We start from the raw sequence: 144,179 nt of genomic DNA, 5'->3' as shown, positions 1-144,179 counted from the left end.
TTAATTGCATGTGGTCGGCTTTTAGGATTTATCCCTTTATCCTGAACGGGGGAAATAATAAAAAGAATACCTCATTAAAAGGAGGCATCAGGTTTATCCCTTAATCTGAAAGGGTAGTTTTAAAAATAAAGGTAGATAAAAGATAAGATTGATGAAAATTGTTTAAAACTAGACAATCATTGATAATAATTTGATGAAAATTTGATTAATTTGAGAAAATAAAACATACGAATGAAATCATTACAGATTGTAGAATTTGAGGAAAGAATTTTGTCTAATCCTGCCTGCATATGATGAAGGAAGATGATTTATAGATCGAAAATAAAATGCCCCAGTATTATGGAGAAGAATGTAAGAATTGATAGAAGATCATTGTTTTATTGAAATGGCTCTTTGAATAGTACAAAAGGCTTTAGAATGAAAATTGTAAGTATAAAATTTCTTCAGATGCAGAGCATTGACGGGATCTGGAATTTCCACCCCATCTGCGTTGATCAGACGATATGAATTGCGAGGCAATGCTTCTTTAACCACATAAGGGCCCTCCCAATTAGGTGACCACTTGCCCCGTGGTCGATGCTTGAGATGAGCCATTGATCTGAGTACCAAATCGTTAACTCGAAATCTTCTCTCAATGACGGACTTGGCATAGTGTCGAGCTATCCTTTGTCGATAAGCTTGAGTGTGCTCTGCTGCCATGAGCCTCTTCTCATCTAATAGATCCAGCTGCACAAATCTCTGCTGCTGATATTGATCTAGTGGCAATTTTATAAGGGAAGCAAATTTGATAGCGAGCTTCTGGATATGGAGAGGTAACACTACTTCAGTTCCGTAAACAAGTTCTGAAGGAGTGGCGTTAGTCGGAGTCCAAATAGTAGTTCGGTATGCCCAAAGTGCATCATGAATTTTCTCATGCCAATCTCGACCTGTTCTCACAGTCCTTTCCAAAATACGGATCAGAATCTTATTGGTAGCCTCTGCTTGGTCATTCCCTTGAGAATAGTAGGGAGCTGAGAAATTATGGCAAATCTTGAATTTAGAACAGAAGGTTTTCATCCTCCCATTTTTGAAATGGCTTCCATTGTCTGATACAATATCATATGGTATGCCAAAGCGGCAAAAAATGTTATTGTGAATCAAAGAAACCACATGGCGGCCTTCTACTGTGCGTAGAGTAACAGCTTCAACCCATTTGATGAAATACTTTGTCGCAGCCAGGAAGTATTTGTGGTCGTTGGAAGCAGAATGAGTAATCGGGCCTACGACGTCGAAAGCCCACATAGAAAATGGCCAAGAAGAAACAACTGATTGTAGATACGTGGCCGACGTATGAATGGAAGGTGCGTGCATTTGACACTTGACACACTTCTTCACAAATCTATGACAGTCTTGTTGCATGGTATTCCAATAGTACCCTGCTCGGACGATCTGCTTGAAGAGAGTTTGATAGCCAACATGGCCACCACAAATCCCTTCATGTGCTTCTTGGATAATTTCCATAGCTTCTTCTCTGTCTAAGCATCCTGAATACTCAGAACTGAACCCACGACGGTAAAGGACATTGACCAGAATGAAATAACAGGTAGACATGCGTTGAATTGCACGTTGCTCCCTTTTAGGCATTTCTGGTGGAAATTCACCAGTCTTAATGAAATTTTTGATATTTTGGTACCAAGGCTTCTCCTTCTGATTAACCTGGTTTACTCGCATGGTTGAAATGAAAGCAGGTTGCTCAAGTTTGCCAACTTCGACAGAACGACATGATTTACTGCCTTTAAAAGATAAAATGGAGCCCAGACTGGCTAAGCCATCGGCTATCTGATTGTGCTCTCTTCTGATGTGATTGAGCTGAAATTCTTCGAAGCTGTCCACAAGAGCTAGGACGATCTTCTGATATGGGATCAATTTGGAATCTTTCACTTGCCATTCAGTGTTAACTTGACTGACAACAAGTAATGAATCGCCAAAGGCATGTACTCTCTTAACTTTGAAATGTTGCAGAATTTTGAGGCCTTGTATTAGAGCTTCATACTCGACCATATTGTGAGTGCATTGGAAACCAAGCTTGAGAAAATAAGGGATCATTTCTTTTTCTGGAGTGATCAACAAGACTCCAATCCCTATGCCAGACATGTTTTTAGAGCCATCGAAGAACAAGTTCCAAACTGGGGGCTGTTGGACATTGCAGATGTGCTTATCAGGAAAATCATCCTCTGCTTTAATTTCTTCCGTCAAAGGAAAATCTGCCAACTGATCTGCGATCGCTTGGCCTTTAATTGACTTTTGAGAAACATACTCAAAGTCATATTGCATTAGAAGGACCTGCCACTTCGCAATCTGTCCAGTGAGAAACGGTTGCTCAAGAATGTATCTAAGAGGATTAAGCTTTGATAGAAATTTGATTTCAGATGTCAACAAGTAATGTCTCAATTTCTGGCACATCCAAACCAGAGCTAGACAAGTTTTCTCCATCTGAGAATACTTCTTTTCATAATCAATGAAGGTTTTGCTTACATAGTAGATGACGTGTTCTATCAGGCTGCCTTCTTCGTACTGTGCGACGAATCCACCACAGGCATTCTGATTGACGGAAATATATAGTAAGAGAGGCTTCCCCAATTTTGGCGGCTTCAAAACTGATAGATTAAGGAGATACTGCTTGATGTGCTCAAACGAGAGCTGGCATTCTGATCCTCATTCAAATTTAACTCCTTTTCTTAGCAAATGATTGAAATGTTCACATCTTATAGCCAAATTAGAGATGAATCTACGAATAAACTGAATACGCCCTTGAAGGATTCGCAGTTCTCTAAGATTAGTTGGAGGTGGCATATCAATAATGGCTTTTGCTTTGGCCGGGTCCACCTCTATTCCTTTCTTGCTGATAATGAAGTCGAACAATTTGCCGGACTCAACTCCGAAAATACATTTTTGAGGATTAAGTCTTAATTTGTAAAGAATGAGCCTTTCAAAAACTTGTCGAAGAGCATCGAGGTGATCTTCTTCTTCTTTAAACTTAACCAGAATGCCATCCACATATGCATCCATATTTTTGTGCATTTGATAGTGGAAAATAACGACCATTGCCCTTTGATAAGTTGCTCCTGCATTTTTGAGTCCGAACGACATGACTGTATAGCAGAAGGTTCCCCATGGTGTGGTAAAGGAAGTCTTTGACTGATCACGAACGGCCAGCTTAATCTGATTGTAGCCTGTGTATCCATCCATTAAAGAAAATATGGCATGAAATGTTATGCTAACAATCAACAGATCAATGTTGGGAAGTGGATAATCATCTTTCAGGGTAGCTTTGTTGAGATCCCGGAAATTAATGCAGATCCGAACTTTTCCGTTCTTTTTAGAAAATGCCACGATATTTGTCAACCAATCTGGATAATCAATGGCTCGGATGAAGCCTGCTTTCAACAAATCTTCAAGTCCTTCTTTGACCTGCTGCTCAATTCGAGGGTCTAATTTCCTTAGTTTCTGCTTGATTGGTTTGGAATCTGGTTTCAACTTGAGTCGATACTCAACCAGCTTGGGATCTAATCCTGGCATATCCTCATAAGTCCGGGCAAACACTTCTTGATGTTGCTTAAGGAATTGGATGAGTCTTGCTTTTTCATTCGCATTTAGACCTGAACCAATTTTGAGAACTTTCGAATCATCTTCCGAACCAATGTTGATATCCTCAGTTGGATCTTGAACCAAGGACGAGGGTTCATCCTGCTTCTGAATGTGAGCAAATTCTGGCAATTCTTGGATAGTGGAATCCAATTTTGCTAGCTCTTCGGTCTGCTTTGCTGCTTGGCTGACCTCTGCTCTGTCTTTAGGAATCCTTGCTGATTTTAAATATTTGGGATTGATAATGAATTTATTCATTGGTTCAGAAGTCATGATTATGAAAATGTAAGAAAGGGTTTTGAGAGAAGATACAAGCCAAAACAAACTTTTTGTACGAAACAAAGAATAATGGCACAGACAAAATATAAAAAAAAAAGAATAATAGATGCCCAAATATGAAGAGAAAGTTGATCTTTTTATTGATTGGAAGTGTAATATTTACAAAACTGACAAAAGATGAGACTCTGTTGTCCCTATAAGATTTAAACAGAGAAATGACAACAGAAAAAGCAGGAAAACTGAGGCATCATCTTTTCACTGGCTTCCTTTGACAAAAACTGTTTTCTTGGTGGAATCTTGGTCGGTGAACCCCAAACCTAAATTGTTTGAATGCTTAGTAGAAATGATTGGCTCCACTATACCATCTTCATTTTTCCCTATGCCCCGGAATGGCTGGTATCCATGCTTTATCAGAAGATCAAATCCCTTTCTCGCTTTGGAAAACTGAGGAAATAAGGGATGATTTTTTAATGAGGTGTAATTGATGCGTCCTCCTAACTTGAAAAAACAAGGTCCCTGCCATTGGACCGTGACTGCCATATTTTCTTCTTCCATGACATCTTTCAGCTTCAACATTTCTAGACTCTCGCTGAGGTTGATTTCATCTGCTTCCCGGATGCTTGGAATATCTGTCGTAAATGTTGGACGAGAAATCATAGGTTTTGATAGCCTTTCTTCAGGTTCTTCGCCTAGGATGGTAGTAATCATTCCTCCCTTGGACCACTTTATGTACTGGTGGAGGGTTGATGGAACGACATTGGCATTATGGATCCATGTTCGTCCTAACAAGAGATTATAAGTTGGCGGCACGTTGACAACATGGAATAAGACTGTGTGCACTGAGTAATTAATAAAGATTTCCAGAAAGATTTTGCCCTTTGCAGTATGCCCGTTATTGTCGAAGTCGTAGATGATAATGGGATCAGACACATATTCTTCTTCTTTCAATCCCAAGGCCTTCGTTGTCATCTATGGGCAAATGTTTAGACTGCTGCCTCCATCGACAAGTACGTGTGGAACAGTCATGCCCCTGGTCCTTACCACGATGTACAGTGCATTGTTATGAAATGAATGAGGTTTTGGCAGATCCTCATCTGAGAAGGTGATAGGCGCGTTAGTCATCGCCTGATTCACGATTTCTGCCATATCTTCGGGCGTAGTGTCTGGCTTCACCTTAATCTTTCTCAGTAAATCATCTAACTTTTTCCGATGCTTGGGAGAATCATGAGTCAATTCAAAAATAAAAATGTTGGAGAATGTTGTAATCAGCTTCTGGAAATTATCGGCTCGCTCTTCTGCTGCCTTAGAGGTTTCTGCTTCATCTGCGGAGGCTTCTTTCTTAAGGAATCTTTTTTGGAAAAACTTGAGTTTTTTCACTCTCAACTGATGTATTCCTTTGGTTCAAAATTGAGAGGATGTTCATCCTATGAGACGTAAGTTGATCCTAATGTAGAACCATTACCTGATGCTGAAGACTTAATTCTTTAAAGGAGCATGGATGTATATGGCTTTGCGGAAGGAATGCATGCTCTGAAATGGTTGATGCTGAATGTTTTGGGAATGGGGTGGAAAGGATTTTCATTTTGCCTTCCTCTTCATCTTCGATGAGGATGCTCTTATCAATGCAGTCCTGGATAAAGTTTTTCAGGACGAAGCAATATTCTGTATCGTGCCCAGTTGCCCTGCGGAACTTGCAATATTGTTCCTTGATCCTTCCCATGATCACCGGCGGATCTGCAACTTTGGGAAGTTTAATCATCCCGTGGGTTAGTAAATATTCCAGAACTTTTTCTAGAGGCTGGTCCAAGGGAGTAAATTTCCGATCTTTGCTCCAGTTTATATGCTTGGGCTTTTCCTGTAGATCTCCTATTTGTTGAGGACCGCTTGGGAGAGGCTTGTCATTGTTCTTGAAGAACTGTCTTTTTTTACCTCTGCTCTGCTCAGGCTTCGTGCCACTGCCATTCTTGCTGCCACTGCTCTGATTATCCCCGGGAGCGTTGGCTGAGTAAGTAAAGTGTGTCTTCTTCTTTGGATCTTGGACACTCTTGGCCAAAGTGACACCTTCATACATTCTATTCTCTACTCCCATTTTGAGTCATTCTGCTCATTCCGTCAATTCAATGAATGACTTGGATGGATATGAGAAAATAAGGCTTTTCAGGGGCTGAGAGAAGTTGTTGAGAATGATTTGGAGGGCATGTTTCTCAGAAATAGGATTCCTCATCTTATTACAAATGTTCCTCCACTTATGGATGAAATTCCTGGCCTTTTCATTCGGCTCCTGTTTGAGGTTACACAGATGGTTGAGCGTAAGCAGAGCTTCTGTATTGAACAGAAAGCGCTCAACGAACATGTTAACAACTTTGTCAAAATCCCTCAATTCAATGGGATTGACGTGCTCAACATACCACTTGGCAGCTATCTTCTCCAAACTGCGAGGGAAACAGAGAAAAAGGGCACGGTTATCCTCGCTGAACCGGGCGCATTCTGCGAAGAACATGGCAAGATGGGCTTTAGGATCACTGGATCCATCAAACTTAATGAATTTTCGGGGGAGGTTCTCCAGATTGTTATCCCCTTCCAAGCCGAGATAAAAGTCTTGCCTGGTATACAATCTTTTCCCTTTCTCTCGGATTTGCAGATCCTTGACTATCTTTGTTAATGCCTGAATGAGATCTTCTGCAGGGGCCCCGTACTTGGGTTTGCTTACTGGTACAGGCTCTTTCACTGTTCTCTTAGGTTGTCGCAGATGCTTGGGAATATAGATCAGCTGTTCTTCTTCTTTAGAGACTTTTTCTGCTGATTCTGAATCTTCAGAAGTACTGTCATGATGTATTTTCTGCTTACTGTATCGTGACATATTTTTTAATGGGTTTCTTCTTGGTTTTGCTTTTAGCAGTTGCTTTCTTTGGACCAGCCTTAGCCTGCTTAGCCATCATTTTGGACATCATCTTTTGAAAGACTCTGTACATGGCCGGATCAACATCGCTCTCGTCCTCTGAGTCGTGCTTCTTGGATAATCTGGGAGAGTTCATCTCTTCTTGCTCGCTGTGACTGTGCTGCTGAACAGTCTGCTTACCGGCTCTTGTCTGAACCATCTTGGGATGCCAAAGTTTTCCTGCAGAATACGGGAATGGTTAGAGTATGGAGAAGCTTTTTTTTAAAAAAAAAAACCATAATTTTTGAGGAAAAAAGAATGAAGGATTTTGGTAGACAATTTCAAGAGATTATCCCATTACCCGGAATTGGGTTCTCACAAGATTTGTGACAATTGTGTTACCATTTTGATGATAACGGAGAAAATGTGTCATGTTACCTAGGCGAGGTCGTCAACCATGATAAAATATATTGAAGAGAAGTAGAAAAAAATGTCTCATTTACCCGGGATGAGGTCGTCAGCAAAATTGTGACCATTTGTGTTATAAACAAAATACAAGAAATAAAATTTGGCCAAAAAGTAATTTTTTATTGATAGTTAATATTCAAAGACAAGGAGAGGGTGGGCAGACAGTTTGCCACCACTCTTGATATTCAGACGATACATTTGGTCCAGAAAATACAGATAGAGAAACAAAGGAGTCCCAAGTATATTTGGTGACATGGTATGCCCCAGACCACTAATCCGACTGTAGGTTGAATTCTGGCATGTTGTCTGTCGAGAAGCGGATGTTCGCGAGAACCTGCTGCTGCGAAAACTGTCTGAGACATCGTTCTGACTAATAATCAACACAGAAGAAGGGGCCAAGCAATCTGTACCGCTTGCTGCGAGCATAAGCGTAATGAGGAACTGTCTCTTTTCTGTCGAAGAAATCCTAGACAATCTTCTCCTGATGCAGTTTCTCGATCAAGGCTCGATATTGAATGTCCGACTTCGACTGCTTACTGCTGAATCTGAAAGAACTGGCTTTTGATGGCACATGTCACAGGAACCATGACTGTAGAGCATAAGTGCATCCTTCCACCAGAATAGTCTCTTCAAGGGGGAAACGAGCCAAGCCACGATAAAGAAAGGCTAAAGCGGCCATAGAGACTGAAAGTTGACGAGTATGCTTGCTTCCCCATCTTCGAAAGAGCTGGGCAACTCTGACATCTATGAAATTCTGACCATTTTGAAAGAAAGCTAATCCCACTGTGCATAAGATCATGGCATGCTGAATTCTGTATTTTGTTGCTCGAGACAAAGTGTCAACCTCTTCGTAAGCTCTGTACTTGCGATAGAGTCCGAACAGGTTAATGAACTGATTCCCATCAATCTTAGTGAGAGGCCAAGATCTGCTCCCTGTAGCTCGGGCCAAAGCTTCTCGAACATCTACCCCTTTGATGTTGATTAGGAATTGCTACTCAACGGGATCATCTGACTGACCAACTGGTTCGGGCAATCCCATGATATCACTAAATTCGTCCATTAGTAGAGTCATTTCTTCCCATGGAAACCAAAATGTGCAAGTACGTGGATTCCATCATTCTGTCATAGCCTGAATCAAAGCTCCATTGATGGTTTGCTTGCCCATTGTCGATGCCATCTCCAACCCACAGTCATCCAAATGGTCTGGGAACATAGGCGAGAAGGTGGCAAACCAAGAATGATACCACCGAGGAAAGAAAGGATGAGATTAGATGACCCGATGATCCGGGGATCCATCTTGTATCTGATAGAAGACATGATCTCTGGAAAAGACAGCATCGAGGGAATCAGACGCCATCGAAATGATATTGGGGCAAAGAAGAATGAGGAGGATCAGATAGAATACAAGACTTACGGATAGACTCTTGAAGATTCAAACCTTGAAATTTTTGAAAGATCGACGAATTTTTTAAGGAAATTTTCCAGGGTTTTTAAAGAAAATTTGATCTAAAAAGAGAACAAAAATGTAGGTAGAGGAAGATATACACCTGGGGTTTTTGAAAGTAAGGAGGAATTTTGAATAATACACCCAGGGTTTTGAAAGGTTTTGATACATATATATGAGAGAATAAGGGAAATATCACACAACCAAAAGTTGCACAAACAAGGATACGCACACAACACTTCCTAAAGGCTGACTCTAAATGGAATATTTGAAATGGCTTGTGGGACCTTAATCCTAACTCTAGGGTTCAGATCATCTTATTTCAATCAAGATACGTCGATATACTCAAGCTGAAGCTCGAAGTACGTGGCATAGAAATATTTCTCCAGTTCTAAGGTAATGGCTTCCCAACATCCTTGAGCACCTACTGTAAACACCCCAAATTTTCACTCACCTCCCTGACATCGCCCTCAATCATCACATTTCAGTCCTCCAGAAGCAATGAATGGCAAAATGGTCATTTTCTGAGATTGAACCTTGCAGAAAGTCTAAAATTGCATTCTTGAACCTCAAAATTTCTATATTTAGGTTCAGAGACATCTTCAAACTGCAAATCTTCAAAATCTTTTTTGGATAAAAAGCTAGAATTACCAAGTCCTGTCTCAGAGTAGCATTTCTGGAAATATGTCTTTGCATAGCATTGCATGAACATTTCATATCATTTCACTGCACAGCATGTCATTTCGAGATCTAGAACTTCTGATGTTCAAAATTGTTAATCCAGATTTGATTTTTAAACTTTTCAAAATTGATTTCAAAACCCTGGGTTTTTAAAATTGCCAATCTTTCCCATTTTACCCCCAGGACTTGGAATTACAAAAGTTTTTTTCAGAAAAACAGTCTGGATATTTGGATATTGATTTTAAAGATTTTATCTCAAAACTTTTTGCAAAAAGATTTTAAATCTCTTTACAAAATTTATGTATTTTCTTTATCCATATTTTTGCCCTGAAAAACCAATTCTTTTTCCAATTTCTTGAAAACAAGCAAAGTTTTATCTCGTATTATAAAAGTTCCAAAAAAAAGAAGTCATTTCTCCTGCATTTTATTTTCAAATAAAGGGAGCGGGACCCGCCTTCGAACTAGCATCATACTCAGATTCCCAGGTAAGTTTCTTATTTTCAAGCGGGACCCACCCGGAGATCGCACCAATTTGCAAATTTTTCTTTTTTAATGTTATTTTTTTATTCATTTTTTTTAGTTAGTGGGCCCACACACATGTGGCACCCCACTTAAAAATAAAATATTTGCAAAAAAACAAAATAAAACTTTATTTTCAAAAGGATTTTAAAAGTAGGTTGAGGTGGCATTTCCATAAAAGCCTCTCATTTATTTCAATACTCATTTTTTTATTTTATTCCTTTTTATTGATTTGTTTAAATAAATTTTTTTTTAAGAAGGATGCAGCCTTAAATGGCACAAGTGAACTTCCCTAAAAAAATAAAAAATAATAAATTTCATTTTACCTAAAACTTAGGTAAATGAAACAAAGTTTTGAAAAAAACAGAGGATGCGCCCCTCTTGAAACGGTTGTTTCAAATTTCAAAAGAGGTAACGGAACCTCATGAAAGGGCTGCAATTTTTTTAGAAAAGGGGGTTCAAAATCATTAAAAAGGGGAGTTTTGGCAAGCAAAGGGGGAAGAAAATTTTGATTTTTTTCTTGTCTTATGGGTTTTTTCGCAGGTGCCCTTTTCTGAGAGACGTGAATCTCTTCCCTTTTGGGCAGGCTGTTTCTTCTGCATCTCCTTCAGCCCATCAGCATAGGCAGCCAACGGCTCCTGCCATCCTTCCTCAGCCCATCAACATAGGCAGCCAACTGTTGCTGCCATCCTTCCTCAACCATCCAGCAAGACGCCGATTGTTGCCCATCCCCACTTCAGCCACAGCCCAGCAAGAAGATACAGCAGTTGCTGCCTTTTCTTCAGATCCCACCAACAGGAAGCTCCATCGAGCCGTTCCTGCATCTTCTTCAGCCCATCAGCATAGGCAGCCAAACGTTTGCCCCTTTCCTTCAGCTTAGTAGTAAAAGCTCCATCCAGCTGCATCACCATCCTTCACATTACCTTCAGCCAACTACATCCACATCCCCTTCAGCCCAACGGTTGTTGTCCATCATTTCTTCAGCCCAACGGTTGCTGCCCAACCCTTCTACAAGCTCAGCTGCAACAGAGATCCAGCAGCTTTTCCCCATTTCATTTAGCCCAGCAGCAGAGAAAAGGCCCCCACTTGCTGCCCATAGGTTCGGCTTTGCTTTTCTTCTTATTCACCATTTGATTTATGTGATTGTGCTTTATATAGCCTAATGCTAAATTCCTGTTTGATGAAGCTATGGCTGGAACATTCACCATTTGATTTATGAGATCATGCTTAGCTTAATGCTAAATTTCTGCTTAGCTTAATGCTAAATTCCTGTTTGATGAAGCTATGGCTGGAACATTCACCATTTGATTTATAAGATCATGCTTAGCTTAATGCTAAATTCCTGTTTGATGAAGCTATGGCTGGAACATTCACCATTTGATTTATGATATCATGCTTAGCTTAATGCTAAATTCCTGTTTGATGAAGCTATGGCTGGAACATTCACCATTTGATTTATGAGATCATGCTTAGCTTAATGCTAAATTCATGTTTGATGAAGCTATGGTTGGAACATCACCATTTGATTTATGAGATCATGCTTAGCTTAATGCAAAATTCCCGTTTGATGAAGCTATGGCTGGATGTCACCATCTGAATTATGAGATCACGCTTTGTTTAGCTTAATGCTAAATTTTTGTTTGATGAAGCTATGTCTGGACATCAATGCCTGTATGATTTCATCAGCCTACATTTGTAGTCTATCCTATTAGTTCGTGTACTTATTATAGTTCAGAATTTTTTCTTTACACATACATTTTGTTTGTGATTTCATCTCTCCATTAAGCTTTTCACAGCCTTGTCACAATTTTTTTGAAAACAGCCCATTGTTCCCACAATGCATTTCCTGCACATTACGTATGTGTTGTATTTACCATCTTCTGCAGGTATGCAGTCTTGATAATCAACTATGTTCATGAACGGATATATCCATATCCGTTCATGATCTCTATGCCATCTTTTGCACGCTTCATTATTGATATATAGAGAAGCTCCATACCCAATTCTACTGCAAAATATGTTGTAATTTGGTAATTACGGCTGTGTACAATCACCTACAGAAACTGTATATACCTGTATTTTCTGATTTTACCCATTATATGGAATTTCCATTAATATGTATATTTTCTCATTATATGTATATATATCTCTCTCTATATATATATATGTATATCTATGTATATCTACCTATATGTATATGTATATATGTATATATATATATACATATATATACTTATATATATGTATCCCTTCATGTACACTTATTTTCATATATGAGCATCCATGTATCTATTTTCTCATATAAATACACCTCCATTGTTACATGTCATTTAGCACCAATTTTAGCATTTTGATATATATATATATATATATATATATATATATATCTTTGTTGTATATATTATATATATATACCCATTCTCTTAGTTATCTTGTACTAACTCTCATTTTGCAGGAAAATTTGGAGGATATTGATTCTTTCTACACTATGTATTTCATTTATTTTGATTTATGTCAGAGATGTAATAATCAAACTTGGAATAATATTTACTTTTACTGCTTAGATTAGGCTGCATCTCATATAGTTTGATTTCAGTAATATCCTGATTCTATGATGCATATATCTCAATTTTCAAAATTCACCATGGATGAACATGAATGGCACGTGCACCAACTCCTAGAGAGTTGATGAACTCGGTGGAAGCCATATTTACGGCCCTAGTCGGAATATGGACGAGACCCAGATCCATCATCTTTCTACTAGTCACACTGAGCCTACACTCTTAGGCTATCTTAAAATGCACATCATATTTCTAAATTTTCAAAATATTGTGAATTAACTCAAGTAAACTCTGAACATATTCATGGCCACAGTCAGAATATGTGAAGGATTTACTTTGGCTTAATCCACATTTTTCCAACAAATTTTTCAGAAATCTTTTCAAAGTGCATTCATTCATTCAAATCATCTGCATCATTTGTTTTTCTCATGATTTTCTCAAGAGATTTTCACTTCATGGAATCGATTTCTCAAGAAACTATGAAGATTTCTGAAGTTGGATTTCCCAAATCAAAGTTTTCCCGTAATTTTCCCTGAAAATGTTAGTTTCTTAAGATTCATTTTGAAAAAGAAATTTTTCATCTTTCTCAAGAATCAAAGTTGATTTTCAGATATTTCAAAAACAAGATTCTCAGGATTTCAATTTCCTAAGTTTTGAATTTCCTTCTCTAATGAGCTTTCCTATAAAATTTCCATCATTTTCCTAAGAAAATTCTCAAAGTCCAAGTTTTCCTGACAAGTGTTTTCCCTTTCAAGTGTTCATCTTTTCTCAAAAATTCTTACCATTTTATCGAGATTCTCATTTCTTCAAGATTTTCCAAATCTTTATAAACTTTCTCGAGATTTAAAAACTTCTTCGTCTGAGTTTTCTGAGAAATTGATTTCCATCTTTTCCTGAAAAAATTTCAACTCTAAATATTTTCTGAGCATACATCATATTTTCCAATTTGCATTTTACCAAATCTCATAGCACATGCCTGAATACTTTGTGCATTTAGGATAAAACACAATTTCGATAATTTCACTAAGTCAAGCACAATTTTGGTCCTTGGTTTGATTACCCCTGTTAAAGGCGGCAGGAACGGTCGAACCTCGTACCGACAGATCGAGCCCCATCCCATGAATTTTCCCACAATTTTTAAAACGGAGGCGAGTATTTCAAAACAATTTCCAAAATCCGGTCAAGTTTGAATCGCAAAAGCATTTTCCTCTCTCTTCTACAAGGAAGGGAAGACGGGAAAAATTTTGCGACAATAACACCTACCGATATACCTCGGACTATGGCCCTTAGGTATGTGGTAGGGGGCGCGAACCCAAATAAGTGGTCCAGTAGTGAGGCTCTCTCCCGAACTATGGTTCAGTGAGACAGCCCAGCAACGTGAAGACCGGGACAATATAGGAAGGGAGGTTTTCAAAAACATGCTCAACATGCAATAAAATTAGATGTCTCTAATGCAAGTCCTAAAGAGATAGATTTAAAATGAAAAGAAGTATACACTTGCATACATTGTTTGCATTCAATCCCTAAAATTGAGGAGAGTTGTATTTCAGACGTAAGTCTAATGTGAACATGGAATAATCTCCTCAATATGGTCCTACCAAACCATACTTAGATCCTATATGCAACGATGTCAGCTTAGGACAGAGTCTAGGCTCCTAAGGTTTGTATGGAAAATGAAGCTGACATTTATAGAATGAAGACTTAGATATTATCAAAGCAAAGCGAAAGGCATAGATCCGACCGGACGGAGACCAATCCCATCACGATCGCCAAAACTGTGATCATCGCAAAATTTTTCCTCTCTTGTATCTTTCTCTCTCTTCCTTCACTTTTTCTTTTCCAACCTCTATTTTCCTCTTTTTTGAAGGGAGAAAATAAAAGACAGAAAAGAAAGAGAGAAGAGAAAAGAAAGGAAAGAGAAGAGAGAGGAACTCTTTTGCGGGGTCTCACTTGACCTTGATTTGAAAATATTTAGGAAAATATAACTCGCCTCCATTTTAAAATATTTGCGGGAAAATTGGGAGACAGGATTCGCTCGTCGGTACGAGGTTTGACCGTTCCTGGCGCCTTTATCAAGGGTAATCGAACCAAGGGTCGAATTCATGCCTTTTGCTTTGCTAAGAAATTATCTAAGAATTTATTCTAAGTCTAAATGCACAAAAAATCATGCTTGTGCAATGCAAGGATGTATGCTCTTTTTTAAAATGATTTGGAAATTCCCAAGTGTTTCTGAGATGAATCTGATAATAGAGTGAAGAAATGGTTTCTAACTTGGAACGTAAGATTTAAAGTTCTAGGTTTTTGGAATAATCAGAGCTAGGAAAAATAAATCTGAACTTCGAAAGGAATGGTTTTGAAGTTGAGATAAAATGAGAAGAAAGGAAAATTCAAAGTCATAAATGGACTTTGAATTAGGATTTTGAATCAGGATAGAGATGGAATGTGATTTGAATTTCAATTTTAAAGTTTGAAATCAGAGTAAGATTTGAGCAGTCCAAATAGAATTGAGAGATGGAATTGGTTTTTGGAATTTTGGGAATCTAAACTTGGATTTTGAAATGGAATTGGATTAAAGAATTGGAATTGAGAATAGAAGTTGATTTGAAATATGGAATTCAAGATGGAATTTTGAATCCAAAGTCTGGATTCTAAATAGAGTTGAGATTCAAAATTGAATTCTGGGTTTAGAATCCTAATTGGGAATTGAATCTGAAATCTAAGATCCAAAAGTGGAATTCGGATCTGAAGTCTGAGATCCAAGATGGTATTGGATTCTGGATCCTAAATGAAATTTGGATCTGAAGTCTGAGATCCAAGGTGGAATTGGATTTTGAATCCTAAATGGAATTTGGATCTGAAGTCTTAGATCCAAGTTGGAATTGGAATCTGGATCCTAGACTAGATTTTGGATCTGAAGTCTGAGATCTAAGGTGGAATTGGATTCTGGATCCTAAGATGGTCTTTGGATCAGAAATCTGAGATCCAAAAGTGGAGATTTGTACTTGAAAATCTGGATCCAAGTTGGGATTAGAATCTATCTCTGGATTTGGATTTTGAAAGTCGAAATGGGACTTTTGAAGATGGATCTGGGTTTTGAAAACCCAGATTGAATTTAGGAAGGGTCAAGCTTTTGAGATTTAGAATCCATCTCAAACTTTGATTTTGAATTTTGAAGACAAAAAGGTAAACTTGATTTTGAAACAGAAGATGACTTAAAAGTTAATTTGAACTTTTGAAGTTTGGATTTTGATTTGGAAATTGAAATTTGAATACAAGATGATTTAGGAATTTCAAAGTCAAATTGGACTTTGGACATGAATTTTTGAATCTTGAAATAAGATAGAATTGATTTTGTATCTATAAATGAGATTTGATTTGAGAAATGAAGAAAAAGAATTACTTGGAATTTTGAAATGGGAATTTTTGAAAATATGATGCAATTCTATCCTAAATGATGAATGAATTTAAAGAATTTGAAATTGGATTTTGAAGATCATATCTCATTCTTTAAGTGAATTTAAGATAAGATTTGAAAATATAATGCATCCTTGACTATGGTCATTGAATGTATTAGATAATAATCATATCTAAATTCAAATGAAGAATAAAATACATTTTGGTGCTTTTATAGAGTTTAGAATGAAATTAATTCTCAATATATCCTGACTATGGTCATTGATATATGTATTGAATCAATTTTAGACTAAACTCCGATAAAAGAGGAAAATATTTAAAGAAAATATGATGAATTTTGAAAAGGATCCAGTGTGGATCCAGTGTTATTTTATAAAAGATAAAAATACTAAGTTTTGTTTACATCCTGACTATGGCCATTGATGTAAATCATCAACTTAGGATTAATTTACCTCTTACAAAATGGTGCACGTGCCATTCGTGTTTCACCATTATGAGATTTTGAAAAATGAAGGTAAGAAGCATGAAAATAAGCAATTTATGATATTAACAATGCTCATTCATTCTATCTAAAAGTTGGAAATGTAAATTTTCATTATACTCTATCTATTACATTATTTGAATTGAATCTTAAAATGTCAAGGCTTCTAAGCCAAAGAAGAAGTCCTGCAAAAACAAGAGTTAGCCTAAACAAGAGACAACATATCACAAGAGATATCATAATGGAAGCTTAAGACAGCATGATGGAATGCATATACCTAAACAACATGCATATATACTATTTAACGTAATGCAGTTACACACATTGAACTGATATGCAAGTGAAAGGTGACATTGTGCATATGCAGCAGGTGCCATGTTGATGAAGAAAGTGTGGGTGTTGTGTTGTATGTGGCAGGGTATTTGGTTTGCAGTAGAGGAAAGTTGTTATGGTGATACTACTATGAGTCACAGAGGTCAGGCTGTAGGTAACAACACAGCAATATCGAGCCTTGCCACAAGTGGCTGCAACAACATGAAGTATTGTTGAAATGGTTTACAGCCATGCAAAGCACTTCTGTGAGTGTTTAGGTTGGAATAGTCAGCAGAAAAGTGAAGAATGCACAGTGCTGTGAAGGTCACAGCAGCTGGAGGTGGATGCTGGGTGCAAAGGTTATTGTAACTTGATGCTTTGGCTGTTGTTTAGCAGTAAGGACTATGAGCATGAGGTTGGGCTGACTATCACGGCATGCCTATATGGTAATGATTGATGGGGATGAAGTATAGCAATGGTGAATAATGCTCTTAATGAATATGTGCAACAGAACATAAGTTGTAGAAGCTTGAATTCGGTGAGATGTAGCGAACAGTTGTTGTATGTAAATGAAGACACCTTTCGGAAAATGATGTTTGTGAGATATTGTGGAGGTGGTTGTAGAAAATTACAACAGCTGCCGTGAACATAGATGGTGGTAGAAGCAAATGAACAGGTAAGCGCAGCAGCCAATCGCCCATGTGTATGTATGAAGTATTGGGATTTATGGGACAAGTTCAGAGCTCTCGTGGCATATAGCTGAAACACTCCTTTTTGTCAGGACTCCAGTTTTCTTATGCCCTGTCTCAGTACCTTAAATAGACTTCTTGCTTATTATGCAACATCCTAGGTTGATTCATTGGTTTGGGAACAACAGAATTTGAGCCTTCAGTTGCAGCTACCATACCCTATCTTGAAGAATTTAAGCTCCTGATTTGACCACAACCTTTCTTGAAAGGAGATAGAATAAGACTAAATGACTGATTTTCCTTAAAGGCAAGAAAAAAAAACAATTTCTGGAACAGAATCAGGCATATATTGCATACAGTAGATGTATTCAATATTCCTATAAGCTTACAAATTCTCCAGCTTGGCCAACATTACCACACCTATCGCAAGATTTTACTTCCAGCTGTTTGGAAACACACATCAACAAATCGGTACCACCAACATCATGTCTTAGTGCTAAATCAAGATTTTGCTACACGTTCAGGAAGATCATGATAGTTCTGCCCAGACCCATCAATGTCACCAGGGCAAAAATAAAGGGCAATGATACGAGGGAAGATTTTACCTGCAAATGTTCTGGCCATACAGCTTGGCAAGACATTAACTTGGATTACAAGTGGGCTGATAACTTCCTAGATGCCTCAAAAAATTTTTTGACACCTGTATTGGAGGATAAGCACATATTCCATCAATCATGTGACAGTGAGAGACGTTGTCAACAATTCCAAAGCACCCTCTGGAGATGCTTTAGCTTCAAACACATTAGCCTGCAAAGGTAGATCATTAATTTCTTGTCCTAAATTTGTCTTAGCAGTCAACATTCTACTTATGTTATCGTTAGATGAAGAAAAACATGCTTGTTCATTTGGATGTCTTCATAATCATTCCAGAACTGTCTTCAACATCATTACTGTCCTTTGTTCCAGTATGAATACTCTGCAAACAACTGCCCACCTTCTCAAATTTGGGAGGAGGTGTGCTCATTATGGATCTTGCAGGAGGTATGTCAATAGATGCTGGTATAGGAGATTTAGGAGATATGCCTGTAACTTTTTGGGAATCAATTGACTTCCTGATAAATTTTTGTTATATTTAAATCGTTATTTGCAGACATACAGGTCTCCTGCTCACTGTTAGCCATTTGGTCCTTGCATACTTAGCCTTGACGTCAGAGGACTATCCTTCAGCCCTTTTAAATCGTACCTTCTAAGATACAAGCCTCAACCATACTTCTGTGTATAGAAACCTCAATATCTCTCTCAGAAACTAATGAACCATTATCATTGTTCTTCAAAATCTTGAAAGAGGCTGGGCTTAATGGAATGAACCAAATCTACTGTGAGATTGACAAATAAATTGTTGTGGACATACATGTGAAATTATTCGGTTGAGTTATCAGAGACATACATCTGGAGGAATTGATGTGGAGTGAAAAGGTACTGGGTTTAAATGCTGGAAATGGGAGGGGAGTCAGTGGGATAAAAAAAAAATATGCACAGATGTGTATGAAAATGATGACCAACAGCTGCTAACAGGTGATGGTAGTTACAAGTTATGAATGCTAGTGTGAAAATCAAGTGCTGATGAGGCAAAAAAAAAGTGAAAGAATATTGAATCTAGGGGTTCATCGTGAATATAGATGACATATAAAGAAAACACAGAAAGATGCTTAACATGAGAGTGACATTCAGAGTCAAATACAGTAAAGAGAGTATTGTGAATTCAAATGATGATGGTTTGTTGTACCCAAACGCGTCGATGATATCATTGCGGGATATCATTGATTATTAAGGTGTAATGCTACCATAGATGTAAGCCCATCTTAACAGAGATTTCTACAATACACCTATTTCTAATGATAATGGGTTTTAGCACTGTGCGTTACCAACAGGAGATTAATTACTCCAGAAGTAACTATGTGATGCAATGAAAGCCGAATATCACAGTAATAAAAAAAAGGAAAAGAAAGAACTAATTCAGTAAAACAATTATAGGGACTACAAAAGAAAATGAAAGTGTAATGGTGTGCATAAAAAGGGGAGATGAGAAGAGCCGATGATAATGCAATATCTTTAGAAAACTTATAAAATATGCCACAGATAATCAGAAATATAGGAAAGTTAAGTGAACTTTGGTACTGAAACAAGATACAGGGTTAGATAAAAAAAACGATTGCAGCAAAGAGAATGGCATGAACAAAATAAAACGAATCACAGAAAGCAGAAAAAAAAGAAAAGTCAAATATGTGGGAATACACGTATCCCATTGCTTTTGCACAGATATGAACTGATGCTGCCATAAGCAACTAAGTATCACAGGAAGTGCTCTTAGACGGGATGATGAACCAAGTAAATTTTCAAAGGAGAATCCGAAATGACAGAGAAAAGAGGAGATATTTACCACTTTTCTGTTGCGGGAACGATCTGCCTCTTTCCGCTAGTTAGGAAAACGATCCGAAACAAAAAGGAATGAAGGAGGAAGGATTGCTCTTCAGCGACTTGCAGAGGAGTGACCTCAATAACCAGGAAGGAAAATGGGAAGGAGGAGAGGCGAATTAGGGGAAGACTCGCTGGTGGAAGAAGTCTGGGCTTGGCCGATAATGAATCCTTCAAAAACGTCGAGGAAGGTGGGTGGGATATCAAGTCGAAAAAAAAAATGGATGCTGGATAGGCAGAGAACTCGATCAAAATGGAGTGGAAAATGGATGTCGATCATGGATCGAAAGGGGAAGGTTGAAAATGGATTAGCAGAGAACGCGATGCCCTTAAAGAAGATGGGGTGGCTCTTCTTAAAGAGAGCCTGGATGAATCGAGAATGGAGGCAGTTGCAGATAGAGGGTGAAAGGCCACGATGGCTGTTGAAGATGGGTTTCTTTCCTTCAGGAGAGAGAGATGCTCGAGAGGAATGCACAGGGGGAACGAAGGCCAAATTTAATCGATGCCTGACCCCTTCTTCTGCACCTCTTTTTACTGAGGGAAGAGGAAGATCGGGAAGGTGGGGAGGCCGTTAGGCATCAATGATTGAGATCATGGCGCGGGAAGGAGTCCGTTGTAAATTTTCTTCTTTTTCAAAAAAAGGGTCCCTTTTAAGAATTTTTTTATAAAATGGTTTTAAAATGAGGTTTTTAGCAAAATTAACTTTTAGAAAGCTTTAAAACCATTTGTTTTTCTCGTAAATTTTCCATTTTTTTTGGTTTTTGTGTTACTTTTGATGTTTTTGTATTTTTAGAATAAAATCCTAAAGTTTTACGAGAAAACAAAGATTAAAAGTTAATTTTTTTGTATTTTTTTGCAAAATATTTACAAAGAAAGTTTTTTTGAGAATTCAAGGCTATTTTGGGGAAATTTCTTCAGAAAAATGAGTTTGGATCCAGATTTTGAGGAAATATTCGAGGTTTAAAATCTCGAATCAAGAAATACAGAGTTATAGATCCAACAGGCTGCCAGATGGACTGTCTGAGCTTTTCAAAATTTATTTTTGATATTTTAAAATTTTAATTTGAAACTTTAGACAACGAGGCTCAAATTTGGGTTTTGACACTGGGTCCGGATCCGAAAATTGAATTGGATATATCAGTATGAGATTCAATCCAGAAAATCTGAAGAATAACTCAAATTTAACTTTGGTTTTCTCAGAAGATGGAGCAAGGGGCAAAAAGGTCATTTTTACCAAACTTTGAAAAAATTGGGGTGTTCACAGGACCATGGGCTGGGCCTGGTCTGAGCCCTTTCTCGGGTCAGACCAGGGGTGCAGGTCCCCCACCTTTGTTTGACCCAGCAGGGTTTAGACCCACAGGGTCCAAACCTTGTGTTTTGTCGGTGCCACCCAAATCGTATGTTGGGTGTCCCATCCCTTTGGGCGCACCTTAGTGCGGGTGCAGGCCCAACCTGCGCTTTGGTTTGAGCCCACTTCTGAGACAAACCAGGGGCATCTGTTGGGCACACCGTGGTGTGCCCTTGCCTCGTTTAGCTCAGTTGGGCCTCGACCAACAGGGTCTAGGCCTAGCCGGTTGGCTTGACCCATCAGTTGAGGGTCTTTGGTCTAGCCGCACCCCATGTGGGTGTGGGCTACGCCCAGGGCCTTGGTCCGCCCCCTGGGTTCAGACCTAGGGCTCCCCCGTGACTCAGCTGTGTCTGGTCGAAGTTGGACCAGACCCTGCTAAGTGGTCTTGGCCCAACCCATTTGGGCCTAACCCTGCCGAGCCCACCATGGGGCTCCCCTTTCGCTTTGCCGTGTGCGGGTGCACCCGGGTGAGCTGGGGTGTTGGCCTTTGGGCCAGTGCTGCAGCTTAGCAACACTTGGTCTGCACGTAGGGTGCATACCAAGATAGTTGTGGACCCACTGACCCTGTCGCAGTAGGCCCCTACGGGCCTTGACTCTTTTTGGCGTCAAGATCAACACTCGAAACTAAGGCACCCGACAACCCTGCTACCAAGTAGGCAGCCTTGAGCTGGACCCCGGATCTGGGTCCGAGCTACTAGTGAGCTCAGAATGGGTTGTCATGTCACCCGTTGAGTTCCCGCGGAAGCTCACCGATGGCGGCAACTGCCCCTTCGCGGCCGCCAACCTACAACGGAGAAATAAGCTTTTAAGCGAGGAATCTCGCTTGTGTGCAACGAGAGCGTTGCAACCTTGGGCATCCGATGATCGTACTCTACTGTCCCATCGTAGCAACGATGTGGTGGAGCTCGTGACTTGGGTCACGCTACACGTTTGCATGTATTTCTCCCATTTTCGTCGGACACTCCCGGCAGGTAGTCTTGTTCGTGCCGCGTTTGCGCAGGCAGAGCACAACTACATATTTGGAATTTATGATGTAATTCCAGTATGTATGGAATCTAGTTAAGTCTCGCTCTCAACACTCATGAGTGTCGATTTCGCGAAGGTCCTTCGTAGAAGGCTTCGCTACGCGAGATTTGCCGTGATACGAGGTTTGGAATACACGTATTTGGAAAAATATGTATTCAAGACTCCGAACACTTCTTACATGTACATCAGCTATCCCTTATGCATATTGAGCCTCATGCCGCTAAAAAATAGTGATTGTGCCATTTTAAATATGTATTGTTGTATCGTTGCTCATTACACGATACTTGTGCGGAATTAAGACTTTGTAGTTTTCCCTGTTCTGCACATACACCTTGGCACATCTTGACATGTATGTCACTAGTTTTGGTTTGTCGAGTACATTTTTTTTGGCTCACTTTCGTATATCAATGGATATACGATGCACCAGAGGCATGCTTTACACTCGACGTGACATACACCTGAAAAAACTGAGACACCATAGGGTATGACACTTTTGACCTGTTGAGGTCTTGGGACTTGGTTGGAGTTTTCGGGCAGTGGCCCCGTGTTCGTGAGAGGGAGTGCTCATGTATGTGTAACCCTAGGTCTAAAATGAAAATGGTGTGTATTCGTCTTCACAGACGATGTGCTCTTTTGTGGCCATGTGAGGCTGAGCACGTAGATGGGCAGTCCAAGTCCTCATTTGCGTACCCCGTGGGGACCATGAGGCACAACTGCCTCGAGATGACGTATGACTTGAAGATTGAACCTAAATAAGATAAACCTGTTGCACCCCATTCACAGGTTGGTCACCCAGGGAGAGGGTGAATGGTACAGCCTTGAGTGACACGTCGTTACTATGACCCGTTCTTTTGAGAAGCTGAAGCGCCCTCTGACCTCCAGTCACTTAGAGTTAGGAAGGTCGAGGTTACCCTCTTCAGGGACCTCTACTAGTGCAGTAGTACAGATTGCAATCCTTTGCCCCTGTGAAAAGTTTCTCCTGGTTGCGTAATGCCTGCAGGTTGTTGTCTCGGTCTGTAGCATCCTCGATTATCACAATCGTTATATATGTTGTAGGAGATTTTAAAGGGTCCATATTCAGAAGGCAATAAAGTCAAAATTTGATAGACCAAGAAAAAGTTGGAAATGACGAACTTCATGTCATTCAATTGAGATGCAATATTCCCCATTTCCAGAATGTGCTGTCGGATGTGATTGTCACCGATATATTTCATAGATACAAGCTTGAACATCAACGTATTGGCCCTAGCCTTATTAGAACTTACAAAATGAGCCTCAATGACTCTCAAGAATTTTTTCACTGCCCTGCAGTAAGGAATAGCGTCTTGAATATTCTTAGTCACTCTTGATTGCAAAAGTAACATGTTAAGTCTATTCGAACGCTTTCACTTCTCATAAGCAACCTTCTGTTTGACTATGCTCTACTCTATAAAAGCGGGATGTTCGTCAGTTCTAAGAATCAAGTCTAGGTCCATATAACCCAAAGTGAATAACACAATTTCTTTCCAATATGAAAAGTTAGATCTGTCTAAAAAAAGAATGTTACTAGAACCGTCGATAAGGAAAGTACCTGATTCAACAAGGAACAAAAGATAAAACTTTGTTATTGCTCATAAAAGACTTATGATGAAAAGGTAAAAGTGAGACCCTTTATTTTCAACTGTTCAGAGACAAGCATAGTTGAGTCATTAACATTCTACTTTAGTGAAAACGACAATACCTATAGTTGCTTTATCTCTTCAACTCATAAGAAATTGACTTCAGTTGGTGAAACTAGCAAATCATGTAACTAGAGGCAATTCAGAACAGTACCTTTGGGTACGAACATCTTCATGAGCTGAAATACACATCTATTATAACACCCTGTGTGAATTTGGAATACAATGACCTACCTTTGGGTAGAATCATTATTTTATAAAGTCACACACAATCATAATAATGAATCTTAATACGATCTAAAGAATCCTTAATCACTACAACTCATATTACTTTGATGATTACAGGAATCAGTCAATCAAGATCTTTTTTCTGAAAATATATTCATATTATGTAACATGCCCATGCACACATGTTAATGCATGTATATTTATAACAAAATATACTTTATATTATCAAAATACAAGTTCATGTTTCAACTTATATGCATAAACTATTTTTGATGATAAAATGTCATGAATTTAGTCATAATTCATGCTTAAAACAACATGCATAACTTAACCAACATAAAATACATAAATTAATATGCATAAGCCATGCTTTCTTAATAATGAATACTTATAAAGCATGAAAAATAACAAAAGCAAGCTCATATGGGTAAAACCCGAGGTCCTTAAGCTGGAACCGATCTAAAAACACCCTGAATCAGTCTAAAATGGCCCCGAACTAGTCATCTAAGGGTCTGAACTGGTTCTGAACCTAATAAATCAGTGAAAAAACATAAATAAAAGCTCATAAAACCTTAGAACCGAATGAGAAAATCCCCGTATTTTCATAGATTCATGAAAATAGGGTCTCTATATCTTGAAACCGGTAAAAACTTGTAAGAAACCAGTCAAAATTAGCTTTGAACCGGTCCCAAAAAAGGCCATATTAGTCACAGATCCGATTCAGTTTTAAATAGTGCCTCGATCCTGTTATGGATCCAATCCGATCCAAACCGGATCTGGACCTTGCAGAAACATGGGTCCGGCCCGGTTCAAGCAGGACCCAGGTCAAATCCGGTTTGAACTGGACCCGGGTTGGACCCAGTCTGAATTGGACCCGATCTTTCCAAGTTAGACCAGACCCAGAACCATTATGGGTCCAGGTTCAATCCAATGGAACATGCAAACCCGATCCACCCCAAATGGGGTTCAATGAGGCCTCTCACTGAGTCAGAATGCCTAACCTGATCTGTATCCACCATTAAAACAAAAACCTGAGGGTTTCTATTTACGGTTTCTGAGAAACCAAAAAGGTTTCTCTCTATGTCGCCCACAACAACCCACGTCGCTGTACGGCGATCGACATCGGTGCCCAGCCAACGATGACAATCACCTATCCCCGGTGAAGCATTGTAAAACATGTAATTTTTTTAGAGAAAACAAATAAAGGAATTAGTTTAATTCGAATTAAAAACATGTTTTTATCTGTTGTCATTTTCGTGTGTTTTATATGTTTAATTTTATTTTTTGACAAAGAATGATAAAATGGTCGTTTTAACCATTGTGGTAAATAAAATATTATAAAAACATTTAGTTTAATCATTTTGATGAATCCCAAAACCATTTAGACATTTTCATAGTGGTTTCAAACTTAACAAGTCACATTCTAATGATTTTTAGGATAATTTCTTAAAAATGAGTATTTTGGTCATGACATTATTCACAATAAATATTTTAATTAAATAAAATATTGTTTAGACCCCGTATAAAATAAGATTGTTATTTGCTAAATAGACTTAATTTTAGTTTAGCTTTTTATTTATTTTTGCTTTGATTTTTATATAGAATTTTTTTTGTTTATTATTATTATCATTATTTTTATAAAGTTCTTTTTAGTTCCTTAGATCGGGCCAAATCAGACCCGAACCAGATTTAATCTGGACCCGATCAACCCCCTCCCTCGTGAAGCCCTAAGCACCTTATTCTCCTAGGGATGGCAATGGATCGGGGCAGGGGACAAGGTCTTCACCCCCACTCCGTCTCAAAATCCGAACCTCCATCCCCGCACGGGATGAATTCCCCCCCCCCCCCCCCCCCCCCCCCCCCACACGACCACACGCGCGCGCGCACGCACGCCCCGTTTCATGTCATCCATCCTCGGTCCCCATTTCCCCTCGGTCTAGTGTCATCCCTTAGAAGGCGGGGCGGGGCGGGGCTCCGCTTTCCCCCGGTCCACTGCCATCCCCTCCCCTTTCACTTTTCGCAGCCCCCCCCCCCCTCCTAGTTTTCTTCTTCTCCTCCTCCTCTTTCCTTTCCCCGTCCGCGGCCTCGCCGGAGCCGCATCGTCGCCAACCCCCTTGCTGGCCGAAGGGCACCACCATTCCGTTCTGTCGCCGACTCTTCCCTCCGACGCCGTCTTCCCCTTCTTCCTCTGTTCTTTCTTCGCCTTTTTTTCTCCTCCCCCCTGCGTTTCTTCTCCGCTCGAGCGCCGACCGGAGGGGCAGCCATTACCTTAACCCTCTTCAGCCGCTGTCAGAGACCAGCGAGGCCGTCCTCCCCCGTTCGCCGCCCGTCTCCACCGCCCCCACCACTGGGGTTTTGTGCATCGCTCCCGCTCGTCGCTCCTCACTCAGAACTCTCTCTTTGTTGGGTGTTCCAGCCACTGCCGGAGCCTTCCCTTCCGCCGGCCGTGAAGGTCCGTTCGAGTGAAGTCGTTCCCCCAAATTCTCTTATATATATATATATGTTTGTTCTCGTTGGGGTATCAATCGACTAGGGTAGGGAGTGGATGGCTCTTCATTTTAAAGGTCCATCGAAACAAGAATTTTGATTCTTAGAGTTGCGTCTGATTTTTTTTTTTATTCTATACTTTTTAGTAATTTTGTGGAATGGGTATCTGAAACACCGGATTTGGGCGTTTTGAGGTTTCTGACCTCCTGAGTCTCTCTATATATATATAGATAGACTCAGGTTGGTTCTACCTGGGTCGTTTTTGTTCCTGCACCTTGATTTGAGGTGATCAGGAGGTTGTGTTTTGATTGTGGGTTTGCACCATTACACATTTTTGGCTATAACTTATGTAGATTTCTTCCTCCTCCATTTGAAATTCGAAAGCTAGCAACTAGTAAGATAGTATCATTTTTTTTTCTTGTTGTTAGCTCCGATGAGATTTTCCTTTTTACCCCTGTATGCTGGCGTTTAGCCTTGTCGCGACACCCTCTTGTGCTAGCCGATTTGCCTAATCGGTCTTATTTACTTCATTTCACTCCCTACTCAACGAACTGAATATTGATCCCACACCTATTGTGGTGCTGAAGTATGTATTTCACATTGATTCTATTTTTTTTTTCTTATTGTCGTCGAACTTTCTCGTTTTGCAGGCCTGATTCCCAGCTTTGGGAATTGTACTGGGCCCCTGTCGACACCTCTGTCAGCCATGACATCAAGTTTTTGTTTTTTTTTTGTTTTTTGTTCTTAGCCTTATATCGTGTTTTCCCTATTTTGGGTTGGTGTCTCGAGGGAATATCAAATTTTCCCTTGAAACAGAATACCTCGATGTTTGTGCCATCACTTGGGTGATGCACGGGGCAGTGTGTGGGCCGTGGTATGCTGTCCAAACTTGTTTCGGACTTGTTAGTGTGTCGCTTCGATCGGGTTACCGAAGTTCGTTTTTGTTTATATCCTTCATGTGCGAGTAGATTGCATCGTGTAGCACTTGCAATGGACTTTCAGGACTCCGAGCGTTTCACTCTTCTTCCCTATAGTTTTTCTCCCTGTTCTTATTCCTTGCACTTTTTCCTCTTCTTCTTCTCTCGTGCCCTGCTCCATTTCTTCTTCCTTGCGATTCCTTTTCTTCCTCTTCCCTTCACTTCTTCTTCCTCTTCTTCTTTTTCCCTGCCTTACGTTTCTTCCTCTTCCCTCAACTTATTGTTTTTTTTTTCATTATGTTCTTCTTCTTCCCTGCCTACGCTTCTTCTTCTTCATTCTGTTTTTCATATTTTCTCCCTTTTCTCTCTTGCTCTGCTTTCCTTTTTTCTATTTTATTCTCTATTTTGCTATTCTGTTGGTTTCATTTTCAGCTGGAAACAGGCAAATAACAGGAAAATGCAGAAGTGTAAGGCTAATTACTTAATTAGGATACAGTAAAAAAAGAAAACAGAAAAACGATGTGTTTGTTATTTTTTTTTTGGTACTTCAAAATGCAAACTAAAAAGAAAAAGATCACACTCTCAAATAACAAGTGATTTCCTAAAAAAGATACATTTCTTAACCAAATCTACTAGTTTTTATAGCTTATACTTTTTTTGCCAATAACGTGATAATTTTTTACTATTTTTATGCTTACTAGTTCTTAAAACCGTGTTGTATGAAATTATGGATTATGGAATATGAATTTTTGTTGATGTATTAAAATTATATGCTTTCAATAGGATACATCTTGTAAATGGTTGCATATATGATTTAATTTTGAGCTTGACAGATCATAATGCTTGTTATTTGTCATGCTTTAATTTGTTAATGATAGCATAAATTTTATATTTTGGTTAATTAGGGAAAATATAATTACATTTTCATTTCTTGTTTGCTTTCTTTTCGCGTCCCCTTTTCTCTTCCTTTTCACTTTCCTTTTGCTTCCCATTTTATTCTGTCTTTGTTTCCCCTTCGATTCCCTTTTCGCTTCCGGTTTGATTCCTGGGTTGATTCTGGTTCAATTCTCAGGTTTCTTCCGACAATATTCCTGGTTTGCTTCCAAGTCATTCCATGCTTCTCGCTTCGTAATTTTTTAGGAGTACCTCTCATCCTGCTCCCGCTTCATGGTCTGGAAACCTTGGGCTTAACCCAATCCCCCCCTCCCTACAAGTGGGATGGTTGATACTTGATAGTTCATTATTTGATGATTTGGCCTTGCGATCTCTTCTGTTTTAGAGTTTCAGTTGAATGAGAAAATATTATACTTATCCTTATCTCGTTTGATGATATTCGAATTTGTTAGATTTGATTGAAGTTACCAGAGCCTGGTGAGAACTTCAGAATTCCAATTTTTGTAGGAAGAATATGGGTTTTCCTTTTAACCTAGTTTATAAGTGGGAGAACTCATTTCTATTCCATTTTCATTGTCTTTCATGCATGATTTTGAAGTCTTTACATTGCTAAACTTGATTGAAGTTACCTACAGCCTGGTGAGAAATTCATGAAATTTGTTAAATTTTTGAAGCCAAAATTGTTTATCGTGTCTTCTATCAAAGCTTTTATTGACTTAGAATTGAGAGGAAGAAAATGATTTTTTTTGATCAAACATGGAATTTTACATAGGAGACAGGGTCAACTTTTTTCCATCTATAGATGGAAATGACAATAAGATTGAGGATGGACTTAAATTTGTGTGAGACTATGAGTAGAATTGTTATTTGTAGTGATACTGCAAAATGCTTTTTTGTCAAGGCTCAAGATTGAAAGCTTATGACTGTTAAATTGTGTTGGTTCTTCATGTGTGATTTTTTTATGATGGGCCTTGAGATAAATTATTTTGGTATTATGAGGATGTGTGATTTCACTTATTACATTTTGCAACTGGGTGATATGAAGATGTGTGGAAGATGAAAGACCAGAAACCCCCTCTTTCTGTGCTCAAACGCATTTTGATGAATTGTTCATCTCAGGTTAGTTTGTGCCTGCTATACTTTCTTGGTGGCCTGTATATAATTTTAGGCTGATGTTACATTGTTTTGCATCAAATTGGTGGTTGTTTCATTTTTAAGGTTAATGTGTACTGGGATTAGCAGATGGTTTCACAAATGACTTGTAACTATAAAGCATGTATTTGTGTTTGTTGTGAAATAAATGCTTGGTGTTAGCATGTTATGCTGTAATATATGATGGCATAAATACTAGGCACAAATGGAAAATATGTATATCTTGCAAGTAGGCACATGTGAAACCATCTCTGCAGGTGCATATTAGGCAAACATGGCATGCTTGTACACATATTCAAAGATTATTCATGGGATATTAGGTTCATCTTTTCTACTAATAGCACAAATGTGGCAGAGCATAAATATACACTGTAAGTAGTATCTAACTTCTGTTAAAATAAATTCCTGAATGGCATGCCTTTTGGCCACCATATTATTTCTCCTAACATGGATCATAAATGAGAACTATACATTACATACATATAACCTATTATGTTAAGCATTCTAGAATTATAAAATTTTGATATTAATTTTTTTGTAAGAACTCAGGCTTATATGAGGAGATCCAAGTAATATAGTATACCATGTACTTGGTTTTGCACTGAGTGGCATTTATGTCTTTCCACCATATTCACTTAATCTGAACCTATATGATGCTTCAACTTTAAATTAAGATCCCATAATAGTTATTCTTGAAATGCCTATGCATATTCTAGCAAGGCATTTAAAGCCACTTGAGAGGGTTACATAGATTGTCTAGTGATGTGAATGCAATGTCCGCACAAAGTTTTGATATGTGTTGCTCAACTCTCTTTAAGCTTCTGTCTTCTGATCAATCCTCTACCTCCCTCTCCCGACAAAGTCATATCTATTTTGATATTTGTTTGTTGTGACACATGAATTATATGTTGTCCAAACTGATCCATCTTTGACTAGAATTAGAGTTGTTTGGTGTATACATTTGCCCGAATTGAACCAGAGTTACCAGAAGCTTCTTAGATAGGTGGGAAGTCCGCTTCTCGGAAACTCTTTTTGGAAGTGTGATACTCCTCGCTTCCGAAACTTGGAGGAATCTTGATTCTCCCACACTTCTCCTATGCTTTTCAAAGGTTTCATCTATTCTTCTTATATGTTTTGTCACTACTTTTCATGCTTTTTATTTGTTTCCTCTCATGCTTCTCACTCACTTCCGTGTGCTTTCTCTAAATTGGCAATCATTATTTTAGATTTTGTTAAAAATTTAATTCTTACACTAAAAAATCATGAAATTTAAGAATAGTCACTTTTATTTTAGTTTTTATTTGTGTTCCATTTAAATTCTCATTCAATTCTTGTATTACTTTTTTTTATTCCTCGCTTCCCACTTCCTATACATTTTAAAATGCATCGCTTCTCGCTTTCGCTTTTCGTATCGTCTCCTGCTTCTGCTTCCTAGCCTGGCAACCTTGAATTTAAAAGACGAATGTATCAGTTTTCTGCATTTTATATTACTTTTGTTATGATTGTTTAATTAAAACAGGCGAAAGAGTATGGTTGCTGTGTTTCTGCAAAAGTTCCAAAAGTTGAACAGAATATGTGTGCGAAGGAGTTCCTTGAGCTAAAAGCATGTATGCAGAACATGGTAATGAAAAAGAGAAAAGACAATTTTCTTGTTTCTGTTAATTCATTCTTATCTTTTGTTCCATCTTTGCAGCTGAGACGTAAGGTCTAAGAACAACATTAAGCTGGGATGGTCTCATCTGGTACCATTTGTCAACTCTTTACAGCCCTTCTACATTCTAGATTTGGTGTGATGAGTTAGAATACTCCATATGTTGTTCACTAGCCTTCTGTGGTTATCATACTCTGCAAATTTGTATTGGTGATCACCATTTGAAGTTCAAGAACTGTTGAAACCATTATTTGGGATCTCATATAATTCTATTATCGAAGACCAAGCGGTCAAACATGTTTTCCCGAGGATCAAGCGCTCAACCTAGGACAGGATTAACTGGATCTGGTGCTCTTTCACATGTTTATGTTCAATATCCACCTTTAAAATGCACTATTCCTGGAGCCAAAGGTTTATTTTATGATGACGGAAATAAAATGCTACTGTCACCAACATCTGACCAGGTAATAAGTTTGATAACTTGCAGTCCATATAACTTTTGAAACCAACTGCACCATACCAATTTGAACATAACTTATTCAGAGGATGTTTTACAGGTCTATTCTTGGAAAATTGGTTTGGGTGCAACAAGTGAGGCTCCAGATTCAGATTTGATGAATGATGGGCCTATTTTGTCCATTCGGTATTCATTGGATGGAAAAATTATAGGAATTCACCGCTCTAATCATGAAATCGAGTTCAAAAATCGGGTAACTGGTGCAACTTTTTATGGAAGATGCAAGGTTGAATCTGAAAGCATACTTGGATTTTTTTGGACAGACTGCCAAACCTGTGATGTTGTATTCATAAAAACCAGGTGTGTTGTGTGGAAGAACAAGCAGTTTTCATGAATCTATTTGTGTGTATGACTCAATCTAGCAAAAGTTATGAAAAGTCTGCATGTTTTCCCTGAGATGATCTTTGCAATAATTAGTGTCTTATTTAGCTTTCTGTGATGATTGTTTTCTGAAACTTCTCATGTGAATAGCCTTAATAGTCATCTTGCTTGTTGTCTAAGTATTACAAGAACTGGATTAACTAAAGCACAATGTTTTGCTGCCACTCTTCTAATAAGGTATCTTAGCAAAGCTACAGCAAGTAGATGCCTCTTATCATTTTAGCTCTTTCTTTGTTTTTTTTTTCTTTCAACAGTTTGGTACTATGATGGTTTGGCCTTAGAATTGTGTTTAAGAAACCTAAATCTGATGCTAATGCTTGTAGAATGTATGAATCAAGTTTCTGGCAGATTTGACCCTTGTGCAAGTTAATGGAGATGGAGACTTGGTGTCTCAAGTTGGTCCTGACTTGGCTAATTCTAAAATGTGAATGCACCAGAACCAGTCTGGTTCATAAAAGATGTTGAGATATGAAGCCACTGACAATTAAACTGGCCTTGCTAGAGTCATTCAAGTCACTAGTCAAGTATTGATTTAAAACCTTGTTTCTAGATGAAGCCATTTTCCTTGCATTAACACAAGATCATTATGATTTTTTGCCAAATAGTCATACTAGTATTGCTTTTAGTCAGTGGTAATTTCTTGCCAATGATAGAAGTCAAGTAATTTGCCACACTTTTCCCAATCTTTTGCCTTGGAAGAAAGATTTCTCATGTTATGCATGACTATTTGTGCCTGGAAATTTAGACGCTTTTTTTATGGCACCATAAACGTATTTTGTACAGTTACAAAATAGGTATTGAAAAAAGGCAGTGTCTGGTTGACAAAGGAAAAATGGTTGTGAAAAGTTCACAGTGTGAGAATGAGGGTTTTCGCATGCGTGCAAAATCTCATGCACCGATCAATGTTTGTATGACTAGTCTTAGACGAATTAAGAATAAATCTCTCTCTCCTGGTCCTTGCACCAGCTTAATGATGATTATGATGATGATGCCTGGTTAGCAATGCAAGTGAAGAATAACGATGATGATGTTGGTGGTGGCGTGGTGAGTGAAGTACAAGAAAATGATGATGATGATGATGATGTTAGCACTTAGCAGTCATAATGATTGATCATGATGGTGGTAGTAGTAGTGTTGTTGTTGTTGATGCTAACAGAAGAATGATGTCCAAGATAATGGTGTAGACAAATTTACAATGAAATATTTGAAATAGAACTCCTCTGTTTTATGCAATTAAGTGCCAGAGTAGGCTTTATATGTTGCAAGGATACTACTAAACTGTAAACTAGTTTAAAATAGGTTACTTGTGGGAAAGTTCACATTTGGCTTGGTCTACTAATGATTTCATTGTTTATAATTTTTTTTTCATAAGTGTTTTGTGATGCTTTTCTTTGCATTATACTCTTGAGCAGGAGCCAAAGGATACTGATGTAGTTGGGTGTTGTCCCCTATGTAATAAAGATAATAGGAATTGCAAGGCATTTTCCAGATCTTAGCCAAAAAAATATATATAGCAAGTATTTTAATGCATGTGGTGCAACATGTCTGCTGGTGCTTGTGAGACCACGCATGTACGTAGCATTGCCCAAAGCTCTGGGACTGAATGAACCTTTGGAACTGGGCTGGATCATTAGTTGCACTAGTTTGTGAAATGTTCTAATTGATTGGATTAAGTGCCAAACATTTGTTGGCGTAGAATGGGAAAATTTGTTGAAAGTCAAAAACATGATTTGTGTACACGTGTGCACACTGCATTTGCAACTTTGTAAGCATATATAAGCACACACAGAACTGAAGAGCCCTCAAATAGAACTATCAAACTTTAGAGCTGGAGATGAACCATTCACTGAATCAAAGTGACACGAGTCCTCTTAAAACTGGCATATCATGAACCATATGTATTTTACAAACCAAAATAACTATTAACCCTGGTTGCTTTGTGGTGGGTCTACTGGCTATTTGTAAATGCATAATATTTTTTAGAGAAGCATAACCTGCATATATATATATATATATATATATATATAGGCGGGGGGGGGGGGATATTTGGTGCTATTGAAGGCACCAAATTATATGGAATTATTGAGCTGAAAATCATAGGTTTGGTGCGCGCGCGCGAGCGAGAGAGAGAGAGCGAGAGCGAGAGAGAGAGAGAGAGAGAGAGAGAGAGAGAGAGAGAGAGAGAGAGAGAGAGAGAGAGAGAGAGAGAGAGAGTATGTAGTTATGTGTTTGTAACTTTGTATCAACTTCTTTATTCCACTGAATTTTCACTTAAATGTATGCCTGTTATTGTTATTGCTCAGTGGTCTTGACCTGTATGCCTGTGAACTTGAATCTAATGCACTACGCCTGGTGGAGACCAAGAGACTTTATGTGAGCTGGTATATTTACACGCATGAGAGTCGCCTAGTTCTTCTTGCTGCTGGAATGCAGTGCAAGAGCTTGACTGGATATCAGGTAACTTTCCTTTCTAATCTCTGCTAATTTTAGAGCCATAGTAGTCAATAGATTGAGTTCGAGGATGATGATGTTTGCATGGAGGACATTGCTTACCTTGGAGAAACTAAGTGGCTTTTTGTAAAACCCTTTTATAAATGCAACTGACAGTATTTTATTTTTCATTGACAAGTGTTCTACTTGTATTTATTGAGAACAAATTAATTTGATCCTCAAGAAGATTCATTTACACCAAGCAGGCTTTTGGGCTGTTCGATCCTCAGCGCATGATTCACTATACATTATGAGTAGATTTAATTTAGCTTTACTTCCATCATCTTACAAACGTTCTTCAATTATTGTTGGTTGTTTCAGTTCTCATCTGGTGGAATCATTCGCTTGCCAAAGTTTGAAATGACAATGACAAAATCTGAAGCAAATAAAAAGCCTATCTTAGGTGCAGAAGATGTGCATATTATCACCGTGTAGGTTCCATCGGTTTTCATTGTTCAGTTTTCTTTTTCTTTTGTAACTTTAATTTGTCATGTCATTTTAAGATGTTCAGGTTACGTACTAAGAGGTGGAAACTTGTGAATGTTAAATCAGTTATGGTAGAATCTACTGCTTGCAAGTTGACTGGGTGGGGATGCTGTTGCACTTGTATCGTTTCTATCGTGATGCCGTCATTCAACAGGTTCACATTGTATATGCATATAGATATACATATATACGTGCATATAACACACACACACACACACACATATATATATATATATATTATATGGATCATAGGTGTAATGTAATATTTACATGTGTTTTGTATCTATGTATTTTCTTATACCTTTTGATTCAAGTTTGTCTTGCTGCTTTTCTTCATAATAGTCATGTTTTGCTAATTGGCATGGCAGGGTTCCTTTCCAATATATTCAACCAAAGTGGCTGTAAGTGTGGTGGACAATGTGCTTCTTGTTCATCAAGTGGATGCAAAAGTAGTTTTATTGTACGACATATTTTTGGATTCCCAAGCACCTGTTTCTGCTCCACTTCCTCTTTTAGTGAGAGGTTTACCAGGACTCAACATGTTTGCACCTCGAACCAGCAACAGACAAGCAGAGCCTTTATCTGAATTGATTGAGACGAATAGTGGTAGTGATGAAGGAACAATTTATGGGGACGGTTGGAGTTTTCTTGTCCCTGACCTTATATGTGATACTGTCCCTGGCACATTGTGGAAAATCTTTTTGGATCTGGAGGTAGCTATGCGGATGAACCTTGTTCTTTCAAGATTTTCTTTCCACAAGCAAACACCAATTTTGTATGTTTTCCAGGCTATTGCTGCTAGTAGCTCAGAAGTGCCTTCACTTTTAGATTTTCTGCAGCGGCGGAGGTCTGAACCTAGTAAGGTACTATGCATGTGTGTAGTTCACCTTATGGGTCTTGTTGTTTATTATGTATATGAGAATTAATGAATTCGAAAAGGATCTTTGATTTCAATTCTGAGATTCTTTACAACCTGTTCAGATAAAGGAGCTATGCCTGTCTCTGATGCGTACTATGACACTAGAAAGAAGGCCTGTGCTGATGGTAGCTAGGGCGATAGACGTCCTTACTTTTTCATACAGTCATGCTCTGAAACTGGAAAATTCTTTAAAAGGAGTAGCTGGAAAGGCTTATGCTGAAAGATCGTCTTCTGCTGAACAAGAGGGAAGTTCAACCCCTGGTATCCAGCATATGGAGAGTACTAGTGCATTTGACGACCCTAGTAGATCCACCTTCCAGGGTAGGGTCATGGAAACTGACCCTCTTCATCCAAACCCAGAGCCTGGCAAGAATAGGCTGTCAATGTCTTCAGTTTCTGATAATGAAGATAGCCTTGAAATTCTAAATCTGAAGTCTGATGGACCTCTTAGCATGCCTTTGTCCGGTGGTCTACCTGGCCCTAGTAGTACTAAGGGGGAAGGAAAAAATAATATGAATACTGAAGCTGTTCATAATGATTTTGAGAGGAGAAGCTTGCAACCTGAAACAAGTGGAAGTGGAGGTTATATCTTAGACTCTAATGCTCCTGTTCCACAAAAATCTCGGATATCTAGTGTAGCAATATCACCAGAAGAGATGTACAGCTCTGTTTTTGCCCTTGTTGAGGAAGAGATGGTTGGTGATCCTGCTTACCTGGTCGCCATAATTGTGGAGTACCTCAGGAGGTATCCAATAAATTTCTCTATTCTTATATTCATCTAGTTTGAACTGTATCCATTTTGATGATCTTATTTTATTCCAAGATTCTTGCAGTGTTCACTTGTAAAGCAGTTTTCTCCAGAGATGCTGATTTGCTTTTCTCTATTGCAGTGCAGCCATGGAAAAACTCAAAGTTCCTCCTGCTCTCTATGTTTTGGCCATACAACTTCTAACTCGCAGTGAACACTCTGTTGAACTTGGACAGTTTGTCCGAAACCAGGTTCTTGATCAAATTATTTTGCACGACTTTTATGAGAATTTTGAGCATTTAAAAATGTTTTGTTTTCAAGAGAACTTTATACTCTCTATAAACTGCGTCATTGTTTGCATGTATAAGTTTAAATTCATTTTAAGTATGAAAGTGGAAAAAAATTTAATGGTACAGTTATAATTTAAGCAATTGTTGTATAAGTTCAAGAAATACTATCCTTAAGTGAAGTTATGAGAAAACTAAATATAAAAATGTAACCTCACCAAGGTCTCTGTGATAAATTTATACATTATTACACAATGTACGCATTGATTGAGAATGGTGTCCTAGTACAAAGCCTCTTCCAAGATGCCACCTTTCTGTTAGATTTCACTAGGATCTGTCACGCGTGAAAGAGAGATGAAAAAGAAAGAAGGAGCTGCGGCTGTCACGATTTTCAATCATGAAATCGTGACCTAAAACATGTATATATATCCTTCGTTTACAATATGAGTCGGGTCTGATATATTATCTAGACCCGGAATACAAAATAACAAATACAAGTAAAGAATACAACCTTTTGTGAATATGTCTGCAACTTGTCTTTTAGTGTTAACAAATTCGAGCTCGATCTCCTTTTCTTCAACTTTATGTTTCACAAAATGTTGATCTATCTCAATGTGCTTGGCACGACTGTGTTGAATCATATTGAATGACATGTTGAGAGCACTTTGATTGTCACACAACAAGACAGACCGAGATATCACTTCTCCCACTTCAGTTAGCAAATGTCTGACCCATGTGACTTCAGTAGTAGCGGCAACCATAGATCTGTACTCAGCCTCAGTACTTGATATAGCAATGGCTTTTGTTTTTTAAATTTCTTTCAATGAAGATGCAATATCCTGATGTAGACCTTCGTTCATCTGGATCCCCTACCCAGTCCGCATCACAATATACAGTAATCTCGCACATGTCCTTGCCAATGGTTTTGGAGAATATATCAATCCATTCCCAATTGTTCCTTTCAGATATCAGAGTATCCTTTTAACAACCTCTATATGCCCAGTACGTGGTTCATGCATGAACTGGGACACCTGATTGATTGAATAAACAATATCAGGTCGAGTGAATGTTAGATACTGTAACATCCCTATTAGACTGTAGTACCTGGTGGGATCCTCACACAAGTCTTCATCATGAGCGCTCAGTTTTTGGTGAAGAATACTTGGAGTCCCTAGAGGTTTACACTCCTTCGTACCTGCTTTGGTTAGAACGTCCATCGTATACTTATGTTGTGTGAGAGTCAACCCATCAGCTCGGCTATCAACTTCAACTCCAAGGAAATAACACAGGGCACCAAGGTCTTTCATTTTGAATCTCTGACTCAGTAGTTTCTTTACTTCTTTGATATGATCCTCAGAGTTTCCTGTGATGACAATATCATCAACATAAATTAGCAATAAGGTGATCACATTTTGCCCTCTAAAGATGAACAATGAGTGATCTAGTAAGGAGTGAGCAAAGCCATGCTTCTGAATTTCAAGAGAGAAGCTATCAAACCAAGAGCGAGATGCTTGCTTTAGGCCATAGATAGCCCTTTTTATTTTGTATACATTTCTCTTACAATCCTCCTCATAGTATCCATGTGGTTGTTCCATGTAAACTTCCTCCTTCAAATCTCCATGCAAAAATGCATTCTTAACATCAAGCTGACTTAGTGTCCATCCATGTTCAACAGCTAAGGAAAGAATGATTCGAATCATTCTCATTCTCACCACTGGACTAAAAGTCTTATCATAGTCTTATCCTGCTTCTTGTGTGAAACCCTTTGCCATGAGTCTTGCCTTGTATCGTTCAATGGTTCCATCTGGTTTATATTTTATTTTGTAGACCCATTTGCATCCTACCACATTTTTGTCAGGCGGTCTGAGAACAATTTTCCAGGTGCCACATTCATGCAAGGCTTGCATCTCATCATTCATGTCTTCTACTCATTTCTTAGAAGTGGCTGCCTGGTAGTACATAATAGGTTCATCTTCCTTGTTGAGAGCGGTAAAAAATAGTTGAAAATTCATGGAGAAATTGTTGTAGCTGACCCACTTACCAATAGGATACCGCATGCGGCTGGATCTCCTGACGTAAAGGGTGTGTGAGGAAGTAGGTTCCTCCTCTTGAGCCCGATTTAGGAGTCCTGAAGCAATCGTTCTGTGTCTAGTGTAGGAAATGCCCTTATACCTTCCCGATTCCAATGGTGGCGCTGCTCCACAGTTATGCGATTCCGATGTTCCAACGATCTTGGGACTCTCTTCTTCGTGTTGCACACAATCCAAATGACATTCTTCATTCGAACTATCAAAGAGCTCTGAATTCAGGTAAGGGTAATAAACTTCAACTGAGGTAGATGACATGTCACCTGTGCCAATTTTATGATCGAAGTTCAGCTAGTCAAAAACAACATTTCTCGAGATTTTGATGCGTCTGCTATGGGATCATAACATCAGTATCCTTTGTAGTCATCCACATATCCCACAAATCTACACTTCTGAGCCTTATCCTGAAACTTGTTTATCAAGGACTAATCAATATGCATATAACAAACACATACAAAAACACGTAAGTCATGATAATCAGGATGAATTCCAAAAAGGCAATGATAAGGAGACTTGTTTTCGAAGACAACCATGGGCAATCTATTTATCACATGTACAACAAAATGAAATGCTTCTGTCTACAAATTAATGAGAAGATGACTGTCATGAAGCATACTCATTGCACTTTCAACAATATGCCTATGTTTGCGCTCGGCAATCTAATTCTGTTGTGGCGTGTGTGGACAGAACACTCTTCTTCCTATCCCATTATTTTGAAGAAAGGAAATGAAGTCACTGAATGTGAACTCTCCTTCTCCATCACATTGGAAAAATTGAATGGACTCGGAGAATTGATTTTTTACTAAGGACAGGAAGTTCTGAAACAAAAGGAAAGCTTTAGACTTATTTTTCATGAAGTATATCCAGGTGTATCGAGAGTAACTGTCAACAAAAATTAGATAGTACTTGCTTCTAGATCCAGAGATGACTGGAGCATGCCCCCATACATCAGAACATATTATCTCAAAAGGCTTTGAAGCTCTCTTATTAATGGAACAAAAAGGTAATACATGACTCTTGCATAAAAGACAACTTGAACACTTTTGACTTCTCTCTTCCACGTTGAGACTTTCTTTTGGAATGAGATTATTAGAAACAAGTTTCTCAATAAAATGACTCCCACAATGCCCTAAACGATTGTGCCATAGACAAGGCTTATTACATTAAGAAATACTAAGAACATTTTCAGAAAGATATAACTCTAATGGCGACTTCAAATCCGGGTGAGTAGGACAGGCTCAATGAAACAAATCTTCTTGAAAGACTTACATATTGCCTTGTCTCTTTCCTTCAACGAATGTTTTCCTCGTGCGAAGGTCTTTGACCTGCACAGAGAAGGGAGTAAATTCGACTGAAGCATGATTATCATCAACAAGTTTAGAAACAAAGACAATATTTTTCTTGATATTGAGAGCATGAAGGACATTGGAGAGTTCAAGAGTAGAATGTGACATGGGGATGATAGACTTTACAATGTGAGTAACAGGGTGGTAAGATCCATCTTCGGTGACAATCTTACTTTTTCCAAAATAGGGAATATGTTTGAAAAGTTTACTTGCATCACCGGTCACGTGAGTTGCTGCCCCAGAGTCAACGAATCAAGTTCCTTGTTCATTCTGCTTTAAAGTCAATCCCGACAAGGCATATATTAACAATTCTTTAATCTCTCCACTGTCTTTGGTGCTGCTGGACTTCCTTTTGGATGTTGCCTGATGAAACTTTCCTTTATTTTCAAGATTATGCCAACAATTCGCCTTGATATGTCTCCTTTTGTTGCAAAAGAAGCATTTGGGAATGAGTCTTGATCCCTGAGTAACGACGGGAGTGAGAAGTAATCCACGTCCCCCGTGTCCATTTTGTCCTTGTCCTCCTCGCCCTCGTCCTTGACCATAAGTCATTCTTGTGGCAAAGACCTTTTGGGTATTAATATGAGTGTGATTATCCTCAGAAAAGCCTTTCAGAGTCATTTCATACTGAATTAATTTAGCCTGAAGTTCATCAAAGGTAAAAAGAGTAGGCAAACACAGTAATGAGGTAACAATTATGTTATATTTAGATCCCAATCCACTCAAGGTTTGCTGCACCATATCACTGTCGCTCACTGCACAACCTATAACCACAAGTTGATTTGTGATAGTCTTCATCTTGTTTAGATACTCCATGATGGTTATGGAGTCTTTTCTCAATAGCTGAAATTCTCTCTTGAGAAAAACCATTCTTGCCTGATAAACTTGTGAATATGTCTGAACCAGTCTCTCCCCAAGTTGCATGGCTGTGCAATTGTCAGGAATTGTAATAAGTACATCTTGAGTGAGTGTAGAGGTAATGTAAGTGACCACTGACTGATCTTTCTTTTCCCAGTTGAGATATTTTGCATTTTTGACATACACAATTGAGATTGCCCCTTTATCATCCTTCTCTTCTCGCACAACAAATTCCAGTGGAGCTGAAGCGGTTCCGTCCAGATGACCTAAGAGACCTTGACTCCTTACAAAAGAAATGATCTGTCTTTTCCAAATCAAGAAGTTTGAAGTGGTCAAGTTTTCAGAAACAAGCTGATTGAGAAAACTCGAAGAGAGATAGTTTGGGAAGAATGGGAGGATTCCATAGCTTAAGGTTAACAAGGTGTGTTCTCAAGATGCACAGTCCACTGCTTGAGAAACTTGCTGGTCATCCCTTCTTGCTTTTTTTTTTGTGATAAATGTAGGAAAGGGAGCAGAACTACTCACGTTGAACAAACTTTAATAAATCGCAGATGAAAACTATGCTGGTTCAAGAACAAGTGTATTTCATGCACAACGATTTGCAGACAATGATTTATAGGCACAACGATTTGTGGACATAACGATTTGTAGGCACAACGATTTGTAGGCACAACGATTTGCGTGATTCAACAATCAAGAAATATGGTATTCCAGATCTGATACTGATGGATGATCAGATCCGATGGTTTTAGACAAGGTTTGACAGAAATAGGAATTGCGAGACCAAGAATATTCACGATCAGATTTGAGTATTTCAGATCAGACAGAACGAGGAAGTGCGAGACGGAGAATATGCACAATCAAGAAAATTTGGGATCTGACGCAATGATTAAATATTTCAGATCTGACGCATGTACACGATCAGATCTGAATATTCAATACGAACCGTGAGACGAGAATAGAAAGAAGAACCGAAGTCTTTCAAGTCTAACGCAAATTCACGTCAAATCTGAATATTAAGGCACAAAGAATAGTAGAGGAGTAAATGAAAGAAAGAATAAGAATATGGAAGAAAAGGGTGGAAGAAGAAAACCTCTTGATTGGATGCAGGTCGACCTCTCAGGTCAGACCTTCTGGAAGCAGCTTCGAAGCCCTAGATGGATCTCTGCCTATGTTACACGGACTCGGCTCCAAGGTCGCCGCACCCGCGTCGACACGCACCGACACGGGTGCGGACACGGGTGCGGCTCGGACTCGGTCAACCCGACCCTGGGTGCGGTCAACACACCCAGGGTCATTTTGGTCAAAAATTTTTTTTTGAATTTTTTTTTTTAAATTTTCTGGGCTACAGCTGTAAGGAAAAAAACCCATCACAACTAAAAAACCTGTACACTTTCAAGTTTTAAGTACAGAATGGGCACAACTCAAGTTTTTGTGGTTTTTTCCTGTATGAAGAAAGTGAATTATTACAGTGTATGAAGAAAGTGCCCAAAAGTGAATTATTCCTGTATGAAGAAAGTGTACAGAATGCCTTCACAACTCATCACCTGTCCCCTAATGGGCACAACTTTGACCGAGTCTTATATATATATATATATATATATATATATTATTTTTTTTTAATATATATATAGCCGAGTCCCCGTGTCCAAAATTTTTGAAATTGCGCCGCACCCGTGTCGCACCCGCACCCGCACCCGCACCCGCACCCATGTGACATAGATCTCTGCTCTGATACCATGTTAGATTTCACTAGGATCTGTCATGCGTGAAAGAGAGATGAAAGAAAAAGGAGCTGCGGCTGTCACAATTTCCAATCATGAAATCGTGACCCGAAACATGTATATATATCCTTCATTTACAGAATGAGTCGGGTCTGATATATTATCCAGACCCGGAATACAAAATAACAAATACAAGTAAAGAATACATAGACAAATAGACTTTTTCACTTTCATCAGCTCCAATGTTGTCACATCTGATTGTGGGGTTCATAATACTAGAATAGTGGTTCGGTTGTATGTTTTAACCCAAAAGTGTGGATCTTGGGGAAGTTATAATCTGGTAATTTGACAATATTGTTCTTTGGTATTATGGTGCTTTTAGCCCATGATCTGATGGGTTCTAGAAGCATGCAACTAGCATGAGATCATATTGTTAAGAAATTTATTCCAACATACTGGGGTTATAAAATGGCAAGCAACTATGAGGAATGATGCATGGGGCATTCTTTTAAGCATAGTCACTAATACCACCTATATTTTGAAAATATCACGATAATATTTGTATTTTAGATTAAACTGAAATTATTGGCAATATATCCCTATATTTTCAAAATATCACCAGAATTCAAAATATCCTGATAATATCATAATATTTTTGGAAAAATCTTATTCTTTTATATTGTAGACCTACTTTTTCTATTTTTTGTTTCCTTTATATTTTAAAACCTTTTAAAACTTGTTTGTTAATATTTTTGCAAGAAAAATAATGCAAGACTTATTATTTTCTTTATTTTTTATTATTATTTACATTTTATTTTTATTTTTAAACTTCCAAGATTTTTTTGAGAAAAACCATTTACTAAAAAAATGTAACGACCCCAACTCATCCCCGTTGAAAAGTGAAATTTTTTTTCTCTCTTTCTTTCTTTTCCCTTCTATCTCTCTCTAGAAAATGAAATCTAGAGAGAGGGGTGAGTTAAACCCTTTTATAATTTTTTTTAGTCTTCTAGAGAGAGGGTGACGTCTCTTCTCGAGTTTCTCAACCATTTGGCTATGAGATAGAGTTTTTCTAATATAGAACTCTATCTCTAACCTCCTGTTTCCTTTTTAACTATTTTTTATCTATTTGTTATTTTATTTTATTTTACTATTTTACTTTAACCTCATTTGAGATCTTTTAGAATCCCTACATATTAGAGCTGCCATATCCAAAAGAAATTTCAGAATTAATTGATTTTTAATAATTACTTATTTATTTATTTATTAAACAATAAATTTCCAGAAAGTTTCAAAGGGTATCTCACCCCTCTAGGAGTCTTCTTAACATGGATTTTAACTCAATTTAACCTTTATATTGAATTTAAAACTTTAAATTGGTTGAAATTGGATTTTAGATTTAGATCCGTGTCCAAGATCCAAATCCATACCCAATATCCATATAGATCTCAAACTTGACCAAATCTTAATTAATATGGGTCTTGGAGGGGGTCAAGATCCATATTAACTTCACATCAAGGCAGGTCATTTTTGAAAAAAATGCGATTTTCAGGCCAAGTAGCCCGAATTCAGAAAAACAAAATATCAATGTTTTCAGAATTTTGAGACGCATCTAATGATATATTACTTGAATTTTGCCTGAATTTAATCTGAATTTCGCTTGATTTTCAAGGTCAAAAAAAAAAAGTTTTATCAAATCTTAATTGGCTCGTTTAGGTCTTGTCAATGAGTCCTGGGCCAAGCCCAAACTCAACTGACTCCACCTAAAATCGAGGATTTTTATCGACTTTACAAACACTTACCCAAATTTTATGAAGTTTGAGAATTTAATATTATAAAAACACACGTGATATTACATCCCTACCTCCTTAAAAGAATTTCGTACACGAAATTAGAACATACCGAATAAATGTGGGTAGTGGTCATGCATATCAGCCTCATCCCAACACACCGGAGATCTGCACGGTTTGCCATACAAAGCTTAGTACAGGGCTAAACCTATATGGGTGTGGTAACTGTTGTTGTACGAAAACTCTATAAGCTTCACATGCCTATCTCACTCTCTGCTCAGTCCAATGCGCACACTCTAAGCATATCTTCAAGCATCTATATCGTGCGTTCTGTCTACCCATCAATCTGTGGGTGAAAAGTTGCGCTAAACTTTAATGTAGTACCAAGGGCCATCTGCAACTGGTGACAGAAACGAAATGTGAAACGAGGGTCTCGGTCTGACACGATCGAACGTGGTACCCCATGAAGTCAGACAATATCATCCACCTAAAGATCTGCTAGACTCTCCAAACTCTGACTGAACCTGATCGGTAGAAAATGAGTACTTTTCGTCAACCTGTTTACTATCACTCAGACGGCGCTCTGTTGACGACGGGTCTTCGGCAACCCTATAATGAAGTCTATCGAGATGTCGTCCCACTTTCACTCTTGAATGTCTAGTGGCTAAAGTAGTCCACCAAGTCTCTGATGCTCGATCTTCACCTGCTGTCAGGTGAGACACGAACTCTGTAACGACCCCAACTCATCCTTGTTGAAAAGTATTTTTTTTTCTTTTTTTTTCTTTTCCCTTCTTCCCTCTCTCTCTCGCTAAAAAACAAAATCTAGAGAAAGGGCTGTTAAAATATTGATGTACACCGTATATATATGTTTTTTTTTTTCTGTTTTATCCAAAATACCTGTCAGGGGCATTTTGGTTATTTCCCTTTTTCCTAATCCCCTAGACTAACTAGGAATTAGTTCTCCTTTTATTTTAGTTAGGAAACCTTTTTATTTTTCTTATTTTTTACTTTTTTGGCCATGTAAACCTTTTGACTAAAGTCAACATTTGACTTTAGTCAAAAAGGTAGAGAGACGTTGCCGTTGGGAGCCCAACAACTCTCTCTCCGTAGCTCTCCCTTCATGTATAAATATGGGGTAAATCCCCCTCACAATGTATTCTTTTTAGTGTGAAGGGTTTTTACCCTCACTCTCTTAGTGAAGATGTATTCTTTTAGCCTTTTGGCCTAACCCCTTTTGTGGGTTTATGGGTTTGCACTTTATGTGCATTTGGTAACCCCTTAATGGGTTTGTGTATTCGCACTTTATGTGCATGATTATTGGTTTATTTTTGAACCTATTGCATTCAAGGTCATCTTCTAACATGGTATCAAAGCAAGGTCGTGATCGGGTTGTCTTTTGGTGCATCGGAAAGCATGTCACTCAAGAAACTTCAATGAATGGTGAAGTATTCATTGTTTTTCTTCTCTTTCTTGAAGTTTATTCGGTATGTATTCTTTTTCTTAAAGTATCATGAATTATGAAACTATTTTCTTGCAAGTATTTTCTTTATCATTGTGCTCTCTTTAAAAATCAAAATGTATTTTGCACATTTAGTGCTTGTGGTACTTGAGCATTGAACTCTTATTTTTCACATATCATATTTCACTTGTTCGCATGTTTTAAAAATATTTTTAAATAATTTTTTTTTAAATTGGTAAACTTGTTTTTCTAGATATATGATTGCTAAAAAATGGGTCATATATCATGTTTATCTTTTAAATTTGATGTCAATCCTATTTGAACTCGTGTATGGTTGTATTATTATGTTGACTTCATGTATTAGTAGCTTTTAGTAAACCCCCTTTTTGGATTCAATACATTGAAACTTATTTTTTTGCCCTTGTGCATGTGTATCCATGCCTTTGTGCACTTGTGAGAGTTCTCCTTGTGCCTTTGTGCACACTTCTTGTTCTATTTTTGTGTTTGCACACAAATTCTCTTTTTATAGAGATTTTTACATAGATGAATATACATGGTTGTGATAAAATTCTTTGACTCTTTGAATTTAAATCTTACAAAATAACTTTGGTATTTTAAAAGTTATCTCTTGCGTATACACTTAACTTTGTTTGAAAACATGAATTACATATGTGTAGGAAGCTAGCTCTTAAAGAAAGTTGGGTTGAGATTAAAATTTTTAGTATATGCAGGATTGTGATAATTCACATACTTCTCTACACATTCATCAATTACCCATAACATATAATAGTAATTTATGGTTTTTAAGAATCCTCCAGGTAGTGTTGTTTTTTCAAATATAATTGTCTTCAATTATGTAAGATTGATGATTTTTGCATAGTTGTTTCATGATTGACTTATAAGTTAACTTCTAAAATTATATATATTTGTTTGCTAAATGAGTATTATTGGTATTTGCTTAATGCACTTGACTCTCAGTTTGAAACCTAATCTTTTTTTTGAGGACCTCTAGGAGTCTTGTTTATGTGTCTTAGTGCACCTTTTAATTGATATATGAATTTGGTAATTCTTGAATATGAATATCTCACATTTGAATTAAGTCTTTGTCTTTCTTTTTTGTATGAACCCTAAGTGGTCCTTCAATGTTTTTGGTTTATTTAAGAATCTTGGTGGTCTCTTTTGGAAAGTTCTTATGTTAAGTATGTTGTATGAACCGTTGTGTTCATTAAGAAAGATCTTTTAAAGAATTTCCCACATGATATAGAACCTTAGTATGCATTATTCGTTTAAAATTCCATGTTGTGTTTATTGCATAATAAGATCTTTTGGTATAAAAGATTTCATTTTTTGAAGAATGGACTATGTTAAGCTTAATCCTTTAGTTTGGATTTTCTTCTAATGGTGCAAGTTTATAAAGTTGTTCGTTCGTGTGTTAATTTTTCACATGAGATTTTCAAACTTCTTGATTGTATCACTTCTATTAAAGGATGCCTATGTTGGCCGTAATATGTTCTCATTTTCTTGCATTAAATTGCACTTGTTGAGCATATAGTTGCATAATTAAAACTTGGTTTTATTCTTGGATTATCCCAAAATGGTTCTTTCACGTAGCATTACGTATTCGAAAAATGTTGTTTTTAAAAGAATATTTTTTGCCTTTTATGGCACTCTGCCTGTGTAGTTATACACTGCCGGTCCCAAGCCCGGATAAAGGAGGAGGGTTGCGGTAGGCCTGTGACAGCCAGCATAAAAACTTTGTCATATCCTATGAAAATGAACCAATATGAGAATTTCGTTGGGGCGTTCCCTACTGAGCGACGCGCTGTACTCTCTAGGCCCGGAGGCAGTGATAAATGTGCAAGGGTTGCTAGGTCGTCGCCCAGAAGCGACGCGTCACACCGGCGCCCGGGTGTGGTGTCAAATAGGCAAGGGTTCCCTCACTTTGTTGGACGGGTGGGGGTAAAGAAGTTAGTCCAAGACCATAAAATTAGGTTAGCCACTTGGAACATAGGGTCTTTAACTGGTAAGTTGGTAGAGTTAGTAGATGTTATGTGTAGGAGAAAGATTGATATTTTATGTCTTCAAGAGACCAAATGGGTAGGTGAGAAAGCTAAAGTGATAGAACCTTGGGGATATAAGATTTGGTATACAGGAATAAATAGGAATAGGAATGGAGTAGGGATTGTTATTAGTCGTCAGTTTATAGATAATGTAGTTGAGGTCCGTAGGAAGGGTGATAGAATTTTACTTATTAAATTAGTATTAGGTACGGATATTATTAATATTATTAGTGTTTATGCACCTCAAGTAGGTTTAGATGATTCCATTAAGCATCAATTTTGGGAAGATTTAGATGGAGTAGTACAAGAGACATCTTATGGAGAAAAGCTTTTCATCGGCGGTGACCTTAATGGACATGTAGGCATTAGTAGGGATGGATTTGAGAATATCCATGGAGGCTATGGTATAGGAGAAGGAAATGAAAGTGGAGAAAGGATTTTAGATTTTTGTTTGTCCTATGATATGATCTTAGCAAACACTTGGTTTAGGAAGAGGGAGTCTCACCTAGTAACATTTAAAAGTGGGGTTAATACGAGTCAGATAGATTTTTTCCTACTTAGAAAGAGAGATAGGGGTTGTTGCATCGATTGTAAGGTTATACCAGGAGAAAGTGTAGCTACACAACATAGAGTCTTAATTTTAGATCTTAGAATTAGACAATGCCGCAAAAGGGATAGACATAGGATAGATCCTAGAATTAAGTGGTGGGCACTGAAAGGAGCTAAACAAGGAATGTTTGTAGAGCAGGTAGTTAAGGAAGTTGATTGGTGTCTCGAGGAGGATTCAGAATCAATGTGGAATAAGATAGCGGGTGGTATGAGAAAAGTAGCTAAGGAGGTATTGGGTGAGTCTAAAGGTGGTGCACCACTAGGTAAGGATACATCATGGTGGAACGAGGATGTCAAATTAGCTATTAAGGTTAAAAGAGAGTGTTATAGAAATCTAAGTAAGAGTCGTGATAATGAGAATTTGGAGAAGTATATGATAGCAAAGAAGGAAGCTAAAAAAAGTTGTTCGAAACGCGAGGGCTAAGGTATATAAGGAGGTTTATGACAAGTTGGATACCAAAGAAGGCGAGAAGGATATTTATAGGCTTGCAAAGATGAGAGATAGGAAATCGAAGGATTTGGGTATGGTTAGATGTATCAAAGATGAAACGCAAAGGGTTTTAGTCAAAGATGAGGAGATTAAGGAGAGATGGAAAGATTATTTTGATAAGCTATTTAATGATAGTCATGTTCAAGATCTTGGAGACTTCTCCATTCCTTTTCATGAGATAAATCGTGACTTCATGCGCAAGATTCAAAAGAAAGAAATTGCAGAGGCTTTGAAGAAAATGAAATCAAGAAGGGCAGTTGGCCCAGATGGTATACCTATCGAGGCTTGGAAATGCTTGGGAGAGAAAGGTTTAGAATGGTTGACAAATCTTTTTAACTTGATTTGGCGAACAAATAAGATGCCTAATGAGTGGAGGAAGAGTACTTTGGTGCCTTTATATAAGAATAAGGGTGATATACAAGATTGCACAAACTATCGTGGTATAAAACTCATGAGTCATACTATGAAACTTTGGGAGAGGGTGATTGAGTCTAGGTTGAGGAAGGTTGTCATGATATCGGAGAATCAATTTGGTTTTATGCCTGGAAGATCAACTATGGAAGCTATACATCTTCTTAGACAACTTATTGAAAGATATAGAGAGAGGAACAAAGATTTGCATATGGTTTTTATTGATTTAGAGAAGGCATACGATAGAGTACCTAGGGACGTTCTCTGGTGGACAATGATGAAGAAAGGTGTTTCTCTCAAGTACATTAGTATAATTAAAGATATGTATAAAGGAGTAGTAACCAATGTCCGCACTTGTGGAGGGGTGACAACCAATTTCCCGACAACGGTTGGGTTACATCAAGGATCTGCTTTAAGCCCTTTCCTATTTGCAATAGTGATGGATGAGCTTACGAGATCAATTCAAGAAAATGTACCGTGGTGTATGTTGTTTGCTGATGATATTGTTTTGATTGATGAGTCTAGAGCTGGGGTTAATGCTAAGTTAGAATTATGGAGACAGACATTGGAAGCTAGAGGTTTTAAGTTGAGTAAGAGTAAGACTGAATATATGGAATGTCGGTTTAGTAAGCAACGAAGTAGTGATGGGAGTGTAGTGAAGCTTGGTGAGCAAGATATACCGGTGAATGATTATTTCAAATATTTGGGATCCATCATTCAAAAGTATGGAGAAATTGATGGAGATGTAAATCATAGGATAAAGGTTGGGTGGATGAAATGGAAAAGTGCTACTGGAGTGCTGTGCGATCGTAGAATGCCATTGCGGTTGAAGGGAAAGTTTTATAGGACGACTATTAGACCCGCTTTACTATATGGTACGGAATGTTGGGCTGCCAAGAGACATCATATTCAAAAAATGAGTGTAGCTGAGATGCGGATGCTTAGATGGATGTGTGGAAATACAATAAAAGATAAGATTCAGAACGAAGAGATACGTAAGAAGGTAGGTGTTGCACCCATTGAAAATAAGATGCGAGAGAATCGTTTACGGTGGTTTGGACATATTCGGCGAAGGCCTAATGATGCTCCAGTTAGAAGGTTGGAGAAATGGGAAAATATATTAGTTAAAAGAGGTCGGGGTAGGCCTAGGAAGACTTGGATGGAGATGATAGGAAAGGATATGAATGCTTTGAACCTCATCGAGGACATGGCGTTGGATAGAAATGATTGGAGGAAAAGGATTCATGTGGAAGACCCAAAATGAATTTCTTTTTTGGTTCATATCGCTGACCCCAATTGTTTTGGGATGAAGGCGTAGTTGTTGTTGTTGTTGTTGTTTTATGGCACTCTTATTGTCCATTAAGGTTCTTATTTAATGCATCACTTTTTGGCCTTGTTTTTGTTATATCAGAGATATTTGTTGAGGTGAATTATGTGCACCTTGTGGTATGTCATTTTAGATTGTCAACGTGTAGTTTGACTCTAAATGACTTGTTATGTGATATTTGATTATGACTTGCCATTGATTTTATTATGGATGCTCTTAATTATGTATACCTCTGATGGATGTCTAAGGTTTAGAACCATAATGTTTCTAGGTATATTGAAAAATTGATATTCTTTAATTGTATTACAAGCTTTCTTATCTCCAGTGTTTTCTCATTTTTTATGCCCCTTATCTAAGTGTCATCTTATGTAGACAAAAAATGTTGTTCACACCTTCGTGTGTGTTTTTAGCCCATGGTTGATTTTGTACTCTTGTTCTAATAGCTGAACATACTTGATTTTGAGTGTCATTATATATAGACAAGAGATGTTTATTCACATTTTTATGTGTGATTTTAGCCCATAGTTGGTTTTTGTACTCTTGTTCTAGTCGCTGAACACACTCATTTCAAGTATTATTATATGTAGAGAAGAGGTGTTTATACATACCTTCGTGTGTATCTTTAGCCCTTTAGTGACATTATATTTATGTTCTTCTTCTAGTCGCTTATACACTTGATTTGTTGGGCTTTGGAGGTCTAATAAAGTGATTGCTTCCAGTGGATGAACTGTTGTTGAGATTTGCAAAATTCCATATTTATGAGAATTTGAAATTTGGTTTTGATATGAGATTTTCTAACTCATGATCATGTTAATTTTATAAACACAATTGCTATGTGCACATGATTTTCGAATCAAACAATATACTTTTTTGTTTCATAAGTGGACAAAAAACGTTTGAACCCTTGTGTTTATACACTTTGTTCTGGTTCATGCATTCTCTTTTATCAATGCTCTTAATCATTTCCGTTGTGAAATCTCCTTCAAGAGAATTGCTCTATTCAATAACACTTGTTTTTTTTAAGTTCAAGTTGTAATAACCCGACAAAAAAAAATGTTTAGATCCGGGCTGGATCCGGACCCAGGTAAACAAGTCGTCTGTGTGCTATTAAAAGCACACAACGACGAAGGGGGGAGGTTCTCGAAACCTCCTTCCCCCTCTCGTCTCTCGGTCTCTCTATCTCCCCCGACCGACCCTCTCGTCTTGCAGTCTCTGCGGTCTTCCCCCCGACTCGTCTCTGTACCCTCTCTCTCGCTGGAGACCTCGGTCAACCTGCCGCCACCTGCGACCTCCTTCCGCCGCCGCCGCTGCCGCCGTCGATGACTTCCAGGTACGCCCCTTCTCTGTCTTTCTCCTGTTTTCTCTCCTCTCCCCCTTTCTTCTCCTTTTCGGTCGACAGGTCGGCAAGGGGCGACACCCCCTACCGCCAGTTCGACTAGTTGGCAGGGGCTTTTGCCCCTGCCTCTCACCTTTCAAATAGCCGGCAGGGGGCGACCCCCCCTGGTTTTGCCTGCTCAACAGGGGTTTCTAACACCTGCCCCTCACTCCCTGTCTTCTTTTCCTATCAGAAACGACAGGGGCCTTTGGCCCCTGTCTTGTTTCGTTGTTAAGCAAGCCGACAGGGGCCTTTGGCCCCTGCCTCCTCTTCCAAAAGCCGTAGGGGGGGATCCTGCGTCTCTCTCCCTCTCTGCTAATTTTCCTAGCAGGGGCCATCGGTCCATGCCCTTTTTATTGTTCCAGTAGGGGCTGAAGGCCCCTGCCCCTTTTTCGGTTCCCCTGTTTAGGTGCGCAGGGGAGGGTCCGACCCTCCCTGCCTCTGTCTATCGTGGGGAGGGGCTCGAGCCCTCCCTGCCTTAGATCTTCGTAGGGGAGGGCTCGACCCTCCCTACCTTCGTAGCATGCAGGAGGGGCCGAGCCCCTCCCTGCTCCCTCTTCTCGGGCGTCAACATATATATATCATATATATTTATATAAGTACGCATTTAACTCAAGGACGCGGTTTCACGATCCTTGTGCTTTACTTTGCCGTCGTGCATCACGCAAAGGTTCTGCGTTGCACTCCTGCTTATAGTTCCTTTACTTTGCCGTCGTGCATCACGCAAAGGTTTTGCGTTGCACTCCTGCTTACAGTTCCTTTACTTTGCCGTCGTGCATCATCAAAGGTTCTGCGTTGCACTCCTGCTTACGGTCTTTACTTTGCCGTCGCGTTTTGTGCTAGGCTCTTGCTTTTGCATATGTGTTGTTACTGCCTTGCTATTGCAGATGACGCTCAGGTATTCGCTCATTGCATACGCGTTTGAGGCATCTTCATGGAGGATGCAAGAGACATCTATCACTCCCTCTTGCGACAAGAGTTCAGTCGGGAGCTGGCGATACACCTTCGTCTAAGGAGAGGGATACCTCATAAGGATCTTGGCTCTTCGTGTGCGCAGTCCTGCAGAGTCGACTTGAGATTTTAGGGACCTGCGCAAAAGCATCAAAGACTGCTCCAAATCGAAGCATTTGGAAGGATGTGACTGACTGGTTCTGCTCGCCTTTTTGGCATATCTCGGGTGATCCCGAATTGGGGGTTTGAGCGAACTTCTTAGCGGGTGTTCTGTTGAGAGACCTGTATCCCGTCTATCGAGGCTGGTATCGAGTCATGCAAGACATGTAGATACCCCGATAGCGGATGTGATTCGAGATAATCACATGCATAATGTTGGCACAAGGTACTGCTGTTTCAGAAGATAAAGTAAAGTTGATAAACTTTACATCCTTGTGAAACACTCCTGTTGAGGCTTCTATTGAAGAGTTATACCCCCTTCATCCTAGAGTACTTGTAGTCGTGCACGACACGTCTAGTACTGCGATGATCGGATGAGACGGTCGTGCGACCTCAAACAGCGCTAAATGCAAAATGTTGTAATCACATAAATGGCCTCACATTCGCCTTCACAGGCAAGATGCTCGAGTGGTTTAAAGACCACAACATAGAATGGGTCGTTAGTTAAGCAACCCCTAACGTACCTATTCACTTCTATGTGTCAGTCAAGGGAGTGGACAGAGCGGTACAAACTCCAATGGACAGGTTGTTAACAACCACCCTACGGGCAACGATCCGGCCTCACTAGTCATTGGAGTTAAGGAAAAGGGGCTACATTAGTTAGCTCAACAGTTCTGTAGAAGTTGGATGCATTCGTGGCACAACCTCCATTAGGAAATCCTCTCTCGGCTAAAGCCGTCCCTTTGGAGCGAACTCAACTAGCTATTCGGGTTATTGAAAATACATAGAATAACAGACGGCCGAACTAGTCTCAGTTGGTTCTACATTTTGCCTGCGCGTACCCGCAGGTTCGTAATTATCGAAACATAAGGTCTGTTCACACTGGTCGTTGGGTCGTGAGATTCGCTTGCACTATTGATTCGCTTGCACTATTTATTCGCTTGCATTATGGATTCGCTTGCACTACTGACTCGCTTACACTACTGAATCGCTTGCTTGCTCGGTAGTTCAGTATGCCACTCGTTGAGCTGTGCACGCCTGTCAAGGCGTTACTCTAGTTGTTAAACTGCTTACGCAGTTCTTTGCGGAGTAATAAGGATCTTCTCATGCTAATTAAATGCTTATAATAATAGCATTATGCTAGTTGCTACATATTAGCATGTGACTTGCTTTATCCTTTGGTCGAACTGTTTTGGTGCTTATTGTAGCGTAGCACTTGTTGGCTTGCATCTCTTATGATTGATGTGATTGCATAGAGCTCGTAATCTACGAACTGGTGGCAACTAGGATTGATGTGATCACTTGTCTTATAAGCTGCTTACATACTGTGATATAACTGCTGCCGTATGATTGCTTATGAATGGCTTGTGATGAAATGGTTTATGCCTTACGATTAATTTAATTATTTGTTGATGGTCTGAGCCATTTTATGGTAATTGTATGTTTTACGAGCATTGTTATGAGTGCTCGTCTTATTCAACTGTTTTGTTTGGCTGACGGGTAGAGCTAGTTACTCTTCGCCCATAGAATCAACTGGATTGCCATATCTGCGTGTTCTCATGTGTCGTTTACGCATGCTTTAAGGTCCTATTTGAGGATTGTAATGTTCCTCGTGGCAATAACACGATGCGTAGGACTATATGCTTCTATGTGTAGTGATACGATGCGTATGCTAATATACATGCTTGTGCCCATATTGTGGCTACTGACCCCAAGAGTGGTCAACTGTTCGGAGTAGTCGATTGTATAGATGCGTGTATCACCGAGTAGGGTGTCTGCCGAAGACCTGATCTCCAAAGGATTATCTACGGGAGCGTGTATGATCAAGATCAGGTACCCGGCTAGAGTGGTAGATTCTTGTGAGGATGTACACTGTCCACGAACGGGTAGCTGCAAAGACGGTGAACTCTTGTGAGGAAGTGTATGGTCCAAGACCAGCTATATCATCTAGGGCGGAGTTATACATTTCCCAGACCAGGTGATCCGACGTTGATCTTGTCGTTTGTATTAGTGGCTATCGACCCTGAGAGCGGTCATTCGTGTTGATGCGTGTATCACAATGATTTTCATTGGATATGGCATTTGTTGGGGACCGGCTTCCCAAAGGTTTCGCTGTGGGGGTATGTATGATCAAGATCAGGTGACCCGGCTAGAGTGGGAGATTCTCTGTGAGGACGTACACTATCCACGAACGGGTAGCCGCAAAGACGGTGAACTCCTGTGAGGAAGTGTATGATCCAAGACCAAGTATACCCTCTAGGGCGGTAATTCCTTGTCAGGTCGTATATCTCCCGGACCGAGCGATTCGATGTGGATCTTGTGTTTTTGCTTACCATAAAAAGTTATGGTGAGCTGTGATGATCTTCTGAGATTGTTTGTGATAGCCAACTATGAATTCATAGTTTCAGCTTTCTGTTTTAGCATGATTACATGCAAGACTCAGATGTAAGAATCAGATCGTTAGCGATTTGACTTAGTGTTTATGTTTTGGATCTTCTACGGAAGGGTGAGCTTTTCTGAGAAAGTATGACGCCTTAGTGAGTCATAACAGGTGGTAGTTGACCGCGTAAGGTTTTGAGAGATGAGAATAGATTTAAGGTTGTTCAGGACAACGCGTTTGTTAGAAGTAGTGAGCGACAAACGATGTCCTGATGGTGATTAGATGCTGTGACTTCGTTTTTTAGGAACGAGAACAAGCTAGTTGCGTGGTGGTTCACAGCCTACGATCAATTGAATCATATGCTGCGTTTGTCAGTTGCACTGCTTACTTGCTTTGAACGATTTACTTACTTTGAACTGCTTACTGTTTGCACTACTTACGCATTTGCACTGCTGACTCGCTTGCACGCCTTATTCGCTTGTACTACTTATTCGCTTGTACTACTTACGCGTTTGCACTATTCACCTGCTTGCATTGCTTACCTGTTTAACTGCATATCTGCTTTAAACTGCGTAGCCTACTGAATTAAATGTACTTAATTCAGTTTCCTGTTAGTTTCTCTTGTGCACCTACTAGTTTTTCGCGAAACTAACCCATTCTATGGGTACAGGTGATGATTAGGTACACTACGGGCGATGACGCGATTGCAAGATGACTTCAAGACTTCTTATTCCTGCTCTTAGCTCGCGTCCTGGACGCTTGGGTTTGTATCAGATTTTCCTTAGGATATTCGAATCTTGTGAGTTTTGGTTCTTTTAGCTAACGTGCCCAAAGTTGTCAGCTTGCCTTATGATTTATCAAAGAAAAATCTTCCGCTGATTTCATAAACCAACTCTGAAGGAAAGAGATATATCTAGTCTCTTGCCTGTTTTTCTGAAAAGGTTCGCAAGTTTGAAATTTGGGGCGTTACACAAGTAATGTATGATTGGAGCATGTTCATTAGTGACTCTTTTAGTGTTGATTCATTTCATTACATGATTTCGTATGCATATGCTCGTAATGGCTTTTGAAGCCCTCACTCAATAAAGATTCATATATTTTTTATGTGATGCCTCTTTAAAGGCTTTTTATGTTGTCCCTTCGTAGACTATTTCGATATTGCCCATTGTGGGTTCTTGTTTGTCCATTATTGGACCGTGTGAATGCATTAAGCATTCTTATTATATATTTCCGCATACATTTTAAAATTTTCTCACTTTTACTTATTTTCAAGTATATGATCTTGAAATTTGGTCTATATGAGACTTTTTGAAAACACATTTTGTATGCATAAGTAATTATCTTGTCCTGATGGATCCTGTGCTTTAAATAAGATAATTATGCTTTTATAAATGATGTTTTCTTAATGATATTTTCACATTCTACTTCATTAAAATGCAAAAATATCTTTTACTTGGATTTTTTTTTGGTTTGTTCCACAGGATCTTGAAGATAAGATAGAAGAAGTACCTTTGATAAGATCATGGAAGGTGCTTTGGGATGATCACCATTAAAGACAATTGGAGGAAGACTTTTGCAAATCTCAATGGCAGCTTTACTGAAGATTCTTGAAGACTTGAGATTCTTGTCTTGTATTCTTCAAACTTTTTGTTTTCCCACGCAAAGTTTGAGGGGGTATTAAAATATTGATGTACATCATATATATATATATATATGTGTGTGTGTTTTATCCAAAATACCCATCAGGAGCATTTTGGTCATTTTCCTTTTTCGTAATCCCCTAGACTAACAAGGAATTAGTTCTCTTATTTTAGTTAGAAAACCTTTTTATTTTTCTTATTTTTTACTTTTTTGGCCATGTAAACCTTTTGACTAAAGTCAATGTTTGACTTTAGTCAAAAAGGTAGAGAGCGAGCCGTTGGGAGCCCAAACGACTCTCTCTCCCTAGCTCTCCCTTCATGTATAAATATGGGGGTAAACCCCCCTCACAATGTATTCTTTTTAGTGTGAAGGGTTTTTACCCTCACTCTCTTAATGAAGATGTATTCTTTTAGCCTTTTTGGCTTAACCCCCCCTTTTGTGGGTTTATGGGTTTGCACTTTATGTGCATTTGGTAACCCCTTAATGGGTTTGTGTATTCACACTTTATGTGTGTGATTATTGGTTCATTTTTGAACCTATTACATTCAAGGTCATCTTCTAACAAGGGCGAGTTAAACTCTTTTATAATTTTTTTTTTGGTCTTCTAGGGAGAGGGTGACGTCCCTTCTCGAGTTTTTCACCCATTTGGCTATGAGATAGAGTTCTTCTAATGTAGAACTCTATCTCTAACCTCCCCTTTCCTTTTTTAACTATTTTTTTTTATCCATTTGGTATTTTATTTTGTTTTACTATTTTACTTTAACCTCGTTTAGTCTCTTCTAGAATCCCTACATATTAGGTAGCTGTTATATAAAAAAAAAATTCAGAAATAATTAATTTTTATCAATTAATTAATTATTTAAAATTAAATAATAAATTTCTAGGAAGTTTCGGTATCTCACCCCTCTGGGAGTCTTCTTAACATGGATTGTAACTCAATTTAACCTTTATATTGAATTTAAAACTTTAAATTGGTTGGAATTAGATTTCGGATCCGAATCCATGATCCAAATCTATACCTAATATTTATATGAATCTCAAACCGGATTAGATCTTAATTAATATGGGCCTTGTTCTGGGTCTAGATCCATATTAACTTGGATCAAATGGATCTGATCCAATCCAGAATCGGTTGATGCCGGTCATTTTTTGAAAAAAATGCGATTTTTAGGCTAACCATAGCCCGAATTTAGAAAAACAAAATATCAGTATTTTCAGAATTTCGAAACACATCTAATGATATATTACTTGAAGTTCGCCTTCGAATTTTGCTTGAATTTAACCCGAGTTTCGCTCGATTTTAAAGGTCAAAAATAAAAGTTTTACCAAATCTTAATTGACTCATTTTGGTCTTGTCAATGGATCTTGGGCCAAGCCCAGACTCAGGAGACTCCACCTAAAATTGAGGATTTCTATTGACTTTATGAACACTTAGCCAAATTTTATGAAGTCTCAGAATTTATTATTATAGAAAAACACACGATATTACCAAAAACTCAGAGAGAACCCTCAGTCATAAATTGCCTTGAAAGATGCAAGTGACTATGGTTTTAAGTAGGAATCTTGGAGGATTTCAGGAGTGACACTAATGCAATCTCCTAAGCTAATGTTGGATTGAAAACTACAGACCTCATCATCTTATTGTTACATTGAAAAATCACAGCCATTGTCATCTTGCTTCTTCTTCATCTTTATCTCCATTATTAGCATCATGATCGTTGTCACCACCACCACCACCCTCACCATCATAATGCCACACACTAGCAATGAGAACCTCATCAACAACATCATAAGCACTGCGAACAGCAAGAACATCATGATCATGAACATCATCTCCACTACCTTCAGCAAAAAACAAGATCACCATCATCATCTTCATGTTAAAATGTATCTCTCTTATATATATATATATATGTTTACATCTATGTCACACGGACTCGGCTCCAAGGTCGCCGCACCCGCGTCGACACGCACCGACACGGGTGCGGACACAGGTGCGGCTCGGACTCGGTCAACCCGACCCTGGGTGTGGTCAACGCACCCAGGGTCATTTTGGTCCATTTTTTGGATTTTTTTTTTTTGAATTTTTTTTTTGAAATTTTCTGGGCTACAGCTGTAAGGAAAAAAACCCATCACAACTAAAAAACCTGTACACTTTCAAGTTTTAAGTACAGAATGGGCACAACTCAAGTTTTTGTGGTTTTTTCCTGTATGAAGAAAGTGAATTATTACAGTGTATGAAGAAAGTGCCCAAAAGTGAATTATTCCTGTATGAAGAAAGTGTACAGAATGCCTTCACAACTCATCACCTGTCCCCTAATGGGCACAACTTTGACCGAGTCTTATATATATATATATATATATATATATATATATATATATATATATATATATTAATATATATATATAGCCGAGTCCCCGTGTCCAAAATTTTTGAAATTGCGCCGCACCCGTGTCGCACCCGCACCCGCACCCGCACCCATGTGACATAGGTTTACATATATCTAAAGAGAGATACATATATATATATATATGTTATATATATGTATATGTATCATATATGTAAATATATGTTTATCTTTCTTCTTGTAAAACCTACAAGGGTATTATAGTCATTTCTCCACTTTTGAGCATATTCATAATTATGAATATGTTGTAATATTTTTTACTTTTTTCTTTTCTTTTTCCTTTTATTTTTGTTGACTAAGGTCAACTTGGAGGGGGCTCAACACTAGCTGTTGGGCCCCTCCAACAGCTAGTGGAGCCTTTCCAAGGCTTCTTACTTCTTATAAATAGGGGAGATCCCTCTTTGTATTTTTCACTCCATGGAGCTTATGTTCTCCATACTTCTCAAATAAAGATTCTTTATTTTTATGTGCCTTTGTGCATTTGCGTTTATCTATTGTACCTTTGTGTACATTTGTTCTAAAGTATTCTTGTGCCTTTGTGCACATACCTCTTGTGGTGTTGTGCACTTCATCTCTTTTTGAGATATTTTTACATGGTATCAAAGCAAGGTTGAAGTTTGAAGATCATGAGATTCTTTGTATTTGCAAGTGCCTCGAAAAGCGTGCCTTTGGTTTCTCGGTGAAAAGCATGGGGGCTTCTCTTCCTTCATTATTTTGAAAGGTTTTTATGTCAAGTAAGATTTAAAAATCCTTTGTGGTACATATTTTTTCTCGACTCTTCCCTCTCTAACGGGTCAAAAAGAGTCTCATTTTTCACTTGACTTTAAATTAAATGGCTCCAACTACCATGTTTCGGCCGGGAATATGGAGGCTCACATTAATGGGAAAGGTCTTTGGGGATATGTCAAATGAACCATTCCCGAACCCATACCTAAGATCACCATTATTGAGAGGGATGAAATCAAAGTTCTTGATGGTGAAGAGAGAGAAAAAGCCTTTAAAGAATACAACAAAAAGCATGAAGAATGGGAGATGAAGAACTACAAAATTCTTTCATGGTTCTTCTCTTCCGTTGAAACGAAAATAAATGCCAATACCTTGAAGTTCAAGAAAGCGTTTCAAGTATGTGAGTATCTCGAAAGAATGTATACTTCAAGAGATTTGTCCCATAAATATTATCTTCAAAAGAAGGCATTAACTCTTCAACAAGGTGAAATGACCGTTAGAGAATACTTTGCCGAGTTATCCACGATTTGGGATGAACTTGCTCTCCAAGAACCTAAATGGAGTGGAGAGGCAATTGAATTAAGAGCCAAATAATTAGAAGAAGATCACTTCTTCAACTTTTTAAATGGGCTTAGACCCGAATTCGAACAAACTAGGTCCTCTCTTTTGTCTTCGTTTTCTTCTCCTCCATTGGAAGCTTACCTTTTGGACAAAGAACTATGTTTTCATCTAAGCCTTTTGAAATTGTGCATTCGGATGTATTGGGACCGACACCCGTGGTATCTAAGGGAGGTTTTTCATATTATGCTATCTACGTTGATGATTTCTCAAGATATAGTTGGATTTACTTCCTCAAACATAAACATGAGGTTTTCTCTACCTTCAAGGTTTTTCATATGATGATACAAAATCAATTCAATAGTAAATTACAAATTTTTAGAACCGATTCCGGGGGAGAATATTTTTTAAATGAGTTCAAAAGTTACATTGAAAATAATGAAATTGTTCATCAAAGGTCTTGCCCAAAAACACCTCAAAAAAATGGATTAGCCGAACGAAAACATAGACATATAATTGAAACTACAAGGATCTTACTCATTTCTCAAAAAATTCCAAAAAGATTTTGGGCCGAAGCGGCTCTTGCATCGTTTATCTCATAAATCGACTTCCATCTAAAAATTCGAATCAAATATCTCCTTTTGAAACCTTGTATAAAAAGGAACCCGACTACAATAGACTAAGAAATTTTGGTTGTAAATGTTTTGTCCTCACCGACAAGAATGATAAACTATCTCCCAAAGCTATCCCTTGTGCGTTTTTGGGATATTCCGAAACACAAAAAGGATTTAGGTGTTATGATATTAAAAATGACAAACTATATGTCTCAAGAAACATAACTTTTTTAGAAAATATGAGTGGTTTTGAAGAACATAAAACTCATGAAGATAATGTCGACTACTCTTTTTTGTTTGAGTTATTATCTAGGAACGAGGATTTGTTTAGCGATGATGAATTGAATGAGGATGAGGACATAAGTGAAAATATTCCACAACCCATCCAACATGAAGAAGAAATAACAATTGAACCAATTATGTAAAAACAGTTAAAAAAAAATTACAAAGATCGGAGCCGGGTCGGGTCCAGACCCGAACCGGATCCAACCTGTGCCAGCCCCTCGAAAACCCTTTTCGAGGGGACTGGCAGCCCACGGCAGGGGGCCTCTCCGGCGACACAGGGGGCGGGCCCTGTGTGCGCCCCCTCCCTATTAAAAGACGAGAGGGGAGAGGGGAGGGCCTACGAGCCTCCCCCGACCCCCCCCCCCCCCCCCCCGACTCTCTCTCTCATCTCTCGTCTCTCTCCCCTCTGCTCTCTCTTCCCCCGACTCCATCTCCCTCTCCCTTTTGCCGACGCAGGACACCCCCCCCCTCTCCGGCGAACCCCCCTTCACGGCAGCCCAGGTAGCCCCCTCCTTTTCCCCCCTTTTTCCTCCCCCTGATTCGCCGGAAGGCCGGCGGCCCCTGCCGAGCCTTCCTCCTCTTTTTTTCACGACAGGCAAGGGGCTCCGCCCCCTTGCCTTCCTCTTATCTCGACAGGCAAGGGGCTCCGCCCCCTTGCCTTCCTCTTTTTCGACAAGCAAGGGGGCTCCGCCCCCCTTGCTTTCCTCTTCTTAGCAGGCAGGGGGCGGAGCCCCCTGCCCTTTTAATTTTCCGGCAGGGGCCATGGCCCCTGCCCTTCCCTTTCCACGTAGGGGCCGATGGCCACTACCCTTCTCCTTAAGAGAGGAGGCAGGAGCCGAAGGCTCCTGCCCCACCCCTCGGAAACCAAGAAGGGGCCATTTGGCCCCTGCCCCTCTTTTAACCGACAGGGGCCAGAGGCCCCTGTCTCTTTTCTGTCGATCAAGGGCTCGGCAGGGGCCAACCCCTACCTCCTCTCCTTTTGAGCCGCAGGGGGGCCTTTGGCCCCTGCGCTCCCTCCTCCCTACTCGTTCCATTGGCAGGGGCCATCGGCCCCTGCCCCTTTCTTTAAAGAAGGCTGGCAGGAGCCGAAGGCTCCTGCCCCTCCTTTTAAAAACCCAGCAAGGGCCCCGATGGCCCCTGCACCCATCTCCTTTTAGTGGCATGGGTCATTGGACCCTACCCCGTTCTCTTTCGTAACGGTAGGGGCCGATGACCCCTGCATTGAGTTGCGGAGAAACCGAGCTTTCTCCTTACATATATTCATTTTATACATGCTAAACTACGTACTTTTGCAGTGTTACGCAACGGAGCCCGTTCGCGCCCCGCGAACTAAACCGACGATCACTTACGTTCGTAGACGGCTTCATTCTCGCAATACTGCAAGGTAGGAGATGCTGCACAAGGACTTAAATAATTAGATCAAGCTTAAATAATTGATAATCGAAAGGACTTAATGATATATTTATATACTTATATGTATATAAGTACACTTTTGAATCAAGGACGCAGTTTCGCGATCCTTGTCCTTTGCTTTCGCATTTCAGTTTGCCGTCGCGCTTTGCGCCCAGGCTTTTACTTTCGTAATTACTGCTTATTGTCTTTTAATTCAAGGACGCGGTTTCGCGGTCCTTGTCCTTTGCTTACGCACTTTCTGTTTCTGTTGCCGTCGCGCTTTGCGCCCAGGCTTTTGCTTTCATAGTTACTACTTACTGTCTTTTAATTCAAGGACGCGGTTTCGCGATCCTTGTCCCTTGCTTTCGCAGTTCCTGTTTGCCGTCGCGCTTCGCGCCCAGGCACTTCCTTTTCGCATTATTATCTTTTGTTTCTTTTCCTTGCCATAGACTCAGTGCATTCGAGAGGAATACCTATTCCTCTTTCCACCCGATATGTTTTGGGAAAACCCTTGATCTGGAGCAAGACCAAGTTGTTGGGTGATAGGTTTCTTTGTGAAACCCATTTACCAAAACCAGTGTCGTGACTTACATAGCACCCAGACACTGCGTCATCGGATGTCAGATTCGAGAAAATCACATACCTTATGCTGACAAGATTGTGTGTGGTTTCAAAAGATTTGATATGTTAAAATAGTTTTTAAAAACATTATATCTTTGCACACTCCCGAGGCTCCTATTAAGGACCTGTATCCCTTTTCTCGTAAGCGTACTTCTAAAACATGCGAGACATGTTAGTACTACGATGATTGGATGAGAGAGTCTTATGACCTCGATTAATGCTTAGTGCAGGTTGTTGAAAACACATATAAGAGTGGGATCGCCTTCATAGGCAAGATGCTCGTTTCGGTCTAATGGACCAGAGCATGAAGAATGAGGCAACGGCTAAGAAACCCCGTCGCGCTCAATTCAACCTTGCTTCGTCAAGAGAGAGGACGAAGGGTACCAACTCCGATGGACAGTCCATTTATGGCTTTCAAGAAGGGCAAAAGACCCGTTTTTCCCCAGTCATCGGAGGTTAGGGGGAGGGATAGGGGCTACATAAGTTAGCCTAACACTTCTGCAGAAGTTGGATGCATCCCTATCAGGCCTTGGGGACTTACTCTATCGACCATCGGTCGTCTCCATAGGAATAGGATTCAGTCAGACAACCGAGGTATATTAAAATACTTAACATAATGAACACTCGGCTTGGACTCGACTGTTTCGACTCACGTGCCATGTATGTACCCGCATGACCGGTTATCAAGTAATAACTAAATTGAGCATGCACACCTTTTCAGTTTGTTGTACTTAGTTTATTCCTCCAGTCTATCTGCTTAGTTCGCTCGTTACTACCTGCTGCATAAATTATCTATGCCTAATTTAGTTCTTTCTGTCTTTGTAATCTCCTGCTAGTTTTTCGCAAAACTAACCCATTTCATGGGCACAGGTGACGATTAGGTGCATCAGGCGATGGCGCGACTGCGAGATGATTTAAGGATCCACTGTTTCTGCTCGTAGTGCTTCTCCTGGACATTTTTGGTTTTTGATACGGTTTCCCTTGAGGAAACCCAAATTTTGTACAAACTTGATACTCTCTTCAAATAGAAGGAATGGTTTTCTAAGTATTATTGCAGTTCGTCCATGGTAAATCTTTGTTTTCTCGCTAACGTGCCCAAGGTTGTCAAACCCGTCCTCTTTTCTTTTAAAAGAAATTGTTTCCGCTGATTTAGAAATAAACTCTGTAAAGAAAAGGAATTTTCCAACTATTTCAAGGAATTTATAAGGTTCGAAATTTTGGGGCGTTACAACTTGGTACCAGAGCAGATCGAAACAGTGATTCTTGGTCATCGAGCATCTGCATCGCGCTGTAAGTAATTTAATTTCTCTTTTTCTATACTATTAGACTAGAGTATACCTTACATGAGTATTTGGGATTTTTCTTGTCCAAAGAAAATGAACCCTCCGGATGGTGAAAGATTGGGACGCAGAAGAGTTGCAAGAAGAACGCGCTGTCGTTCTGTGAGGGGCAGAAGCTCTGTGGTAGGAAGACTTGAGCGTTCTTCTATCGGTTCAGATTTTTGGACCAGCGGGCCGCCCCCTCCCACTTTTGCGGATTCTTGGGGCTTTACGCTTCCGGATACCTACCAGGCACCGCTAGCCGCAACGTGGGTAGCAGTGCACTTTCGGGAAGGAAGTCGTGTGCCAAATCATGTTTTAGTTAATCGACACACTTCTCGGGAATCCTCTGAAGCAGAATCCCCCTGGCAAGCCCAGTTGGGATGCAATTTCTATGGCGAAGAAGGACATACGATGGATAATTGTCAACTCAGGGAAGCATACGATAGAAGGGCAACTGCAGCACAAGATCTGGAGGACACAACATCCTCAGTCCAGGGTACTTATGACACACCATCGTGTGATGAACAAATATTACTCCTAGAGAGTGCTCAGGACATCGCTCCACCCACTCATATGCCTTCCCCCAACTCACCAATTTACACACCATCCCCAGACTCGCCACAGTATATATCGGATACTCCGGTAAACACTCCGGCTTCACCGCTATACATATCGGATTCCCCGGTGTACACACCAGCTCCACCGCTGTACATACCGGATTCTCCGGTGTACACTCCGGCTTCGCCGCCCTATGCACCGGATGCCTCGCCACATTACTCCCCCACTACTCCTCTTCACGGGCAAGAAGTCCCGAATGAGGATTTGCATCCTTTTCCCCCTCTGCGCGGGTTAAGGCGCACGGGTATCGCAAGAGAGTACTTGAGGAAGTACTCTCATCATCCCTATAGGATATAAAACTCGTTGGTTTTTGTACCGTGGGCAGTTTTTGTTTTAACTTTTTGTAAGTGCCCTCTTATACCAGCACTGCTGGGCTTTTGTAAGCTCTATTACTCGGAAATATGATAAACTTTTTGATATTACTCTTCTCTTTCAAGTATTGACTCATGTATCATCTGGGTATTTTAAGGATGGTTCGAGGGTCGAACGAAGGTTCATCTGACGAATGGTCAGATCAACAGGGATTCATCATGGAATCTTTGAGCGCATTGGCTAGCGCCATGCGAAATCAAGCGCACAGCCAAGTACCTACCCCAGAACCAAGCCACCCTGCGACAGTATCATATGAAAAGTTCTTAAAGCTCGATCCTCCAACCTTCGCAGGCAAGCCCGACCCCGATGCAGCTGAAAACTGGATTTTGGAAATAGAACGAGTTTTCCAAGTTTTGACAGTCCCAGAAGACAAGAAGACCCTTTATGGTACTTTCAGACTTTTGGGTGCCGCCCGCCATTGGTGGGACACGACTCGGAACATACAGTTCCCAACAGACTCGTTTATTCCTTGGGAGGCTTTCAAGAAGGCTTTCTTGGAGAACTATTTTCCTCCTCATGCGAGGGAGAGGAAAAATGTGGAGTTCTTGGAACTTTGCCAAGGCTCGTCAAGTCTGGTGGACTACATCTCCAGGTTCCAGGAGTTGGAGCGTCATTGCCCCAACTTATTTGCAGATGATCGGGAGCGGGCGGGTAAATTCATCCGCGGATTAAAAGGACTCCGACCAAGGGTCCTAAACAACATGCCATCAACTCTCTCCGCAGCTGTTGCTGCAGCCACTCTCCTGACCGAGGATTGGGAACGCTCCAAGAGCACCCAAAGCAAGAAGCCACCCGTTGCGGGTAACGATCAAAAGAAATATCCCTCTGGCGGTCAAACCAAGCGACCGCCCTTTTTCGTAAACAAGGAAGGTGGAAGAAAGCCATATCCTCCTTCCAAACGTCAGCGTCCTCAGGGCAACCCTCCCGCCCGGCAGCAGGCGGGCGATGTCTGCCCCAAATGCGGACGACCTCACCCCGTGCAAGCATGCCCTCTTCTTACAGGCGGATGCCTGTACTGTGGCAAGATGTGCCACTTTGCACGCGAGTGCCGCAAGAAGGCGGCTGACGACCTCAGAAGGAATAATGGAGCACCTCTGCTCTCCCGACCACCGCCGCAACCGCAACAACAACAACATTCTTATCAGGCGCAACAACCACAGTCCAGCGGCCAGAAGAAAGCACCGGGGCGCGTTTACACTGCCACGGTCGAACAGCTGACCAAGGGCGAGCTTGTGCAAGGTACCATCTTGATTGCTAACCAAGCAGCTTTCGTACTCTTTGATTGCGGTGCCACTCATTCTTTTATTTCTGTAAAATTTGCTGAACTCTTGCACGTACCTGTAAGTTCGTTAGATAATGCTCTCAACGTCTATAACCCGATTGGGAAGAGCACTCTTTGTGCGACCTACGTGCCAGCTTTGGACGTATTCTTGGCAGATCGACATTATCCGGCCTGCACTATCCTTCTCGATATGACCGAATTTGACGTCATCCTAGGCATGGATTGGCTGCACAAGTACCATGCCAAGATCTTTTGCCATGAAAGCAAAATTAGGTTATCTCCACCGGGGATGCCTAAGGTGGAATTCAAGTTCGTAAAGGCGGTCCGTGCAAGCAAGATGATTTCTTCGCTAAAGGCACAACATTACCTGAGAAGGGGATGCACTGCCTTTTTAGTCAGTGTCGTCGGGTCCGAACCGACGCTAGTTTCGATTAGAGATCTGGAGGTGGTTCGGGATTTTCCAGACGTCTTCCCAGAGGAGCTGCCAGGACTTCCCCCACCACGAGAGGTTGAATTCAACATCGAGTTGCTACCGGGTACTGCGCCAATTTCTAAAGCTCCATACCGTATGGCGCCAACCGAGCTCGAGGAACTCAAGAAGCAGCTACAGGAATTGATGGATCTAGGATTCATTCGCCCCAGTGTCTCGCCTTGGGGAGCTCCTGTTTTATTCGTTAAAAAGAAAGATGGATCATTGCGGTTGTGCATCGACTATCGAATGCTCAACCAGGCCACGATAAAGAATAAATATCCGTTACCGCGTATCGAAGATCTGTTCGATCAACTGCGTAATGCCAAGATTTTCTCAAAGATCGACCTTAGGTCAGGATACCATCAACTCAGAATTAAGGGAGATGATATCTCCAAGACAGCTTTTCGAACCAGGTATGGGCATTTCGAGTTTACTGTCATGCCTTTCGGACTCACCAACGCTCCTGCAGCCTTCATGGACCTCATGAACCGTGTGTTTAAACCCTTTTTAGACACATTCGTCATCGTGTTCATTGATGATATCCTGGTGTACTCGGAGACCTGGGATCAACATCGCGAACACCTGATCATCATTTTGGAAACCTTGCGGAAGGAGCGTTTGTTTGCTAAATTCTCTAAAAGCGAGTTTTGGCTCAAGGAGGTTATGTTTTTGGGACATGTTATATTCGAGAAAGGCGTATCCGTAGATCCTGCAAAGGTGGAGGCCGTACTAAGCTGGCAGCAACCGAAGAATGTTCGTGACATCAGAAGTTTCCTTGGATTAGCTGGATATTATCGAAGATTTATCCAAGACTTTTCCAAAATCTCTCTGCCTATGACAAAGCTGCTAAAGAAGGATGCTAAATTCGTGTGGGACGATTCATGCAAAAACAGTTTTCAGTTACTGAAGGAACGACTTACTACCGCTCCTATCTTGGCCTTGCCTTCAGGACAAGGCGGCTTCGTTATTTTTACCGACGCTTCCGGGACAGGCTTGGGCTGTGTCCTAATGCAGAATGGTAAGGTAATCGCCTACGCATCGCGTCAACTTAAGATTCATGAGAAGAATTATCCGACTCATGACTTGGAATTAGCGGCTGTGGTTTTCGCATTAAAGATTTGGCGACACTACTTGTACGGGGAACAATTCGAGGCTTTTACGGATCATAAGAGCCTCAAGTACTTGTTTTCACAGAAAGAGCTTAATATGAGGCAACGACGGTGGCTAGAATTTCTCAAGGATTACGATTTCACCCTTTCCTACCATCCAGGAAAGGCGAACGTGGTAGCTGATGCTCTCAGCCGTAAGGCTTCTAGCATTTCCGTCAACCTATTATACGTTGGTTGGAAGTTGATTGAGGATTTGGTTTCCTGGAAACCGTTTGCAGTCTCATCAAATTCTATCAGTCTTTCTAATCTGATAGCTCAACCTGAGCTGTTAGCCAAGATCCTTGCTGGGCAAAAGACTGATGCGCAGTACGAGAAGTTGAAGGCTCGTACACAACAGACCGATACTCCTTTCCGACTTAAGGACGATGGAAGCATTTGGCTCAAAAATCGTCTTTGGGTCCCAAATGATCCCGTTTTGAGAGACGAAATTCTCGTAGAGGCCCATAAATCCAAATATACGATTCACCTGGGAGGCACGAAGATGTTCAAAGGCTTGCAGCCCAGATATTGGTGGAGCGGAATGAAGCGGGACGTGGCCGAATACATCTCTAAGTGTTTGACTTGCCAGCAGATTAAGATCGAGCATCAATGACCTGGCGGAGTGATGCAACAAATGGAGATCCCACAATGGAAGTGGGAAGACATCACTATGGACTTTATCGTCGGTTTTCCAAGGACACGAAGAAAGAACGATGCGATTTGGGTGATCGTTGATCGACTCACCAAATCGGCTCATTTCCTTCCTATCCGTACTAGTCAGTCCTTAGACAGTTTGGCGGATTTCTACATTCGTGAGATTGTGAGGTTGCACGGTGTTCCGGTATCTATCATCTCCGATCGTGATCCGAGGTTTACCTCGAGGTTTTGGGGACAACTTCAAATCGCGTTGGGTACGAATTTAAAGTTCAGTACCGCTTTTCACCCTCAGACTGATGGACAGTCTGAACGCACAATTCAGACTTTGGAGGACATGCTGTGTGCGTGCATGATGGACTGGAAGGGAGAATGGGATTCTCATACCAGTCTGGCCGAATTCGCGTACAACAGTTATCACGCTAGCATCGGGATGACCCCTTACGAGGCCTTGTATGGAAAGCCTTGTCGTTCGCCTCTCTACTGGGACGAGGTTGGTGAGCGAATGATGGAATCTCCTGTAGTGCTACAACACTACACTCAGCAGGTGCAAATGATACGAGAGCGACTCCGTACTGCACAGAGTCGGCAGAAAAGTTACGCGGATCGTCGTCGTCGAGAGCTCACCTTCTCGATAGGAGATTTGGTTTTTGTTAAGGTATCTCCCACAAAGAGCGTTTTTCGTTTTGGGAAAAAGGGAAAGCTAAGCCCTAGATTTGTCGGACCGTTCGAGATCCTGGAACGGATTGGTGAAGCAGCTTATCGTGTGGCTTTACCTCCTCAGAACGCTCAGATCCATAACGTTTTTCACGTATCCATGCTTCGAAAATACGTTCACGACCCATCGCACATCATCCATTATGATGATGTAGACATTCAGAAGGATTTGTCTTTTGAGGAAAGACCAGTCGAGATCGTTGATCGTCGAGATCAAGTGCTTCGATCTAAGACAATATCTCTTGTAAAGGTGCGTTGGAAGCACCATGGAATAGAGGAATGTACTTGGGAGCCTGACTCTGCTATTAGGGAGAAATACCCTGACTTGTACCTTGATCGTTAAGTTCAATTTAATTTCGAGGACGAAATTATTTTAAGGAGGGTCGGATGTAAAAACCGGTTTAAAAAAAAAAAATTTACAAAGATCGGACCCGGGTCGGGTCCAGACCCGACCCGGATCCAACCTGTGCCAGCCCCTCGAAAACCCTTTTCGAGGGGACTGGCAGCCCACGGCAGGGGGCCTCTCCGGCGACACAGGGGGCGGGCCCTGTGTGCGCCCCCTCCCTATTAAAAGACGAGAGGGGAGAGGGGAGGGCCTACGAGCCTCCCCCGACACCCCCCCCCCGACTCTCTCTCATCTCTCTCCCCTCTGCTCTCTCTTCCCACGACTCCATCTCCCTTTTGCCGACGCAGGACAACCCCCCCCCCCTCTGGCGAACCCCCCTTCACGGCAGCCCAGGTAGCCCCCTCCTTTTCCCCCCTCTTTTTCCCCCTTTTTCCTCCCCCTGATTCGCCGGAAGGCCGGCAGGTGGCCGGCGGCCCCTGCCTTGCCTTCCTCCTCTTTTTTTCACGACAGGCAAGGGGCTCCGCCCCCTTGCCTTCCTCTTATCTCGACAGGCAAGGGGCTCCGCCCCCTTGCCTTCCTCTTTTTCGACAAGCAAGGGGGCTCCGCACCCCTTGCTTTCCTCTTCTTAGCAGGCAGGGGGCGGAGCCCCCTGCCCTTTTAATTTTCCGGCAAGGGCCATGGCCCCTGCCCTTCCCTTTCCACGTAGGGGCCGATGGCCCCTACCCTTCTCCTTAAGAGAGGAGGCAGGAGGCGAAGGCTCCTGCCCCACCCCTCGGAAACCAAGCAGGGGCCATTTGGCCCCTGCCCCTCTTTTAACCGACAGGGGCCAGAGGCCCCTGTCTCTTTTCTGTCGAGCAAGGGCTCGGCAGGGTTCTTTGGCCCCTGCACTCCCCTACCTCCTCTCCTTTTGAGCCGCAGGGGGCCTTTGGCCCCTGCGCTCCCTCCTCCCTACTCGTTCCATTGGCAGGGGCCATCGGCCCTTGCCCCTTTCTTTAAAGAAGGCTGGCAGGAGCCGAAGGCTCCTGCCTCTCCTTTTAAAAACCCAGCAAGGGCCCCGATGGCCCCTGCACCCATCTCCTTTTAGTGGCATGGGTCATTGGACCCTACCCCGTTCTCTTTCGTAACGGTAGGGGCCGATGACCCCTGCATTGAGTTGCGGAGAAACCGAGCTTTCTCCTTACCTATATTCATTTTATACATGCTAAACTACGTACTTTTGCAGTGTTACGCAACGGAGCCCGTTCGCGCCCCGCGAACTAAACCGACGATCACTTACGTTCGTAGACGGCTTCATTCTCGCAATACTCCAAGGTAGGAGAAGCTGCACAAGGACTTAAATAATTAGATCAAGCTTAAATAATTGATAATCGAAAGGACTTAATGATATATTTATATACTTATATGTATATAAGTACACTTTTGAATCAAGGACGCAGTTTCGCGATCCTTGTCCTTTGCTTTCGCATTTCAGTTTGCCGTCGCGCTTTGCTCCCAGGCTTTTACTTTCGTAATTACTGCTTATTGTCTTTTAATTTCAAGGACGCGGTTTCGCGGTCCTTGTCCTTTGCTTACGCACTTTCTGTTTCTGTTGCCGTCGCGCTTTGCGCCCAGGCTTTTGCTTTCATAGTTACTACTTACTGTCTTTTAATTCAAGGACGCGGTTTCGCGATCCTTGTCCCTTGCTTTCGCAGTTCCTGTTTGCCGTCGCGCTTCGCGCCCAGGCACTTCCTTTTCGCATTATTATCTTTTGTTTCTTTTCCTTGCCATAGACTCAGTGCATTTGAGAGGAATACCTATTCCTCTTTCCACCCGATATGTTTTGGGAAAACCCTTGATCTGGAGCAAGACCAAGTTGTTGGGTGATAGGTTTCTTTGTGAAACCCATTTACCAAAACCAGTGTCGTGACTTACATAGCACCCAGACACTGCGTCATCGGATGTCAGATTCGAGAAAATCACATGCCTTATGCTGACAAGATTGTGTGTGGTTTCAAAAGATTTGATATGTTAAAATAGTTTTTAAAAACATTATATCTTTGCACACTCCCGAGGCTCCTATTAAGGACCTGTATCCCTTTTCTCGTAAGCGTACTTCTAAAACATGCGAGACATGTTAGTACTACGATGATTGGATGAGAGAGTCTTATGACCTCGATTAATGCTTAGTGCAGGTTGTTGAAAACACATATAAGAGTGGGATCGCCTTCATAGGCAAGATGCTCGTTTCGGTCTAATGGACCAGAGCATGAAGAATGAGGCAACGGCTAAGAAACCCCGTCGCGCTCAATTCAACCTTGCTTCGTCAAGAGAGAGGACGAAGGGTACCAACTCCGATGGACAGTCCATTTATGGCTTTCAAGAAGGGCAAAAGACCCGTTTTTCCCCAGTCATCGGAGGTTAGGGGGAGGGATAGGGGCTACATAAGTTAGCCTAACACTTCTGCAGAAGTTGGATGCATCCCTATCAGGCCTTGGGGACTTACTCTATCGACCATCGGTCGTCTCCATAGGAATAGGATTCAGTCAGACAACCGAGGTATATTAAAATACTTAACATAATGAACACTCGGCTTGGACTCGACTGTTTCTACTCACGTGCCATGTATGTACCTGCATGACCGGTTATCAAGTAATAACTAAATTGAGCATGCACACCTTTTCAGTTTGTTGTACTTAGTTTATTCCTCCAGTCTATCTGCTTAGTTCGCTCGTTACTACCTGCTGCATAAATTATCTATGCCTAATTTAGTTCTTTCTGTCTTTGTAATCTCCTGCTAGTTTTTCGCAAAACTAACCCATCTCATGGGCACATGTGACGATTAGGTGCATCAGGCGATGGCGCGACTGCGAGATGATTTAAGGATCCACTGTTTTTGCTCGTAGTGCTTCTCCTGGACATTTTTGGTTTTTGATACGGTTTTCCCTTGAGGAAACCCAAATTTTGTACAAACTTGATACTCTCTTCAAATAGAAGGAATGGTTTCCTAAGTATTATTGCAGTTCGTCCATGGTAAATCTTTGTTTTCTCGCTAACGTGCCCAAGGTTGTCAAACCCGTCCTCTTTTCTTTTAAAAGAAATTGTTTCCGCTGATTTAGAAATAAACTCTGTAAAGAAAAGGAATTTTCCAACTATTTCAAGGAATTTATAAGGTTCGAAATTTTGGGGCGTTACAAATTACCTATACACATAGAGATAAAAGTACCTTTAGAAGTGCAATAGAAAAATATAGTGACCTTTGTGAACCTTCCAACTACTCTCGAAGAACCGAATGACCTAGGAAAAATCCTTCTAGATTTATATCCTTTGAGTCCTCTCCAAAACATAGGGCATGTCTCGGTGCCATTCATTGATATCAAGAGCCTAGGAATTTTGAAGAAGCTAAAAAAATGATAGAATGGGGGTACGCCATGGATAATGAACTTAGAGCCCTCAACAAAGCCAAAACTTGGATTTTTCAATATCTTCCAAAGGGAAAGAAATCAATAGGTTGTAGGTGGGTTTTTAAGGTAAAAACTAAGAGTGACGGGAGTCTTGAAAGATATAAAGCACGACTTGTTGCAAAAGGCTATAGCCAGGAATATAGTATCGATTATGAGGAGACTTTTGCTCCTGCTGCACGAATGGTTACCGTCCGGTGTTTGATCACTATTGCATCCATTAAAAAATGGAACATATGCCAAATAGATGTAAAAAATGCATTCCTAAATGGAGATCTAAATGAAGAAGTTTACATGGATGCTCCTCTGGGCATGGATGTACCCAAAGGTAAAGTCCTTCGTCTACAAAAAACACTCTATGGCTTAAAGCAATCCCCCAAGGCTTGGTATGATCGATTTAACAAAATAATGGTACAAAATGGTTTTATTTCATGCTATACTGATACTGCCTTGTTTGTCAAAAAGTCTGATGCAGGAATTGTAATTTTATTACTATATGTTGACGATATGTTGATTACAGGTAGTGATATCAAGGGGATCAAAAGTATCAAAAATACACTAAAAGAAAGATTTGAGATGTCAGACTTAGGGTATCTGACATTTTTTAGGCATTGAAGTTGCCTATTCTCACAGGGGTTACTTTTTATTACAAACTAAACTTGTGTGCGGAGTTATTGACAGATCCGACATCACAGACGATAAGGTTTGTGAGACTCCTGAAGTTGTAGGATCCAAAATGAAGATTGATGACAGAGTACCCTTGGATGATCCTACTCCTTACCGACAACTCGTGGGATCATTAATTTACCTTAGCATTACAAGGCCCGACATCTCACATGCTGTACACACTGCAAGTCAATTTTAGCATGCCCCTACATTCGTCCATATGGGCGTCGTTCTCCGAGTTATCAGGTATATAAGGGGAACCATAAATAAGGGAGTGTTTCTTTCTTCATCTTCAGAATTAAATTTAATTGCTTATACTGACTCTGATTCGGGAGGTGACTCAAATAACCGTCACTCCACAACAGTTTTTTGTATTTTTTTAGGAGAATCATTGGTCTCATGGAGATGCAAGAAACAATAGGTGTCTTTATCATCCACTGAAGCAGAATATCGAGCCATGACTTTTACAACTATGGAGATTGTCTGGATTCATCAGTTGCTGCAAGACATGAGAATTCAAATCCAAGGACCCACAAAACTGTGTTGTGATAATAAGAGTGCAATCTATATTGCTAAAAATCACACTTTTCATGAGCGGACAAAGCATATTGAGATGGACTGCCATTATGTTAGAGCAGCATATCTACAAAAAGTCATCGACCTTCCTTATGTGGCTTCATAATATCAGTTGGCAGATTTTTTCACCAAAGCGCTTTGCTCGCCCAGATTCAATTTTCTCCTTGGCAAACTTTCGGTCATTGCGCCTTAAGTTTGAGGGAGGGTGTTAAAATGTATCTCTCTTTTATATATATATGTTTACATATATCTAAAGAGAGATACATATACATATATATATATATATGTATATGTATCCATCTTTAAATATATGTAAATATATGTTTATCTTTCTTCTTGTAAAACCCACAAGGGTATTATAGTCATTTCCCCATTTTTGCGCATATTCATAATTATGAATATGTTGTATATTTTTTACTTTTTTCTTTTCTTTTTTTCTTTTCTTTTTCATTTTCTTTTTCCTTTTATTTTTGTTGACTAAGGTCAACTTGGAGGGGGCTCAACACTAGCTGTTGGGCCCCTCCAACGGTTAGAATTCTAACCGTTGGAGGGGCTCCAACAGCTAGTGGAGCCCCTCCAAGGCTCCTTACTTCTTATAAATAGGGGAGATCCCCCTTTGTATTTTTCACTCCATGTAGCTTATGTTCTCCATACTTCTCAAATAAAGATTCTTTATTTTTATGTGCCTTTGTGCATTTGCGTTTCTCTATTGTACCTTTGTGTACATTTGTTCTAAAGTATTCTTGTCCTCTTGTGGTATTGTGCACTTTATCTCTTTTTGAGATATTTTTACACTTCAATCATCACCGCCAGCATAAAGGTTCTTCCAAAAAATTGTAGCACACAGTCTATTACATCAAACTCCTGGAAAATGTTCTAATAGTATGCAAACAAGTTGATTCTGTGATAGCAGGGTGTGCTCAGAGTCAAGAGTAGTCGGTCCTCCAAAGATGATCCCTAGTGGCATATTTGGGTAGCTATAGGTTTGATCTTTCCATAACCAATGATTACTTCCATTAAAATGTTATGATACAATGTGGAATTCTTATATTAGGTAGATAAAGGTGAATAAAGGAGAGCGAGTGAGAGAGTACTTATGAGGAGATGATGAATAATCTGCTCTATATTTGTTTATTTGATTGGAGATGGGGAATGATCCTACTCCTTTTTTTGTTAGGTCCCATTAGGACCTTCCAAAAATCACATTTTCAAGTATTTTTTGCTTGATCTGAACCATTAGATGTGTTTATCATTGTTTACTCAATAGCGAACATGTGTTTGATTAAGATTTTTTTATGCTTAGATGTGTATTTTAAAGAGGTGAAAAAATCAATGGTTGATATTAAACAAAAAGTTGATGATCAAATATTTACAATTTTACATCAAATCAATTCGAAAGAAAGTTTGTTTTTTCTTAGTAAATAATCCATGTTAAACACATCCAACAGTTCAGATCGAGCAAAAACTTCATGAAAGTATGAGTTTTAGAGGGTCCTAACCAGATCTCACCAAAAAAGGGGTAGGACCATCCCCCTTCTCATTTGATTGCATGATCTTTTATTCTATTTTGTTTTGTTAGCATCTACAGGCAAATACTAAAAAACTTCAAGCATAAAAAAGGACCACATGACATGCACACACACTCATTCACTCACCCAGGACAGAATGTGAATTAAAGGTGACTTTTTTCCCGCTTAGTCCATACTAAAAAGGTTAGTGAAGAATGAGCTTGCTAAGGGCTATAAAATGTAAGCTGTCTAAACATATTTTTGGTAGTTAGAATTTCTCTTATTTTTGGAGCTTTGGAAATTTTAATACCTTATTAAATAACATATTTTTATTTTGTCATGATCTGCCTGAATTTTCCTAAATTGTAATATTAAGTTTCTAGTTATTTGGACATATGCGGAAAAAATGACTGCATTATTTGTTCTGTTCTCATGGTTTATCTTCCTTTGGCATGTATCTTCCTTTTGTAATTGGCATTTCATACTTTTTTTTTTGTATTAGTCTACTCAAACACCAACAACCATTTCTATATGCAGATTTTTGAACCTTCAAAGGAAGTTGCTTTGCAGCTGTTGAGGTCAGGTAATCAGAATTCACCTACGCATAAGTTGGGTGTGGATATGCTAAGGCAGTTGTCACTACACCATGATTATGTCTTGGCTTTGCTGCGTGATGGATACTATCTTGAAGCTTTGCGCTATGCAAGGAGGAATAAGGTAATAATTGTCATTTTTCTCCCACTATGGCTATATTTTCTATGATAATTCTATATATTTTTTATCTACAGATTGTATTCTGATTGCAAGTTTGAGCACCCTTTTTGATATACATGCAACTGTAAGAGGCTTCACTTTGCTAGTACATGCATCAGGGACATTCAATCATTTTCCAGGTTTTGAATATGGGAGATGAAATATAAGTTTTAATTGCATAGAAAGTTAATAAATCGATTTTCTTTTAGAAGAAATTAATAGAACAATTTACAAGAAGACGTCCAAGGTTTCATGTAACTACAACTACACGTCCATCAAATGAAAAATTACATAACACGACCTGAGTTGGGAAGTTTATATCAAGCGTGCACTGAGATATGTTAGGTGATGTAAACCATCATGCATCGCTTAAATGAACTTTTCTACCCTTCATGAAACTGTCTGACCAAGCAATGGGAGTCAATTTGTTGAGTGGACGAAGTTGAACAGTTAAATGTAGAAACTGTCTGTGTGGATTGCGATGTAAGACATTTTAAAGTTTTGATTTTTTTCCTTGTAGTTGAACTATGGGGTTGGACCCTAAACAATAGATCCCACTAAAACGGGATTCAAGGAAAATGCTCAATGAACATTCTAACCACTGGAGGCTGTGTACAAGTTGAGATATGCTGCAGGCATATAGTGAGGTGATGGTCAATCGAAATGGTGAAAGTAACAGCTAGCCTTGGTGATGAGGGAGTTGCAGAAGGTATGATGGGCATGGAACAAGTGATTTTGATGCAGAAGCCTCCATCGTGGAAGTATAGATGAGTTGGGAAGGGGTGGGAGGTAGAGGAAGACAGTATGCTTGTCTCTGGTGACATGAAAGTGTCTTTGGACTTGAGTGCCTGTTTTTTGGTGGTCATCCGTTGGGCATAGCCATGACTTGGCTCTCTCAGAGTTCCTCAGAGTATGGTGGCTTGTGATTTGCCAAACCTAGGTTGACATGAGACAATGATTCATCATTGCACAAGAACTAGGAGGTTGGACTCTAGATTAATTTTCCACGGAGAATGCGTGTTAGCTTAAAAAAGAAGAGTGGAAGAGAAAAGCATTGTTTAAATAAGGTGACTAAAAGAGGGTAGAGGAAAAAAGATGAGTAAAATTGTCCTTTTAACTAGGTCAACCATAGTCTAGGTAGTGAGTCTGACAGTTACATTGGGTGTCTTTTCAAAAAACTTTTTATCTTTTCAAAAAACTTTTTATCTTCTCAAAGAAAAAAGAAAAAGACAAAGTTTCGTTGAGTGGCTGTGAAGTTCCTAATCTCAGGCAGCCATATGTAAATTTGAGAAGGTTAAGCATGTATTTGTAAATACATAAAATGTTAGGCATATTTTTATAAAGTGTTCAAGTTAATATTCAATGACATCTTGACTTGCAGCTAATGACATTTTTAAATGGAAAAATGTTTTAACTAATACATAATAATATAAAACTATTGAGTTCATGATGGTTTTAACTGCATTAATAGAATGCATCTTTTCTGACATTGACGAGCCAAATGGTCCTTTTGTCTTTCTGCTTTATCCAACTTGTAAAAAACCCAAGTTCTTGTGACCTTAGTTGTTAAAGGCGCTAGACGGAGCGTAGATGGTGGCCCCCCTAAAAAGGATTAGGCGGGGCCTACTGTACCCCAAATAAAAAATAAAATAAAAACATATAAAATATGTAAATAAACTACTAAAATTAATAACAAACATGTATACAACATAAAATCAATCAACAATCGACAAATAATATGTCGAACACTGTAAAACAATTATATTACATAACCTGCTCAAACAAATTAAGAATAAATTAACAATTGAATAAACAAACCATACAACTAACAATGTGAATAAACAATATACAAAAAAAAAATGTATACAAAAAAATTAACAATAGACATAATAAAGCAATAAACAAATAAGAAGAAAAAATTAATAATTAAATAAACAAACCATGATACAACTAATAACCTACTAAAAAAATTAAGAATAAATGAGCAATTGAATAACCAAACCATACAACTAACAATGTGAATAAACAATATACAAAAAATAAAATTCATGTATAAAAATAATTAACAACAGATAAAGAAGAAGAAACCATGCAACTAATAACCTGCTCAATGCAAATAAAAGGCAAGCCGGCAACTACATAATTTAAACATAATTAAAGCCTTAACAATATTAAATTCACATCCATGTCATACTAAAATGTCATAAGTCATAACTAAACTACTCAATCTATTTACAGAAATTAATAAATCCAATAAAAAGCCCAAACTTCATAAAATATTTGAGAACATTAATGCGATCTTTTTCAATCTCACTCTAATAAGAAGCACTAACAATTTTACACTATTCCTAAATATCCCAAAAAACTTAGACACGTTGAATCCAACACAAAGCTCACAATTCACAGATCATATATGAAAAATGACAACAGTCAAACAAATTATATATGAATTGCATACACAGATATGTTTGGGTGCATGTTAAGTGTGAACTGAGAAAAAGAACAGTCAAACAGATCATTTAATTATTACACGCACAAATACATAACTCAGAAATATAAGTATATAATCACAAATATAACTCAAAAATATAACTCAAAAACAATAGAAAAGATTATGTATAAATTACATTACATAATGCACACACACACATATATATATATATATATATATAAAATAACTGAAACACTTGAAGAAGAAATAAGGGAAAAAGAAAAGTTAAAAAAGAAAAAAAGGATGAAAAAACAGGAAGAAAAAAAAGGAAAAGGGAGGAAAAACAGGAAGATGAAGAAAAAAGGGAAAAAAGAAAAGAGAAGAAAAAAAAGGAAGAAGAAGAAAAAAAGGAAGAAAAAACAGGAAGAAGAAGAAAAAGGGAAAAAGGAAAAGAGAAGGAAAAAAGGAGAAAAAAGAAAAAACAGAGAGCCAGAAACAAAGAGAAGAGAGAGAGAGAGAGAGAGAGAGAGAGAGGCACTGCCCTTCCCCTTTTTTACCAGCCTCTTGGAAAAAGGTTGATCAAGTGGTCAACCAAATTAAAAAAACGAAAAAGGTCAAAAAAGGCTTTGCAGCCTAGGCAAGCTAGGTGGTAAAAGACGGCCCCACTGCCCAACCCAAAAGCCCAGGCGGTTGGCTGCGCCTAGGCACTGCCTTTGACAACTAAGCTTGTGACATTTTAACTTGCACTACAACAGTGGATCTTTTATGTCATTGACTAGCCCAATTGTTCTTTATCTTCCAATAGTCTCCTGTTTGTGAAAAGCACAAGTTCCGGTGACATCCATAAGAAAGCATTATCATGGGCATTGAGAATTAGGGCAAACACTCAAGGGAGAAGAAGAGGGAGCAACAATGAATAGAAAACTTCATTGCAAAGAAATGAGAAGAAAATACATCTTAAAGGGGTCAACCACCTTTGGTTACACTACATGACAAAATCTGTCAACTCATAACCACTTGCTAAAGTATAAAAATACCCCTCATTAAATAATCTATGTACATAGAGATAGAGGGTAACACTGAAATAGTGATACATATGATACAAAGGATATTACACTTCTCAACACTATCCCTCAAACTTGAGATGATGCTTAAAAGAATCATCCCAAGTTTGGAAAGAAAGGGCTGGAAGTTGAAGGAGCCAAACTTTTGGTCAGAATATCAACAACTTGCTCCTTTAAACTCACATGCTCAAATGAAATAACTCCATCTTCATAGGCTTTCCTTGTAACGTGACAAACAATCTCAATATGCTTGGTTCTCTCGTGAAATTCAAGGTTTTTGGCAATTTGAATTGCACTCATGTTGTCACAATATAAGGAGGTACTTCCACAAACTTCCATTCCAAGCTTTTTAAGAAGCCATCTTATCCAAATGATTTCTGTAGTAACCTGTCATGACTCTATATTTTGCCTTTGCAGCAGACAAGATCACACGTTGTTGCTTCTTACACTTCCAGGATATGAAGGAACTACCAAGAAAAACACATAAATCGATAGTTGAAAGACGCTCTTTAGTTGAACCTCCAAAATCTGAAGCTCAATATGGTCTAATATCTGTGGAGGACGAAGCTGATAAAACCATGACAAAATGCATAATATCTCTCGCATACTGAATTATTCTGAGTACTGCTAGATGAACTGAAGTAGGGGCACTTATAAACTGACTAACTGCATGCACTGCATATGTGATGCCAGGTCTAGAGATAGTTAAATATATCAAACCACTCACAAGCTTCCTATAGAACACAAGATCTTCAAGTTTATCACCACCTGTGGCCCTCAAACCGACATTTGCTTTCATAGGATTTATCACCCTCCTACAGTCATCTGCAAGCCTAGCCTTCGTCACTAGATCTGTTGCATACTTATATTGAGACAAATACAACCTTCTTTTTAAGTATACCATTTTCAGATCTAGAAAATACTTCAAATATCTCATCTCAAATATGGTCGCCAGACTTGGTGTCCATAATTTTCCACGTATCATCTCCAGTGATAACCATATCATCAACATATAAAAGCAATATACATTTCTCATGCTTGGAAGAGGATACAAACAAATCAGGGTCATGATGACTCTCCTAAAAGCCAAGAGACTTTTACTGCATTACTAAACTTCTCAAACCATGCACGTGGTACTTATTTGAACCCATACAAATCTCTCCTCAATCTACATACTCGCCCCTGAGAATCTAAATACCCTTGAGGCAGCTCTATATAGACCTCTAAAGTTTCATTCAGAAATGCGTTTTTCACGTCAAGTTGCTAAAGATTCCATTGACGAATTGCAACAACTGCAAGTAAAGTCCTTATTAGTAGTCATGTGGGCCACTAGTGCAAAGGTTTCAGCAAAATCAATGCCAAACTGTTGGCTATATGCTACTGTGATTTTACCCCGAGCCAACATTTATTAAGGCATTTAGCCATTTTCCCCTTATACCTCTCAACTGATCCATTTGCCTTAGTCTTGATCTTGTATACTCACTTGCTCGCTACTACATTTTTGCCAGGTGGAAGGTCTAGAAGGTCCGATGCACGCGTTCTTTCAAAAGTTTCCAACTCCTTTGCCATTGCTTACTGTCACTCCTCTTTTGTGGCTGCCTCCGCATAGGAATTAGCCTCTGTTAAGTTGTGCATGTGTGTGTGTGTGTGTATATATATATATATATTTGGTTCATATTGTATATATATTTTATTTATAATGATGTAATAGGTAAGTACCCATTAGGGGTATTTTGGTTATTTCAGTCTTTATAATAGGTTGTCCCCATTAGGGGCACATTATTACTTTTACTTTATTCTTTTTGTTTTGTCTTTTTCTGTTTTTGTAGAAACTATTTGGTCGAATACCAAATAGAGCTCTTGGGTTCTTTTTTGACTAGTCAATGGAGCTGCCGAAACTGTACAACAACTATATTTATAGCTGTTGGAACAGTCCAACAACTTTATTGAGGCCTCCTTTTCTCTTGTAAGTGTATAAATATGGGATTTTATCCCTTTTCATTTCTTAATGCTTCTCTTAAACATTCATGCTCATTAAAATGTATATATTTTTATATTTTTGTGTTCTTTTAATTCCTTTATGTCTTGTATGCACTTAATGCTTGTGTAGTACCTTAATGCTCTTGGATTGTCCCTTAGTTGGACTTGTTTATGTGCATGTGCACTTTGTGTTTATGATCATGTAAGCCCTTAGAGGCCTTTGTTTTGTATTTTCGCATATTTCATTACATGGTATCAGAGCCAATATATCTTTCTTGGTATTTTGCTTTTTTTGGGTCTTGGGATTCTTTGGTTCGAGTTCGTGATTCGTGAAGGATTTGTGATCATTGTGTAGCTTGGATTCAAGGGAAATCTTGACCTGGTGTGTATATTAAACCTTTAATGTTATTTGAGTTATCTATCTCATGCATTATTTATGAGAAAACACTCATTTTTTCTTTTCTTTGAAAAATTATTTGTTAAAAACTAAAATCTCTAATGCACTTAAAATTATTGTTGTTTTTTTATTAAATATTTTATAAGGTTAATAATATGCTTCCATGCGATCCGGTTTGAATATTAAATTTTTTTGAATTCACTTTATTTAAAATGTACGTATATGATCTAGTAATTTTTGAGCATGTGTTGTTGGCATTTAGATGCTTTATTCGAACATCTTATGGAGACAAATGTTAAATCGTATTCGTATTTATTGTTGTATTGAACTTTGTTTTGAAAAATTGTCAAATATTTTTAAAATAATTTGAAGTATTTATTTTAAAATGGTTTTGTGTGTCATTCAAAAGTATGATTTGATGAGATTTTGCTTAACTTGTGTTTGAATTATTTTCTTTTCTCTTTGATATATTTTTATGTGAAACATAAAAGATTTTATGTAGTATTAAAAATTATATGTGGTTAGGATCTTAGTGATCATGAATACCTTGCTATTTTTGAATTTTGAATAAAATTTTTTTATATTGATATATGGTCCTTGTGCACTTATGATTGTCTTACATGATGAATGTGATTATCTATTCATGTATAAGGTATTGAGCATGATTTCTTATGAGAACCATTTACTTTTATAAATACCTTTTAAATATATATATATTTTTTAATTATTAAAAATAGTTATGTTATTGGGTGTCTTTCTTGTTGGCCCTTTTGTGGTTCTTGTGATTGTGTTATTTTCTTAGTCTCATGGCTATTTAATGAACATTACCTTACATGTTTTGCATGAGATTTAAATATTATGCTTTTTTGGATACTTAGTTTTAATAAAATATTAATTTGAGAATTATGAGAACCTTCTTGTGTTTTCCCTTTGTGAGTGTTATAAGTATTTTTCTCATCATTCACTTTAGTCATTGTCCGTTATTGGTTGACATGCTTGTTCGTAATTGAAGACTCTCATTGGTGGACATTTTATCTTGTCATATGATTTTATGTTTTTATTAAAACTTATTTGCATCATGATACCTCACGTGAGTTTTAAGTGTTATATTTTTGTTGCATACTTATGATATTCAATAAAATATCATTTTTTGTATTGTGAGACTTCTTGTGTAGCTCTCTGTGAGTTTTGTGATAATGTTTCTTAGAGTAATTTTTTTTTGTTTATCCACTTAATATTGGTGGACATTTCGGTTTTAGATTGAAGGCTCTATAATTGCATTACTTGACGATTTCCTTGACTTGAAAATGTCTTTTAATGTTTTTATTATTTGGCTTTTTAAGTCCAACACTCTTTTTTTGATACATCCATTATTATTTGTTTGGCCTTATCGAGGTGAGTTGTGTACACTTTTATGTTATGAGACTAGAGTTAGTTATTGATGTGAGTTATGTGTGCACCTCTATCTTCTTGTCAGTATAGATTGCCAAATGATTTGGTTCTGACTGACGATTGATTGACCTCTGGTTTTATGAGTGTTGTATCACTCATTTGTTTCTTGTGCACCTCGATGTTGTGGAGTCAGGGTTAGCCATTGAGGTGAGTTATGTGTGCTCCTCATGTCATCTTATCAATATAAATTCTCAGGGGCTATGAGTGACGTGCTATCATTTGCCTTGGGTCTGATTAATGGATGATTAACCTCATTGTTGTTGGAAATCCGAGTTAGTCGTTCGGGCGAGTTGTGTGTGCACCTTATGTCATCTTGTTAGTATAGGTATGTATATAACTGGCATGACCTCGGTTTCTATGAGTGTGTTTTACCACTCATATGATACAATATTGGATGCTTGATATCTTAATTTTTCTATGATGGTAGTTATGTTTTTGGAACCATGGAGTTTCGAAGGATGGTTAAAATCGTTATTCTTATTCTTCTTGATGGCATTAGTTTGTTTTCATTACAACTCTCTTACGTCTTGGGTTTCCTTCTGTTATACCTCTTATTTAATTGTCATTTTATATTCACAAGAGATGTTTTTCAAATGTGGTGAGTTATGTGCACCCCACTGGTTATTCACACTTTTTGTGTGATTGTTTTGCCCATATGTGGCATTGTGATTATGCTCGTGTTCTGGTAGCTTGTACACTTGTTTAAGTGTCATTTTATGTAGACAAGAGATGTTTTTTGTTATTCACACTTTTGTGTTTTTTAGCCCATTAGTGACATTGCGATTATGCTATTGTTTTATTAGTTGCTACACTTGATTTTTGAGGTTTGGAGGTCTGGTGAGGTGATTGCTTGTGGTGGTCAAACTATTATTTAGATTTGCAAATATCATTTCTTTTGTTGTGTGGGATTTTTAAAATCTCTTCATAAAAATTTTGAACTTTTTCTACTTGTATGAAAAAATGTTTATTGATAAAATTTTATGCATCTTTTTAATTATATATATATATATTAAGATTGATGTTTGGTCCTTTGTGCTTAAGCCCATTCTAGGCTTTGTGAATGAATCCTAATGGGTTGTGATTTGTGAGATTGCTCTCTTTCATTATTATGTGCATTAAATATGCTTTAATTGGATGTATGATATGAAAAGAAGTCGTTATTGGGTCTTAGACCCAAGTTGGGTCTGTGCAGGACCAGACCAGACTCTTGTATTGGACTGGGTCAAGATCCGAATGTTGATAGTGTTGTTATTAGGCTTGTTGTCAGACGGTATTTTTGTACCCTAAAATTGTGTATTAAATATATTATCAAAACCTAATATGAAGAGCAATACACTGATTTCTTTATTTGACGTCTTTCACAGCCTGCCTCTTCTCTCGATATCTCGTTCCCTCTTTCTGCACAGGTGAGCGTAAAGACCTTCTTTCTAAGATGGTATCAGAGCCTGAGATCGTCTTCTCGTCTGCGTTTTTCCTTATAGTCTTCAGCCTGGCCTGAGATCGCCTCCTCGTCTGCGCCTTCTTCCTCCTTCCTTCCGTTGTTCTTCAGTCCTGGTAAGATCGATAACTAGATCGCCTCCTCGTTTGCGCCTTCTTCCTCCTTCCTTCCGTTGTTCTTCAGTCCTGGTAAGATCGATAACATCTCCTTTCTCTTATCAACTTGTCCTCCTTCTCTTCCTTCTTATCAACGTCTCTTCTTATGCTCTTTTCTTCTTTTTCTTTAAAATCTGATTCTCTCGAAATCAGTTAATTGAAGAGACGCATACTAGGTTCCCTTCACTCGATCTGGACATTTTACTTGCTGAAGTTAATACTTGTGGTATTTCTGTCTGCATAATCTCTTATTTTGAAATATTCATTTTCCTGTTTCACGATTTTACTTAATCTGGAACCATTTCTTCAGTATTGTGCTGTTTTTAGTCTGAATATTCTTCTTTATGAAATCAATATTGTGCTGTCTCTGAAAGCAATATTGTGCTATTTAAAGTTTGCAATTCTTTTATCCTAAAACATTCATAACCCTGTTTCATGTTTTTACTGAATCAGACATTGATTCACTTTTTGATATTTAGTTTTTTGATCAGTTGCTTTTCTTCTCTCTGATCATACCCGAATATTGAATACTCGTCACTCCAAAAAAAAGAAGGAATATTCGAGTGACTAATTTCTTTGTCCAGTTCAGGCAATTCTTTTCTTCTTTCCTTTTTACAACATTTTCAAATGGACTCATCTTATCCGCAGTCAGGCCTCTTCTCTAATTTTCTCGGCCAATTGGTTTCTGAAAAGCTGAATAATTCCAACTTCTTAACCTAGAAAAGGCAGATTGTTCCTTTTATAAGGAGCCGGGATCTCTCTGGTCATCTGGATGGATCGGTCTCACCCCCTCCAGAGTTCACTTCGCAGGAAAAGATGGGCGAGAAAGGGGTGCAATCTGTTATTCTTCTCAGAAACCCAAAATATGTTGCTTGGATGAAAATAGATCAAGCGTTAGTGGCATACATCACCTCAACACTCTCAAAGGAAGTTCTTGTAGCCATTCTCGATGATTGTTCAGCCAAAGAGCTATGTGACAAGCTAGTTCAGACATATTCGCAAATCTCTGAAGCGAGAATCATGTTTCTTAAGCGAGAATTTTAGGGGTGAGCAAAAAAACCACGATCCAACCAACCCGGACCGGACCGTACCCAACCGGCTAATTTTGGATCATAACCGGCGGGTATGGTTCGGTTCTTGGTTCTAATTTTTCAAAACCAGCGGGTACCGGTTCGGTTTCCGGTTTTGGGTGAGAACGATCCAACCGGCCCAACCGAACCGGTCCTATATATAATATGAACTTATATTTTTGAAAATGAAATCATTTGCCCGATGGCCCATCTCTTCAGTTCAAAAGAAAAGCAGCCCAAACCAAAATGAAAAAACCCTACCCTCAACTCCTCAACCTTCGCTGCAGCCTCCTTCTGTCAGTCCTCCTCTAGTCTTGAGTCTCAACTAATTCTCCCCGGACTTCGTTTATATGTCATGGTTTATATGTCAAACAGGCTCAAGGCCTTTGTGTAGCTGTGGCCTGATCTTTGTGAAGTTTCAAGATATTATGGTTTATATGTTATGATTTTAGGATGTTCCATTTACAAAAAATGTTCCATTTCAAGATGGTTCAGGATGTTATGTTATAATCCCATTTACAAAAAAGGTAAAACATAACTTCTTTGTAGAAAATTGGGTAAGCATTAAGACCGTAACCAGGATCCAACCGGAACCAAACCGGACCGGTGGTTCGGTTCTTGGTTGGATCCATGAAACGAGCGGCTAGGACTGGGCTTTTAAAAAAAAATAAATAAATAACTGTTTCGGGAGGCTACCGTAACAGTTATTGTTTTTTTTTTTAAAAGCCCAGTCCTAGCCGGCTAGCCCAACCCTGATTCCATATGAAATAGATTTTTATCCATTTTTGTAGCCCAGCCCAGTCCTACCCAGCCCTGACTGCAGCAAATAGTTCGATTTGTCCATATGAAATAGATTTTTATTAATAATTGTAGCCATTTTTTATTTTATGTCAAAAAAAAATTTGGGGACGCTACCCCATAGTAACTGATGGGGTCTACCTAACCAGTGTTGTGAACTTGTGAGAGGCGTACCTGAGGCGTACGCCTCAGAGGCGAAGCGCAGGCTCAACGCCTCGCTTCGCCTCATCGCATTTGTTGTGAGAGGCGTACGCCTCAGTTCCTCTCACAACAAATCTTAGATGACCTCGAGCGAATCGAGAGGTCGCCAGACGTTAGTGGAAGAGAGAGGAACATACCTGAACAGAGACATTGCCAACGTCGATCGATGTCTTCAGATGTCAACAAAGGAGGAGGTTGCCGATCTTCAGAGGTCGTCGATCGTCGGAGGTAGCATATCGTCGGAGGTCGCCGATCGTCGGAGGTCGCAGATCGTCGGAGGTCGCAGATCGTCGGAGGTCGCCGGTGGCCGAAAATGAGAGAGAGAGAGAGAGAGAGAGAGAGAGAGAGAGAGAGAGAGAGAGAGAGAGAGAGAGAGAGAGAGAGAGAGAGAGAGTCGGGTGAAAAAGCAAAACCCTGAGCCTTCGTTCTTAAGTTTTCACGATTTTTTTAAAATGTCCATTTTGCCCTTATTCAGAATTTTTTTTAGTTTCTTGTTTTTCACGTGTCAATTTCGTTTTGAAAAGGGTAAAATTGGTATTTTGTAAACGCGTCCCCCTTTAAAGGGGGACACGTTTTCCTTTAAAGGGAAACGCGTCCCTTTAAAAGAGGGATGCGTCTCCCTTTAAAGAGAAGCGCGTCCCTTTTTAAAGGGGGACGTGCTTCCCTTTAAAGGGGGACACGCTTCTTCTTTTTACGTGCGCTTCCCTGTGCGTTTCATAAGCGCCGCATTTCGCGCTTCCGAAACGCGTCTCGGGGAAGCGCGCTTCCCCTTATGCATATGCGTTTCCGGTAACTCTGGTATTTCTACCACTTTGTCCTTGCTTTCTGGAGTAAGATAGACCAAACCTACCCCCTTCATCTTGAGTTATCTCCCCCTAGACTCCCATTATTCTCCACGTCCTTTGGCTCAAGAAAAGGTATTAGGAAAGTGAAATCACCAATGTCCTTTCCTTTAGGTTCAATCTTGCTGAAATAAGGTGTATCTTTATGAAATACCACATGCCTTGAAATCTATACATGCTTCTTAATTGAGTTATAACACTTATATCCTTTTTGTCTATGAGAAAACCGCAAAAAACAACACTTCACAGTATGTGTGGCCATACAAATTGCATCTTGCCAATATTCTTTAGGTACTCTTCCATCAACCAGTAATGCCCTAGTAGTTTCTAAGATGTCTATTCTTCCTCTCTCCCACACCATTTTGCTTAGATGTGCAGGGACAAGCTCAATTAATGTCTTTGCAAAAGATTTTCAAATATGCCACTATTATACTATCCACCATATTCCAAGCTTTGAAGATCGCTAGAGCAAGGTTTTTTATGTGTTGATGGGCTTTTTTATTTTAGATGTAGTTAGCAAGGGTTGAAAGGATTACAATTTAAAGGAGCTTTATTTTTTGTGAGGATAAATTAGTCATTTTGTTGTATACATCTAATGGTAGCAAACTTATAGGACAATCCCAGGTTAAAAGTTTGGGTGATGTATGAAAAAAATGAGAAGAATTTGCTTGGTGTATTAAGGTGTGTGTGTGTGCGGCACACATGCTGTGTCCTATTCTTGGCCATTCATTTTATGGCCATTTGATTTGTGTTTTTCCAAACCACATTGATGGAGGCCTGCTGTCAACCCCTTTTTCCTCACCTTATTCCCATGCACAAGGGTGGGTGCATGGAAAATTGCTTTTTGGGTGGCGATCAAGTCAGAGCTGATAAGGAGAGGAGTAATGGAGGTGCTGGCCATATGTGCAGTGTCTTCTCTGCCATTTTTCTGCCAGCCCATAAAAAAGGTAACCAGAGAAGCAAATACTTGTCTAGTTTTTCTTGCTATGTTTTGGACATAAGCAAAGGGCTGTGATGGTATGATCTACTACTAGCATCTTCACCACCATTTTTTGCTGGAGAAGAGTGGGGTGATAGGGTCTTTCCGTATTCTCCAAGTTCCACCAGTCACCATGATATTAAGTGATTTATCTTAGTGTTTTGAGAGTTCTAGTTCTGTTCTCTTTTCATGTGGTTGAATAGTGAAAATGTGGTACCACACGATATCGACAGGGTGTTTGGGAACTGTACACGGTGTAATGCAGAAACTTGGAAGTAATTTGTTTGTATCTCAGTTTGTGAATCAAGGTTATATGTCAAATTTAGCAGAACAAGTGGGTTTATGTTGGCTGTGTTACATTATTTTAGACTTAGTTCACCTTGCACAAGTAAAATATCATCAAAGTGATCCTACTTTTGTGATTTTGACTTTCTGCTTTTCCATTTGGTTCATCAAAGATAAAAAATACTATAAAAAATAACCATTTTCCTTCGGCTATTCTCCTCATGCTGTTTGCATACTCTATTGCCTGCTGTGAATTGCTTTTGTGTGGCCATTCTCTCCATGTTCTTACTTTAATCGATTATTTGTGAATTGTTTTAAAATTTATTATGCACCTGTTGCTGGAATGTGAACAAAGGATTAATGTCTTTCAGGTTCAAACAATCAGACCTTCATTGTTTCTTGAAGCTGCAGTTGCCTCTAATGACCCACAACGTTTAGCATCGGTTTTACGTTTTTTCTTGGATTTCAAGCCAGATTTCAAGATCACAAATGATTACATTACTTTTTCCAATATCCTGAATGAAATGAGTTCTGTTCTCAGCTGAGAAGTATTGGTTTTCTGGTCGATAACATAGACAGCTTTCTCCCTGTTGTATAGCTGGAAGCTGGATCTGCATAAAGGCTACCCATATAATGAGGTCTTAAAGAAAAAATCCAGTTAATGTACCTTGATAGTGTGCACTTGGAACTCTCATAACATGTAAAGGTTGACAGAAATGACAGCATTTTCTTTTTTATTTGAAGCCCTTTCCTTTGATCTGTAACTTGCCGAGATTGCTTCTTGCAGTTTTCATGAGAAATTGCTGAGCTGGCTTCCCTTTCCTGCCTTTCCAGGAGTGAAACAAACATCAAACCATCATTGGTGAGAAAGTGTGCTGGCACAATTGGGCTTCAGTTTTTCCCACCACCTTTCGTGTGCAAATCATTCCATACCTCTCCATATGAAAGTATTTTCATGAGAATAATTGCACACCCTCCATTTGGCTCGTTCTGCTTGTTTACTGGCTTTAGTTGAAACCATGGTCACAGATTGCTCTCTGCATGATCTGCTTTTTTGCCGTGTCATATACATGGTCTTCTATAGGGATCCATAGAGGATTGGATTAATTTCACCACTAACTTAGACGTTAAACTCAATAACCTGTCATAACCTATACTCATTAAGTTACATGCAGCTTATAAATCATATTAAATCTCATAATTATATTACATAATTTATTTTAATGAGCCCACCATTCTGGCTCTTAGGATTCCAAATTGTAAGACCCTATGCCCACACTGGATACAATTCTAATCCAACATTTTCTTCCACAAAAAAAATGATCTAATTCACGACAAGATTTTTTCTCACATGAAAACATCAATATTAAGATTTATGTCATTTTAAGCTTAGTCACAAGATATCATCATATTTTTTAAAATCTCACAGTTTTATCAAGAGATTTTCAAAATCTGATATAATCCTGAAAAGAAGATTATACTTTCAAAATATTGTCCATTTTGATCATAGCATATTTTTATCTCCATATTATCATGTTATTAACATGATGGAGTTTATATTTTTATGTTTAATGTTTTATATATTTTACTAGATTTGAATCCTCCTTCTAGCAACATGACCCATCGAATTCGATGACCCCATCCATACGGTTTTTCGAAACCACCGAGTTTCAACGATGGTATTAGAGTCAAATGTTGAATCAACGCGAGCCAAATCAAGAGCCGGACATGGAGATTCTGTACCCCTCCTCTCCCTTCGTTTTGAACTTGGTCAACCCTCACCGGAATCATCAGGTCGTAAGACCTTGCTGGATTAGAAAAAGGGACACGGGGTGGAGTGCATTGGTCAATGTACTTTGACCAAGAAAATTCCCCAGGTCGATTCCTGCAGAAATTGCAGCCTCGGATCGGAAAATAGGGGTTTTTGGGTCCCATTGTTTCTCTTGTGAGAGAGAGTAGACTGGGACACACATGGAGCCTGAGTAGTGGTGGGCCCTGAACCCATCTCTAGTCGTAAAAGGAAATCATAGCACTCGATCTACGTTGTTAGATCAACTCAACGAGGCTTACACTCTCAGGCCACTGATACACCCTTGATTGACCCCAATCGACTGGATCTACCCGAAATAGCCCTCCCTGGATCGATCAGATCGTCACCCCTATTCTCCTCCCATCACCTGATCTTTTACCCCGACTACCCTCTCTTCCTGGCACACCCTCGTCACCGGCGCTGCCGCCCCGACTGACTCCCTTCTCGACATACCTGCTTACTCCCACGCTACCGTGGCTGCCTCCCATCATCCCCGACTTGCCTTTATCGCATGTCTGCTCCTTTTTTTTCTTCTCAGAGAACCTCCATCACCAGAGGTTGAGGATAAGGGGAGAGACCCCTCTCTCCTTTCTCGATCTTTCTTGGTGATGGGCACATCACCAGATATTTGGGACCACACGCCTCTCACAGGACGGTCACCCCCTGCGGCCGTCTGATCTCGACGGCCTTTTTGCTACCAGCGTGTGGGGATTGCAGAGGGGGCAGAGGCCATCCCCGTTGGACGACCTTACCCTGCGACCTGCCGGGCGTTGGTGCCAGAAGTGCAGTGACGAAAGGAGGGCCGTACATGACTTCAGAAGGTCTTCTTCTCGTCAGACAACCGAGCCTTGCCGATCGGCTGAGTCCGACAGATCCTCCGGTGTGAGACGACGATAGCGTGCAAAGGGGGAAATCACATGGATAGTAGCTAAGGTTCATTTTCGAAGGGCGGAGAACCCTTGAGTTCCATTTTATATTTTTTGTATTTTTTTTATTATTATCTGTTAATGTGTTTTTACGCACCTGATCTTTCCTATTAAATAAATGTGCCTTTTGTTTTCGAAGCAGGTTATATGTGGCCCCACACACACACACAAAGACCACCATTAGCCCTACTGCGTGTTTGGGGGTCCCAATGAGTGCTACGTATATAAGCTCATGGGGCTCATATCTCCAATGTTTGTCAGCATTAGTTAGAGTCGGAGTCCGGTGCAGTTGCACAGATTTAAGTACCTTTTTTGTCATTGGTGCAATAAAACGACGATTCTAGAAAAGGAGCGGTTGCAAAGACTTAAATACCCTAGAGATGGTTATTTAAGACTCAGTCCCTGCACTGTAGGATTATCTGAGAAAGGAATCTCCCTGAAGAAGACCATGAACATCAACCCTCCATCTCTCTCCCTTTTCTTTTTGCCTCTGTGCACATCCAGCAGACGATCCTACACTGCTCCATCAACCACCGACTGACCTGCACACTGACTGTAGAATGGTTCAACTTGATGAGTTGTGGAGCCTGATTCAGAGTTTTTTGGCCTTATAGGATGAGGGTCCGAAGACTCCCTCCGACTTAGGTCCCGCTGCACGTTCAACAGGTGGGGGTCCAGGGGGGCAGCGCCCCCTCAGAAGAATTTTTTGGGTCTTGTATAAATTCTTTCTTTTCTTTTCCTCTTGTAACTGTCGAAAAAGAGCAATAAAGTGTTTTGTTTGATCGTTCTTGTTTATTGTTTCCTTCGATTGTTTCTTGATCGTGGTTTTTGTAACACCCTTTCCCACAATTTTTTGTTTTTTTTTTGCTACGCGATTTTCGTAAGTCATTACTCGATTTAGCGGTTTTCCATTTTTTTTCGCTATGCGATTTTCGTAAATCGCTACTTGATTTAACGATTTGTCATTTTTTTTCGCTACGCGATTTCGTAAATCGCTATAAAAATATAGCGATTTACAAAAATCACATAGCGATTTACCATTTATTTTTTTTTCGCTATGCAATTTTCATAAATCGCTACTCGATTTAGCGATTTGTCATTTTTTTTTTGCTACACGATTTTCGTAAATCGCTACTATGTAAATTGTAAATTGCGATGCTGAACTCCGCCCCCTTGAGCACGATCTTTGTCGTGATCAGGTTGTAGTCGCCAGTCGTCTCGATGTCAGTCTTGAGGTTCGTGATGGGGAAGTCGGAGAGGAACGTGCCATTCCTGATGTTGGCGGGGAGGTGGGTCCTATCGGAGAGCAGGACACCGAAAGTCGAGATGAGGACCTCGCGGTGCAAGAACCCGACGAATGCCCGCCAAGACTTGAGTGTGCAAATGCCCGTGTTGAGCAGCGTCAGGGTGGCTTGGAAGGCATGGCCCTGATCGGAAGTATTGCCGACGTAGGGGTAGACAGATTGTACTTTGAAAGACTCCGTTGTAGGTGTACTGGAGGAAGATTTCGTTGTAGGTGTCCCTCGAAGGCGGCGAAGGGACCGCCGTAGTCGGTTGCCCGCTGGACGAGGGCAGCATTCTGGCCACTGCTAGCAAAAAGAGGACGACGATCACCATCAGATCACCGACTCTTTGCCTCCCTTAATTTCTTCTCTCTAGAGAGAGAGAGAGAGAGAGAGAGAGAGAGAGAGAGAGAGAGAGAGAGAGAGAGAGAGAGAGAGAGAGAGAGAGAGAGAGAGAGAGAGAGAGTTTTACAGTGTTTCACGGACAAGGAAGAAGAAGAAGATGATGACGGAAAGTTCAAACGGAAAAGAAAGAGAGCGTTTTAGGTTTGTTTCGTTGTTTGGACTTTGAAGAGTTAACATCATCCTCGACTTTCTGGATGAAGGATATTTTTATCCTTTTTTCGAACCGTCATTTTCCTTTTTTTGAATGAAGGGTATTTTTGTTATTTTCTCGAACCATCGTTTCATGGTGAGAATAGCAAGAAAGGGTACTTAAGTCTTTGCAACGGCATCAGACTCCGATGCTTAGTGATGTCGACATATATGGGAATACGAGCTTCATGTGCTTATATACGTGGCGCTCATTCGGACCTCCGAACACGAACAATGCGTCTTCTGGGGAGAACACACGACACCCTCCCTTTTGTTTTATCAAAGAGAGCTGATTTTTTTTAGAACAACCATTAACTTTCTAAATTTTTGGCAATCACCTAAACTTTTCTTTTTAACTCATAAAGTTTTGAAAATTCTATTTCAGGGTTTTGGTTTGTTGTTTTTACCTAGAACTGCTTTCTGACTTTTCTGATATTGTAGAAAAATGTTTTTTGTTTGTTGAATACCTCGCAGTATTTTATTTTTTAACAAATAAAGGTTTTGATTTATTTTATTTGGATTATGAATTACTTCATGAGTTTTGATATTAGGCTAAAGCTACACCATTGGACATGAACCCAGTAATGATTCGAATGTAATCTACACATGATACATGTAAGTTAGATTCATATTGGCACTATAAGATCTAATAATGTTTTATATAATTATATATTACTTTATTATATATGCTTTATGAGTGGTTATGATTATGTAATAGTTCTGAATAGTTGGATGCTATGTGATTTATGGTTTTGCTTGAGTTATCTAAGCCTTGCATGGAGATTTATTTTTTAATATAGGTCGAGTTGGACTTGATGAAAATATCTTAAGTCAGTTTTGAATATGAACTTATATAAGTTTAATGGATATGAGTATAGTTTTTTTGTTTAGATTCAGATGTTTAGAGGCTTATGGTTTGATTGCTTATTATCATATTTGATAAGATTAAAGCCTTAAAAAATGAATTAACTTATCATGTTTGACATATCCAAATGGTAATGAGAGGGAAAATGATTTTTCTCATTAATTATAAATTTGGTACATATCAAAATTGAATTTGGATATGAGGACTTCAGTTTTATTCCTAATGCACATATTGCTTAATTGCAATGCGGTAGTTGAATTAGAATTTTTTTCACATGTGTTGTTATTTATTTGCATGCAATGATAATTAATCATCATAAATCAAGACTTGTGTGGTTTATTTGTATGAATGCATGAAAAAATATTTTTATGCTTTGGAAACTTTATGCATGGTATACAACATGGTTGTATTCATAATTTGATACTCATATTTATGACTATTTGGATATGGATATATCGATCCAAAATAACCAGGTGATGGTTAACCTTACGAAAGTTAAAGCATGTTGCATGCAATGATGATGCACGTGAATAGTAAAAGTATTGAGTATGGTAAAATTTTTGAAAAGTAGGAGCATATTTGGAGTTTCAGAAACATGAGGCTGATATTTAAAAATTAGAGGCAAAAGATTGGACCATAAATAAAATTTTGCATACTTTGTAATGCCGTCAATATTTAAAAGTCCGCAAGCTTCTCCAATAAGAAATAAACTCCAATTTCCTGCCTTTATGCAATATTTTGAAAAAATCAAATGACATTTTGAAAAAAATCACGAAAAGACCAAAAAGCTTGTTTTTCTTTCAACTTTTTTCAAAATCTCGTGAAAATAACTTTTGTGAAGAAATCTTGCAAAAATATCACGGTATTTTTTAAAATACTGCACGATATCTGCTATGTTTTTGTTTCATTCTCACGTTTTAACAATTTACAAAAAGGCACCTAACATTTGGAATATTTGCAAAAGTACACTCTTATTTTAGACTTTACATACACTTACCCATGTTAAAAAATGAGTTTTCACATAGCCGCTTGCTCACCGTCGACGACAGAAATTGTTATGTGCTGAACATATTTACTTTTTTACCCTTCTTATGCAAGACACCCAAAATAGTGTGGATGGATTTTCACTTGCGCCCACTCAAACCCAAATTCCTTTTTCAAGTTTGAGCGAAACAAACCCCCCATTGCTTCTTTCTAATTCACACAATCATCTTCTTTTTTTTTTTTTTTACTTTTACAATCCAGTGAATTTTCTTCCCCTTTTGTTGCATGTTTGTCTTTGTGAAAGGTTGGAGGGATGCAGAATTAATATCATATAATGGAGATTGACCGGCCACCATTATTTTGTTAAGTAAATAACGTTAACGTGGCCCATGTGGTCAGTAGGGTCCTGTGTCAAGCTGAAGGCCTATGATCGAATACCATTGGGCTAATTGAGACTTGGATGCTTTATCACGGTTGGGTCATGTAAGGTTGGGTGTCAACCCTAAGTTTTACCTTGCATCCATTAAGTGAGGGTTTTTCTTTGTTACCAAAAGGAGACATTAACATGGCTTTAGAGATTAGAGTAGCTGGTGACTGTTAATACAGTCTTCATTGGATTAGTTTAACGGAAAATGACCGTCCTATATGACAAAAAGACACATTTTTCGAAATACTTTATAATTTTCAAAATTCACCTCATGTTCAAATTCACAAATGTTTAACTTTTTAAGAACTATTTTACCCGAGACCTCCTAAAGTTCGTATGATATATTTGTACGCTCTCCGAGTATCACAAACTCTCACTAAAAGGTAGATTCTCATGTTTTTTTTGCATACCTCTCAAAATTCATATAATCATATTTGCGAACTCTTTGTAACTAAAACTTGTTAAAATGTCATAAATATTTCACTAAATTCACGTATATAGTATGAAGTTCGCACACCTAAATCTGTGTACTTTATGTAACTGAACCCTACCATAACTTTGCAAATATTCTACTAAATTTGCATATATAATACCAAGTTCACATAACCATATATGTGAACTTTCTTTAACTGAAACTTATAAAAACTTCATAAATATTTCACTAAATTTGCATATATATAGTACGAAGTTCGTATAACTAAATCTGTAAACTTTTTGTAACTGAAATCTATTGCAACTTTATAAATATTCTACTAAATTTGCATACATAGTACAAAGTTCGCATAACCATATCTATGAACTTCCTGTAATATAAACATGTCAAAACTTCGTAAACTAACTTCACATATATAGCACAAAATGCGCGTAACCAAATCTGCAAACTTTTTTTTAATTGAAACCTGTGGAAACTTCACAAATATTTCACTAAATTTACATATATAGTATAAAGTTTGCATAGCTGAATCTGCAAACTTTCTGCAATTGAAACCTACCATAACTTCACAAATATTATACTAAATTCACATAACCAAATTTGTGAACTTTTTATAACTGAAACTTGTCAAAATTTCATAAATATTTTACTAAATTCACATATACGGTACGAAGTTTGCATAGAACCATGCATATCTTCTTTATAACTGATCCTCAAAGAGATCCTTAAATATGGGACGATCTTTGCAAATATTTGGCATGCAGATTTTTTTAAATTTACGTGCTTGCTGAATAATATATATAATCATTTTTGTTTATTTTATTTTTTTTGTCATTTATTTATGGAAAGAGCCCTAACCATTTTCCTCTAAAACCCTCAACATTTTCCCTCTCTCCTTATGGCGATTCTCATGAATTTTTTTTGCTGCATTTTGACGAAGTTGTGGAATCCTTCACATTGACTTTTCAAGTTAGATCGAAAGGTGAGTTTCATACAAACAATATATATATATATATATATGCATATTATTTTATTTTATTCTAAACTTTTTCCTTTGTTTGTAGATATGAGTATTTAATAACCCAAGTGTATTGGTATTTGGTTTTTGTTGTGGATGTTTTTTTTATGTTTTTTTATATTTTATTTAATATTTTTTACTAGATTTACTATGTTTAGAGTTTTTATATATATATATATATATTTATGTTTGTTTGCTTATCTTTTAGTTAATATCTAGTGTTTTTTTGTTGGTGTAATGAGGCTAGGTTTATTATGCACAAACATTGAATAGGGGGGTTTTGGGGTTATTGCGAGTAGTTAGTTTTTAAAGTGATTGTTGTAGGTTGTTACGTTAATTGAATGTATAAAGTATATATAGATGACCTTTTGTCATATAATATTTTTATTAGATGAATATTTTTGACTTTTATTTATGTCTATGCATCAAAAGTGGTTCATAAAGCAGGCTGACCTAATGTGAAGAGACAAAGAATAAAACACAAGGATGGTATGCCATATAAGTATAACGTATGTGGTGAGATTGACCACAATAGGCAGAAGCATAAATAAAGTATTAATGAGAATCAATGCTTTGTAAAATATGTATTTGTTAAGAGTTGTTTATTAAATTGCTTCTTATGTTTATCTATTTTTTTAATGAACTGCTCAATGCCTTATGTAATCTATTTGTTAAGAGTTGTTTAATAAATTATTTATTTTTCTTTATTTATTATTTTTAATGAATTACTCAAATGTTTTTTTTTCTATTTATATCTTAGGTATTTCACGATGAATATTTATATATATATATAAAGAAAAAATATGACAACAAAAAGAAAACTAAGCCTTCACCCCAAGCTAGGACCCAATTGTAGTGCCTAAGGTATAATAAATGTCCTCGCATAGACAATCAATGCTATTGACATGTATGGATTTATATTCAATTTTAATTGGTGGTGAGAATATGCTAATAAGAAAAAAATGATATACAAGAACCAAAAGAGTTGAAAGAGCATGAACTTTATGAAGAAACTATATTGACAAGCAACATAAGTGTTAGGTTTGCATGTTAGTTTGTTCATTTGTTACGCTTGTATATAGACTCATTTGAATACATCATGAATGTATTAGATGTCTAATGTCTTATATAATATCTATCAAGATTTATAGAAAGACTTCAAGCATCCCACAACAAGGACATAACAACAAGAGCAGAACTTCCTAAGACCATTTACTTTTCCTCATATTTCTATGTGAATCTCCAAAGTGATATTTTTGTTATTTTTCTACTAACTAATAAAAACTAATGGGTAAACATTAAATGTTTACAATAAATAGTCAAAACTAAAGGGATGGCAGATGGGGCTCGTGGAATTTTGGAGACCAACTAGTTGTTGTGCCATTTCTTTGAATTTGATAAGGTATCTGTTGGACAACTTTTCATACTTGCAAAACAAAAATTTTTACGTGCATAGTGAGCTTAAACTCAATTTATGTTGCTGATCTTAATTTCTGTCATCTGGAGCAACTAACATTGGGTTCTTTGAAAAATATATATGAATACAAGGGAGTTCAGGTTGTACAATTCGATAGAGTAAAAAACTAATGCAGATAACAACATTAGAGCGTTAGTACGCTAACATTACTTATTCTATAATATGCTTATTTCTCTCTTGTACTCGGTAGATTGAAAGTTGTGTTGCAAGTTTATTTTTTTATAAGGTGGTTTGACTTTAACTGTTACACCACCCATGGAATAGTTTGGCCCATAGAAGGTATTCCTCAACAAGAAAATAATTAATTACTTTGCATATGTTTGTTAACTCAATTCGTACATATACATGTTCTTGACTTGGTATATGATTGTCACATAATTTATTGTGATATATTTGTTCTACTGTATATGTAGTATTTGAGTAGAAATACATAATTGAACTTCATAAATGTACACATTTATGTTATGTTTTGTTATGTTTTTTGGGTGTAAGCTATAATTAGTTGTTTGCTAATAATCTTTTTTTCAAAATGATAAAACATACTACAAGAAACGTATGATCAAATTCTATAAATGCATGAGAAAAAAATAACTTTAGAGGATATCAAAAGGTCTAAAGGCCAAACAATACTATTATAAAATATTAGATATAAATTTGATAGAATAGTCAAGGATTGTATCTAAATTTGTTGAAATTATTTTGTAAATGTATTTTAAATTATTATGTCAATATATTTTAAATATTTTATAAATTATTCTGTAAATATCCTTTAAATATTTGATTCTTACTGAAAAATAAAAACTAAGTAAGGACTCTAGAGTCCTTCCTGTGATAAAACTTCTTTTCTAAAAGGGCCTAATGCCTACCCTTATGGACAAGTTTTTAAAGGCTTATTTGAGGAGAATGGGAGGAAGGTGGTGAAAAATTCTTGAAGTTAGGGGCAATTTCATCTTTTTGGATCACTATTGCTAAACCAAGGTTAACACAACGGTTGAAATGTGGTGCACTTTTTTGTGAATTATCTGCAAAAGCTAGGCAGTTAGTTAAATGTAAAATTTGAATTGTCAAGCTGATTTTGTAAATATGATAAAGGTGGTGAAAAATTCTTGAAGGGGCAATTTCATCTTTTTGGCTCACTATTGCTAAACCAGAATTAACACAACTGTAGAAATGTGGAGCACCTGTTTGTGAATTACCGGCAAAAACGAGGCAGTTAAATGTAAAATTTGAATTGTTAAGCTGATTTTGTAAATATGATAAAGATGGTGAAAATTTCTTTCAGTTAGGGGCTATTTCATCTTTTTGTCTCACTATTGCTAAACCGGTAGAAATGTGGAGCAACCTGTTTGTGAATTACCTGCAAAAGTGAGGCAGTTAAATGTAAATTTTGAATTGTTAAGCCGATTTTGTAAATGTGATAAAACTTGAGCGCCCTGTAAATTGTTCCTTCTGATTTTAAAGATTTTTTCACAAGCCTCACCCTCGTCTCTTCTTTTTCTCTCTGGAATGGTGGAACCCTAGCATTAGCAACACACTCTCTCTCTCTACGTTCCGAATTATCTTCCAAAGACAAAAGTTTATGATTGGAGAATGGAGATGCATAAAACATTTCGGTTTCTTTCCTAAAACATTCTCTTTTCTCTCCAGGCTCAATCTTTTCTGCTTTATTTTCAGGTGACCGTTAGAATGTCGGTGACAAATCCCCGCCATTTCAACGCCTTCATCAACCTCCTGCAAGAATGCATTGATTCCAACTCCTTACGCCATGGCGAGCTCGCCCATTCTCTGGTCCTGAGATCGGGATACTTGGGGTTCTCTTTTCTCTGCAATCGCATCATAGACATGTACTCTAAATTCAAAGCGATGTTGAGCGCTCACCATTTGTTTGACGAAATGCCTATGAGAGATACCACCACTTGGAACATACTCATTGGTGGGTATTCCAAATTGGGAAGAATGGAGGCCGCCCATCGTCTGTTCAATGAGATTCCACGCCGAGATGATGTCTCCTGGAACACCATGATCGCTGGCTATGTTCAACAGGGCAATGGCATCGAAGCTCTGCAATTGTATGGTCAAATGGTTTCTGCAGGTGAGAGACCAACTGAATTTGCAGCGTCTAGTGCTCTGCGGGCTTGTGCAAGCTTGTCTAGGTTTGAAGAAGGCAGAATGCTGCATTGCCAAATTTACAGATTCGGGCTGGAAGGGAACGTCTTTGTCTCGAGCTCGCTGGTCGACATGTATTGTAAGTGTGGAAAATTGGAGTATGCGGAAAGAGTGTTTGATAGAATGCCAGAGAGAAATACAGTTTCTTGGAATGCGATGCTTACTGGGTTCTCCAGGAACGGCTTTGCCGAAGAAAGTTTTAGGATTTTTAATGAGATGCTGAATTCTGGGATTAGGCCAGACCATATAACTTTCTGTGTCATTCTGAGTACTTGTGCTAGTTCATCAAATTTGGTAACAGGAAAACAAATGCATGGATTTATATCAAAAGTTCCTGCAGGTATTGACTTATTTGTAGAGACTGCTCTTCTTGATGCTTATGCTAAATGTGGGTGCATTGAAGAGGGTCGACATGTTTTTGATAATATGTCAAAGCGGAATAGTGTTTCATGGAGTTCAATGATTATTGGTTATGCACAAAATGGGTATGGAAAGGAGGCTGTTTGTCTATTTGAGGAGATGTCTCACTCAGGGGTCAAGCTAGATGCAGTTACTTTTCTTGGTGTTCTAACGGCGTGCAGCCATGCAGGGCTTGTTGATGAGGGCCGGCGTTATTTTGAATCAATGGAAAGTGTTCACGGAATAACTCCAGATGAAACACACCATACAGCTATTGTTGATCTCCTTGCTCGTGCTGGTCATGTGCTCGAGGCAAAACATCTCATTGATAGAATGCCATTTGAGCCTGATGCTGCAGTATGGGGTGCATTGCTTGGAGCTTGCCGAGTTCAACATAATTTAGAATTGGGAAAACTTGCAGCATCCAAGGTCTTGGAACTGGATCCACATAATGCTTCTGCACACATGCTTCTTTGTAACCTTCATGCTGAGTGCCACAACTGGGATGAAGTAGCAAAAGTCAGAATTAGTATGAAAGCTTTGAGAGTGAGAAAAGATCCAGGTTCTAGTTGGATTGAGATAGATAATGTTGTTCATATTTTTGTTGCAGATGACAAGTCACATCCACAAATAGAGCAGATTAATCTTGCTTTGGAAAAACTGATAAACCTGCTTGAAGATAATGGTTACACCTCCTTAAATATGTACCTTAATAATACAAGAGAGGAACGACAACATTCCTATCACAGTGAGAAATTAGCCATTGCTTTTGGATTGATCAGTACTTCAGTTGATAAAACAATCAGGATCATGAAGAACCTCCGTGTTTGTGTTGATTGTCATACTTTTATGAAATTTGTTTCTCAAGTTGTGTGTAGAAAGATAATCTTACGTGATGTATGTCGTTTCCATCATTTTCAAGATGGGAAATGCTCATGTGGTGATTACTGGTGATTGAGAATTTCAACAATTAAAACACAAGGTATTGCATTTGTTCACATAGAAGCCCTACAGAACATGCACAATGCTTTTTAGTGGGACAAACTTGTGAATTATTTTAGCTCTGGAGAAGTGGTATATTGGAATTGCCTTTGGCAAACTTCTAGACAAGGTATGACTAATTACATATTCAGTCATTTGTACATTATGCTACCAACTTCCTATGTCTTTTATAACTCGTTCTCTTTGTACTGTTATCTCCTAGTCCTAGGTATTTAGATAAAAAAAATTAGAAATAGGTATTACTTAATTTTTCTGTCCTAATGCATCACCTATCTCACATAGGTGTGTGTGCGGATGCAGATACGGGTGCAGAGGGTGTGACACAAAATTTAAAAAGCTGGGGTGCGGGCACAAACACACACACACACACACACACACACACACACACATATATATATATATGTATATGTGTGTGTGTGTGGTATGCATGCGTGCATGTGTATTTTATGTATATAATATATAAAATTGAAGTTGGTTAGGGTTAACAGTATCCACTTTCAGACAAACGGACCTCAGTGCCATTGACTCCACCTGTCAAGAAAGAAGCCGTGTGCGACACGGGTTGTTACCCTGTTAGAAATTCCCATGTTACATATTGCATAACCAATCACTTTGTGTTTCTTTTTTCAATTGTCTTCGATTACCTCCGTTGGTCCAACTTTCAACTATGGCATATCCCAACTATTCAAATTACATCAGGCTTTTGTGATATTAACGTTTTTTTTTTCTATTCTGGTGGTTGAGCATTATAAATGAAGTTTTAGATGTTTATAGGCTCCAAACCTACTGTTCTACATGGCTAGAGGTTATTAGGTTTAAATATCCACTATGTTTTTGGATTTAGATATGTTTTGAGCTGCTATGTTCATGAGCTTAATGGAAATGGCCATGCTTGAGTATTTCCATGCACTTGTTTATAATTGTTTGAGACAACCACAGGTCTGCTCCTACTTGTAAGTTGTAAGTCTCATTGCTTTTCTCCTTTATTTCTAAGTGCGACTATGGTACAATTAACATCCACTTATCTAAAAGCTACATCCAATTTTTCTCTGGTGCCAGAATATGTTTTAGATTTTCCCCTCTCCAGTTCCAGAATGCACTTTTCTTTTCTTTTTTAACCATTCCTTCTTATGAATCCACCCTTGAAATCACTCTCTGATTTTGTTCTTTCTTTTGACTAGCAAGTTTTTCTCCCTTCTTTCAGGGTTGTCATAAGTGTCCAAACTATAAAGATCCATCCCTTGCCCGCATTATTTGGAAACAAGCTGCAATGTTGTTTTCGGTGAGCTGGAGCAAGCAAATTGTAAGAAATACGAAACATGACTCAGATTGGTCCTCTGTGGCTGGCAGATTATCTGCATATGTTATGGCTGTAACAAGGACCCAGTAAGATGTCCACTTTCTTATTGACAAGAATTGAAATCACTGCATCTTCTTAGGGATTATTATGTGTTCAGCTTTTCCTTTATGGTGTTTATTGATTTTGTGCAGGTGCAAGGTTGCTCTACCGGAAGTGATAAATTGTAAAATATGAAACATGACTCCGATTGGTCCTCAGTGGTTGGCAGATTATCTGCATATGTTATGGCTGCAAGAAGGACCCAGCAAGATGTCTACACTTATTGACAAGAATTGAAATCACTGCATCTTCTTAGGGATTATTATGTTTTCAGCTTTTCCTTTCTGGTGTTTATTTATTTTGTGCTGGTGCAAGTTGCTCTACCGGAAGTGATAAATTGTAAGAAATCTGAAACATGACTCCGATTGGTCCTCTGTGGCTGGAAGATTATCTGCATATGTTAGGGCTGCAACAAGGACTCGGTAAGATGTCTACACTTTCTTATCGACAAGAATTGAAATTACTATCTTCTTAGGGATTATTATGTTTTCAGCTTTTTCCTTTCGGGTGTTTATTGATTTTGTGCAGGTGCAAGTTGCTCTACCGGATAAATTGATTTACGTTTAGGCAATTTCAAAATCTTCCATTTTCTTTCCAAAGATACAAACGTCTCTTTCATTTGATCCATTGAACTTCTGTTGAGATTCAAAAGCGAGAAACTATTACTTAGATGGCAAATAACATTGTCTTTCCACCATGCTTTACACAAGGACTTGATCTGTTGGTGAATTTAAGTGGTATTCTTGATCAAAATTCCTTTTAACTCGTATTGAGATTGGGGAGTGCTCTTATTGTGAGGTTTTGGTAGACATTGGAAGAAAAATTGTTACTGCTATATATCATTTGTTAGAGCAAGATATACCACCCTGAATTCTTCCAGTAGCATCATGTGGCTTAAGCTCGTGATTGATTTTACTCATTACCTTTTTTAAACACGCAAAAAATATTGTAAGGCATATAAAGGAGTTATGGTAGCCCTTTTCCATTAATAGGAACACTAGCTCCCTATGAAATATGAAGAAAACTTGGCTGTTAACAAGGGAAGTGAATAGACATTTGTTAACATGCATTTGATTTGTCCCCTTAGAGTCTATTACTCATCGAGTTTTATGTGCTGATCATATGGTGCAGATATAATATTTTAGAGGTAACAACCTGATTCTCCACATTACCCATGTGGCTTCTTACTGCCTATTGGAAGAACAAGGCTTTTTAACAACATTTTGAAAATCAAATCTTTTAACTGTGTACCTTGTTCTTTTCTCCCAAACTTGAATTTGAGTTGCAACTATTTCCTTATCCTATGCCAGTTGAGGTGTTCTTCAAAATTTTCCTTTATTCCTTACCGAAAGATATTTTTAAGACTATCTTTAGTTGAGCAATTTTATTAAGCACTTAACATGCAAGTTTAACACCAACCTAGCACGGGACAATACAAATGCAAAATGTTGTGTTCACATCTTGCTGTTGCTTGTTTCCGGAATCGTGCTCTGCAGTTTTGGAGGCAAACATGTTGAAGCAATCACCACCTATGTCACCAACAGGGGCTCCACTTGTCTGGCAGGAGCAGTTAGTGCACGTCACCTTGTGTTGGGACTTTGCAAGTTCGAATCCCAATGGTATATGGTTGTATAACTGGTATGGGTCTGCCTAACCCCAGATTTTTCTGTCGAAAAAAAAAAAATCACCACCCATGTCAATAGGCTTATCACAAGTTTTCCCCTTTGCAGTTGTAAAAGCTTGCCAATTTATTGGAAAAAACACAAAAAAGAAAAGGAATCTCAACAAACATAAGATAGCATTAGCTAGAAAAGTTTTCCAAGTGATGGACTTTATGCAATAATCTAAATGACCACGCTCGAGTTTGATTCCCATATACATTTGCCAACCAATTCCTTCCATCAGACTATTAATCCGTGGATTCTGGAGGATTTTAACTTATGGCAGAGATCTCAAATCCGAGGAACTGAGTTCCCCCATTTGAGACGTGAGCCCTATGCCTTGAACTATGTGCCCACGTATCTGTGGGCGACATCCCTGATAATCATAGGGAATGGATTTGGTAACGGTGTCATGAGGTACAAATGGTTATTTCTGTTTTTTTCATATCTTTCATTTTTTTGTTTTTCATGAAACTAATATTACAAATGTGATCTATGTGGCCTCAAAGGGGTTTGGCGTAGAGGGATGTGTCCTAGGCCGCTAGGCAGGCAGTCTAGGTTCAAATTTTATGGGTGTCACTCCTTGTACAAGCAGAAGCGTGGCGACTCCCTAAGAGAAAGGGGTAAGCTCATGGAGTTTTATGCTGTTAGGATAGCGACCATAAATACGGCAGGCAAAGCCAGCACAACTAGTTCACTGATCCTAGGGGTGGTTTATGTGTAAATAAAAAATGTGATCTATATGTTTTGCTAATTGGGAATCAACTCTTCCATCATTAGATTATGACACAGGAATGTCATCATAAGATGTAAAAGAATGAATGGCCTACAGTGTGCAATATTTTTGTATTGGTAAAAAATAACAAAATTTTTGTCAAAATAACCCCATCCATAGCATTTGGAATGTTTAACACATGTATAAGGTCAGGTTGGGTCAAAAGAACCTGCAACTATGACTTCTAAAGGCAACATGGTTCCATTACCAAATGTTATCCCTCAAATTCTGGCTACTATGTTGCCGGAATTGATATTCAAGCTCATACAATGAGCACCACATTGTGCTGCTGCGGTTGATGGACTAAGCCAATGAAGGGCAATTAAACCATGCATGCACTTTTTTTTATTGATTTATGGACTTATCTTGTGGCCCAACAAAGAAAAAACCCATTACACACACACACACACACACACACGCTTTGACACCTTATTAGAGCCATCCATTTGGGGAAAACCTCAACTGTAGGCTAGTGTGGGTATAGACCTCAAAACTGACTCTAGTATGGAGCTCTAAGCATCTATTCCATGTACGGTGGCCCGAGACCTTGCAAGATACTGTCATGAAAGGCACCCTACAAGATCATGGGGTTAATATTTGCTAAAATTTATAGCGTACGTACAATTGACTTAGCAACATGGCAGAGCCACATACTGGCCAGGGTGGGCCCACCCTGACCCCGAAAACCCCCAATAAGGGGGTTTGGTAACACCTTGACCTAACCCCCTCCCAAACCCTCTCTCTCTCTCTCTCTCTCTCTCTCTCTCTTATGGGGGTACTATTCCACCATAGTTTATAGTGATACACACTTTATTTAAATTATCTAAGCTACAAAAACAAAATCTAATTATTGGACATGTTCTATTTATCATTTTCATGTGTTAAGATGATTCTAATAAGAAGTTTTATACCATTTTTAAATAACCCTTTTTTTTATAGTCAATTTTTTTTTGATAGTCCATTTTTAAACCACCCATATTTTCATGAACTGTGAACCTTCGACTTTTACTATCTCAAAAATGGAACCTTATGATGTATTAGATATGATAAAACCTTATAGATAGTAAATAAGTCGTGCTAAACACATCTGCATGGTTAGGTGTACCATTTGCTGGCTAGATCCATTCAAACAAGATTGTATACCACCCTATGGTATCATGGTATGAAGCCACCTTATATTTTTCACACATTTTTTTTTTCTGACAGAGAAAGCTGGGGTTAGGCAGACACCTACCAGTTATACAACCGTACGGGGTTCGAACTTGCAATGTCCCCACATAAGGTGGGGTGCAAGAGCCACCGCTGGTCACAAACACATTTGTGCCCACCTTAATTTGGATTTCTGTCTCTGTACAAAGAAATATGGGCTGATTTACAGACCCTTCCTCCTATAGTGCTAATTCTAGAGGAGGCAGGATCAGGTCAGAGGCACCTCCAATGAAGGACAGTCAGAGGTGCCTTGGATGTTGTTCATCCATGTGATGAACGGTAACCCAAACACCATGGTTGGATAGTTTACCTCTCAAATGTAGCCATGGATGATATATTTTTTATAAATAACGAATGGCTGAAAAACAAGGAAAAATGGTGGTGATCGGGTTGCTGTGCTCATGGATGAATGGCACCCAAGTCACATCTGACTATAATATCGTCAGAGTTGCCTTTGACCTGTTGCTGTCTCCTTCTAGAGAAGTTTAAGATGACATTAAAGTGAGATGAAGTAGAGATGTTAAACATCAATTCTAGGTAATTGTTTTTTTAAGGACGGTGGGGGTTTCCCCGAAATTCTATTAATAAATTAACCAATTACATGCGATCACCCATCAGGACTAGCCAACCCCCAGGTTTATCCTTCCAAAATAGATAGTTGAAAGATTTTTTTACACATTTTGGTTGTTGTTAAGGATATTTTTTTGTATATTTTTTGTGTTGTCATCAACTTTTTCAGCTACTGGATTTAGCGTTTAGGGTTTTTTCACACACACACATATATATATATATATGTTTTTGTTGTAGACGATTTATGTTTGGTTTCTTGTCTTTTGAGTTATTATTTGATGTTTGCGTGTTGGTGTAATGGGGTTAGGGTTTATTGTGCACAACCATTGAATAAAGGTTAAGAGTTTATTGTTGGTAGTTGGTTTTCAGAGTGGTCGTATGTAGTTATGTTAATTGAATGTATAATGCATATACGAATGATCTTTTCTCACATGCTAATTTCATTAGATGAACGATATGTTGTGTGGTTGGTATAGAGATTTAATGATGTACTCTGAAATGATTAGATTATATTACCGTAACACTAATTACCCTAATTGGTGATCTATAATCATCTCAAAAAGTAGTAGCTATATAAAATTTATGTCTTCGATGTCTCGTAAAACTGAATATATGAAAGAGTCAATGATCTTTCGATACCGTTTTTCTTCAAACCTAGATATCCAACATATATGAATGAATGTGTTGGACGATGATGATGTTAAATCGATGTTATTTCATGTTGACATTTACTTAGTTTCTCACAAAGATAAAGAAGTAGAGAATGCGCATCTATCTCCGACACTACCTATCAAGTTGAGTCCTTTACCAATAATCTAATTGTCCTAAATAGTGAACGCTATTGATGTTGTACATGATCAAAGGATGATTGTAAAGGATGTGAAACTACATGGGCAAACAAGTGTCAATGATCGTCATCGTAGTAATTTGAATGACATGCAACATTTTCAGGCATACGACAAAACTAGGTACAAGTTATAATTTTGATGTAATTTATGGTTGAGATGTAATGATGGTTAATCTTGAATATTAAAAATACAAAAATATTGTATGCATGTAAGCAAATGAAGCAATAAATGTGATGAATTTTGATTTAGTTTGTGCAACCAAATAGTCAATTAGCGATAACAACGATCATACTGACAGTGAAGAATCAAATGATATCAACGATGATGAGTATACCATGTTGATAGGAGATGACAAAAACATTGATGACATGAGACAAATAATGGCAGGTGAAAACTATGCACCAACAGAATTTGAAAAGTCAAACCCTTGATATTTTGTATAATTATATGAACATTTGTTAGGCAATATAACTTGTTTATGTTTTTACACTAATGAGACATGGTTGAATAAGTTCTCATTCAATGGATTATCATACAATGAAGAACAATTAAAAATATTTGAAGCAGAGACATTTCATTTGTATGACAAATTGCACAATAAAAAGCTTAATATTTGTGAATAATTTTAGTGGCTAACAACAAACTCAAATGATCGAGAAATTGCTTTCGGTAAAAGGTTTAATGATCTGCATACTGTTGCAAGTTTTTAAAAGATCATGTGATTAGAAATAACTGTAAAACAAATTCTTAAAAAGCTGCAATAACAATCACTATCGTATACATGAGAAAGAACTCGCAGATGATGGTATTGCCTTTGGAAGATTCATTGTATAAAGTTATGCAGAGCAGGGTTTTTTCAAGTGAAGAAGTATCAAAGTGAGCATATATGTGGTGGATCACTGGACAACCTTATAGTAGAGAAAGTGTCTTCAAAGTGGATTTCAAGTGTTATTCACAAACACATATACAATAATCTAAAGATAACTCTAAGAAAAATCATGAATTACATCAGTCGCGAGGAAGATGTAATGGTCACTTGTAAACAAGCATGCCATGGACTAAAGAGGCACTATATGGTTCATTCAAAGAGTCCTTCAAGATCCTTCTCACCTATTTGGATGATCTGATGAAGGCTAATTGAGGAACACTATGGTACATTCAGACCGATCAGAAAGATCAATTTTAGTACATTTTCTTATCTTTTCGTCCACTCATCGATGAGTTTTTAAAAGATTGCCTTTCAGTTCTTATGGTAGATGGCACATTCCTAAAAAAAAGCTATACAGCTATATTATTATGGGTCCATAGTATTAATCTTTGTAATAAGATATTTTTGGTAGCATTTGCAGTTGTTGATAAGGAGTCCAATGAGTCATGAGCATGATTTTTAAAGCATCTAAAGCAAGAATTGATACACTTCAAAAAGTTTAGAGAGAAATGAGTATTGACAGCGATACACATAAAGGTTTAAAATATGTTGTGCCCACGCATGACCTGCATGTCATATTGGATTTTGCATAAAGCATTTGATGGAGAACTTTTTTAAAAAATTTGGTTCATCACTCAGTGTACTTTGGTGGAGTGCAGCTCAAGAAGCCAAAAGAGAACAATGCACTTATTTTCTTTAAAAAATTGATGAACAAAACCAAAACGCATACAATTATGTTGCCACTGACATAAAACCGAAACATATGGTTGCTTAACGTCTAATATAGCCGAGAGCTTCAATTAATGGATTCTTGCCATATGTGACAAACCCTTAATTCCTCTCATTAAAACACTTCATCTCATGATGAAACTTTTTGAGAAAAAAAAGAATGTCGAACAACATATGACAGACATTGCAGTGTCGAAGGTAAAATAAAAACTAGAGGAACTAAAGAAAAAGACGCAATAAATACGTGTGTAAGTAGTGCATTGCCTTCGACATTGGTATGAAGCTCGCGACCGATCTCATGCTTACAGTGTTGATCTTGAGAAGCACTTGTGCTCTTGTGAAGAGTGACAGGTTAGAGGGATTCCTTGCGAACATGTGATCACATGCATTTTATATAAGGGCAACCTACCAGAGGATTACTGCAATAAGTTCTTCACAGTTGAATTATATCAAGCTACATATAACCAATATCCATTCTTCTTGATGGCAGATAATGTCCTACATATCTCTCCATTTACTCCTATAGCTTTCTATCTACCAAAAGTAGTTCATAAAGCAGGGTGACCTAAGGTTAACAGACAGAGAACAAAATACAAGAATGTTGTGTAATACAAGTCAATATATATTGTGAGATTAGCCACAAGTAGAAGCATGAATAATAATATGTTAGAGTACATATGCTTTGCAAAATATAGGATTTGTTGATCATTATTTAATGAATTGCTTCTTTGTGTGTATATCTAGTGTTTTTTAATGAATTACTCCAATGTCTTATATCTTATATGTATATCTTAGGTAATTCATGATGTATAGTCATAGAGGTTACCGTGGAAGAAAGAGGACCAAACTAACCCGAGTTTTGAAGAGTATGATACAAATTATGGTGCATAATGTATAATCAATATCCCGAGTCATGCATGTATATTTGTCATACTATACATGTATGTAAATCATATATAAATCACATAAGTTTTGAGAGCATACAGGCTTCGTTTTTTATGAAATTACTTTCGTTCTTTTTAAAATTTTGATACGGTTGCAACCATGCATTAAAAAAATCATAACATAGGTTATCAAAATATCCATCATTTTAGATATTCATAATTGATCAGAATTATAGAAAAATTGTCGGGTATTACAAAACCATAGATACCAAAAGCATATAAAAAATAAAAAATGAATGTACTATCCTAAAACAATACATCATTTCCCTAAATACCAAGAAATACATCAAAATTCCACATATATCTAAAATCTCTGATTCCTAACTTATTTAAGACCATTTTACCTCTCATAAAGATTCACATGATAAACATGTGGACCTTGGGAGGTCTACATGTTTTACATGTGAATCTACTTTAGTTTGAGATTTTCATCTTCTTGGAGGTTTGGAAGATAGTTATGTGAATGTGAGCCGGTCCACATTTTCTATTTGTGAATCTCCTTTCATTTTAGCAAACTTTGCAATGTAACTCGTGGACTTGGGGAAGTTCGCATGTTTCACATGCAAACTCATCTAGTTTGAGATTTCATTTTTCTAGAGGTTCGCAGGTAGGGGTGGGCATAGGGCCAGCTTGGCCTAGCCTAAGCCCATTTGGAGTTCGACCTTGCTGGGCTTTGAGCATGACCCAACCCAAAAATGACATGACCCATTTAGTAATGGTTTGGCTTTAGGTCCGATTCTTAACGAGCTCGAGTTTGGAAATCAACCCATGACCCAGCCCATACCAATGTTCATCGGGTCGGTTGGGTCCCACATAGACTCATTTGATATAGATTGATGCATGTATGGTAATACATCATCATATTAAACACTCTATATTTTATGCATATCATAGACATGCAAATTCTCTCCCAAATCCATCAAAGAAAATGTTGTAAATGGCAAACCTACAATCCTACACCCAATTAATTATTTCTCTAATTCTCATAAAATTAATGCATTTAATCAGGTAAATAGTAATAGTTAACATACTAAGGGTCAATAGCGGCAATTGTTCTTGCCACTATTGGTCTATAATGATGATATTTCTCGCCGATATATTGCCACAAAAAGTGACCTTTGTTGATCAATAACGACAACATTTATAGGTTGCCATTAAATGATGAACCAATAGCAGTGAAGAATTTCGCTGAAACTGAGAACACTAATAGCGGCATGGTAGTTTATAATGATGAGGTTGTTTTAATGAAGAAATACCTGATAACGGCGATATCTCTGGCTCATTGTTATAAGCTACCTATAGGTTATAACATTTCTTCTCTCCATTATAGCCTATATCGGCTAACATTAACTTATCGTTGTAGGCTATAATAAGGAGAATTACTCATCGTTATAGGCTGGCTATAATGGCGAGACAAGGATTTTGCCTATAATGATAAGATAAAAATGTCGTCGTTATAGGATATAAACCTGTAAATTTAAAACGTAAAATTAGTTTAAAAAAATTACATTAAAAAACTTACAACTAAAACATACATTGAACAAAAACTCTCTATACACTTCAAACATACATCCTCAAACATTCACTTCAAACATACATTTAGCAAAAACTTCAAATACACTTCAAAAAACATACATACATTTCAAATATACATCCTCAAACATTCACTTCAAACATACATTCAATAAAAACTTTAAATATACTTCAAAAAACATACATATACTTCAAAAATATAAACTCACTACATCCTCTCCAAGCCTGGAACAAACACGCTTCAAATACACCCCCTCCTCCCCAACATCCTCTTCAAGCCCGCAACAAACACACCTCTAATATAAACCCAATATATCCTCTTCAACCCTGCAAAAAACACACTTTAAATACAAACCCACTACATCTTCAAACTTTCACTTCAAACATACATTCAACAAAAACTTCAAAAAATATACATACACTTAAAAAATACAAACCCTCTATATCCTCTCCAAGCTTGCTACAAACACACTTTAAATACAAACCCCCTACATCATCTTCAAGTCCGCAACAAACACACTTTTAATGCAAACTCACTACATCCTCTTCAAGTCTGCAATAAATATACTTCAAATTAGTACCTACTACATCCTTAAACATTTATTTCAAACATATATTCAATAAAAATTTCAAATACACTTCAAAAAATATATATACACTTCAAAAAACATATATACACTTCAAAAATATAATCCCACTACATCTGCTTGAAGCTTGCAACAAATACACTTCAAATACAAATCTCTTACACTCCTTACATCCTCTCCAAGCCTGTAACAAACATATACACTTCTAATATTTACATAAACCATCCTGCAAACAACAAATTAATAATCTATTAGATCAAACATATTTAGCAATATACTATATGAAAAAAAAAACTTAGGGAATAAGAAACTTGCCCTCTTATGATACTTCTGAAGGTATGAAGATGATCCGCTAGTTTATAGAATGCACTCGTTGTCGGTTCCTATCGATATATTTCAGTTTGCAAGAAGCAAATTAAGAATCGATTAGATCAAACATATTTAACACTATACTATATGAAAAAAATAAACTTAGGAAATAAAAAACTTACTCCTGCATGATACCTTTGGAGGTACAAAGATGTACCAGGGTTGATAGTTATTGAAGCCTTTCATTGCTAGATTTGTTTATGATGCACGAAATCCAGTTTGGTTATGGTCATGATATTTCGATTTCGTTGCAACCTTTATCTTTCATGAAATTATGCATTAAAATATTTATCAATCATCCTCTGAATCATCTTAGTGTAACATGAGATATTCGTTGATGGTGTGTGTGTGCGTGTGGGGGGGGGGGGGGGGGGGTAATGAATCAACCTCTATGTAATCATCCTCCTGATATGCATCGTTGTCCTATTCTTTATTCAGTTCAGATGAAGATGGTAGAATCTCATACATATTTTTTGGTATTATCTTCTGTGCTATATGCATTTCGCTCTTTGTTGGATCTCTAATATAAAATACTTGTATAGCTTGAGAGGCTAAAATAAAAGGATCTTCTTGGTATGCTGGGTGAGACATGTTGACACATGTAAAGTATTCATCCTTACATATATGCCTATTATCAAACTAATCACATCTAAATGTATACACTCAATTTTGTCCTATATATTTAAATTTGATAATATTTTTTAGAACATAATAATAGTCTACATCAGGCTCTCCTACATCGCCATCACACGTAACCATTACCTCGTTGTTCTGAGAACTACGATATTCACCATGAGACTATGTATGAAACCTAATTCCATTCACATCATAAGTTTGACAGGACTGTGATTCACGCTTAGATCCTCTTACAAGAATTCATAATTCTGGAGAAGCATCCTCATGATTTTGTAGAAACCAACTTGCGAACTCCTGATCATGTCATATTATAGCTTCTTGTATATTATTGCATAAGCTGTGGATTATCTATCTGTGTTCCTAGATACGACTCACATTCAATGTAGTTGTCTAGCACATATTGATGAAATCTCATACATTCTAAATCTAAAACTATAACTGATAAATCACCACCAGTTTTCACGTAAATGTCATGTGAGAATACATATAAACTTGGTATCCTTGTCATGTTGGGCCTATCATCATGCCGATCATGACGGTTAAATCTAGTATCAAAAGTAGTAAGATACATTGAGTAAAAGGTCACACATTATGTTGAAATATATATATATATATATATATATATATATATATATATATATATATATATATATATATATATATATATATATATATATATATATATATATATCAGTAATGAAAGCTTCTGCTCGTGCTTTATTCATCACAATTCGCACCAAAGAATCTCTCAATTGGATATATCCAATGATATTGTACTGGTCTAGCAAGTTTGGCCTCACGTGGTAGATGAATGACTAGGTGCACTATTATGGTAAAAAATACGGGTAAAAATATCTTATTTAAAGAGCATAAAATTACTTAAATAATTTTCTTCATCATTGTTAAAGCATCGCTTCTCAACGTCCTTGCACACAACAATTTTAACATATCACTCAGACGAATTAAAGGCATGCCATTTATCTTTTTTAGATATCCACAAACTACAATAAGTAGGCACTGGAAGAAAATGCAACTGTCATGACTCTTCATTCTAAAAATTTAGCATTGTTTATGTTTACACATCGTCCAATGTTAGATGCATAGTTGTAAAAAAACTTTACATCCTTTAACCAATCAAGAAACTTTTTCTTATGCATACTAAAATATGTATACTATGCATGTGGTTTTTTGGATGTTGCACCGCTTTTGTCTAATTAAGTGCAGGTGACAATGTATTTTTCTGAGTCTTAAATCTTCTTGTGCATTTTTATTGTCCTTTGTTTTTCCTTAATATCGAGTAGTGTATATAAGATATTATCACCTATTTTTCTCAACATGCAGCACATCTAAGTTGTGTCTTAGCTTCAATGATGACCAATATGATAGTCAAAAAATAAGTTTTTTTTATCTAATTTAGATACTGTTTGTTGTCAACACGTTCTTTTTTTTCTTTCACCAACTCATACTTTTCTGAAATCAATAGTAATGTTACTTAACTGTACCTCTAGTTTACCTTCAGATAATTTATTTGGTGGTCCTCTAAGCTTCACTTTACTGTTAAACTCATTCTTTTGACGACACCATGGGTGATCTTCTGGTAAGAATCGACGGTGTGTCATGTAACATGTCTTCTTGCTGAACCTCAAGCTATCTAACCCTGTATCGACGTTGCAAACTAGACACACATGTTTCTCCTTCGTAGACTGCCATGATAAGTTAGCATATGTTGAAAAATCATTGATAATCCACATTATCACTGCTCACATATAAAATATCTCTTTAGTTGATGCATCGTACGCGTTAATGCCTTTATCCCATAACTCTTGCAAATCTTTGATTAATGGTTGCATGCAAACATCTATTTCATTTTTAGGTGCCTTTAGTCTAGGGATGAGTAGGAAAAGTTATACGAACGGATCTTTCATACACATCCATGAAGGCAAATTATACAATAATAATACTATGTGCCATATGCTGTATGACATGCTTATATTTTTTAATAGATTAAAATCATCGCTTGCCAAGCCGAGATGGACATTGCGAGGTTTCACCATGAACAATATATGTTCTCTATCAAACTCCTTCTACACTGCAAAACCTAATGGATGAATTAGTATGTTCTTATTGCTTGCACGTTGGATCTTGTGTCATATCATATTTGATGCTGTTTTTATTGTTATGAACTAGCACTGCAACCTCGGCTTTACGAAAAAATATCGTAATACCTTTTGAAAAACTTTTATTACTTTGCCTTTGTGTAGTTTTTATCTTGAAGCATTGTACTTTGGAGGCATTTCTTTCTTTCAATGCTTCTCCCAATCATTCACACACACATCTATCTTCACGTAATCAAAGTCGGTGCGATTCACAAATTTATTTACCTCGTAGTAAGAGTTTGTCAATTTTTTTTCACTCAGGTAATGTCTTCTTCAATAAATCAATCAACACATCGAACGATTTGTTACTTCAATTGTTCATTGATTTGATATGTAACAGTTTGAGAATGAAAGATAATTTTGTTAACTTTATACAGTCTGGATATAGATTGCTCTGACCATCACCCATTAAGTCTTGAAGGAGCTTGTGTTCGCCATCATCGTCTAGAGCTGAAGCCAATGTTGTCCTCATAATAATATCATTAAACATTTATTTGATCCGATCATGAACCTTTGTCGTATCCTCGCTCTCATCATGATGTATATGCACTGCATCTATGTGGGTTTGGGTCACTCACATAGGATTGAATATATTTCATGGTCGAACTACATCCAATCAAGTGTAGTTTGATCAGTGGTAGAATTTTATATTTTTTATTCTTGCAGTCTTTATATAGGCATCACATTCTACCAACGGAATCAACATCAGTACATGATACTTCAATGAATCAATCAATTCCAAATGTATAAGGTTCAAAACTTCTATCATAAATGTATATTCATAATTGATCCATATTCACATATGATGACCCCACTATATTCAACAAGAGAATCTTTGATCAATAGCATTTACAAATAAAAATAAAATTTTCTAAAATTACAAAAAAATGCCCATAAAATTTTAAGTTTCTAACATTTTACATAAATATGACTTTCATTATTGAAAGTTAATGAAAATTCATTAAAATGAAAGACAATCATAGGTTAGCCAAATATTGTATTACAATGAGAAAACACATGAGATTCACTTTTTCATTTGAATGAGAAAGTGAATCTCATTTGTATAAGCAGCCGAACTTAAAAAGGTAAGCTGTGAGAAAGTGAATCTCATTTGTCTTTGCAAATGAGTCACTTTCTAATTTTCTTGAGATTCAAAATCACATCAAAATCCATGTGATTCTGAATCACATGTGATTCTAAATCATGTTTTGAAAGGAGTAGCCAAACATACCCTTAATGTTATAATTGCTCATAGATTTCTTCATAGTTGCTTGAAATGGGTGCAGGTGTTGGGATGGACACAATGTGCTAGCACTAATATGTGAGGATTTAAAAAATTTCAAGTACATTTTTACTAAAACATGTACTAATATGGTTTCAAAAGATTTTAACACTAGTTTTTAATAAGCATTGGCACCACTTTTGAAAGAATTGGTATGAGTTACTATACATTAAATTTTCATAAAAGTACTTACAAATCAAAATAGTTAAATATGCGCATTTGATGAATCATTTGTATTTTATTTTTATCATAATATTTAAAAATCTTTATGAAAATAGTGTTTTTGTATTAATAATTATTTTTTGCATGTACAATGTTAGTAATATAAACAAGTTAGACACTTATAATGCATATAAATAAATTTTCACTAGTTATTAGACTAGTTTTTTAAGTAATTGAAATAGGTTTCTTAAACAGTTATGGTTTCTAAAACAATTTTTTTAGCATAATCAGATACTGATACACGTGGTAGATGATACATCTATGGATTTTTTATTAACCATAACAAAATTTAGATGCATTTTAAAAAGTTTAAAATGCAGGTACATTTTTATTTTTGCCAAAAAACTGAGTGCCAATTTATAAATTATCCCTGAACTCGCATGATTAGGTACGTATAGGCATAAAAAGTACTGACTCGAATAATATTTGGGTCAACCCGAACCCAACCCAAACAATATGCAGGTTCAAAACCCCAGTTGTACGTTGAATAATAACTGGTGGGGGTACGAGGATCAATAATACCCTGCATCTCCAAATCTTACATTAACTCTCTCATTCTTTTCTCCTAAGCCCTTTTTATAATTGGTCATCCATTGCCCCAACATCACCATTAGAATTAGCTAAATCGGGTGTAAGCTAAATCAGATCAACTGATTGGGTTTCAGCTCGGTAGCTAATAGGTGAAGGCCTAAATCGTTGACCCAAACCTGGCCCATGGTGGGCTGGTTGGCTTGGCCCACAGAGCCTGCCCGAACTGTTGTCCGCCCCCTGTTCACAAGATAATTATGTGAATATGAGTAGGTCTGCATTCTCTATTTGTGAATCTCCTTCCATTTTACTAAACTTTGCAAAATAAACTTGCAGACTTGGGAGGGCCGCATGTTTTACACACGAATCTCCTCTAGTTATCTTCTGAAAGGTTTGTAAGATAGTTCAATGAGCATGACCACATTCTCTACTTGTAAATCTCCTTCCATTTTAGCAAACTTTGCCAACTCTGGAACTTAGGGAGATCCATATGTTTAATACACAAATCTCCTCTAGTTTAGATTTTCATCATTCTAGTGGTTCGTAGGATATTTCCACGAATTTGAGCGGGTCCTCATTCTCTATTTGAAATATTTTCATTTTCTTGAAAGTTTAAAAAATGGTTCTATAAATGTGAGCCCGTCTATATTCTCGACCTGTGAATCTCCTTTCATTTTAGAGAACCTTGCAAAGTAAACTTGTAGACTTGGGAGGTCTGCATGTTTAACACATCTTTTAGTTTGAGATTTCCAACTTTCTAGAGGTTCGTAAGATATTTCTGCTAATTTGAGCAGGTCTGCATTCTCTATTTGCAGATCTTTCTTTTTACTAAACTTTGTGAAGTAAACTTGCAGACTTGGGGGACCCGCATTTTTAAGATGCAAATCTCCTTAAATTTGCTCACATTCGCAAAACTAGCGACCCTTTGGGAAGATGAAAATTTCAAATTAGAAGAGATTCACATGCCAAACATGCAGGTCTCCCCAAGTATGCAAGTTTACTTCACAAAGTTTAGTAAAAAGAAAGATCTGCAAATAGAGAATGCAGACCTGCTCAAATTAGCAGAAATATCCTTCGAACCTCTAGAAAGTTGGAAATCTCAAACTAAAAGATGTGTTAAACATGCAGACCTCCCAAGTCTACAAGTTTACTTTGCAAGGTTCGCTAAAATCAAAGGAGATTCACAAGTCGAGAATATAGACTGGCTCACATTTATAGAACCATTTTTTAAACTTTCAAGAAAATGAAAATATCATATTAGAGGAGAAGAATCTGAATCTGACCTAATCAGGTTCGAAGTTGGATTCAGAATCAGGTGGAAAAGGGTAGAACTAAATCCCCATTTTTTACATGTATTCGGGTTTATATGAAAAATCCAACTTGAGTTTGAAACCAATTATTAATTAGATTGGACTTGCTTCATAGAATCAGACTAATTGGAGTCAGGTTTGGTTGGATATCGGATGCAAATCTGATCTGTTGGCATAGATACAAATTGGGCACTGGATCAATGTCTATGAATGCCCTCCCATCCACAACCCCCAAAAAAAAACAGTTTATATGAATAATTGATGGTCATTTGGTTTAAGCTCTTTGAACCACTTAGAGCTTTTCCCATCTCAAGTAATGCACCTATGGAAAGGATCATATTTTGTACCACAGACTTGACAAAAATTCCAGTGTGCTCCCCAGTAAGAGTATGAATGTCATCAAGTTGAAGGGATGCCATGAGTTGGAAATGCACAGAAGACCTGAAGTTTTTACGTCAATGAGTTTGCAAAGTAATGAGATGTTTTTTCCCTGTTATCCAAAGTAAAAAAAAAAAACAAGACTCATAGTTTGCTTAAAAAGAACTGAATCTATGTTACAAGAGTTGTATTTGTTGAGAAGGGTAGCCTTGTTAGGAAAACCACGAGCAAGAAACAACCAAAAGGAAACAAAGAACAAGAACGATCAAACAAAACACAAGAAGAACACAGATTTACGTGAAAAAACCTCTCCTCAAATCCGAGAGAGAGTAAAAAACCACGGCCACCCAGAGAGAAATCTTATTACCCTTTTCAACAGTTACAATATGGGGAAAGAAAAGTGAGAATATAAACAAGGCAAGGGTGACAACCCTAACCCTAACCAAATCGGGTCTGATTCATTGAAAACCGGATCTCAAACATAAGTCAAAAAAAAATTCTTCTGGGGGGGGGGGCACTGCCCTCCTATAACCCCCCGCCGGACCAACGCCAGAGGGATCCCCCAGACCCCCCTCCCTGCAAGGGCAAAAACAATAAATGAGGCTCCACAACTCATCAGGCCCAAGCTTGGAAGCATATAAGGCTCTATTTGGGAGCTTACCATAGAAGTATTATCAAAGTGGAAGTGTGGAGAAATGGTATTTGAGAGAGTTGGCATAGAAAATGTCAGCTCTAACTTCTCGAATCAATTATCACAGACGTGGTGACTCTTCGAGGGTGAGAAGTAAGTCCTCAGAGTTTTATGCTGCTAGCATAGCAACAGTAAGTACAACAGGCAAAGCCAGTGCTACTAGATCTATGATCTTGAAGTGGTTTCTGTTAGGTGCAAGAAGGGAGGGGAGAGAAAATTCCAAGAAGAAACGTGGGGTGTTTTTCCTTTTTGGAAAAAGTTTGGTTTTGATGAAGAGTCATGCCTTTTGGAACTGGTGACCCTTTGTAGAGTCACATCCGTTCAGAACTGGTGACCCTTGGCAGAGTCACACTTGTTCAAATCTGGTAACTCTTTGCAAGGGTCATGTCGATTCAAAATGGACAACTCTTTAAGGGTCATGTCCTTTCAAACAAATCTCTTCCACGTCTATATAAACATGGTTAGAGAGGTTCCAAAGGGACAAATGTTCACTCTATCATCTCTCGCTCTCTTGCTTTGCTAAAACTGTGAGGTCTGTAGTAGTAGTTCCTGAGGTTCTTTTCGAAGGGTGATCTACCATCGGCGTGTACCAATCCAGATCGCCGAGGCTATTGTATCCTGGGGGAAGGACGCCGGACCCTGTTTGCACTGTATGTGGGGGCGAATCTTCTCTAAGGGGAGTACTTTCGTACGCCTTAGCCTTTTACAGTATTAACATGCTTCTGTTGTTTATATTATGTTTTATGCATATGTTTGTTCATTTGCATATGTCTGGATTTTGGTATATGGTGGAACCCGACATGTTTGCTCCCAGTTATTGTTTCGATCGTTTGTTGATCATGATGTCTATACTGTTATATTTCCTTATTTGTATCATGTTTTATATCATGATGATGATTGTGAAACTCTGTGATCTGAAAATAGATCCAACAGTCTTAGAGAAGATTCTAAGCATGTCGACCTCTTCCGCTTTTATACCAAAATTGGATATGTTCGGGATGCCAGAAAAGTTTGTCGGTCAGAATTTCAAGCGTTGACAGCAACGCATGAAAATCTGGTTCACTACGATAGGGCTGCTGTCAGTTATGAAACTCGACTGCCCTTAGTTTCTGATACTGTCCCTGGCCCTGCTGTGGTCTCTGCGTCTGTAGAGTGGAAAAAAAGGACAGTATATGTCGTGGTTGCATACTGTTGGCTCTGTCCAACACGTTGTTCGATGTGTACTGTTCATCGTCTACCACTGCTAAGGGCCTATGAGATCAACTTGACAAGAAGTACAATACCGAAGACCAAGGTCTTGAAAAGTACTCTGTTTCCAAGTTTCTAAAATATCAGATGGTAGAAGGAAAGTCGGTCACTGAGTAGGCACATGAGTTTTTGTTGTTGTTCCATAGTTTGGCTGAGGCTGAGATGAAACTTCCTGAGAAGTTTCAAGTTATGACCATCGTGAAGAAATTTCCTAAGTCTTGGGTAGACTTTGGTATGTCTCTCAAGCACCGTAGATGGAAGATTTCTCTGTATGATCTTATGGTAGCCATTGCAATTGAAGAAGAGCATAGAAGCCAGAAACAGATCGTGATGCCAACTGAACAACCTAAGGTGAACATGATGACCAGATCTTTTAAGGGCAAGGGACAAAAACCAAAATCTGCAATGAAAAACCAGTTTAAACCTAAGGCCAAAATCCAGAAAAAGGCAAAGAACAAACCGTGCTGGAACTGTGGGCAGGTTGGGCACTGGGCTAAGGAATGTCATTCCAAGAAGGCCAAAGCTCATGGGACCACAGATGGAATGCCTCAAGTCAACATGGTGATTGAGGTCGTTGGGACCAGTACTGGGTATGTTTCTGTTAACCCGCAAATCTATCACGTTTATGAGCCAACTGAGTGGCTGGTTGACACTTGGGCTGATGTGCACGTTTGTGCTGATAAGTTTGTATTTGTCTCATACCAGGCTATTGCAGGCAGATCTGTGACTATGGGCAATTCAACGGCTGCAAAGGTGTTAGGGATTGGACGCGTAGATCTGAAGTTTCCTTCAGGACGAGTTCTATCTTTACACAGAATGCACCATGTGCTTGTAGTTAGAAGAAACATTCTAAGTGGTTCATGTCTTGTTAGAGAGAGTTATGAATTTAACTTTAAATGTAATAAAATAGTTATTTTACATTCTGGAACATTTATTGGCAAGGGGTATTGAGATGATGGTTTGTTTAAACTTCGTGTTGAACATGTTTGCAGTGGTAAATTAGAAAATGATGTTTCTTTTGATTCATTGTCTAATGCTGCATATAATATAGAATCATCTGATTTGTGGCATAATAGATTAGGTCATGTGAATTTCAATTCTGTGAAACGCATGATGAACTTGAAAATGATTCATGAGCATTCCATTGATAAAACTAAGAAATGTGAAATTTGTGTGCAAGAAAAACAATGTAGGAAACCATTCCATACGATTGTTAGAGATTCTGAAATATTGGATCAAGTGCACACAGATATCTGTGAGTTTAATGGAGTATTAACCAGAAATCATAAAAAATATTTTATCACTTTTATAGATGATGGCACTAAATACTGTTATGTGTATCTGCTAAAATCAAAAGATGAAGTTTTTGATACGTTTCTTATTTTTAAGAATGAAGCAGAAACACAAATTGGTAGAAAACTTAAAAGATTGAGGTCTGATAGAGGGGAAGAATATACCTCTAATAAACTCGATGATTATTGCAAATCTGTTGGCATAGTTCATGAGTTTACTGCTCCATATTCTCCTCAATCTAATGGGATTGCAGAAAGGAAGAATAGAACCCTAACTGACATGATCAATGCTCTACTTGGGAGTTCTGGATTACCTACCTATATGTGGGGGGATGCTCTGAATATGGCTTGTCATATTCTGAATAGAATTCCTCAGAAGCATAAGAACGATAGCCCTTTTGAACTTTGGAGAAATAGAAAATCTAGCTTGAAATACCTTAAAGTGTGGGGGTGCCTTGCAAAGGTACTTGTCCCAGAGCACAACATGAAGAAGCTGGGTCCTAAAACAATAGATGTTGTCTTTTTGGGTTATGTAGAGAACAACTATGCCTATAAATTCTTAGTAATTAAGTCTGAGATATCTGACATAAATGTAAACTCTATTGTTGAGCTTCGAGAAGCTACATTCTTTGAAGATGTATTTCCCATGAAAGTTGATGTACCTCAGAATCTTCTTTCTTTAGATATACCTTCAACTTCTGGTTTCATTCCCGAACATGTGGAAAGGATGACATATGTGGGGGTAGAACCATCTTGTTCTCATCCTAGACCCATTGAGTCTGAGGAAGTGGCTGAACCTAGAAGGAGCAAGAGACCAAGGATTACCAAGGATTTGGGAAGTGATTTTATCACTTACCTTATCGAGGATGATCCTCCCACTTTCCGAGATGCAATGGCTTCACCTGAAGCAAGGCATTAAAAAGACACCATCAAGAGTAAAATGGACTCCATTGTCTCTAATGACACTTGGGAACTGGTTGACCTCCCTCGTGGTAGTTCCACAATTGGGTGCAAATGGATCTTTAAGAAGAAGTTGAAACCATATGGATCCATTGACAAGTACAAGGCGAGACTGGTTGCCAAGGGGTTGAAACAAAATGAGGGAATAGATTACTTTGACACCTATTCTCCGGTTACTCGGATGACCACAATTAGGGTGCTTATTGCACTGGCTTCCATTTATGATCTCTCGGTCCATCAAATGGATGTGAAGACCACTTTCTTGCATGACGATCTTGAAGAAGAGATCTATATGGATCAACCTGAGGGTTATGTGGCTCCTGGTAATGAAAATAAAGTTTGTAGACTTGTTAAGTCATTATATGGACTAAAACAAGCCCCTAAACAATGGCATGAGAAGTTTGATAATATTATTTTATCATTTGGCTTTGTTGTCAATAAATCTGATAAGTGTGTTTATTGCAAAGTTAAAAGTAATGGTTGTATTATTTTATGCCTGTATGTAGATGATATTCTATTGTTTGGTTCTAATATGAGAATTGTGAATGAGACAAAGTCGTTTCTTGGTAGTACGTTTGATATGAAGGATATGGGTGTTGCAAATGTGATCTTAGGCTTAAAGCTGACTCGTTCAGTTGAGGGGATAACTATTTCTCAATCTAACTTTGTTGAGAAAGTACTTGAGAAATTTGGCTATAACCAAGAGAGATCTGTAGCAACTCCATATGACCCTTCTATTCCTCTTCATAAGAATACTACTGATGTTCCTATGTCTCAATTAAGGTATTCCCAGATTATTGGAAGTTTGATGTATCTTGCAAATTGCACGAGACCGGATATTTTGTTCTCTGTGACAAAATTAAGTAGATATACAAGTTGTCCAAATCGCACTCATTGGAAGACATTGGACAGGGTACTTAGATACCTGAAAGGAGCTATTTCCTTGAGTTTGCATTACAAGAGATTTCCTGCAGTTCTTGAGGGATAAAGTGATGCGAGCTGGATAGCCATGAACTCTGGTAGTTATGGCGTGACAGGGTATGTTTTTACCTTAGGTGGCGGCGCGGTCGCCTGGAGATCAGTAAAGCAGACCATCTTGTCTCGATCTACTTTTGATGCTGAACTCTGTGATTTAGATGTCACTGGAGTGGAAGCTGAATGGTTAAAGGGACTTCTTGAGGAAATTCCTTTAATGTGCAAGCTAATTCCTGCAATATGTGTGCATTGTGACAATATGGCCACTATTGCAAAGATTAAAAGCACAAAATATAATTAAAAGTAGAGGAGACTCATCAAAGTCATAATAAAGTCTGTAAGGGAACTGATGTCTCAGTTAGTGGTTGTTGTGGACTATGTTGGATCCAAAGAGAACACAACTGATCCATTAACGAAAGGACTAGATAAGTCATTAGTCCTAAAATCCAGAGAGAGGATGAAACTGAAACCCATGAGTAGTTTATCTGCAGTAGCAACCCAACCTATCTGAGTGGAGATCCCACAAAGTAGGTTCAATGTGGTAATAACAAGCTGTAGGGTAAACTGGATAGCACCTTATTTATGAGATACTATGTATCTATGTCTGTTCCCCTGATTACTCTGTAAAGGTGCTGAAGCTGCTAGTTAAGGAAGAGTTAAAACTCTGAATGGGTTCAAAGCCTTCTAGGCGAGATGTTAGCAGTGCATCTCTGGAGAAGCCCACCTATGTGAGTGTGACTGTGTGGCCGCAGTTTAAGGAATTGGGTTATTCCTAAAGTTACTCATGAAACAGGATTCAGGCGCATGGCCTTAACGCGCTGCCCCTAAAGATTACAACCAGAACCTTTATCATGTTATTGCTAATGGACACTCCTACACCAAAGGTTCAAGTTTAAGACTTCAGTTCACTTCGTTCATGTGGGGGTAAAGTTAGTCAACTAAGGTAGTGGTTCAAACCGGAAGGTACCATTACTGAAAGCATGATATGTCCTGCTGCAGATTATGTCATCTTGCATCTTGGTTTTCTCCCGTTTCATTCTTTGAATTTGTGGGAGAATGTTAGGTGCAAGAAGGGAGGGGAGAGAAAATTCTAAGAAGAAACGTGGGGTGTTTTTTCTTTTTGGAAAAAGTTTGGTTTTGATGAAGAGTCATGCCTTTTGGAACTGGTGACCCTTTGCAAAGTCACACCCGTTCAGAACTGGTGACCCTTGGCAGAGTCACACTGTGAACACCCCAAATTTTTCAAAATCTTTTAAATATTCCCTTCTTGCCCCTAAATTTATTTTTTGAGCAAATGTGTCATTTTTTGAATTCCAGTTCATTTCTCAAGTTTTATTGAAATTAAATTTATTTCAAATGTTTAAATTGATTTCGGATCTGGATCCATTGTCCAGATCCAAATCTGAGTCTCCTTGTTCAAATTTTAAATTAAAATTATAGAAAATGCCAAAAATAGTTTTTAAATAGCTCGAACAATCCATCCGACATCCGTTTGGATCCATCACGTGTATTTCTCGATTCGAGTTTCAAAAACTCAAACATTTTCTCAAAACTTGGGTCCAAACCCATTCCTTCTAAAGAAATTTCCCCAAAATAAACCTCTTTTTAGAAAAGCTCTGCTTTTGTAAATATTTTTGAAATTTTGTAAAAAAGTAGTCAAAAATCCTTAGTTCTAGAATTTTGCCTTCAAAAAGTACAAAAAAATATATATTTAAGAAAAGAACAAAAAAAAAATAAGAAAATCAAAAATCCAAAAATTTCAGAAACTATGCAATCTACCCCCCTTTTTTAAACTTTTTGTTAAAACCCTCTCTTGAAACCTCTTTTTGAAAACAAAAACCATTTTTTAGAAAATTTCTGAAAAGAAGCCCCTTCTTTGCAAATTAAGGAAAGTAGCAATGACCATCCTCCCGTGCGCCCTCCATCGCCTCCTCTCCCGCTGGATCTCCCTTCATCCTGAACGAACTTCCCCCTCTCGTTGCCCATATAAGGAGGCATCCCCTGCAATGATGGGGATCGATCTTCTCCCCTTCCATCTTATCGCAAGTCTACCCTTTTCTCTCAGTTCCTTTTCTCCTCTTCTTCCCCCTTCTTCTTCCTCTTGGCATCACCGAAGAAGGATCGACCCTGCAGCAAAAGGTTAACTACATCTCTTCTTTTTCTTATCGAAGTCTTTAGAAGAAGCCGCGCTATCTAGTTTACTGAAGGAAATCCATCGTCTCTCAAGATAAACAGGTAAGTAATGTCTTCCCTCTGTAATTTCCGATTTTTTTTACTTGAAGCCCCTATTAACGCACCATGGACTGGATTGAGCTGCTGATGGCAACTTCAATACACTCCCGTGCAACAACAACAAAAGGGAATTATTCCAACACCTTTGTATATTTTGATTTTTTTTTTGTTTCAAGTCCGATTTCTAGCATTTGTTTCTCTCTCTTTCGACTCACACTCTTATCCTTCGCTTCATTTCTCACCCTTTTTAATTTTACTTGATTTTCCCATATTTTGGTCCATAAATGCACATTCGGTAACATCCAGGTTGCCTATGGCAACGCTGATCAACCTCTGTGCGATAACCTGCAGAACGAACGATTCCAATATATTTCTCTTATTTCTTTTTTTTTTTTTTATCTGACCGGTTTACGGGGGCCCTAATGTCCATTTATGGACCCGATCCTCCATTGTATCAGACTTCCAAGATTGGGTGTAGCAGTATTTTGGTTTTAGCATCACCTGATCCTTTGATATTTTGCCCATTTTATCTTATCCCAGTCTGATATTTGAAATCAGATAAATTTGGATTTGATTCTATCCTGTTTCTTTATCAAAATAACTTGGATCGTTTGTTTAATCATCTGTAAAGAGCGATATGATCTTATTATGTCTCGTGATCACTTCTGATAATCAGATCCTCACGATCTGAGAATTTGACACCCGGCTGTATAGAGATCGCTCCTGATAGTGGATAACGATCTGAACATTGATCAATTGTTCACCGATCTCTGGCTGGAACAACCATCGACTTGTTGAGTTCTCCGATTCAATCAGGTGCCATTCACTAAGAATTCCGATAAGTGTTGTTTTAGAGATCGATCAGTTGACATTTTTTTTTATTATTATTATTTCTTCTCTTTCTTGGATTTTAAAATCCTTATTAATTGCTTGAATATCAGTTGTTGATGCCCGGATGTCATGATCTTCTGAGTTCCAGCTTCTGTTATTGAGTTTATATTTAGAATCCTTTATTGTTAAAATTCTAGCTATTGATTCATAGTCAGTAAATCTTTCAATCTGATCTTTGGTTTACTTGTTAAGTGCGAAGCTGTTATCTGTTTGAATTTTCTTTTTTTTTTGAGTCGTTAAGTTAAAAAACTCAAAAAAAAATTAGTTCTTAGCAAAACTGTGGAAGTAATTTGCAGAACCCAACATCATAGAGATTTGTCTGCCATGGGTTGGCTCACTGTTAGATTTTCCTCTTCCCCTGAGTTGATACGTTTTAGTAAAGCCAAGGAGAAAATCCACTCTAATGGGCAAGTTCAACTTGCTGAAACTAATCTGCTATAGGAAATTGTATATCTAAGACTAGGTTTAATAGTCATTCCCTGTCCAATTTTCGTAATCATCCCATTGACCAAACTCTTGTCTCGTGGTTTTACATTTTCTTCACGATTCTGAGTTCGACCATTACACTTGCACATTCATCAAGGTCCCGATCTCAACTCTCTCCAGAAGAATCTGAATCTTAGCTAGATCAAGATCTTATTGGAAGGATAGTTGTGCACGTATTGTGACTGAGTTTTCTTTATGGGTCCATTTGAGATTATCAGACAGGAGAGCAGGAAGTAATCTCTACTTTTGTCTCGATCTACAAGGGACAATGAAGCCACTGCTACACTTTCAAAACTAGCTACAGCCCCCAGTCAATTCTTACCCCACATTTACTACAGCATTCATATTCTGCAAATGGTACTGTTCATTAACATTTGTGAGCAATTTCCACCTCTACCTGTTAGCCACACCCTTCATCACATTCTCACCACCCAGTCGCATCATCATGTGTCATGGCATCACTATTGTCTCATACCAGTCATTTCTCCACCATAACATTCCATATTCCCACTTCCCTTTCATGCACTTCTTCATTCGCACTTGCACATCGTATGTGCATCATCTTTTAACATGCATTACCTATCACAGTCATATTACTGCCACTTCAATTCTGTCATTTGCACCCCATTTATCATGTCTAGCCCATTTCTTGCATTGTCCTCACTAATCAACTTATGCCAACCAACGTACTCACCCCTCATAGCCCAGCTGTTCTATCTACTCTGCCCAGCCCTGTTATCATCCCGTCACATACAAACATGTATCCATTTCCTTCTGTAGCTTTCGACCCCATCCACCTACACACATCTCCACCATTGTCTATGCCACCTTAGCACCCTTATCTTCAATATATGTTTTCATTAACCACCTTGCAACAGCATGGCATTTACCCATTGCACTCGCTGTTCACTATTTGCTACACTCATTCTATCTGCTTCCAGCTCCATGTACTCATTGTCAGTACCCAACAGCCTCTAGAGGCACCTACATTTTCCTGCGTACAACACCTTTTGCTGTCCAGCCGCATCCTCTGTAGCTATTACCTGTTGCTCTTATGATAATGTTCCCTGTCATGGCTGCTACAGCAAGTTCTGCGTTCATAACTGCCTTGTACCCGTGTTCACTCATACCACCTAATATCATATCTCATCCGTTCACCATCCATCATACTTAGTGATTTATTTGCCTTTGTCATACAATCACAGTATCTTTTGCTCCTTCTGAATAAACACTTCCAACTGCTTCATTCTTAAGCAGTGAAGGAGGGATTACATTGGATTTCATTCAGCCGTCCTTCGCGGTTATCTGAATTGAAAGCACACCCCTGATTACAACATCCATTGCAGTAAAAAGCTCAAACTTGTTTCATCTAATAATGTCATGGAGCAATACCCTTCCCCAGTTTAGAATTCTAATAGTACTACAAAGTCCCCTGTTTGCTCAGCAGTAGGAAATTTCAACTCTTACATCCTCAACCCATCCATTTCACCAACATCTTTCACCACTTACCTCCATTAATCGTGTTTATCACACAAGAATCTTCTAATATCTTTACTATACATCCCATCCCCTTTCTATCAGATATCACATAATATCCTTCACCTTCACAACACCTAATATCTCACTCTGTTGCATAACTCTCACATAGCCATCACACACTCCACTCATCTATTCTACATCCATGTTATATATTCATATATATATATATATATATATATATATATATATATATATATATATATATATATATATATATATATATATATATATATATATATATATATATGACTATCCTTCCATACCCTAGATCATCAATATTACTTCACTGAGGTATTAAGCATAAGGTAGGTATACGAATGTCTCATAATTTGCATCTTTGAAATCAATACAATATATATGCAATTCTCATCAAGTGTTTTGCAGGGAATGTATAGAAAACATCATTTCTTCTTTGTGACTCAATATTGTAATAACTAGATTATAATGAAAAGTGTATATTTCCAGCTTTAGATAGAATGAATGAGCATATAAATATCATTTGTTGCATCATTTTCCTTCATTTCAAAGTTTCACAAATGGAAACACGAATTTCGTAAGAGATAAATTAATCCTAAGAGATAAATTAATCCTAAGTTGATGATTTACATCAATGGCCATAGTCAGGATGTAAACAAAACTTAGGATTTTTATCTTTTATAAAATAACATCGGATCCACACTGGGTCTTTTTCATCATATTTTCTTTAAATATTTTCCTCTTTTATCAGGGTTTAATTTAAAATTAATTCAATATATATACCAATGGCCATAGTCAGGGTATATTGAGAGTTAATTTCATTTTAAACTCTATAAAAGCACAAAAAATGTATTTTATTATTTACTTGAATTTAGATATAGATTATTATATAATACATTCAATGACCATAGTCAAGGATGTATTATATCTTCAATCTTATTTTAAATTCATCTAAAGAATGGAATAGCTTTTCAAAATCCAATTTTAAATTCTTTAAATTCATTCATCATTTAGGATAGAATTGCATCATATTTCTGAAATTCCCTTTTTCAAAAACTCCAAGTAATGTAAATATCTTCCTGAATCTATCTTCAAATCCGATTCATTCTTTCATTTTTCAAAATTCTATTTCATTTTCAAATCTCAAAGTTCAATTTAACTTTGAGATTTCAAATTCATTTTATATTCCAATTCAAATTAGATTTCAAAGTTCAAATTGACTTTGAAATTTCAAATTCATTTTCAAAAGCTCTAATCAAACTCAAAGTTCAATTTAACTTTGAGATTCTTGATTCATTTTTTCTAAATTTCAAATTCAAATTTCAAATCCAAGATCCAAATTGACTTTGGGATTCATCTGTATATTCAAAATTCATTTTCCAAGTTCAAATCTAACTTGGAAGTTTTTGACTCATCTTCTGAATATAAACTCCAAATCCATTTTAGGATCCAATATTCAACACAGTATTCAACCCTCATATTGGATCTCAAACCTCAGATCCAATTTCCTTATAGGATCCAGAATCCAATTTCACATTTGGATCTCAGACTTCAGATCCAAATTCATCTTAGGGTCCAGAGTCCAACTCTACATTGGATCTCAGATTTAAGATCCAGTTCCATTTTGGGATCCAGAATCCAATTCCACTTTGGATCTCATATTCCAGATCCAAAATCCATTCTAGGATCCAAAACTCAAGTCCATCTCGGATTCCAAATCTCGGATCCCATTCTGTTTAGGATCTGGAATCCAATTCCAAATTCCAGATTTCAATTCCGTTTTCGGATCTAACCTAAATCCATTTCTATTCTTAAAATACCATTTTTGATTTTCTCAGTCCATTCCAAATTTCAAACTTCAGAAATCCAAATTCAATTCTATCTCAAGTATTCATTTCCTTTCCTAAATTCAAATCCAAATTCAAAGTCCATTTTGACTTCGAAACGTCATTTCCTTTCATTTCAAAGCTTCAAGTCATCCTTTCTCATTTACTCTTCCAATCCTGATTTACTTCAAAAACTTAGAACTCCTCTGATCTATCTCAAGTTCTAAGTTAGATTAAAACATTTCTTCACTCCTTTACCAAGTTCATCTCAGAATACTTGGAAATTTCTAAATCAATTTTCAAAAGAGCATACATCCTTGCATTGCACAAACATGATTCTCTGTGCATTTTAGAGTTAGAATAAATTCTTAGATTATATTTAGGCAAAGCAAAAAGGGCATAGATTCGATCATTGGTTCGATTACCCCTGGTAAAGGCGCCAGGAACGGTTGAACCTCGTACCGACGAGCGAATCCCGTCTCTCCATTTTCCCGCAATAATTTTAAAAAATGGAGGCGAGTAATTTTTTAAATGTTTTCAAATAAAGGTCAAGTGAGACCACGCAAAATAGTTCATCTTCTCTTTCTCTCTTTCTTTCTTTTCTCTTCTCTCTCTCTTTTCTTTCTTTTATTCTTCTCCCTTCAAAAGGGAGGAGAATAGAGGTTGGAAAAGGAAAAGAGAAGGAAGAGAGAGAAACCAACAAGAGAGGAAAAATTTTGCGATGATCACACACACTTGTTCAAATATGATAACTCTTTACAAGGGTCATGTCTATTCAAAATGGGCAACTCTTTAAGGGTCATGTCCTTTCAAACAGATCTCTTCCACGTCTATATAAACGTGGTTAGAGAGGTTCCAAAGGGACGAATGTTCACTCTATCATCTCTCTCTCTTGCTTTGCTAAAACTGTGAGGTCTGCAGTAGTAGTTCCTGAGGTTGTTTTCGAAGGATGATCTACCATCGGCGTGCACCGATCCAGATCGCCGAGGCTATTGTATCCTGGGGGAAGGACGTCGGACCCTGTTTGCACTGTATGTGGGGGCGAATCTTCTCTAAGGGGAGTACTTTCGTACGCCTTAGCCTTTTACAGTATTAACATGCTTCTGTTGTTTATATTATGTTCTATGCATATGTCTGGATTTTGGTATATGGTGGAACCCGACATGTTTGCTCCCTGTTATTGTTTCGATCGTCTGTTGCTCATGATGTCTATACTGTTATATTTCCTTATTTGTATCATGTTTTATATCATGATGATGATTGTGAAATTGTGTGATCTGAAAATAAATCCAACAGTTTCTTCGAGTAAAAAAAGAAGTAATTATCACCATAGATAAGAGGTCATTTGCAAATGCATTAGGATATCACAAAGAGAAAAGGAAAAGAGAGTATTTTCTTTGTTTAAGATTACTTTCCTTCGATTCAGATCCAGATTTTAATCCAACCTTATTTATCACCAAACCCTGACCTGGGTTTAGTACGGTCAAACCCGACCCATTGACACCCCTAGTGAAGAGGCAATGCTCCATCCTAAAGGGTGACGAAGACTCGTTTCCTTGCATCATTTTTCTACCAAACCCCATTAACGTACGTTTTTTCCTTATGCAGCGACTTAGGTTAGTGCTACTACCGCATAAAAGCCTCCCCCACCCCATTCACCTCGAGATCATTTCGGTTGTTGATATACCAACCACTCCACTATCCATTAGTTATATTAAGAGCTTCACTTCCCATCACTACCAGACTTCCTCATCTGCTTCTCTCTCTCTCTCTCTCTCTCTCTCTTCAAAGATGAGCTACTATGAACAACACCATCACCATCCTCCCCCTCCAGGTGAGTTTTATTACGCCATCTCTCTCTCTCTCTCTCATCAATTTATTTAGGCAAAGTTTCAGGCTAATAAGAAGTTTGGTGATTTTCTGTGTATGTCAGAGTATCCGCCACCTGGAAACTACCCTCTTCCTGCTCCCCCTGCAGGGTACCCTCCACCACCACAGGAAGCGTACCCTCCTTCTCCGGTAGAGACCCAATCCAAAGGAGACGGTTTCTGGAAAGGATGGTGAGATTGCACCTAGCATCCATTTTTTTTTTTGGATAATCCAAGGGAACCCCGGCCTCTGCATCCAGCATCCAAGCAAACATGCACGCATAACAACAAAGTTAACTCGTATGGCTCCGGTAGGAGTGGGCAATGGCCGACCCGGCCCATCATGGGCCGGCTTTGGATCAATGTTTTAGGCCTGACTTGTTAGTTATCAAGCCGAAACCTGTCCCGTTATATACCTGGGTAGGGAAGTAGCTGGTTGCATAGTAACTTGGTAATTATTAGTTCTATTGATTATATGAAAAATAAAAAGATAATTAGATGGGTGCATTAATCTTTCATTTAAATCATTGATTTTGGTATTAGAGGAATTAATTTATGAACTTCATGAAAAAATAACCTGCAAATAGGTTTGGGCCAGGTTGAAACGACCCGCTAAACATTGGGCCAATGGGTCGGGCCATGAGATGCTCTTCAAACTAGAGCTCATTAAGAACCAGGCTAAAACCAGATCCATCTCCGAGTTGGGAAAACCCAATGGGCTAAGCTCTAAACGAGTCGGCCCGATGTCCACCCCTATCCTTAGGAAAGAGAGTAGTGTGGGGATCCATGGAAACTAACGCACCCTAAGAGGAATATTCCACTTTGTAACAAGGAGATATGCTTTAGAATTGATATATATTTTTTAAGTCAATTTCCCACTAAGTTGCTTGAATCCTTTGTCCACCCTAAACTTGGGCCTATCAAACACTGAAGTGGGTGATGTTAGGTGGTCTATGCAGTGTTGATATTACCTTTTTTTATATTTATAGAGAAAAAACCCCAGTTTAGTTTAGATAGGGGTGGCCATCGGGTCAGCTCGGCCCAGGCCCATTTAGAGCTTAGCCCATTGGGTTTTAAGTGTGGTCCCATCCATTTTTTTAATGGGTCAGGTTTTAGCCCAGTTCTTAACAGGCTTAGGTTTGAAGAGCAGCTCATGACTCAACCCATTGACCCAATGGGTCAATATTCAGTGGGTCGGTCCAGCCTGACCCAAACCCATTTGTAGGTTATTTTCGAATGAAGTTCATAAAGTAATTCCTATAATACTGAAAGCAATGAATTAAATGAAAGATTAACACACACATCTAATTATCTTTCTATTTTTCATATAATCAATGCAACTAATTAGGTAAATAGTAATAGTTACCAAGTTACTATGCAATGAACTACTAAAAAATTAATTAGGTAGCTCAGGCTTATCGGGTCAGCCCGATAGCTCGGCCTGGGCCTGGACCATGTATATGACAGGCCAGGGTTTTGCCCGGTAGCTAATGGGTCAAGGCATAAAACCTTGACCCAAACCTGGCCCATGGTGGATCAGATCGGCTTGGCCCACCAGGCCGCCCAGCCCATTTACACCCCTTGCCCAGCAGGAGCCTGCTGCTTCAGTTTAAAGGCAAGGGATGTACACCACGGGCATTGAACTCGTGACATCCTTCAACTTAAATGACTTAAGCCGGCCTACCCGGTCAGGTGTGCAGAGCCCTTGTGGGCAGAGTTGACGTTACTTATGTTGGAAACTAACCACTGTGAGGTGTATTTTTTATGCTTTGCAGTTGTGCTGCACTGTGTTGTTGCTGCCTCCTAGATATGTGCTTTTGAAGATCTCCTTTCACTTTCTTTGTATTATTTTGCATAATATATATGGTTTGTAATCAGGACTTGTATTTTTTATGTTTTTCGCATGTAATAGGAAAAACTGCGACCTTAGAAGATAGAGACTTGCATTACCTTCACAGTTACTATTTGAGGAATTGTGCCATCTAAACACTGTTAGAGGATGAAGAACACCAGTCTTTCTGGTAATCTTTAGAACACACACACACAAAATCAGGTCTGTTCGCACCTTTTTTCTTACCAGCTTCAACGATACTGTATAAATTTCCAATCTAGATTCAGCTGCTATCTTGGATCTAGTTTGGATCTGGATTAAAAGTTTCTTGAACTTTGATTTGGAAACCAATCTACCATGATCCAACCTGCACCAAAACCATCAGCACTCATAGCAGCATGAACACAAGGCATGCTTTATCAGCATGTGATTGTTTTACCAGAACGTGTTTACTACATCTCCATGATTGTTGAGAGTAGGACTGGTAAAAATGGAGTCAAACATACCAAAGGGGTTCAAGCTTGGCTATCCTTGTGGCAAGCTCGAGCTCATGGCAAGCCCGAGTTAAACAAGTTGAGCTCAAGCTAGTTCATTAACAAAAAATAAAAATAAAAATAAATAAATAAATAAATCAAAATTAATGGAATTGGATCTAAACCTTATTTTTTTTAGCCAAACTCAAACTGGCTCATTTTATAAAATAAATACATTGTTTCAAAGTTGTAAGCAATACAACTTGAATTCTAAACATATTTCTGGAAAGCCAAACAGTTCAACCATCAAAAGTCTATAATATAAAATAATACATTTTTATTTATTATTAGTTGATGAGTTAAGCTAAACATGAATTTGGTAAGCCAAACCTATTTCATGAGTTCGAATGAGCTGTTTGTGACCAGATATGAGCTGAGCCACGAGCGGCTTGGTTGGTCGTGTTTCCCCAGAACTAGTTGAGGGGTACAATCTATGCTAGCATAAGCTCTTGAATAAAATTTTTGTTGGAAAAATAATTTTTATTCTGGGTAATACCACAGGATGTGAAAAATACCACCCATGTGTATGAACAACGGAACATGTGCAGTAAGATTTCACCAAATTCTCACCCACAAGATTGCACCATAGGTTGCCTGAAAATGAGCTCATAATGATTGTGCTTTGATGATCGATCTCTACAAACCAAATTGATTGCTACCCCATTATAAAATTATAAACTTCCTAACCTCTCTCCATTAACATCTAGGAATAAAAGTAAAAAGAAAAAGCCCTCAAAATCTTCTTGAAAACTGAATTAAATTTGTTGTTGACTCCTGAGTAGCACTAGGCAATGGCAACAGAACTGCCTGTGTTCCTCGCTGTGCTACCAGTCGAAAAAACCAGGACCAGCATGCGAAATCAATTCTTTTCCAGCATCCTTCCCCATCAACACCATGTCGTCAATATTGTATAGGCCTCTTCTCGAAGTCTCGAGCACTGTAGGTGTTGGTAAGAAGCCATGAGTAAACATCAAAGGTGTGATGAAAAGATCATCCTGATTTGAGCTCAAAATCAACAGACTGTTTACCAAGAACAATTACCTCTAGTTCCATCAGGGGATGCCACTAAGCCTCTGAACAGGCAGTACCCATCCTTATCACGGAACGCGTAACCTGCTATTGGCGTGCGGCAAGACCCGTCCAAGGTTTCAAGGAAGGCCCTTTCACATGCAACAGCTAATCTTGTCTCATCATCATTCAGAGAAGCTATGTAACCAGACTGCATCAAATGGTTTCATTTTAGTGGCAGGACAAAAGTTTCAATTCTCAGAGCTTATTGCCAGATTGTTAAAATTTCAATGGAAATGGTGCAGCAAAAGGAAGCAACATCAAACATCACACATAAACCAAATCTGAGTCCTCACTGTAACAGGGAATACCTAAAAACAGCACAAGAAATGAATGGAACCTTCAAGAAATGGAAGGTTTATTGTTATCTTCAAAGAACAAACAACTCTTAAGCTCCTTTTCATGCATAATATCATCAAAATTTAGCACCAGTGTACCAAGATACTAAGAAATAGTAATAAAAAAAGACATGACTAGGGAAGAAAAAAAACAAATGGTTTTATTGTCAGGGACAGTAGCATAATCAGGGCACTTATAAAAAGAACAGAGAAAATTGAGATCCTCTCATAGTACCGGCAAAAGCTCTCCTTGTCAAAAAATACATCTAACAGCCTCATGAACAATGTTCTTGGTATGGAAGAAGAAAGACTCAACACTTCAAATGGTATCTAACTGCAGCAAGCGAATTGTGAAGTCAGCAACCACAGGCAAGGTTTTCATTCATTTTAAAAAATCTAGATGACCCAATTTATAAAGCCAAACTAACACATCTCTATCTAGTGGACCCAATTTATCCACCATCCATTTAAAAGATTTCCTACCAATTAACGAGTCCGGATCGGGTGCAATCACATGGTACAAAATTTGTGCATTAAGCACCTGATTGCCTTCCATCAGGCCTTGGGCCCCACAACTGACAGGCCTGTCCCCAAGATGGAGGGTGATCAGGTGCTTAATGCACAAATATTTGTGCAATCATATTACACCTGATATTTTCACCCAATTAACAGTGACCATTAAAGGACTCCAACCTAGCAAAATGGGAAACAATGAACATATACTCTGTTTCCGGAAAAGAGTGGCTTTAATTTGTGTCCTAAACATTTTGTATTTGCACCAGGTGTTCGAGGAATGACACCCATGGATATCCATTCAGGAATCTATGATCATCACCTGAATATAATAATATTCAGTATATATACAAAGACATGCCTTACATGTGATAATAAAACATAATTTACCATGATCCTGTAAAATGTGTATCACATTGCAAAATGAAAATAGGGAAGTATGTAAAAAATATTAGTATATTTCAAAGAAACAGAAAAATAGAAAAATCAACAACACTCTTTTTGATGGGCAAGCTGGGGAATAATCTGTGTCAGCTTAGAAACTAAAACCCCTTTGTTATGACGGTGACCCAACTATCCAGATACTATTTCATTCGACTCCATATATTTGAAAGTTAGCGTCTAAGCAAAGGGAAATTTTGAAATAGCATTTTATCCATTCATCCTACACAGTTATCTGAAAAAGGTCAGGACACAAATTAGTGACCAATATATGATTATCCTGAATCATTGGTAAGCCCTAAAGCAATCATTACATTATGTTGGTCCAATAAGCATCAAAACAGGACTTGAACTCAGTTGGAAACTCTCTGAAAGGTTTTCTTGAAAACCTTAAAATCCCTAGACAAATAAGATCAATGAGGTTGTGTTTGTGAATTATGGTCTATATCCATTAGAAATATCCTACAAAAGAATCAAGGGTACTCAAATTCCTGGTTAGAGGGTGTATCATCTATGCTCTATCACATCACAATGTCTCCCCCATATCATATACTATATAGGACTGAGAAACGAGATGTGGCTTGTGCTCAGCTCCTAAAGAGATTGTTCAAACTCATAAAATAGGCTCAGCAAGCCGAATATAAACAACAGGTGTTCAGCTCGGTTTGCCTCGTTAAGTAATAATGAATACAGCCTTTATATATTTTATGTCATAATGTACTGTAGAATAAATAGTTGACATGTTTGGCTAAGAAGCAATAAGTTTAGAGTTAAAATGATACTGCTTCTAGCTTTGAAACAATATATTTTCTTAGCAGAAAAATCCAGCTTGATCTCTGTTCAATAGGTCTAGAGTTCAAAATCTATTACTTCTAGCTTTGAAATAATATATATTTTTCGAAACGATCCTTGAATCTATCCACTGGTTAAACTATATTTTTAGAGTTTCAATATATAATCATGACATGTCATCGTAATGCGGATTCAACATGTTCTTTATCCTAGCTCAATGTTGTACAAATCAGAGACCTGCAAAAATTTATATTAGACAATTCTCCAAATTGTTGTCTTCATAAAAAGATGAAATTATTGCAATTAGCTACCAAAGGACACTTTCCAATTATTTGGTTCATATTGATGTTGGAGATTCCTTAAACAGCCCCCTAAATATGTTATTATGGGGTTCACGAGTAAAATGCACATTAAGAAAAATAGAATCATGAAGCTTTTTACCATTACACATCACATACCATTTTATCATCATTGCTTCTGCAGGCAATCCCAATAGCTCCTTGAGCAATTGCTGGAAGCATTTCATCTAGAGAAAGGATAGAGGTAACATTCTCAGTCATGGAAAGCCGTTTTAGTCCTGCCAATGCCAATAGTGTGGCATGAACCTCTCCTTCATTCAATTTTCTCAATCGAGTTTGGACATTGCCCCTGAAATTTACCACCTGAAACGTATAATTAAATCAAGAAAAACTGTTATGATGAAGAATTAAAGTAAAACATCATCATTATGCTAAAACTTAGCTTGGGAGTTGGTACCCAATTGTGAAGAATACTAGACAATCAATTTTTTTATATTAAATCATTTTTTAGATAGAAGTAAAATTTCAGTGCGTAAGATATCTGAGAAATGAATAACAAGCATAACATCAAGTAACACCATGTGATCAATGTATCCAATTGACACAATGGATTTTCAACTGCTGAAATAAATCAGAATTCCTTGAAACAGGAAAAGGAACATGAGAGAAGAAAACTGAAAAGAGTGTGGTCACACATGGTCAGAATTGCAGCTTCTTAGATGCCAATATTTCTTGTCAATTTATTCAATCCGTCATAATACCATTATGCATTGAAATTTCCTTCAGAATTATAAATTAACGATTTGCACACTATTGAATTTTAATGTGTTGTAAGTTCTTTCGGCTCCCGTAAAAGGTGTACAGTAGCAAACGGATGGTAAGATTTTATCTTTTGAAAAATATATTATCCATGACATATTGAACATATTTTAACTTGGGATGCTTAATTAAACTTAAATATTCAACTCCATGGCCCACCCAGGGCATTCACACCCAAGCTACAGGGTTCCCTAATTGGGCAGCAAACACAACCAGCACTCCTACAATACCATACTGCTTCTGCATTCAGGCATATCAGGGTCTCTGTTCCCATAGCCGCAACAAGCGAGCCTGATGACTAGCCTTCTTTTATTTATTTTTTAACTTAAATTTCAAATGACACTAACATCCCTGAGTATTTCTATGCTTTATTCCCTCACAGAAACATATCATCTTAAGCCCATAGAATAAAATCAATAGGACTGCTAGATATGTAGCTGGCTTGAGTTAGATGACTGACTCCTATGTCAAGCAGATACTCCACTTTGACTCCCATTCTGTATCCCCTTGTATATTAGTTACATTAAAAACTTCATAAAAATGGCCCTGTCCCTGTATCTTCAGCCGTACCTATGTGACATAGACTGACTCACTTGCCTTATGATATTCAAACACTTTATTTTACTTTAATAAATGCCCCTTCAGGAAATTGGTTCAGTTGCACCACTTAATGAACATGTCCAGTCCATTTAAAACAGAAAGAGGTGGAACAAAAAAAAGCACATTTTCTTAGCCCTTATTTCTGGTAAGAAGTTTTGTATCATTGCTCTAAGCTATTTTTTGAAGACTTGTTTGCTAAAACATAAATTGATGCTGAACTATCTTTCGGAAATTGAGATATTTAAGAAACCAAAGTTCCCAAAAGGAA

The 144,179-nt window shown here is 38.2% G+C and overlaps 2 protein-coding genes and 1 pseudogene across 7 annotated transcripts in view; 2 read left to right on the top strand and 1 right to left on the bottom strand.

Moving 5' to 3' along the window:
- Positions 1-26,134: 26,134 nt before the first annotated feature.
- On the top strand, positions 26,135-91,887 carry LOC149822681 (C18orf8). Of its 3 annotated transcripts, XM_089979981.1 has the most exons (14): positions 26,135-26,537; positions 29,429-29,502; positions 31,055-31,156; positions 31,229-31,650; positions 31,744-32,003; positions 34,388-34,541; positions 34,896-35,005; positions 35,127-35,214; positions 35,429-35,773; positions 35,849-35,923; positions 36,042-36,724; positions 36,870-36,978; positions 77,938-78,117; positions 91,617-91,887. In XM_089979981.1, the coding sequence occupies exons 4-14, from the start codon at positions 31,483-31,485 to the stop codon at positions 91,788-91,790; spliced, it is 2,346 nt and encodes a 781-aa protein (XP_089836107.1). In that variant the 5' UTR covers positions 26,135-26,537; positions 29,429-29,502; positions 31,055-31,156; positions 31,229-31,482; the 3' UTR covers positions 91,791-91,887. The 3 variants fall into 3 exon arrangements, with proteins under 3 accessions (XP_089836107.1, XP_089836108.1, XP_089836109.1); XM_089979982.1 differs by lacking the exon at positions 29,429-29,502; XM_089979983.1 differs by lacking the exons at positions 26,135-26,537; positions 29,429-29,502 and having other exon boundaries at positions 30,385-31,156.
- A 10,700-nt stretch (positions 91,888-102,587) lies between these two features.
- Positions 102,588-106,795, top strand: LOC149822680 (pentatricopeptide repeat-containing protein At2g03880, mitochondrial pseudogene; annotated as a pseudogene). 3 transcript variants are annotated; one of them, XR_016426091.1, is made up of 4 exons: positions 102,588-104,738; positions 105,834-106,015; positions 106,121-106,450; positions 106,557-106,795. The product of XR_016426091.1 is annotated as a pentatricopeptide repeat-containing protein At2g03880, mitochondrial pseudogene, transcript variant X2 (transcript). The 3 variants fall into 3 exon arrangements; XR_016426089.1 differs by lacking the exon at positions 106,557-106,795 and having other exon boundaries at positions 106,121-106,509; XR_016426092.1 differs by lacking the exons at positions 105,834-106,015; positions 106,557-106,795 and having other exon boundaries at positions 106,121-106,509.
- A 32,836-nt stretch (positions 106,796-139,631) lies between these two features.
- LOC149822679 (porphobilinogen deaminase, chloroplastic-like) overlaps positions 139,632-144,179 on the bottom strand; it is a 13,120-nt gene continuing 8,572 nt past the window's right edge. The window contains exons 3-5 of the mRNA XM_089981213.1: positions 142,652-142,855; positions 140,083-140,260; positions 139,632-139,978 (exon numbers count right to left, since the gene is read on the bottom strand). Of these exons, the coding sequence (XP_089837339.1) occupies positions 139,866-139,978; positions 140,083-140,260; positions 142,652-142,855 (495 nt within the window). The 3' untranslated portion in view covers positions 139,632-139,865. The remainder of the gene's footprint in view (positions 139,979-140,082; positions 140,261-142,651; positions 142,856-144,179) is intronic.

This window comes from Nuphar pumila, chromosome 11 (genome assembly GCF_984573655.1).
Source record: "Nuphar pumila chromosome 11, dmNupPumi1.hap1.1, whole genome shotgun sequence".
Classification (NCBI taxonomy): domain Eukaryota; kingdom Viridiplantae; phylum Streptophyta; class Magnoliopsida; order Nymphaeales; family Nymphaeaceae; genus Nuphar; species Nuphar pumila.
Note: the sequence above shows the minus strand (reverse complement) of the source record. Positions and strands in the feature narration are given on the sequence as shown.

Bases quoted from the DNA above. Each gene is read 5' to 3' on its own strand.
- LOC149822681 (XM_089979982.1), top strand. From the start codon at position 31,483: ATGTTTTCCCGAGGATCAAGCGCTCAACCTAGGACAGGATTAACTGGA. The intron at 34,542-34,895 runs GTAACTTTCCTT...TGGTTGTTTCAG, and splicing joins AGAGCTTGACTGGATATCAG to TTCTCATCTGGTGGAATCAT. The intron at 36,725-36,869 runs GTATCCAATAAA...TCTCTATTGCAG, and splicing joins ATTGTGGAGTACCTCAGGAG to TGCAGCCATGGAAAAACTCA.